Below are 144179 nucleotides of genomic sequence, written 5' to 3'. Positions count from 1 at the left end.
GTTGAATATTTGAACGTAACTATGTTTAAAGGTAAGGACAATTTTATGGTCGGGCTTTCATTTACTAAATATTGCTTTCATAAGTTACCAAGGCCATACAGTAGGCATAGACAGTGCGTTAAAAAAATCATGAGAACGATTATGATATTCTCAAGTAAATGCCTTTGATAGTTAAACTCATATTTATTACATTCGAATGATTAAAAAACATAAACACTGTACAGTTTGCGCAAGTGTTAAGCAGCGGCAATACAATTGCTATTAGAAAGGCCTGGAACCATGACGTGTACATGAACTTGTATGTGTTGATACCCGTACAGGCAAAAGTTGCAGTAGAGTTTGAAAGTATTTCGAGAAATTTATCTGCGACCTTAAACGTATAAATCACTTTTCTTTATCATTGATAAAATAGTTTAGATAAGTTTAACCCTTCACGTGTTAGTGTTATATATATATAGAATACAGTCGAACCCCGTTAGCTCGAGCTCCAAGGGACCGGCGAAATAACCTCGAGCCTCGGAAAATTCGAGCCAAGCGGCACTGTTCACCATCAATATTATGAAATCAGTCCTTTACATCTAGTTCGATCCAACGAGGAATTCGAGCCAAGCGAATTCGAGCCAACGGGGTTTGACTGTATATTATTAATGGTTGGCTGAGAAGAACACATAGTAAACAGACAATAGACGATGTCATAACAATGATAAGTAGAAAAAAAAATGCTATGTTAGCACAGAATAAAAATCGTTTGATATTTATTTCGGTGAACAGAAAAGATGAATGTTTTATGCGAGCTTAACAACAACGGTGGTTGTGAGATAAACTCAACTAATTGCAAGCAAGAGAACGGAACGACTCACTGCGAATGTAAACAAGGCTTTAACAGAATTGGAACTGAGGAAACTAAATGTTCTGGTATGTATATTCTTCTACGTATATCTGCATGTTCGTCATTTCATCATTTACTAATACATTTAATACTGTGTGCCGCATTGCTCTTCTAGCGAAACCTGTGTAATTAATAACGCGTTGTGCGCACGGAATGTGCTAATGTGTTTCGTTAAGTCAAATAATACTCAAACCTGTAGTAATCAATATATTTTCATGGTAACCACAAACATCTTGTTTTGTAACTCATTTTCCTCTCTCGACTTAATTTCGATTTACTCGAAATATCATCATAATAATAATTCAGCACATTATTTTTGCGTTTTAAGATGTTATAAAGTATCTATTTTTTAAGGGGTTGGCGAAGATATAACAAGATTGCGTTTATATCTTTGTTTTGCTAAAACCAAGTTGAAGTAGTTTATTTGACTTAAAGAAGTTAGAAACGTAAGTAGGGCATGCTTAATATCTGAGACTCATTCAATTACCACAATCAATAGAACGTTAATATTTGTAGATATAGACGAATGTGCAAAACCTAAAGCCGTGTGTGGGCATGGACATTGTACAAATGCTCCTGGAAACTACTCGTGTGATTGTTTTTCTGGGTTCGCCTTTAACACATCGAGTGAGCAATGCGAAGGTAAATTAATTGCTGGTTTTACATTTCAAGTAATGTTATGTTTACTCGCAGAATCAGACCGAGTATTCTGTGTTACTACACACATAGCAAATATATAAGGCACTCTTTAATTTTGTTTTCTATGTTTTTGTTTAAATGTCAACACATGACATGTTACATTTTGTTTCAAATGAGTTATTTTATTATTATTATTATTATTTTTATTATTATTATCATTTTTTTAATTATTATTATTATTATTAATGTAATTATAAATGTTTGTATTAATGTTATCATTGTTGTTATCATAATTATAATTTATATTATTATTATTATTATTACTAATATTATTATTATTATTATTATTATTATTAAGTATTTGAAAACGTCATATTTTTAGATATAGATGAATGCGAAAATGGTTCCCCATGTGCCGACAAAAATTGCACGAATTATGATGGCGGTTACAACTGCTCATGCTTTGATGGTTACACAATGACAGCTGATAACCTGAATTGTACAGGTACATCTCGTATACAAAATTGAGTGTTTTCTTTGTATTCATTTTAAACCGTAAGTCAGTAGAGCAGAACTTTTACCGTGCTATAAATAGCGCACTGATTAATTATAGAAACATTTCGATATACGCACACTACTTATTGTACCACAATAAGCTGGAAGATTTGGTACACAGCAGTAACTCCATCCCTTAAGGTATGTTATCCTTCAATTCCTATATCCATCTGGATATGTAGCAAAACATTAACTCCATCCTTAGAGGTATGTTATCCTTCAGTTCCTATATCCATCGGGATATGGAACAAAACAGTAACTCCATCCTTCGAGGTATGTTATCCTTCAGTTCCTATATCCATCGGGATATGTAGCAAAACAGTAACTCCATCCTTCGAGGTATGTTATCCTTCAGTTCCTATATCCATCGGGATATGTAGCAAAACAGTAACTCCATCCTTCGAGGTATGTTATCCTTCAGTTCCTATATCCATCGGGATATGTAGCAAAACAGTAACTCCATCCTTCGAGGTATGTTATCCTTCAGTTCCTATATCCATCGGGATATGGAACAAAACAGTAATTCCATATCTCGAGGTATGTTATCCTTTAGTTCCTATATCCATCGGGATATGTAACAAAACAGTAACTCCATCCTTCGAGGTATGTTATCCTTCAGTTCCTATATCCATCGGGATATGGTACACAGCAGTAACTCCATCTTACGAGATATATTATCCTTCAGTTCCTGTATCCATCGGGATATGGAACAAAACAGTAACTCCATCCCTCGAGCTATGTTATCCTTCAGTTCCTATGTCCATCGGGATATGGTACACAGCAGTAACTCCATCCCTCGAGATATGTTATCCTTCAGTTCCTATATCCATCGGGATATGGAACAAAACAGTAACTCCATCCCTCAAGGTATGGATCACATCATATATGTATCATATGTGTATATATACATTTATATCCCTTGGGATATGTTTTCCAGCAGTTTCCACTTCACTCGGGATATGGTACCTGACAGTTTCTACATTTTTCGGAATATGGCACACACTAGGAAATACATCCCTCGAGATATGGTATAGAATAGTAACTAAATCCCTCGGGGTATCGAACACAACAAAAACTACATTCCTTGGGAAATAAAATTGAATAATAAAATTACATCCCTCGAGATGTGGTACACAAACGTAACTACATCCCTCGATATGTGGTACACAACAGTAATTACATTCCTCGGTATATGGTACACAAAAGTAACTACATCCCTCGGTATATGGTACACAACAGTAACTACATCCCTCGGTATATGGTACACAACAGTAACTACATCCCTCGGTATATGGTACACAACAGTAACTACATCCCTCGATATGTGGTACACAACAGTAACTACATCCCTCGGTATATGGTACACAAAAGTAACTACATCCCTCGGTATATGGTACACAACAGTAACTACATCCCTCGGTATATGGTACACAAAAGTAACTACATCCCTCGGTATGTGGTACACAACAGTAACTACATCCCTCGGTATATGGTACACAAAAGTAACTACATCCCTCGGTATATGGTACACAAAAGTAACCACATCCCTCGGTATATGGTGCACAAAAGTAACTACATCCCTCGGTATATGGTACACAAAAGTAACTACATCCCTCGGTATATGGTACACAAAAGTAACTACATCCCTCGATATGTGGTACACAACAGTAACTACATCCCTCGATATGTGGTACACAAAAAGTAATTACATTCCTCGGTATATGGTACACAACAGTAATTACATCAATCGGTATATGGCACACAACAGTAGTTGCATCACTCGGTATATGGTACACAACAGTAATTACATTCCTCGGTATATGGTACACAACAGTAATTACATTCCTCGGTATATGGTACACAACAGTAATTACATTCCTCGGTATATGGTACACAACAGTTATTACATCACTCGGTATATGGTACACAACAGTAATTACATTCCTCGGTATATGGTACACAACAGTTATTACATCCCTCGGTATATGGTACACAACAGTAATTACATCCCTCGGTATATGGCACACAACAGTAATTACATCCCGCTGTATGTGGTACACAACAGAAATTACATTCCTCGTTATATGGTACACAAAAGTAATTACATCCCTCGGTATATGGTACTCAACAGTAATTACATCCCTCGGTATATGTTACACAACAGTAATTATATCCCTCGGTATATGGTACTCAACAGTAATAACATCCCTCGGTATATGGTACACAACAGTAATTATATCCCTCGGTATATGGTACTCAACAGTAATTACATCCCTCGGTATATGGTACACAACAGAAATTATATCCCTCGGTATATGGTACACAACAGTAATTATATCCCTCGGTATATGGTACTCAACAGTAATAACATCCCTCGGTATATGGTACACAACAGTAATTATATCCCTCGGTATATGGTACACAACAGTAATTATATCCCTCGGTATATGGTACACAACAGTAATTATATCCCTCGGTATATGGTACTCAACAGTAATTACATCCCTCGGTATATGGTACACAACAGTAATTATATCCCTCGGTATATGGTACACAACAGTAATTATATCCCTCGGTATATGGTACTCAACAGGAACTATATCCCTCGGTATATGGTACACAACAGTAATTATATCCCTCGGTATATGGTACACAACAGTAATTACATCCCTCGGTATATGGTACACAACAGTAATTACATCCCTCGGTATATGGTACACAACAGTAATTATATCCCTCGGTATATGGTACTCAACTGTAATTATATCCTTCGGTATATGGTACATAATAGTACCTGCATCTTGATATGATACACAATCGTATTTTCATCCCTCGGGATATGGAACACAATAGTAACTAAATCTCATATATATAGTACACAGCAGCCACTGACATCCCTGGTAAGTGATATGTTCCACAACAGTTACCAAACTCCTCTTGATTTGGTCCACAATAGTTAATGCATCCATCGGGCTATGATACACAATAATAAGTACATCCCTCTGGATTAACATTTTATCGCATTCATAATTAAATTATCAATTCTACTTAAATTTGATTATTGCAAGGGCTATATCGTTTGAAATGGTTACCGCTGTGAGGCATTACAAACTTGATTTACTTTAAAAATATATGTACAATATAAATTATATAGTCCTATTTGTAAAATTTCGCAACAAACGAGCGTAAGTATAATATGTTATTTGCAATTTTACTCAATCCAAATGAAGAATACTCCAATTTGAATGTTTGCAGATATAGACGAATGTGCAGAATCTATGAACGTATGTGGCAATGGAACTTGTACAAATGACCAGGGAAATTATTCTTGTGATTGCTTTTCGGGGTTTTCTTTTTACCCATCAAGCGCGAAATGCGAAGGTTAAAATGGTTTTTGATACATTTCGAGTAATATTATCCTTTCTTGTAGAATCTTAGAGAATATTTGGTTTAATGTATGCATGTCAAATATATTAAAGAATAATAAAATAATGAAACAATTAACTGATACCGCAAAAAAATTAATACGACAAGATATGTATCATGAATATATCATATGTGTAAAACCTAAACTCGAAAATGATTTATACACTTTTGTTGAATTTAATCTTTATAAAAAATCCTGAAATTGTATTTAGATATTAAGTACAATGGATAAACATGCAATATGCATTACTTTGTCTTTTCAGATATCGATGAATGTTCTAATACGAGCCACTACATCTGTGAGAATGCAGCTGATTGTACCAATAGCATTGGATCATGGGATTGCTCATGTAGTAATAACGGCACCGCTGTAAGGATCAGCAACACTCTTATAGAATGTTACGGTTAGTGATTATGTTCGATTTCCAAGCCATGGTACTTAATTCATCATATTTGCATTCATATTAAAAGCTAAATTATATCAGAAACAAAAAGCTAAATACATACACTTAAAAGGTTGATTAAAATAGTATGTCCCGATTAAAAGAAAGGGGCATGTTAGTGTGCCTTTGTCCGCCTGTCAGAAAATCTGATGTCGCACGTTTCTTCAATAATATGTACTACTAGTATATTAACACGACTGATGCAACTTTACATGAATGTTAATCAGCATGTCAAAGTGTGCATCTCGGGGTTTGTGTGAGGTTGCACCATTTAGTACAGACCTATGGTCTTTGACCTAGTTAAAAATAGGCACTATAGTATAAATTTTTGTGTCGCAGGTATATCCGAAAATATACGAGTCATAGTAATTAGTAAAATACAGGAATGTTAACCAGCATATGTTATTGTACACATTGGATTTTGTTTCTTGGTTGCACAAAAGATGCAGAGTTATGTTCCTTGATCTCGCGAAAATATGGCATGTATAGCTTTCACTTTTGTGACGTGAGATATAAAGGACAGACAAAAGGTTTACCAGCATATTCGAAATACACAGCCGGAGTATTACTTTAAAGGAAGTAGATATTAAGGTTTTGACTCACGATCTGATAATAAAGCGTTCATAAACTCGTTATATTCTGCTTAATAAAGCATGCCGTGACACAACAGTACAGCGTCGAAATAACTGAACTAATGCAAACCCATGCTCGGGCTGCAAACGAAGCAATCTATTAAATGGTTTCGACGTCTTTCTGTCAAACAAATATGACACAAAAATGCATTACAACGGGCATGAAGTAAGAAATTATTTTGGGGTTTGCGGTAATAAAACTATATGCGCATTCATAGACAAAACGGACTCTTGTAACATCTCTGTTGAAAAGTATATGAGCCAGACCCCATAAAACTTTACTTCATATTAATTTTATAATTCGAATTCAACTTTCATCGATTATGACATTAAGGTCTCCTTCGTGTCGATAATTCGGAAATACCTTTTCATCTCCCATATATTTCGTTTTTCAACGTGTATTATTGATACACTTTTTTAGAGCATCGGCGAAAACTGGTCAGCGCTTTTTTGAAGAAATACAAAAAAACGGGGGCATCTGTGTTAGTTTTCTTCCTGCCTACCTCTCATTGTTGAATCTTGTAACAACTCAAACAAACAAAACGCATAATAAATTGGTTTAAAAAATAGAATCACCGTATCGGCATAATTTTAACATATATGTCACCAGAAAGTGTAGTAAGAGTTACTGAATAATTCATATTTAACATAATTTTCTAAGCTTGAATGTATATGAATAAGTAGATAATTAATTTCCGTTTTAATGTAGCGTAATATCCGCTAGGTGGCGGATAATAGAAGGTTTCGTGCACGAGGAATTAAGTGTAACTGTCATTCAGCTTTGGGCAGTCGACGTGTTAACTTTAAATACTTTTCTTTTTTATAAAAAAATGATTTTTTTGTGTTGAAAGTTACTAATGGTTTGGTAAAAATACGTGTTTAAAATGAACATAGGTTATTTAATATATATGATGTTTATATGATTAAGAAAAGCAAAATAATCATGTTTAATTCAGTTTGAATATATCATTGTGTATTATTTTATGTGTTCATGTACAGTTGGTTGCCCAAGTGCTTAATCCAGTATTAAATCTGAAATGCTTGAAATGATATTAGCGTTTTGAGAGTTGTTTTTGAAGTTAGATATGAAGTGTGTTCATGGAATGTTTGTTTTCTTAACAGCTTCAAATTACAATGTTTGTGCCGAGGAAACAAATTTGACTTGTGCAAACGGTAACGCAACATGTAAGCAGAACCTATGGTCCTGCGATTGTGACGACGGATATCGAACGGAAGGTGTAGGATTGACTTCGAAGTGTAAAAGTATGTATTGTGTTTAGTTATACTAGCGTCAAATACTTAATTTAAACCAATATGAAGCTATCAATTAACATTTTTGTTGAACATCAGATGAGACGATGATAAATGGCGTATATATATATATGTTCGTCTTCGTTTTGGACTACGTATTTTTCATTGTATTATTAGACAGCTTGTGAAACACAACTTGTAAGTTTAGCTACAGGTAAAGGTCAATTTTACAGTTGAGAATAAAGTTCCTTTGCGAAGTCTATTTAAAAATATGTACATGTAGGCTCGCTGATATCACACAAATCGGATTATTCGCTCTAATGTACATGCCATTTTAACTTGTACAGTTCACACATACTTAGAGGTCCACGAGAACTCATACACGTATAAGTAGTGTTTCGCAAACTCTCCATTTATAAGTAATGTATACGATGTAATCGTACTTACACATGTTAAATACATCGTATAAACTGTCAACATATTCAAATGGTTAATTGTATGTTTTGATTATTGATGAACTGATACATAATACCGGTTACAGCTAAATGTAACCAGGTTTATCGCAGCGGTGTCAGTATACTGTACTTATCTATCCCAGTAGTCATCATATCCTCTTTCGTATTTTAACGGTGGAAAAGGTAAACTACAAACACTTACTGATATTATTATATCGTCAACTCTCGTTAGAAAAGCCAATGTTGGTAGATTTATTGATAATGTATATCTGTTATATAATGCAAAAGTCATGTCTTGGTTTTGATTTTTTCAAACAAAGTCTTGCATTAATATGATATCGTTCGCAGAAAAAAACATTTTTCATTCTGTAACTATTTCCCTTCTGCGAAACAATGCTACATCTATGTTACGTATAACGGAGGTTATCGGACCCCATTGGCACTAGCTTATGCATGGTATTGATAATGAGACCCGTAGAATTTGCCTAAACAGTTCAGCTGTCGCCAGGGACTGCTAATACTATAGCGTCTGTTTTGGTGACTCTTAATAAGGTATATGTGGGAGACCCTTAAATTAAGGACGACATGCTAACCATTAACCGCGTATTCCGCAACTTCGAAGGTGTGCCAAACTCAGCCAAACGCTTTCAAATTATATTTCACGTTGACATGTCAATTATTAAATGTTATGATTGTACTTGAATTGCGTGCATTCAAAAGCTAATTGAAAAATGTGCTTGTATTATAATGGTATGTTTTAAATTAAGCCGTATGAGCAGCATAGAAATTTTTGCAGACTAATAAGTGACCAGGATTAAATGGCCTGCTTCTGATACTGGTATATTGGTATCAGTCATCATTCAACTATAAAAATAATGTGTACTGCATTTCTGACTTACAAATTCAGACATAAACGAATGCCATGAAAATTCCATCATCTGTGGAAATGGAACCTGTATCGATGGCCAAGGAAACTATTCATGCAGCTGTAAATTTGGGTTTGAGATTATTTCAGACGAGCGCAATGTTTCGTGCATAGGTAGGTGTTAGTACATTGTGGAATGAAATATTGGTGTACTGTAAACGGACAAATATAAACAATCTATAATAAATGGAAATAAAGAAATGGGTTTTGGTGACTATTATTTGTTGTTATAATTGTAGTCAGACCTTGACAAAACCTTTGCTAGTAAGTTTGTACATGTAGTTGAACTGCATTTAGTGCCATTATTTTGGCGCCTTTCAATAATAAGAATGTGGTGTCCAATCCAGAGCGAACAATGGGATTATTTAAAACAATAGCCGGACAACCAGTTAATATTGTACAATGGAAAGTAAAGTTAAAGTCTACAAAATTACGTTTTCCATTATGTTCGGATTATTTGAGCTGCACTTTATGTAGACACTAATTTAAAAAAGCAATGCCACTCCAAGTATTAAATTGTACCCTTGTATTAAGTCGAAAATTTGATTAAAGTAATACGATAATGATTTTCAATTATTTCTGTTATTCACTCTAGACATAAACGAATGCGTGTCATCAAATTACCAGTGTGGCGACAACTCTTCTGGAAACTGTACAAACCTACATGGAAGTTTCAAATGTGAATGCATAGAGGGATACTATTCCGAGCAGAAAGACGATCATACTACCTTTTGCTATGGTGATTATCTTTTAATTTTAACGATATTTAAATATGTTTTAGTTCAGGTATTATCACTTGTGGCGTTTTGTAGGATGTGCAAATAATGAAAAAAAAGAAATAAAAAATACACCTTTTTGACTGGACTGATTCTTTGGTTTTAATTGCGGATGTTGACGAATGTGCTAACGAAACATATTCCTTGACCAATGCAAAATGTAAAAATAAAAACGGAAGCTTTGAAATTACATGCGTTGATGGATATGGACCAAACGCAACAAGAACCGGTGATCACTTTCAGTGTGCAGGTAATTCTCGCCTTTTTTAAATTGTATATATATATGTGTGTTGTGTTTGATATATTTTCCTGTCGATGTCATTGAAAAGTAACAAGAAGACAGGTGTTTGACATACAACTCGACATTGGTCCAGAAAATACTAAACTGCTATCGTCAGAGCAATATTTTGATATAATCCAATATATGCTAGTAGGCTTTTAAAGTGTGTCATGCTATTGCTGTTATAATTCACAAATACATAGAGAGAATAAGTTGCATTCAAACGCTTTATTTCAGACATTAATGAATGCAACAATACGGAACTTTTGTGCGGTAAAACTGAAATGGGGAACTGTACAAATACCAATGGCAGTTACAAATGTGAATGTGCACAAGGGTATCAGAACAATGTCTCGTTCAACAAAGTAACACCTTGTGAAGGTAAGGCCTTTGATATCGGTAACAATATTAACAATATTACCCCTATAGTCGACACAACAACTAATACTACGATATTATTTTATCTGTATTCACACATAACACGTTATGCCCGCCCCCCTTTTTTTTAAATGTACATGCTCTTATACACACATGTACGAAGTGGTAATTAAATCGTCACATTTTACTGGCTAACATTTCTAAAAGTGCAAAAGATATTTCCTTGTTTTTCGATAATTGATTCATTGCTGTTATCTTTCGCATGCTCGATGGTAAATTAGATGTGTTAATAAATGATTGCAATACATAACATCAGTGCAAACAAATGTCTTAATTTGGATTTAATATCTGACAACCCAATAGCAAAGACGTGGTCTGAAAATATGTATCAGGTAACAAACACCGAAGGTATACGGACCCCGCATAAAAAGTATGTTTATAAGTAGAGGTAAAAGGAAATGATTATGAGAACGAATTAAAGGGCAAATGCAACTAGTGCATGTCCAACTGCTTATTGCGTGCAGGTAACGGCCCAAAAGCCGTTACAGTTTTATTTGTATTAAATATTGTATCGAAAAGATTGATTTCACATAAGAATAATTTGGTTTAGCTACGTAAGATAAGATCTACAACTTTTACACACTTGGATTATCGAATTGACTTAAATAAATCCAATGTTATATCTAGTTGACTTTAACTTGCACATTATGAATGTTACAAAAACACAAGTGGCCAGTTTAATACACCTTTGATAAGTTCACTGATTGCATTTGGCTAGTTTGCACACTAAAATAATTTTGTTTTGTGTAAATAACAAATACTAGTTACGCCTCGACCAACTAATGAGCATTTAAGCTAGTTTTGATCAAACCGAGTTAATCAATTGTATGCAACTGATTGTAGGTTACCAGATAACATCGCAATATATATATGTGTTATTTTTGTTTACATGTTATACATTAAATTACAATAATCGTATAAATATATTTATTGTAGATATCGACGAATGTAACACAACAGGGTATGTGTGTGGAGACAAGGATTCTGCAGTTTGTCAAAATTATCCGGGGAAGTACAACTGCAGCTGCAAATCTGGATTTGATACTGATAAGCAAGGAGAAAGCATTACATTATGCCATGGTAAAATCACCTTTGTAAAGTTTACTAAACGCTTTATTTTTGTAAAAATGATTTGTTCTTAGAAATGTAGTATGAATCGAACTGACATCCTTTTTGACTCAGGCATATGTATGGAAAACTCTTATGTTATATGTATAAAATAAACATCTTGTTTCTCTCAGCGTTGGTATGACTAAAGCTAACTTAATTTAAATATTTATAAATCGTAAATTTGAAATAAAAGATATGTTACCTTTTTTATTTTTGTTTAAATTCTTGATATATTTATTCTAATTGTCTGAAAATTTCTTTACATAAGACCACATTTGTATCAGTATTGTCAACAATGGTCAGATGAAATCATTGATTAATGACCGTTTTTTATAAATCCAAAGGTAATGAGTAAACCCCTTGTCAGGAATCTTTGGAGAAGACAAATGAAGAAAAGTTTGCAATTGGTATATTTTACACCACCTGGCCCCAATATCACGAAAATACTTAAGTCAAATCTCAAACTCAATCTCAACTCTTTTTATCATATAACATCAAAATTAATTGATTTTTTTTATATTATACATATTTTTAAACCGCATTCTATCATTGAATATGTTGATTGAAACCTTTGGTCTAGATTCCAATGGTAAAAATATCTACAGCCAAAAATGTACTTGTATATACAAAGAGTATAATTCATTGCCTTTTAACAATTACTCAAGTATATTTCTTTGCTCTAGAATGAGTTTTCTTTGAAATATAGTCAAAATCCTTCAATAACAACTTCTATGAAAAAATACGTTTTCAAAAAGTATAAAAACAGTCAAGATTTTGAACAACACTATGCTTTTATGTGGTAAAATGGGTTAAGATTGAGATTGAGATTTGACTTAAGTATTTTCGTGATATTGGGGCCAGGCTGTTTAAAACAGTTGCTATGAATGCAGTTTCAATCAGCCAGGACGAAAGCTTTTGCTGCTATAAGTGAAATGAATGTGTTTAAGACTCTTATTTCATTATAGATATAGATGAATGTAAAGGTTTAAACGCCACATTCCAAGAACGATGTGTCCACGGTTTGCAGTGCATCAACACAAATGGAAACTGGAATTGCTCTTGTCCTACGAATACTATCTGGATGTCTTTTGGAAATAGCTCTTATTCAATGTATAGGTGCCAAGGTAAGGACCGTTTCCTAAAGAAGTAAAAAATGTTACTTTTGACATGATCCTTGTGCATTTGCACATATTCTGGAATTGTAGCATATAGGCTTCTCCTTGTCATGAACACTTATTTAATCTTTGAAGTATTTTAGTGATTTGTGAATCATCCTATTGCATAAGTTATGTCATTCACTTTTGTCATTTGAACATACATTTATATTTATCGTTGTTTGGAATTAATTGACAGGAAGTTATACTGAAAATGTCATTTCACAATTATGTAATTTTGGGAATTGTTGATTAATCAGTATTATTTAATTTGTGATGTCCGAAGCCCTAAGATCGCGCAATGCGTTTCGTATTGGAGTTATAGTTGTTACGTGTGTTCACTTGCACTTAAATGTTATAATTTAAAGTAAAAATTGTTAATTCACCATCAAAAAGGTACTTCGAAATATGGCTCAATTCTTTGACTACTTTCTAGAAATTTAGTATTTCTTCGAACATACACCCTCACTTAATACAATATTACGTGAAAAAACATCACCAAAAAAGTATTTAACAATATTTTCATTTAACAGTTCACTAACGAATAATAATAGCAAGATGTCATGTATAAAATTATATTGACAATTATTTGAAATATCTATTTCTTAGTGCTATATAATGCTAAAACGTTTCTTTAATTAATTGATATACGTTTTTACAGGGAACTACTCATATCTTGGCAGCATCAAGGTTCGCTTGTTTGATACGGAATATAAACACAATCAAAGTATTCCCGAGTTCCTTAAGAACGTAGTAAGTATGTCTTCACAAGCAGAAATCGGTTATATCAGTTAAAATTCCAAATGAGCAGTTTTTGGCATCTTGTGAAAGTATTATTTTAGTAACATACCACTATAACGTCATATTTGCAGCTTACGTCCTATTAACGTTTAATCTCATTTTCGTTAGTATCGTATGAATATATCCAAACGAATTATAAAAATTATTAATTGCTAATACATCTTAAATGATCAGAACAAGCAATTGCTTAATATTGAGATAATATTTCAAAAAGTGGTCATTCTTATACGAATTGCACTATATGAGTGCTATTGACGTATTGAATGGCAACGAATATTATACTATACGCAATTTATGTCATGAAGTCAAAATATGATTTTACTTTAATCACCTAACGTCAATATACAGGACGTGCATATTCAACGCTACATATTTATGACTTCACGTCAAAGTTATTACACTACTTATATATTGAAATGTATATTGACGTTATTTCATGTTTGTGACGTGTTTATGATATAAATTAACATACAATTTAGAGTTTCTATATCGCCGATTATTCAGACTTTTTGTTACAAGTTAACAATGTGATTAACGACATCGTTGTAAACAAAAGGTGAATTGTTTTAAACGATGCTTATATTTATGTATATATTTAGATTAACAAGAACCGTTGAAACAGTCTCAATACTTGTAATAAAAATGCAAGTCATAAGCGTATCTATGAAGCCTAGACAATTACTTAAACAACATTGTTCACTGCAACTAAAATCCTGAATATACGGCCCATCAGCCAATGAACAACCCGACAATGTATAATTCGCCGATTGATTACTGTATTGCATGCATATTCTATGAGTAGTGTATGGCTGTATTTGTAATGTGATTTTCTAGTTATCAGCTGCACTTGTGAACGAAACCTTTGACACAAACAAAACCGATGTTGACACCCCATTGAAGTTTCTCTTTGTTCCAAGTGGTACATTAGTGTTGAGTACTAACTTTACAAAAGGGTAGGTATAGGACAATAAATAATAATACATACTTTAATATAAAATGTATATAGTCAATACTGGTGAATTGGATGCTGTAGAATCAGGAAATGTTGGTACCTATCTTGACGTTATTTCTGATGTATTTATATTTGATACTCACATTTTTGAAATAGCCACAATTCCGTTCATAACGTATAAATTAACTGCACGTATCACTATTAACAGGCAAAGTATTTTTAAAATAAGATAATGCATTGTGATCCTTTGCAAATTAAGTTGATGAAATTGATTTCATCATTTGAAATAACGCACTCTCTGAGGGGACTTTTTACTCATTATTCGATTAACACGTCTTCTTTAGACTACTGTGCTGAGCTGCGTTGTTTCCATTGCTTTAAAATTTTAATTGGAATGCATTTACGCACAAGATCAAGGTACTACATTCGCTAATATCATTTTTGAAATTCCTTTTTGCAGGGCTCTTGATTTATATCGTGAATACACATACACGTTCAAAGTACGGCTTGGGGACCCTGTACAAACAACACGTCTGCAAACTGTGCTGGACACGTATATTGAGGAGAATAATAGTCCACGTAAAATTGAATATTTGACCGTAACTATATTTAAAGGTAAGAAAAATAATGTGGCAAAGCTTTCATTTACTAAATATTGCTTTCATAAGATACCAAGGTTATAAACATTTTTGTCAGGCACAAACAGTACCAAACATATTTCTTAGAATTTATAAAGATCATGACATTCTCGAGTTAATGCATTTGATAGTTCACTCTCATTGATTTCATTGGAACGCCTCGAACCATCCACACTTTACAATTTGCGCAAGGGTTAACCAGCGACAGTACAATTTTGCAGTACCAAAGAGAGACTAGGGAACACGATAGTTGACGTGAACTTTACTTGTAGCTACCCGTAAAGGCTAAAGTTGTAGTTGAGTTTGAAAGTCGTCAGCGAAATGTCTCTGCTTTTATCGCATGAATCATTCTATAGTATCGATGTTGTCTATATACACATATCTGGATGACGAAGTACACATACCGAAGTCAACATGTACACGTTTCCGTAAAAGATGTGTTCTATGTACACATATATGGTTGATGTAGTACACACAAAAAAGTCAACATGTACACGTTCCCGTATATGATGTGTTATATATACACATATCTGGATGACGTAGTACACACAAAGTCAACATGTATACGTTCCCGTATGAGATGTGTGTTGCAGCTTCTGTTTTATCAAACCTATAGAAAGAATGTTAAGGAAGATTAAGATAAAAAACATCAAACAAAAGCTGTCATTTTAGTATGAACTTTATAAAGTATATATTCTTCAGAGTCAGAAGAGACTATTTCAAAGTATAAAGAGAAAAAAAAGATATGTACATGCGAATGGCAAGTAGAAGAAACTTACCATGTAAGTGGAAACTTTATTTAAAATGTTTTGATATTTATTTCGGTGCACAGAAGAAGAGAACGTTCTATGCAGGCTGACAAACAACGGAGGGTGTGAGATTACATCGACAAATTGCAAACAAGCAAACGGAACGACGCACTGCGAATGTAAACATGGCTTCCACACGTATGGATCTGTGCAGGCGATCTGCTTTGGTATGTCTCTTTTCTGATTTAAACCTGCTAATTTGCATTTTTTTTTCATTTCGTTAACGTTTAAAACAAAATAATACCCATTGATCTCTTCGAGAGAAACCGTTGGCACTTTCCTTACGTTTTTGCATGTATGTTTTTTAGTAAATATTAAACTCGGACATAAACTTTAAACATCTAGTCTCGACAGCGAAAAATAACAGGTTGTGTATTATTAATAAAATACAAGCGATTTTAAGAAAAATGTTGGGTAATTTCTCGAAATACCATTACAAAAGTAAAGCGTATAATTGTCTACTTCGGTATATTTTATTTAAAAGTCACTTTAAGAAAGTTTTGAGAATAATCACCAAGCCTACGTAATTGTTGCAATTTTAAACACAGAAGTTAATTTGACCAAATATAATTCGATACGCAAAAGGATAAGAATTTTGAGTGACTGATCCATTAAGGCAATTTTCATAACAAATAAGTTCTTTAACTGTTGAGTAATGTGTTTTATATAACAAGCGTTCACCTTGTTGCACTATAACCGAGGTTATATTGGATGATGTTTGCATTTATCAAATATCAAAATGCTTGTTACTATCTTGTTGATTTAACCATCCAATAACTTAACACAAATACACTTAACAAATGGTTTAAAGAAACTGATGAATGTTCCTCAAACCCTTGTCAAAACGGAACATGTTCGAACACCGTCGGCAGTTACACGTGCAGTTGTGGAGATGGATATATCTTCACGGAGTCAAATGGCAGACCGACATGTGAAGGTCGGTATTATCCTTCCTTCCTTCCTCCCTCCCTCCCTCCCTCCCTCCCTCCCTCCCTCCCTCCCTCCCTCCCTCCCTTCCCTCCTTCCTTCCTTCCTTCCTTCCTTCCTTCCTTCCTTCCTTCCTTCCTTCCTTCCTTCCTTCCTTCCTTCCTTCCTTCCTTCCTTCCTTCCTTCCTTCCTTCCTTCCTTCCTTCCTTCCTTCCTTCCTTCCTTCCTTCCTTCCTTCCTTCCTTCCTTCCTTCCTTCCTTCCTTCCTTCCGTCCTTCCTTCCTTCCTTCCTTCCTTCTTTCCTTCCGTCCTTCCTTCCTTCCTTCCTTCCATCCGTCCTTCCGTCCTTCCGTCCTTCCGTCCGTCCTTCCGTCCTTCCGTCCGTCATTTTGTCCGTCATTCCTTCCTTCCTTCCTTCATTCCTTCATTCCTTCATTCCTATTATTATTATTATTATTATTATTATTATTTTATTATTATTATTATTATTAATATTATTGATCTGAATTCGGGATTTGCTAACTGCAGGAGTTTGTCACTGATGTTCTCGAATTGATTTCCCGCACGCAGTTTATGCGCTGCGATACAAGAGGGATACAACAAAAAGGCTTCAGCGAGGTTTACGTTAACTGAACGTCAAGCTTTGTTTATGTTTATATCTATATAAATATAAATAATAGATAAATATTAATATAATTATTATTATTATTATCATTATAATTATTATTATTATTATTATTATTATTATTATTATTATTATTATTATTTGTAGATTTCAATGAATGCGAGAGTTCCCAGCCTTGTGACCAAATGTGCACAAATTTAAATGGCTCATACAGCTGCTCATGCTTTCATGGCTATACACAGACAACTGACAACCAGGGCTGTACAGGTACGCTGTACATTTATTTGTATATTTATTATAGATGTCCTTTCATGTTTTTGTTTAAATATTCGTATAAGAGCGATATGCAATATGCATGAACCTTACCTTGCAAAATACAGCGTACAAACAGATACAAGTTACCTTTTACAACACAAGAAGCGCATGGTTTACAGCAGTCACTTCATCTCTTAAAATTTAATTCATACATAACATGTGCTTGGCACCATTCAAGTTCACTTACTCGGGTAGTAGATGCAGAAACTATGTGTCTCTACAATTTCCGCCGATGTCGCACCATGGAATGAGTGAGGAAATATCGAAATCCCCAATTTGACTAAAATTCTGTAATGCAATGAGAATTAACTGATCAACAAAAATAACTTGTACTAACCTGTTTGAATTGATAAACGCTAGAGCTTTACAATACATAGTATCAGATATAACTGACATATTTTCCTGTCTATACTGTTCTAAAACCGTGACCATTATTTTAATGAGTTACTTATGCAAATTAAAAGCATTCATACTCAAATTTATTGATATTTTATTCAGATATAGACGAATGTGCAAAACCTAATGCGGCCGTGTGTAAAAATGGAACTTGCACGAATTACCCTGGAAACTATTCCTGTGACTGTGATTCAGGATTCATTTTCAACACATCAAGCGAGCAATGCGAAGGTACATGTAATGCTTATCATATGTTTCATGTAGTGTTATCATTACTTGCAGATTGTTACCAATCAAAACATAAAAAACTTATCTGTCAAAACATGATATGTTTCAATATCAATTCATGAAATGTCATGTTAGTTATTTTTTTATATTTTCATATTGTTACCCAGTATTCTGCTTTAACAAACAAATGATACATATATTAGACGTACATTTATATTGGTGTCTGTTTTTTTCATTGCTTTAACACATGAACTGTTACATAATCTTTCAGTTTTATCAATACAATGTGTTCATTATATATTAAGTACGATGGATGTACCCACACCACGCATTGAGTTGTCTTTTCAGATATCGATGAATGTTTTAACAAGAACTACTTCTGCAAAAATGCAACTAACTGTACCAACAGCATTGGATCATGGGATTGCTTATGTAATAGCGATGCTACCGCCGTAAGGATCAACAACTCTCTTATAGAATGTCATGGTTAGTGATTCCATTTTGACTCTGAACCAAACTACTGAATTTATCAGACGGATATTTATTTCAAAGGGCAAGTATCTTGATATGAATGCCTAGAAAAGGTAATTACGTTAAATGAAGAAGCTCTACTTTGGCCTGTGTATTTCTTTCTATTTACGAAGACGAAAATAAATTGTTTGTTGCATATAAAATCGTGAACATTTTCTTAAAGCGGACGTAAAGCGACGAAACAAGTCGCCATAAGCTAGAACTTTGTACAAGAGTTTGTTAAGGTACCCTATTGAGCATAATCTAACATTTGAGTGTAACCAAATTTCGCTCTTATGATACAAGTTATTACACTTTTATTATGTTTATATTTTTATAAACAATTCTGCATTTTTGGTAGTGGCATTTTTCCCCGCCCGTAGACACAAAGGTCTCCGCTTCTTTCGCTAGTACCCCCACAACAATTTGTAAACTCTTTTTAATGAAGATGTTTTGAAAATGAGTTTCAAAATCAACAAAGTGCATTGATATGTGTTTCAAAATAGATGATATGATTATATCAACAATGTATGTAACGTGCCTTTAAAAATAGCCCAACGAGAATGTATTCTTGGGTGTCCGAAAGTCAATTAGCGAGATGGATAAGACTTGACAGGAATGTAGAGCAGCATCAAAAATTGTGCACCTGTTTTTTCTTGTGTGTGGCTAATTGCAGCGTTGAGGCCATTGACTAAGTTGAAAAGCCTTTAGTCGCAAGTATATGAAACAGAGTAATACACCTGAACGGAAATGTTAACTAGCTTATGAAGGTGTGCTCCTGGCGTTTTGTTTATTGCTTTGCCCTATAGGTGCCGTAGTATGGCCCTTGACTTTGGAATTATATGGCTTATAGTGCAAGCACTGGTATGTCGCGATGCGTGAGAACCATTGTCACGACAGGAATGTTTACAAGCATTTTGATGTTACACACCTGGGATTTGGCGTGTGTCTCCCTTATAGTGTTATATACAAGTGGAGTTATGACACTTATAATGTATATAGAGAGTTGCTTGTATCACCCTTTTTCGATATATTTGTGATCGTGATACATGGAACGTTAACCTCAAAGTTCGTATAAAACTAAATGATAAAAGATGTTATGAGGGTAATTTATCGTTAATCAAGTTAGTTATGCTTTAATGATGCAAATCATAATTTCTACCTATGTACCTTTGTATTTAAGCTTCCAGTTACAATATATGTGGGGCGGTAACAAACTTTACATGCGATCATGGAAATGCAACATGTAAGGAGAGAACGTGGTCCTGCGATTGTGACTATGGATATCTAGTGAAAGGAGTAGGCCTGGCTTCAAAATGTGAAAGTAGGTATTGTGTTTATTTACACATGTGCTTCACACTTAGTCCATCCTGTATGAAACAAAAAAATATATTTTCAATAACATAAATATAACTTCAGGTGAGACGTAATTGATAATGCATTCCGCAGGTATAGATTAACTCACAATTCTGACTCCAAAATATGTAAATGTTGGAACCTTTGTTGTTGTTATGAACGAGAGGTATTGGATCCGGAAATTTTGTCAAACTCTGCTCAATACATTATTATTTTAGCTCACCTGAGCACAATGTGCTCAATGTGAGCTATTGTGATCGCCTTGTGTCCGTCGTCGTCGTCCGTCGTCAACAATTTGACTGTTAACACTCTAGAGGTCACAATTTGGGCACTATCTTAATGAAACTTGGTGAGAATGTTACCCTCAATATAATCTTGGATGAGTCCGATATTGGGTCATCTGGGGTTAAAAACTAGGTCACCAGGTCAAATTAAAGGAAAAGCTTGTTAACACTATAGAGGTCACATGTATGACTATATCTTCAGGAATCTTAGTCAAAATGTTTATATCAATACTCTCTAGGTCAAGTTTGATTCTGGGTCATGTGTGGTCAAAAACTAGGTCACCAGGTCAAATTGAAGGAAAATCTTGTTAACACTCTAGGGTTCTCATGTATGACTGTATCTCTATAAAATATGGTCAGATTTAAATTAATAATCTTCACGTCAAATTTTAATCTGGGTTATGTGCAATTAAAAACTAGGTCACCAGGTCAAATCATAGGAAAAGCTTGTTAGCACTCTAGAGGTCACATTTATGATTGTATGTTCATGAAACTTAGTCAAAATGTTAACAATAATCATCTCTAAGCCATGTTTAAAACTTGTTCATGTGCGATCAAAAACTAGGTCATAAGGTCAAATCATAGGAAAAGCTTGTTGGCGCTCTAGAGGTCACATTTATGACTGTATCATCGGGAATCTTAATCAAAATGTTTATATTGATTACCCCTAAGCCATTAACGAATCTGGGTCATGTGCAGTCAAAAGGTAGGTCACCAGGTCAAATTTAAGAAAAGGCTTGTTAACACTCTAGAGGTCACATTTATAACTGTATCTTAATGAGAGTTGGTCAGATTGTTTATATTAGAAATCTCTAAGTTATGTTTAAATCTAGGTCAATGGTGGAAAAAAACTAGGTCATTAGGTCAAATCATATGGAAATCTTGTTAGCACTCTAGAGATCACATTTATGACTGTATGATCATGAAACTTAGTCAGAATGCTTATATTGATTAGCTCTAGTCATGATTCGAATTTGGATCAGATGCGGTCAAAAACAAGGTCACCAGGTCAAATTTAATGAAAAGCTTGTTAACACTCTAGAGGTTACTTTTATAAATGTTTCTTTATGAAAGTTGGTCAGAATATTATTAATCTCTAAGTCAAGTTTAAATCTGGTTCATGTGAGATTAAAATCTAGGTCATTAGGTCAAATCATAGGAAAAGCTTGTTAGCACTTTAGAGGTCACATTTATGACTGTATGTCCATGAAACTTAGCCAAAATGTTTATATTGATTAGCTCTAGGCCAAATTTGAAGCTGGGTTATGTGCGGTCAAAAACTAGGTCACCAGGTCAAATAATAGGAAAAGTATTTTAACACTCTTGAGGCCACATTTATGATCATATGTTCATGGAACTTGATCAAAATGTTATTGTTTATGATCTTTATTGGATCAGGTGAGAGATTCAGGACCTTCAGGGCCCTCTTGTTAATGAAAAAAATCGATATTTTTAATGGCTAGTGAATAAATTCTGAAATGTGTGCATTCGAACGGTAATTTAAAATCATGTTTCATGGCTTTATGGTGTGCCGTAAATCGAATCGTATGAGCTACATAACAAAAGTAGACCAAATAATCAATCGCCAAGTACCATCGTATCCTATCAAAACTACATCGGTTAACCAGAGCCCGGGCCCGTTGCGGAAGCATGGAGACCCACTTAGAATATTGTTATCTGCCGGTAATAAGCATATTAAGTAATTTTGAATGTGTACTGCATGTCTAACTTAAAATTTCAGACATAAATGAGTGCCATGATAACGACGACATCTGTGGAAATGGAACCTGTATCGACGGCCCGGGCAACTATTCATGCAACTGTAAATCTGGGTTTGAGATATATGCAGACGGAATGATTGTTTCTTGCAAAGGTAGGTGCTTGAACATTGAGGAATAATATAACGGTTTATTCCAAAGGATAAATAAGATTTTTTTTATCCTGGCACCCGCATACAAATCGGTCCAATAACAATGTGCCGTGTATATTTTAGTGTATTAGGACAGTAGTCCATGTGATGTTTATTTACAGTCAGTTGGTCATGTAACAGCGAAACAGACTTTTTTATTTCAAAATGTCAAAAAAAAAAAAAGAGAAAAAGCACAAATAATGTTTCAGGATCTTATCAATAGTCCGCCAACAACCGACCTAAACAATCATGTTCATTTACCCTACCCGCAAATGCTGAAAATTGTGCGTCATTCAACGATAGTTAATTCCATTCCTGTGGTGAATGAAAATTTATCACTTACTACATAAATGAATTATTTTCCGGTGCAGTTCAGAACTTCGAACACTTTCAACATGAATTAAATCCATTTAACATGTGGCGATTGTTTGTAAACACAAGTAATCTTAAAGCATTATCTATGTACTGTTATCTCCGACTTGCGGAAAAATTGTTTCATCATCAGATAATGTTTGGTGACTGATCCATGTTTATGCACTATCAAAATCTATTTTATGTTTTGAATTGTTATTAACCTACGAAAATGCATTAACTTGACTATAAGCGTATTACAAAAATGTAAACAGTTTTGAGACCTATTTTGGCTATTTAAACATGTATACCGAGTGTGCCGACGTCAACAGGGAAAAACAGTTTTTCCCCTTATTTTTAAAGAAACTAATATTAATGTTATTTTTAGTGTTTAAATAACATATGACCCTCGCATTCGACTCATCCGATAAATAGTATTCTCTATAAAGGAAAATGATTACGGAAACCATTGTTGTGTCATAATCAGATTGAAAATGTGAAAATTGTCCTGTAATGTAGCTGTACATGCATTTATGCACACATGTACAATATAGTAACACCATTGCAACATGCTATTCGTGGAAAATTCGAGAGCAAAATTTCGAAAGAAATTCTCTTGTTTTTTGTCAAATGTTGCATTGTTTTTGTTTGTAATGCTCAATGTGATAAACTGCATGTGCTAATAACTGAATGCAAAATAGGGAATAAGTGCAAATACATGCCTGAATTTGTATTTAAGATCTGACCACCCAATGTCAAGAACATACTCCTAAAATATGTATCGGCTGCAAGGGTTGATAAGTAGAATTAAAAGAAAGAATTGTAAAAATAAAACAAAAAACATATTGGATAAATATTAGCAAAAAGACAAAAAAAAAAAAAACAGCAATCTGGATTGGCTTTTTTTAAACCTAAATTTGATTGGTTGTACGTTTTGTTGCAGGTTGCCAGATAACATTATAGTAAATACGTGTTCAGCATATTTCAAAATGCAGTTGATTGAATTAAAGTAATGTTATAGTTGTATTAAACTTTTTCCTGTAGATATCAATGAATGTAAAACACCAGGGTATGTGTGTGGAGACAACACTTCTGCAGTTTGTCAAAATCTTAATGGAACCTACAACTGTAACTGCAAAAATGGGTATTATGCTACGTTTTCAGGGGAAAAAATCACACTTTGTCAAGGTACAATGATTTCTGTTTGGTAAAAGATTTGACATTAGAAATGTAATATGAAGTGAACTGTCATCAATTCTGACGTCAGCTTATCTATGTTATACTCGTATATGATTTGTTTTCATTGCAAATTATTATTCTATACATGAAATTGATAGACGGAATGATTCATTGCTCCTTCATCTTCAAAAGTTGTGGCCAATGGACGGGGTTTTGACTGCCTTATGATTATTTTTAAACATATTTACATAAGATCACATTTATACCAATAACGATTGACGAAATTCCAAATACTTTTTTTTACTAATAGTCGTTTTCTGCATTGCCTTTTGAAAGTTCAGTAGTCTTGAAACTCATAAATCGAGTAACCAAATGACTACAATGTCACTCGTAATTCCATGGTACCTGAAGGGAGTAAAAGTAGCATCAACCAACAAAAGTATTGCATAGAAACAGATCGTAATTTACAGTATTTCTTTCACAGATATAGACGAGTGTCATAATACCTCCTACAAATTCGAGAACGCAGCCTGTGTGAATCTTGTTGGTGGTTATAATGCAAGCTGTTGGAATGGCTATAAGAATTCTTCTGCTTCTAATCAGTTTAATTTCATATGTGAAGGTAAAAGGAATTAGTAGTTCATATTGTATTAACTTGTATACATATTTATTATGTTTTATACATAAATATATTCATATAATACAAGTTAAATATTTCTGTAAAAAACTACAGAAACAAGCTCAGTAGCCAAGAGTTTAAACATAAACCCCGTTTAATGGCACAGGGTAAATGCCTAAGCGTAGAACACAAAAACAAAACGTCACAAACAAGAAAAAACAGCACAAAACTCCTCAAACAGCACAGTGCACATATTCTATATAAAAACTAGGTATATTTATCAAGGTTTGTTTAGTGCCGCCTTTGAACGGTCGCTAAAATGATAATTTACTGGGGGTTTAAACCAGTTTACGTGCACAAACCTCACTCTTATCCCAACAATCCTGAATAAAGTAAAAACGTAACAGGTGAATCTTATCAAAGTATGCATTTACTTGTGCAACGAAAACGAAAAGCGCAATGCCATGTTGAACATACTTTCAGTAGCATTAACTGCAATATATACAGTCCAAAATGTCATTCATATCAATAAAAAGCCCATTCAGGCTCTTTATTAATTATATGCCGCCAAGCCCATTATTTGAACATTCAAAATTTAACATTGTTTAGAGTCACGAGGTAAGAGCCCAAATGACAGGTAACAAGGCACTTAAAGTATAAACACCACACATAAGCACATAACACATGCTTCAAATGCATTTAAATAACTTTACCGATATATATTGTTAAGTTATAGAGTAGCAATATTTTGGAGAACAAAATGTGTAGCAATAAGTATTGAGTATTTTTTTTTAGAGTTGTCAAATGTTCAGTTACTAATGCCAATGGCCTGCTATCACGTATATTCTATTGGCTTCTATACAAACTTTTCTCTCAGTTTTGTGTAATGGCATTGTTATAATAATAATAAAAAAAAGTTGAATTCATGTTTCAGACATAAATGAATGCAAAACTCAAGAACATGTGTGCGGTGGAACTGAAATGGGAAACTGTACTAATACCAATGGCGGTTACACATGTCAATGTGCACAAGGGTATCAGAATAGTAACACGTCCAACAAAGTAACGCCGTGCAAAGGTATGTCTTTCGGTATCTGCAACAAGTTTTATAATAAAAATCCTATGGTGCAAACAACTGGTAAAAGGGAGGTTGCGAAATAAAGTCAAGGCAAACAAAGTAACACGGATGGTACGTCATGTTGTTTCGGTTAAAATGTTTATAGGTATACTCATACAGTTAAATTAACCGGTAAAAACAAAGTTGTACCTTGTGAACTGTTAGTCGTAAGATATCAGCAACAGGATACACAGTAATACTCCCTTAGTCCAAACAGTTGATGTTGATAAAGATGTTGCCAAAGGCTTTTTGCACGTGAACATGTGAATTAGTTTTCTGATCTTGTTTTACCCATAATCAGATTGAAAATGTTAAAATTGTCCTGTAATGTAGCTGTACATGCATTTATGCACACATGTACAATATAGTAACATATTGCAACATGCTATTCGTTGAAAATTCGAGAGCAAAATTTCGAAAGAAATGCTCTTGTTTTTTTGTTAAATGTTGCATTGTTTTTGTTTCCAATGCTCAATGTGATAAATTGCATGTGCTAATAACTGAATGCAAAATAGGGAATAAGTACAAATACATGCCTGAATTTGTATTTAAGATCTGACCACCCAATGTCAAGAACATACTCTTAAAATATGTATTGGCTGCAAGGGTTGATAAGTAAAATTAGAAGAAAGATTAAAAAAACCATATTGGATGAATATTATCAAGAAGACAAAAAAAAAAAACCAACAGCAACCCGGATTGGCTTTTTTTCAAACCTAAAATGGATTGGTTGTACGTTTTTGTTGCAGGCTGCCAGATAACATTATAGTAAATACGTGTTCAGCATATTTCAAAATTCAGTTGATTGAATTAAAGTAATGTTATAGTTGTATTAAACTTTTTCCTGTAGATATCGATGAATGTAACACAAAAGGGTATGTGTGTGGAGACAACACTTCTGCAGTTTGTCAAAATCGTAATGGAACCTACAACTGTAACTGCAAACATGGGTATTATGCTACGTTTTCAGGGGAAAAAATCACACTTTGTCAAGGTACAATGATTTCTGTTTGGTAAAAGATTTGACATTAGAAATGTAATATGAAGTGAACTGTCATCAATTCTGACGTCAGCTTATCTATGTAATACTCGTATATGATTTGTTTTCATTACAAATTATTATTCTATACATGAAATTGATAGACGGAATGATTCATTGCTCGTTCATCTTCAAAAGTTGTGGCCAGTGGACGGGGTTTTGACTGCCTTATGATTATTTTTAAACATATTTACACACAGTTATACCAACAACGATTTTGTATTACTGTTGACGAAATTCCAAATAAAATTATTGACTAATAATCATTTTCTGCATTGCCTTTTGAAAGTTCAGTAGTCTTGAAACTCATAAATCGAGTAACCAAATGATTACAATGTCACTCGTAATTCCATGGTACTTGAAGGGAGTAAAAGTAGCATCAACCAACAAAAGTAAGGCATAGAAACAGATCGTAATTTACAGTATTTCTTTCACAGATATAGACGAGTGTCATAATACCTCCTACAACTTCGAGAACGCAGCCTGTGTGAATCTTGTTGGTGGTTATTATGCAAGCTGTTGGAATGGCTATAAGAGTTCTTCTGCTTCTAGTCAGTTTAATTTCATATGTGAAGGTAAGAGGAATTAGTAGTTCATATTGTATTAACTTGTATACATATTTATTATGTTTTGTAAACAAATATATTCATATAATACAAGTTAAATATTTCTGTGAAAAACTACAGAACCAGGCTCAGTAGCCAAAAGTTTAAACATAAACCCCGTTTAATGGCACAGGGTAAAAGCCTAAGACATAGAACACAAAAACAAAACGTCACAAACAAGAAAAAACAGCACAAATCTCCTCAAACAGCACAGTGCACATATTCTATATAAAAACTAGGTATATTTATCAAGGTTTGTTTAGTGCCGCCTTTGAACGGTCGGTAAAATGTTAATTTACTGGGGGTTTAAACCAGTTTACGTGCACAAACCTCACTCTTATCCCAACAATCTTGAATAAAGTAAAAACGTAACAGGTAAATCTTATCAAAGTATGCATTTACTTGTGCAACGAAAACCGCAATGCCATGTTGAACATGCTTTCAGTAGCATTAACTGCAATATATACGGTCCAAAATGTCATTCATATCAATAAAAAGCCCATTACGGCTCTTTATTAATTATATGCCGTCAAGCCCATTATTTGAAAATTCAAAATTGAACATTGTTTAGAGTCACGAGGTAAGAGCCCAAATGACAGGTAAAAAGACACTTAAAGTATAAACACCACACATGCTTTAAATGCATTTAAATAACTTTACCGATATATATTGTTAATTTATATAGTAGCAATATTTTGGAGAACAAAATGTGTAGCAATAAGTATTGAGTATTTAATATGTTTTTGAGTTGTCACTGTCAATAAATGATACTGAAACAAAGTCCATTTTTTTCACCCAGACATAGACGAATGTGACACTGCTAGTGATTATGAATGCGGAAACAACGGCACAGGGAGTTGCGAAAACACTAATGGTTCTTACAAATGCACCTGCAGTGATGGGTTTCACGCAAATCGAACATCGGATAAAGTTACTCTCTGTATAGGTATGGTTATTTTTTAAAATGTATATAACTTTTGAAGATTAAACCCCATTAAACAATTACAAATTCACAAATGTATGTAAATTTCTTCAGTATTTTGTTGATTAATGTGTTGATGAATATAACGAAATTAGTATTTTTGTTTGACTATATAAACTTAATGTTTTAGAAGATCTCATGTTAAATTGATCATATGTAACACATACTAATACAAAAACAATTTAACTTAATTAAAAGTACATGTTTTATGTTTTGTGTGTATACTGCAGCGAGGCCTAAACTTATATAAATACATTACAAAAAGAGCATGATGGCATATACATATGTGTGTTCATGCTATTTTATCTAACATGTGTGTAAATAAAAAACCTTGTGAACATTCTTGTGTCAGATTGTGAGTTTGAATGAATGAATACATATTGGTATAATGCTATACTTTTGAATTGTTTATGCATTCATTTCTCTCTGAAATGTTAATGGTATTAATAATAACTAGTTCATGCTTCACCTATTTATTCTAGGCCAACAAGTACATATCTGGCTAGGCATTTATTTTTCTGTGATATGTTCATTGTATTGTACTTGATAGTAATGATAATAAGTTAGTGTTTCAATTATTTCATATCAGCCAGCAAGTAAATATCTTGTTTTCTTTGCAGATAAGGATGAATGTGCAGATCCAGACTACGTGTGTGGCAATTATCAAACTGGCAATTGCAGCAATACAATTGGAAGTTTTGAATGTACATGTCTTCCGGGTTTTACACAACACCGTTTATTGGACAGAATTATAATCTGTGAAGGTACTGAAACACCATGTTTTTAATCAGATGTCGACATTAAATATAACAGCGGCAATATAATTTCATTTGTATCTGTGTTTCCGTCTTAATCAATGCATGATTTAATGATAAAATATGGAAAACTGGACAGAGTTTTCGTTTAACTGAATCCGTATCATACAATCATACAATTATCTGTTGTGTGTTTACATAAGCAATTCGACGTGGTACAACGGATCAATCGATTGGCAGTCTATTTCATAATACCAAAACTAAAATGCATACGATAACCTTCATTATAGGATCAGAAATGAAAATGCTTCAAAAGTATTCCTAAAAAAATACTGCAGATATTATAATAACGCTTTAAATTGTTTATTAAAACTGAACAAAACATGTAAATTGCAGTGTCCTGACAAAATGTAATAGACACAAAATTGTACCGGTAACTTTGTTCTTCATATGAACTTATTTTTTTACAGCGTACGCTTATCGGGTTTCCTGTCAATTTATTTACTATAAACTGTGTAAATGTATCGTCATGCAATAACATATGGTATATACGGTCCGACCTAGCTTAATAAACACACGATTGCACATTTACGACAAATACGGTCACCGACATATCCGGATTACGACCTATCCGGTTAACGACAATTCTGAATAATGACAATTCTGATTGATGTCAAGTCTACTTAATATAAATTCGTGTCAGTATTTGAAATACTGTCAACATTGGGCAACTGATATATTATTAATTAAAGCCTTTTTGAAAAGTCAATAAAATTACAAAGTAAAAATAAAATCATTTCTTTAATACACTTTCGTAACTGTCTCTAAAATAATGCATTAAAGTCTCGAAAATAATGTGTTTTCAGTTTCTTCTTAAAAGTTTCTACAATTTCAGCATACTGAATGTTCTCATACGAAAATTGTATATAAAACAAGCAAGCATATTTCGAAAAAAACGTATCTTTGGTGTGAAATAAATATGAACTTTTAAAATAAATGAAAGACTATTAAAACATAAAAAAATATTGGGTTAGTCTATTTGATAATATACCGATGTCATTTGTTTAACCATGTAAAATTAAGAAAAAAGTAAACACTGCCTTTCAATAAAAACACATTAAAAAAAGTTCAGGACTTGACCGGTTGAAAATAACTATTCGAGTAACTTTGATTTTCCTTCCAACGTCATGACAAAGGCCTTTGTTCAATATCGCAAATAAGTATAATTAACAAAAAATATGATTTTGATGGTTTATTGAATTTATCAATGAAATAAAATTGATATTTTACTGTAAACAATCATTGATGTTTTTGTTTGTAAATCTTGTTAAGCTCTCAGTTCGAAATCAAACATCAGCGTGCACATGGCTTGAACATTATTTCAAAGACGTAACTCTTGAAATATTGCTCTTAGAGCCAAGTCGGTTAAAATATTGCGATATTTCATTGAAACAAAAATAGCATTTATCTTATCCAATGTTGTTATAATTGAATTATGAAAAAAGGTAATAAACGTTTACCAATATATTTTTCAGACTTGAATGAATGCGAAAACGATACCTACACGTGTGATGGAGCATGTAAAAACTCTCCAGGAGGATGGGACTGTAATTGCAACCACGGCTATACTAGAAACACCAGCCATGATGGTCTTCATAAGTCTTGCAGTGGTAGGCAATGATTTTTATATTTGGTTTTATAAATTAACAAAGTACTAGAAACGAAACTTTTAAAAAACTTGTATTGCCATTTGAAGGATAATACTTTTTATTTTCAAGTCGAGTGGTTTTCTGTTTATCCATTTAACAGTGCAACAATGTGTTGTTAACAAACATAATCCTAGCATTTGCCAGTTTTTAATTTCATCCCCGGTTAAACATAGTCATTTCATATGGCTATCCTTAAATCGAGCATCATTATATCTTAAAATCATTTTTACACACGGTCACGTTCGTCACATTCGTGTCAGTATCGAATATGATACATTGTCAACAATGTACGACTGATTTATCATTCATTAAGGCCTATTTGAAAATTAGATGAAATTACAAAATAAAAAGAATCAGTTCTTTAATACGTTTTAAAAACAGAAAGTAGCATCGGGTTTGTCTATTCGATAACATACCGATGTCATTTGTTTACCCACGTATTATTAAGAAAAAATAACACTGCCTTTCATTAAAAAACATAATAAAAGTTCAGTGCTAGACCGGTTGAAAGAAAGTATTCGAGTTACTTTGATTTTCCTTACAATGCCATGACAAAGGCCTTTGTTCAATATCGCAAATAAATATATTTAGCATAATTATATGATTTTGATGGTTAATTGAATTTATCAATGAAATAAAATTGATATTTTACTGTAAAAAACCATTGATGTTTTTGTTTGTAAATCGTTTTTAGCCCTCAGTTCTAAATCAAACATCAGCGTGCACATGGCTTGAAAATTATTTCAAAGACGCAACTCTTAAAATATTGCTCTTAGAGCCAAGTCGGTTAAAATATTGCGATATTTCATTGAAAGAAAAATAGCATTTATCTTATCCGATGTTGTTATAATTGAATTATGAAAAAAGGTAATATACGGTTACCAATATATGCTACCAATATATTTTTCAGACTTGAATGAATGCGAAAACCATACCTACACGTGTGATGGAGCATGTAAAAACTCACAAGGAGGATGGGACTGTTATTGCAAGCACGGCTATACTAATAACACCAGCCATGATGGTCTTCATAAGTTCTGCAGTGGTAGGCAATGATTTCGATTTTTAATTTTGTGAATTAACGAAGTACTAGAAACGAAACTTTAAAAAACTTTCATTGCCATTTGAAGGAAAATACTTTTATATTATTTGAGTGGTTTTCTATTTATCCATTTAATAGTGCAATAATGTGTTGTTAACAAACATAATCCTAGCATTTACCAGTTTTTTATTCATTTCTGGTTAAACATAGTCATTTCATATGACTATCCTTAAATCGAGCATCATTATATATTAAAATGATTTTTACAGACGGTCATTTTCGTCACATTCGTGTCAGTATCGAATTTGAAACATTGATATATTGTTCATTAAGACCTATTTGATAATTCAATAAAATTACAAAATAAAAAGAATCAGTTCTTTAATACAGAAAGTAGCATCGGGTTTGACTATTCGATAACATACCGATGTCATTTGTTTAACCGCGTATTATTAAGAAAAAATAAAGACAACCTTTCAATATAAATACATAATAAAAGTTATAATTGATATATTTAATAAAAAAAATATGACTTTTGATGGATTATTGATATTTATCAATGAAATAGAATTGATATTTTTTTGTAAATCTTATTTAGTTCTCAGTTCTAAATCATACATCAGCGCGCACTGAAGCTTGATATGACTTCATAGAAAAAGTAATAACGTTAAAGTAAGGCACTACTTTGGCCTGTGTATTTCCCTCTATTTACGAAGACGTCAGTAACGAGGCTTACCCCAAAACATTAAATGCAAGAACACTTTAAATTTGAAGTGCACTGGTTACTTCACCATTTTTCGCATTTCAATCAATGCGCACTTAACATTGTAATCAACCATTGATTGAAATGCGAAAAATGTTGAAGTAACCAGTGATCTTCAAATTTAAATTATCCCGCCTTATTTCAGATATTAATGAGTGCGAGTCTGTACATTCATGGCATTGTGACGACCCACAGCAGACGTGTTTAAATACAGAGGGAAGCTATCAGTGTGTCTGTCCGTCTGGGTATACAATGTCAGCGGATGGCTCTTCGTGCGAAATAAAACGTAAGTATAATGCATATTTGGAAGTGATTACTCAGAGTTACATGCATTTCTTTTGTTTTCCTTAAATCTGCATTCTCACAGATTTACCGTTTTGACAATATTTCTTTGTCTTGAAATGAGCCAAATTTTAGGTAAATATCAGCAAACCAGTGATGCAAGACTGCTGACAAAAGATTAGATCGCAAATATTCATATTTCCGTTCGAAAATTAATGTATTGTGGCTAACGGCGTTACTAACGGTTAAAGAAAAATGCATAAAACAACATATTTTTTTACTTAAATATGAAAATCTGCTATCAACGTTTTTGTCAGCAGTCTTATATCACTGTTGTCCATGCATTTTTGCATGTTTGGCTCGCCCAAAGACAAAAAAATAAAAAAAAGTTGAAAAAAGGTTCAATCTGTGAGAGTGCAGCTTTAAGTCGATTTCTAAAAAAAACATGTTTAAATTAAAAGAGATGTATAAGTGTATTTCACAATAAAACATGTAGTGTAAACAACCTCTGTGTATTGATCTTGATCTCATTGCCTAATTGTCTTATCAAGTCTCTGATCTGAGTATCCTGCTGTGCAGTTTTATTATAGAAATGGACCCTAAATGGCCCTGAACGAATAAACAGGAAATTGCCCCCTACTGTGACATCAATCTGTGAAAGTGCAGCTTTAAAGCCACACTCTTATTCAAAATCAATACATACACATGTATAACAAACATAAATTTTAAGTGATAAACTTTAACTACTTACTAAATAATTCATTTATGGAAAATATTAATTACTGATAACAAGATTATAACAGTGTATGTAAAAGCTTAAAACCCCAAAATATTTAATGATTGGTGAATGCTGAAAGATTTACTGTGTCTCATAAGGTAGAAATTACATGTTTTCTGCACAATTCTTTCAAATTAAACTCGGAATCCTTTGTAAGAACCATTGTTTTCCACATTTAATCATCCTTTCTGGTATATTTAAACAATTGTATTAATTGTGTCAAATCTTATTTGGGAGTAATAAAAAATATATATAAATATGTATAAAAAATAACCCCCAAAATAACAATAAAAGTAGATAAAAAATATAGCGATATGTGTCACTATTTACGTCAAATGAATTTAATAGGGGCTATGCCAAAATGCGTCGGTAAAAATATAGAAAAATGAATCTTTTAAGGCTCGGTGTAAAAATTATGTCGAATGTGTATCTACCAGTTACTGTTATGTCTTTGTTTATAAATGTACGTAAAAGAACTCAATTTCAAAAGCTTTAAGAAATTCATTTGCCAAATTGCAATCTTCGAACGAGTCCCTTTTAATTTAGCTATGATGTTTTGTTATTTGATAATACAGTAAACACCCTATTTGCGACCACCCAGTTTTCACGACCAACCCGCTTATAAGATCGAACTTTTTTAGACACGATATTTTTCCTCTATGATTCAATGGTCGTAAACCCCGAAATAAAGGGCATCCCGTTATTCAGCAATACGACCACTTAATCCAGTCCCTTTTAATTAATCAAATGTTAATTTAATCCGTTAACGCGACCGCAGCCAGTTTGTTGATAGGTACTACATGTAGTTTGATTTATGTTTTGTTTAGAAAACTTGCACACCGACTGTCATGATGAGGCTTCGTTCGACTGTGCAACGGGTGACAAGTTGTTCGAGATCTGCAAAAATGTTGAAAACGCCAGAAAAGTTTGTCCGAGATATTGCGGCCTCTGCCAAGACGGTATGATTTTGTAACGCGGGAAACTTATATAATGCCATTTGTGTATGTTCCTCAGTCTCATACCACAGTTTAATATCGTTTGTAGTTAATACTTTAAAAACAAATACGAATAATTAGTTTAACAATTTTCAAAATTATTTTAAAATACATTCAATACATAAATATAGTTGTTGTTTTAGACAAATTTTGCACATTAAGAAAACAGTTTCGGATAATTTTCTGTGATAAATATAAAGTATTATTTATGTTTTTAACGGACACTGTCAACGCAACTAAGATGATGGTATTTCATATAAATCCTATTTTTAGAACGTTGTAAAAGGCATCTTTGTTAATTTTAAACGTGTTTTTTTAACATGTGATGTAATCTTTAAAAAAGAAAGCATAGCTTTAGCTGTTAACTAAATATTGCAATATTTCAAATCATCAAAGCGTCCGTTAAACTCTTAGTATCAAAAATGTGACAATTAACAACGATGCCGTTAACAACGTTGTTATAGGCCTATTTATATCCTTTTATAAGTGACCTGCTGTGCAGTTTTGGATATTTTATTATAGAAATGGACTCTTAATGGCCCTGAGAAAATAACCAAATAATCAGGCAATTGGCCCATACTGTGACATCAGTGCAATTAGCAGGAGATGCACAGCAGGGAATTATCATGTCAAACATTCCTTAAACTAGGCCTTTAACTTAAACAATGTTTTAAACAATCGACCCATTGTGTTACGTTTATATTATAATTTCTAACCAGTGAGCGATGGATGGGAACAGTGGTTACCATGGGGACCATGTTCTGTGTCATGTGACGTAGGAATGCAGACACGGACCAGGTCTTGTTCCAAAAGAGATGTCCACGGTGACCGTTGTATAGGCGATGCACATGAATATAGACTTTGCCAGGGAAACCCTTGTGTTTGTATGTAAACGTTAAACTTCCGTCAGAAGTTACTATAAACGATATCACACATGTGTTATAATACGTCGCAATAATGCACCAGTCATTTGTAACCACGCCCTCCATCTCCCCCCCCCCCCCCCCCCCCAGGTCCGTGGAATAGCGGGGACTTTGACTTTCGGTCCAGCCAAGCCAGGGCAAAATCTCCGTCCTGCCGGAACGATCTGCTGGTAAAAAAACCCGCCAAATTCCCCCGCACCAAGGGACCCTATATAAGGCCAATTTCCCTGCTATATTTGGAGTGAGAACAAAACAACCGCAGACACCCGCCACTGCGGGGCCACCAGGAAGGTAAAAACACGGCCCATTTCCCCGGCTATCCCCGGTATACCCCCGGACTTGGGGGCCGTGGTTACAATTGACTGGTGCATAACAGAAATGATTTAACATATTCAAACTACATTGTATGTTAATGTACGAACAAAGAAGTAATTAATCAGGTCCAGGTGTATCTTTTTTCAGAAGGGCCAAATTACTAACTGAAACTTGATTTTACAGATCCAAATGGGTTAATCTGCCTTACTACCTTTAAAACTTAACATCACATCAAAATAGTGTTCTTGAGCTCGGCCAAAACATTTTCGAAAAAACTATAGGGTAATAGTCTAAAGTGTCTTATTCCATTTAGCTTAATTTCAAACTTTTCTTTGATATCTTAAATCGTTGAAAATGTTTTACGACAATCACGATTAACTATTTATATTAAGTAAAACTAGTCCTAAAGCTGCACTCTCACAGATTTACCTTTTTTAAAACTTTTTTTTTATTTTTTGTCTTGGAAAGAGCATTTTTTTAGGTAAATATCTTCAAACCAATGATATAAGATTGCTGACAAAAATCAGATCGTAGATATTCATACTTCCGTTCGAAAATTAATGTTTTATGGCTTAAACCATTACTTACGGTTTAAGAAAAATGCATAAAACATTGTCGCAAAATATTGCTCGTTCAAAGACAAAAAAATAAAAAAGTGTCAAAACGTTCAATCTGTGAGAGTGCAGCTTTAAGTGAGAATTGTACAATAGAAAACATACTAAAGCTTGTTACGCTTAACTTTCTTAAAGATAAGGGACTGGTTGCTTATGTTGCTGTCACCTTGTTACTGTACGATATCCACTTTATTTTAACCACTTTAAGATATTGATTGCTCTGACCTGCTTACATCCGGGAAACAGAACACTTCCGGTGTATACATGATCACTACACGGAGAACAAGGGCCAAGATTATGGTCTACTGTGACATGGAAACGTCCGGCGGTGGATGGACGGTACGGTTATTATCGATTTTACACATAATTCATAGATTAGGAGGTTTCGTATGGGGTGATTCGAGCGGTGTTTCTTAAAAAAAAAAAAACTTAATGCCAATTGGTGACATGGAAACGTCCGGTGGTGGATGAAAGGTATGGTTATTATTGCTTTTACACATAATTCCTAGATAGATGAGGAGGTGTCGTATGGTAATATATGAGCGATGTTTCTTTAAAAAAAAGCCAATTGGTGATGGGTTTTTAAAAAAAGAAAAGAAATTAGATCATGCCATCAAAGCTTTACGCCTTGGCAAATATAATATAATATAAAATACATTATTAGTTAAATTAGAATAATAGTATAATTTACACTCTCATTTAATTTGGGAGTCTTCTTAAATCTGCACAAATTGACTTTTCATTTTATTTTGTCTCAGAATTAGCTGATTTTGACGTCAATGCCTGAAATTGAATCATATAAGATAACACACAATATAAAGTATCTCTTTTTTTGGAAAACATTTCTTAAAGCGTTACTTACGTATTAAGTCATAAGATATCACTTTTCAAAAGTCAATATGAAAAAATGGGATCTAATATACTGCGTACAGTTTTATATCACTAGTGTACATACATTTACGCAAACATACGGCTTTTTCCAACTCATAAAATAAAATAAAAATGTCAAAACGGTCAATCTGTGAGAGTGTAGCCTGAAAATTGTAAAATACGTCCAGTTCCATACCTTATATTGTGTGTTGGTCTTGCGTCGCTCCAGTGGCCATAATTACGAACACTCTTAAGGCGGTGTTAAGACTCAAGACTCAGACCTATAAATCTTCATTTCATTGAAACTTTCCTTCTAGATGAGTATTAAAGATGAAAATTCGTAAATGACATTGTATAGTTGTTATTGAATTAAAACGATTTTTTGTACTTTAAGGCCTAGTTTAAGTCTTCTATTAGTCAATCCCCCCCCCCCCAAAAAAAAAAAATGTGTACAGTACACAACCTCTATGTATTGATCTTAATCTACTAGCCTTGATCCCTTATTTCAGATCTCCGATCTGAGTATTCTGCTGTGCTGTTTTGGAGGTTTAATTGTAGAAATGGACCCTAAATTGACCTGACCCAATAAGCGAATACATAGTAAATTGGCCCCTACTATGACACCAGTGCAAAAAGCAGGAGATGCACAGCAGGGGATACTCATGCCTTACATATTTTTAACTAGGCCTTTTAATAAAATAGGTTTATTGAGTCTTAACTCGGACTAGAGACTGGTCGTAATATTTGGACCTGATGTTTGTATATCATATTCTTGTTGTAGGTTTTTCAACGGCGATTAGACGGCTCTGAGGATTTCAACAGGAATTTCGAAGAATATGAGTATGGTTTTGGACGAGCTTATGGCGAATTCTGGTTAGGTAGTGTTTCTTTCTCTTTCGAGGATAGTTTCTCGGCGCGAATATGCGAACGAAATTATAAATATATTATCGCACAAATGTTAGCTTGTGTACTCCGCTTGCTAGTCAACTTGACATTGGCGCAAGTACTATCGAGTCAAAATCTTCCAACTTTTCAATATTTCGTTGGAAGTTTAAATTCCTGACCAATTTAAATTTAAAGTTTGATTTCAAGTTGTCCTTCCCCCGGTTAGTTGACAATTTCTTGACTTAAATAAGATTCCGTATTTTTCACGAAAAAGCTCAGAATGCAGTTCCCTCATAATTTATTGACAAAGCTAATTTGATGCGCGTGTGGTCTGTCTGTTGTGTTTTATACTTTTGGCTATCTTGTTTTGATTCCTTATCATGTGCTTCTAAACAGGGTATTTAGGCTTGAGCGGGAGCTCAATACTTTTGTAATAGACCTCAAAAATTCAACGGAGTATATGTGGAGTTAAAAATCAAACTAGAATGCACCAGGTCTCAATGAAAATCAATTCGTAAAACATACCTGGAATAATGTTTTGTTTATAAACTAAGTTTAGTTAAAAGTAAGTGTGCTATAGTTTGCGTAAATTACTAGTTTACACACATATATAACACAGATATGAAAGTAAAAACACTTATAAACTGGGTTTGATTTCATTGGAACAAGATTAAACAATACTTTAGAAAATAAGGTAATACAGGGGAGGGAACTCAATATAATATATAATACACACATACGTAATAGCAATTTACTCCGTTCTGTACTGCTCTTGCAGTGAAATTAGTTTAATGTGCAATGCTTCTTCAGGTCTGCGCCTTGTTCGCGAGATGGTTGGCACGGGAATGTACGAGCTTCGCATTGACGTTGAAACCGCGAATGGGACAACCGGATATGACGTTTATGAGCAATTTAGCGTCTCTGATCGTCCTTTCTATACCCTGAGTGTTGGCAATCGAACAATGTCTCTCGGAAGTATGTAAATTACGGCGTCTTAGATACAATAGCTTATATAAAAATATATTTTTGACATGTACTATATGTATCATGATGTTATAATTGTGTATTGGTTTTTAATACAAATATTTCGCATGCTCGCATTAAATAATTGAACACTTAACAACTTTAGTACAAATGCACGACTCAAGCACTCAAACGGTACCATTTGTGAACTCAAATGTTCAACCAAGAAGTTATAAGGTGTTCCAAATACAATTTGTCAAAACGGCAAAACACATTCCGGTTATAAAATTATCAATCTGGTCACATTGAAACCAGCTCTTTATTTATTCCAGTGTCACCAGCAATATCGATGGCAGATGTAAACAAAGAAAACGGCAGTTCTTTTTCAACCAAGGACATTGACCGTGACCAAAACCAATTTAGCAGTTGTGCTAGTTCCCATCAAGGCGGCTGGTGGTATAACAACTGTTACTCGAAGAACCTCAACGGAAAATACGTCGAACCTGGCACGAAAGGAATGCACGAGGGCATAATCGATTTGAGCTTCGAGCGCGCTGATGGTGAAAGTCTGAAAAAGACGAAAATGATGATTCGTCGGTCTTTTTAACGCTATGACTCACCGTTTGTGTTTTATTCGAGATATGAGAGTCATTTGTGAATTGATCGAGTAATGGTCGGAATATGACAACCGTTGGGGTTTTTGGCAGGGATATGGTGTAGGATTGTTTATATATATCGCATAATATATCGTGCATAATAATTATTGTAACAATAATATAAAATAAGAATGATACTACTACTACTACTACTACTACTGCTGCTGCTGCTGCTGCTGCTGCTGCTGCTGCTGCTGCTGCTGCTGCTGCTGCTGCTGCTGCTGCTGCTGCTGCTACTACTACTACTACTACTACTACTACTACTACTACTACTACTACTACTGTAAATAATAATAATGATAATAATAATAATAATAATAATAATAATAATAATAATAATAATAATAATAATAATGATAATGGTAAATTTATAATAATGATAACAAAAATAAAAATATTGAAAATAAAAGTATAATAATTATTATAATAATAATAATAATAATAATAATAATAATAATAATAATAATAACAATAATAATAATAAATGTAATAATATTAATTAATTAAATTTATATTGGGTATGATTAAATCTTAAAATGCAGGTAAATTGTTTATTTTATGTTTGTACCAATCTTCTATTGTTGAAAAAAGTCGTGTGTTTATTGTAATTATTTTTTTTTTATCAAATTGAAATATATGAACATGTGTCAATTGCTGATAACAATGACTTCGATATGAATATTATTGTATATTGGAGAGAACCTAACTATGATTCATTTATTTGTAAGTCTATTTGAAGATATTGTCACTGATATATATGATGCTGTTGTCCACTATGTTATACTGAAGCAACATAATTTATTATATTTAATTTAAAGTATTGTATGATTTTAGATCAAAAGCTCTTAATAAACACAGTTTTAAATTATTCGGCTTGTATTTCTCATTTTCTGATACCCTGCCTTTCCTGACATATGTGTTGTAGCTACTTGTATTAAAAATACTTCATTTAAACGATAGATTTGGATAAACTAATGTAACTTATTTAGTCGACTTTTTAATGGTCATCACATTGTAATTACCTCCCTTGTTGAAGACTGTCGTCTGTAGCATCATGGAAATGTTGTATTGTGGCAACATTTAGAACGCTTATTAATTATTTCTCGCTTCAAATGTCACCATTAAACAGTTTTCACGCACCTTTCAAGAAATAATGCATCACTCTCCTCAGAACTATTTAAAGACCGATTTGACTATTACCATTATCTGAATCACTGCGCGCATATCCATGACTACAACGAACTATCTCTTAACCATACGCGATTATTTCCACTAAGCACAAACGAGTTCCAGCAAAAATACATTTTTACTTAAGAGAAAAAGCATCTACCATAGCCGCTCGTGTAAGATAGGTGCACTCCGACCCTCGTTTCTGCAAAACACCCTACACTCGGGTCGGAATAAGCCGGCCATGGAAGATACCTATTATCTAAGGTCGGAGAAATATATGTAACAAATATTTCTCCAGTCTTTGCTTTCTCAAAATCCACACTGTATTACCTCCATTACATTACAGAAATCACTGCCACCAAGCAAATCACGTGACCGGTATTCATAGCGGTAAAATAGTAAATTATCTTCAATTTTTAATATCTTTTTGTATGTTACTCAATGCATCTCGATAAAAGAGAACTTTCATAAAAACTTTCAACGAAAAGAAGGACAAATGATATACAGTTTATATACTTAGTAGCTGAAATCCAGCTATACTCACTCATGGTGGCAGATATTCATTCGGAACACCTCGGCCATTTTCAATCAAAAACAACTTCGGGTGTAATTGGATGGTTTTACAGTGACAGAAATTTAACATTTAACTACGCTGCAAGTAAATCGCGTAGTAATTTTAATTAGCAGTTAAAGTTAATGACTTTATTCTTGGGAATTTAAATTATTTATGCAATAATACACTTTACTGGCAATCAAATTTATACTTAGTAATACAGAATGCACGCTAATCACAATAATACTAGTATTTGTAATTTTAAGAACTACTTCTACTGATAAACCGGCATTAATCCGAGGTTGTTCGGAAAATGGCCGAAGTGTTCCGAAAGGTGGTGGTCAGGGGAGGTCACTGCGTATTAGACTGTGCATTGTCGTTGCTCTATGGGTGACAAATGAATTTAATCTTCACGTGATTTGAATGACTTGCAATATATTATTGAACAAAATTTCTATCATTCCTTATTTGATACTAATTATGTATAAATTATTAATTATATGATCTTATTTTAACAGAAATTATTAGTTTTACGGGACATATCTGTTTGCTTAAATTTTCCTATATTTGACCACCGCTGTTTCTTAGCCAGTGGACAAAAGGCCGTTATTTGAAATGAACAAACAGTTCGGGTTAAAGTATAGGTAAATTAGTCGTCAATGAAATTCTTAGGTTTGAACAAAATTCCCATTTATACATTTATATAACTCGGATCTTTTATAATGAACTTCATGTGTTGCAGTTACTTTCTAAAACATATTTCGTCCGTTATTCGAAGCTCCAAGATAAACCGTGTGAATTAGAAAAGAACAGAACAGGCTATTTATTTTTGACATTACAAGCTCATCGCTCTGTACAATAATAGACATGAGATTGCAGCTGTTGTCATTTAAATTGCACTGGTTATAACACATTTATATTACTACTGTGAACAAGAATGGCGGGGAATGTTCAAAATCCAGGGATAGCAGGCGGTATGTAAAATTTACGTTTGAGTGTTTAGGTAATACATTCGAAACTCGCTATATCGAACTCTGTTTTCTCGATGTTTTTGTTATGTCGAACTTTTTTTTGGAACGTTTTGGGTAAAGTCAAACATGTTTCTTATTCGGTTATTTCGGATTGCGTTATTTCGAAGTATTTCAGAAGTTCCTAACGACTTCGACATCGCGAGTTTTGACTGTATGACATGAATTAAAATCTTTATGATTAAGAATGGATATACTGAGCTTAGAGAACGGGCCCTTTGTAATCTTTAAGATTTTAATTCATGTCATCTTTTTTTTCTTTAGACTACAACCTCATTGGCTTACACATTGTCCACGCAAAATCTGACGCAGAGATTGTGTATCGGTTGAGTGGCAGTGGACGGATCTTTAAGCACCTGCGAAAGTTGACATTTTTAATGATTAAGTCTAGTACTTGATTGATCGACTTTCTGCATTTTATTGGCTGTCAATGTAGGTTGTATTCTAAATTTGATTACAATGCGTAAACTATTTTTACGCTTTTCGGCAGTAATTGGAAAATGACGGAGGACTATATCCGTATTATTCAACGTTTGAAACAATGGATTTGTTTATCATTTCAAAACATAATAAAACTATTATAACAATGCTTTGAAATAAGAACAAACGTAATGTTATATAAAATAGCCCATTTATATGATTACACCATTTGGATATAACAATGGTGACCTAGGGCGTTTTTGTTGATACCAAGCCAGTTTCAGTTTTGGTTTCAATGGTTTCAGCAGTTACGAAACCGGTTTTGATAGTTTTGCTTGAAGAAACAAATGCATGGTTTTGTGTACCTTTTAAACAATATGGCTGAGCTACTGTAGCTACTGAGCTACACAATTACTAATCTAACCCTTTTCATTTAGCTCATTTGACCATTGTAAGGCATTGTTATAAAAAGATTGAGTTTCAACAAACGAAGTTGACCACTATCCGCCATGTTGTTTTCGAAGTAAACTAGTTTTCGGATGGAACGAACCGATGAAACCGCCTCCGGTAGGGGTTTCGATAGTTTCAAAAACCGGTTTCGGTTTTCATTAAAAAACGGTTGAAACTGGTTTGGGTTTTATTTGAAACTGTTACAACAAATACACAGTTAGTGAAACCGATATAAAACCAAAACCAGTTTATTACCAACAAAAACGCCCTTAGTACTAGCTTGTACTTAAAGCGGATTGAAATATTTCATTTAACTATTAAAACACTTGTTTCTCGATGTGTTTATTATTAATTTCCCATTTGTCATATTAATCATTAGCTATGCATATTTGTTTTGTTTAAGATAGGCAATGAGATTATCTACTCTAAAAGTGTCAACTGTAAATTGCCCAGAGCCAATAATCAAATACACACGAAATTGGACCCCTGTTGTGAAACCAGAGCTATAAACAAGGGATGCAGAGCAGGGAATTAACATACAATGCAATATCAAATTTACAAGTGTAGTTAAGACTAGAGAAATGAAACCATATCCAATAGTCAGAGCTGTGGGGCCACTCTAGATGTCATTCATCGCAGGTTTCGCGGCACTTTGGGTACAAAATTACTCCTGGCGAATATCCCGTCAACCGATGGGAAAGAAACTCCCCCTTTGGCTTCGAAATTCTGTTTAAGTCACACTTGGGGATGTGACGGGGTCAGACCATAATGCAGCCATTATAGGGCGCGGGCAGACCTTTATAAACTCAACAACATCATCGTGAATTATCATGATAAACAATTCCTTAAACTAGGCATTTAAGTACTCTGTTTTGATGCAAATATGAAGTGGTTTTTTTTTTAGCAATGTAATTTTTTTAGGCGATTTTTTTTCAAATAACCCACATTGCATCCACGTACTCTTAATTTCATAATGGACCAATATTTTAATGAAGTTATAGTTTAAATGCGAATTAGTCAATCATCAAGTATTGAAATAAAGCTACTAAATATATTTATTTTCAATTTCCTTTTCCATATCCAACAGTGAAACCACAGCACCCTGTATTGAAAAATCCGTATCACCACTGTCGTTTTCTGATTCCGTATCATGCGAGTACAGTGTGTAATCTCGGAACTATTTTCACGTTGCTAAAAATAGCGTGACAAAAAAACTGGTAAAACCTGTCAACTTTTACATAAAATACATAATCATACAATTATCTGACTTTACTCACGCTCCAGAAGCATGTTAATATTCAGATATCAAGAGTAGTATTTTATGAAAATACAGAAATAACTATCATACGCATAATATAGTTAATAAATAAGTGTCTTCAAAATTGAATAGTTCAGCTGAGACAATCTTGGGGCCGTGATCATTACTAAAAACATACTCTATGTTGCTGTCTGCATCACACACATTGTGCCCATGTTAGTCTGTCAGATTGTACAAAAAGAAGGTGACAAGTGCACCGAAGAATGTGGTATCTTCATGCCAAAAATACACAATATACATTTATATGCCGCCATGTTGTATTTTAAAACAATGCAATTATTTAAGATTTAAATACAATTATGAAATAATACCATGACTAACTTCTTGAATGATCTTGGAAGTATTACATCATCATATAAAATATATCAGCGGTGTCTAGACTACCACCGAAGTCAGGTGAACAATGATTTCTGAAACTCCCTCCAAAACTGAACGAACAATGGCCACAAAATGTCACATAGGTCAATATACCTTCAAACATCATTTATGGTCAAAGGGAGATAATCACAATATCTTCACAATTTAGACCTGGTATACATATGTTAAACAATATATATAAGATGCAAATATTTTACAATTGTATGTTTAATAACAGTATTAGTAGTTTTAAGGTCAATATGATTTAGGTTTTTATTGGGACTATAGTAAAGGCATTCTTGGTCACCAGATGATGCTATGCGTACCTCATATAATTGACAAAATTATGCACAGCCCTTATAGAGCGCAATGATTGTGACGGGTGTCTCAATATTGACTTAGGTAGGACACTTCGAAGACTCGTAGCTTCAGAAGTGTTTTAGATACTGAACATAAATCGGCATATGCTTTACTGTGTGCAAAACAATTTTCAGAAATGAATTCGAAAACGAAAAGCGTATTGCCGCGTTCTAACTTGAGGAAGTAGCGCTTTTCCATAACGCTGTGTAGTACTCTCCGCCACGTGTATGTATATTTCAATCCTTTCGCATGGATAATATGAAAAACCTCCACAGGATGATTTAGGCGGACGATGCCGTATGATTTCATGTAAAGCAAAAGCTGCCTATTCCCGACAGTACTCCGTCCTGTGTTTAGTGAACTGTATTTCATTGTTTACATAGAAAAATGTGCCAGGGTAAATTGCCCTGTATTTATCTTTGTTCATTGTGTGTTTATAGACTTTAGAGTATTAGAGTTTTATTAATAGAATGTCCAGAAGGTCATGACCCATGCGGACAAATACATAAGTTTTTAAGTGTTTACCGATGAGATGATTCAACGCACATGCCATACTAGTTAAACAATCGATATACAATGTTGAATAAATAAATATTCTTCATAAAAATAAAATATTTAATAAGTATACACATAGATTTTGACAAAACTTATAGCTTTCATGGCAATATAGACAAACCAAGTATCATTGAAAATGATCTCATATTTACATATTTCAAAGCAGAAAAGACAATTTATTGTACAAGTATATTGTAAACAGAAATTGTCTTACTTTCACTTTAATTTCTATTTTCGTCGTTATCTTTTTTCACTTTCATTTCCATTTTCGTCCTAATCTTCTTGCACTTTAACCTTAAGTGCCATTACCGTCCTTATCTACTTTCATTTTCACTTTCATTTCCATTATCGTCCTAATCTACTTACTCTATCATCTTTATCGTCACAATCGACTTTCACTTTCACTTTAATTCAGGTTATCGCTCTAATATACTTTCACTTTCACTTTCATTTGCATTATTGTCCTGATCTACTTCATCTTTCAACTTCATTTCCATTATCGTTACACTCTACTTTCACTTTCATTTACCGTCCTAATCTACTTACTCTTTCAACTTCATTTCTATTTTCGTCCTAATTTTTGTACACTTTCACTTTAATTTTCATTATCGTCCTAATCTACGAACTCTTTCAACTTTATTCCATTATCGTCCTAATTTACTTTCACTTTCACTTTATTTTTTATAATCGTCTTAATCTACGAACTCTTTCAACTTCATATCCATTATCATCCTAATTTACTTTCACTTTCATTTTATGTCCGTTATCAATATAATCTTCTTACACATTTACCTTCATTTCCATTATCGCCTTAAACTTTGTTCACTTTCATTTCAATTATCGTCTTATTATTCACTTAAACTGTCATTTACTTCTTCATTCATTTTGATTATACTTGCCGTTCAACGCTGCAAGAGGAACACGCGCATTTATATTAAAAAGAAACACACACACACACACGCACACACACACACACACACACACACACACACGCACACGCACGCACGCACGCACGCACGCACGCACACACACACACACACACACACACACACACACATGTTTGCTTTTTTGTCTGTTACTTTCATTTTGCGTGACTATTTCACTCAAGTAAACTGCTTGTATTTCCGTCATGTGTCATTTCGTATTTCTGTAATGTATTATTTGCATTATTAAACAATTTACATTAGACTTTGAAGGAGTCAGACGGTTTTGTTTGTTTGTCTTTAACTTACATTTTGCGAGGCAATTTATCTCAAAATCAACAAGCCAGGGGTGGTATTCAATGTGCAACTGAAGTAAATCTTATGGTCATACATCAATGACTCCATTCACTCTAATGGTCAGGTATTAATAACAAGTAATCCGATTAGCTACATCTTTCTTAGATCCAATTAAAACCAACTATTGAATACCAGACCTGGCCCGGGGCCCTTATACCCAGAGCGGTCATCTTATCAATGCTTTTATCGAACGATTGCTTTTATCTTATACATCTGAGAAGTTATACTATACAGAAATAAAAGCTTTATTGCTCAGTTTAGGCTAAGTGTATACCTTTTAGCAATTTAAATTGTGACACTTAATAATTATAGGACTGGTATCTTGATCTTACGATATTGTATCGTGCAATCGCTGATGAGATAACCAGAAAGTACCGCGACATACAAAATGTGTAAGTGCCTAGTAAATCGAGGCCTTCAAAAATATCACATTTACAAAGACTACCGTCATTCCGACTCACCCCAACCCCTCCTCAACCCCCCCTCGCTGATGAGATAATCCGAGCGGACCTCGACATAAAATGGTGTAAGTGCCTATTAAATCGAGGCATTCGAACATATCACAATTACAAAAACGACCGACTTTCTAAATTACCCCTTATCCCCCCACCCCCTCCCCACGAAAAAAAGAGATGACAGAATACGTGCATTTTGTAATGAATATCATGTAAATCATCGTGATCACAGTTGAAATATAGGTAGATCAATAACTTAATCCGGGTTTAAATGTCACGGTTAACTTGTAACGAACCTGAGCTATGCAAAAATAGTATGACATCCTTCGTCATGCGGTATCGGGTTCAACAGCTGATGCGATTTAATACTTGAAAAGAAATTGTATTTGTACTTGACACGGTATATTTGAGAGTTGAATAAATGTGATCAAGTGTAGTGAAACGAATTATCAAAACAGTTTGACCTAGATATTTGTTTATTGCTATTTAGACTCAGTCTGAGTCATTATGAGATCACCAATTTGAGTAATAAATAAGTAATGATTTGATTCGTTGACATATCAAACAACGAAATCATATATATACGTAGTCTTCAATGTTGGCCAATGAAATCGCGTACAGGCATTCAATAACGTCAAAGCTTAATTTCTCGTCTGACAAAAATCGCAAATCGTCTTTACCATTAGACCACTCGTACTCTCGGAAATATCGGTCTAGCAAACCGCTATTTGCAATACAGTCACATGTTGCTGTTGTTGTTGTTTTTCAATCGACATGCGTACATGGATTTGTGCAGATAGGAAGTTACTTAAGTCGATTTATATTTATGCATCCATCCTCATTCGTAGCTTAAAAGTTCATGAGTTTTAAATAGGTAGAAATTCAAAAGCAAGTGTTTGAACCGAATGTGTCATTTAATAAATAAATGACTGATCAAAATATATAGAACGGTTACGAGGTCAAATATTTTGCAATTATACAAACAATCGTTTTGAAACTAAGTTGGGTATAAAAAGCGCCAATGCCATGATATAAAATACATGAGGAATATAAACGATTAGGACAATCTGAGTGCAAAATATATGACATCACATATTAAAATTGATTCTGGGAAAAGCGCCTTCAATTAGCGGCATAAAGCACCTAGGTCAATTTATATTAAATCTTTGCCATTACATGTGTAATTGTGTGTTTAGATTTAGCTCTTTTCATCTTGTGTTTTTATTTTTTTTATTTGTTTAGCTCGGTCGGACAATATTTACGGGTAAATATTATTTTAATTTAATCATATTTTATTGGATGGTTATGCATTTACACAATGTATGATGAAGAGAAACAGCAGAACAGAAACATCACAATGAAACATTGTTTAAGTTCATATAAAAATGACATGCAAAGAAATTGGACCAGGAGTTTTTCGAGCATCATTTACAACCCTTTCCCCAAAAGCCATTTAATTTTAAAATTAATTACGTTGATAACGGAGGCATAGAGGTGACATACGATACTAAGTCGTTAAAACGAGATATGTAAGTCGATATAACGACAAAAAATACGTTAGTCCTTTTAACGAGTTACGTAAGTCGTTTAAACCAGATACGTCAGTCGTTGAAACCAGATACGTAAGTCGTTTAAACCAGCAACTACGTCGTTTTAACGAGACATGTCGGTCGTTAAAACGAGATACTAAGTCGATTTAACGAGATACGTATGTCTTTTAAACGAGATACTGAGTCGTTTAAATGAGATACATTGTTTGTCTTTCAAACGAAATACTAAGTCGTTTTAAACGAGATTCTGAGTCGTTTTAATGAGATACGTATGTCTTTTAAACGCGATACCGAGTCGTTTTAATGAGATACGTATGTCTTTTAAACGAGATACTGAGTCGTTTTAATGAGATACGTATGTCTTCTAAACGAGATACTGAGTCGTTTTAATGAGATACGTATGTCTTTTAAACGAGATACTGGTCGTTTTAATGAGATACGTATGTCTTTTAAACGAGATACTGGTCGTTTTAATGAGATACGTATGTCTTTTAAACGAGATACTGGTCGTTTTAATGAGATACGTTGTTTGTCTTTTAAACGAGATACTAAGTCGTTCAATCGAGACATGTCAGTCGTTTTAAACGAAATACGTTTGACGTTTAAGCGAGATACGTATACCGTTTAAACGAGATAATTTAGTCGTTTAAACGAGATAGTAAGTCGTTAAAAGGAGGTATTATGTCGTTTTAGCGAGATACGTAAGTACATGTAGTTTTAACGAGATAAAAATAGAACGTATGTCACCTCTATGCAACCGTAGTTATAACAGCTTTGGAACAAAACGTTATATTTCATATGAGCACATTACATGCAGGAACGAGATTAATGTTTTCAATAACAATGAGAACCGTTTGATAGAGGTCTTTATTGAAAATAGGGAACCTAGCATAAATGTAGAGATACTGTGTGTTTCTTCATTGCGCTTTTGGTTTACCATCATGTTACTGTGAAGTAAACTGTATAATGTTTTTTTACCCTCATATGTGTCTGCTTACTCTCCCATTCCCCCCCTCCCATCACCCCCATCCCCACTCCCATCCCTTAGTAGTTTTTTTAAAGCCTTGCACTTGCTTGTCATTTAATTTTGCTAAGATCAAAGCTTTAAATGTGACTATTTTCTTTTATGCACTACCAACTGATTTTAGGAAATCTGTGACCTAATACTGCCAATGTTTATGTTTCTGGTTACCGGGTCTGACCCCGTTGAAAGCCTCTTGCAAACCGAATGATAATTCATAACCCCGCGAATTACGCGTTCCAAAGAAGGCTCAAATATAATTGGAAGGGGCCGGCCATTATCCAACCGATATGACCTCGAAAAAAAAACGGGTTTTTAAAAATTGTCCCTTATGGCGGCACCCATATTGAAAACTTGTTGCACGTGTTTTTGACCGTCGACGTATTGAACGATTGTGCCCAGCCGAAGGGGTGTGCCTAAAGTTATAATAACTGAGTTAATCACCTGGCCCCAATTTCTCGAAACTTCTTAAGCTTAACAGGCTTAAGTCGCTTATTTCAATTAGCCAAAATACATACTGAAAATGGATTTTAATAAATGAAAAATGATTTATTCTGATAATCATACAGATTATTCCTACATAATTTCTTAAAATTCTTGAAGAAGTAAATATAACACATTTTATAGAACAGCAAAAATAGCGAGATTAGCTTAATCCTGTTATAAGGGACTTAAGAAGTTTCGAAACTTTGGGGCCAGGCCCAAGTTTCTCTAAACTGCTTAAGTGCCTTACAACAAGATTCAGCTACGCTCATATTTTTAATGTCAAATTATCTCCTTACTATATACTCCTTATACCAGTTTTTAGATTTTACATAAGAAATATCTTTATGATAATCACAATAAACTATTTTCAAATTTCAAATTCAAGTTCAAATATGTATTTTGGCTAATTGGAATAAGCTACTTAAGCCTGTTAAGCTTAAGAAGTTTCGAGAAGTTGGAGCAAGATGCCTTATCACATCTTCTTGTATCATGAAACCTATTTACGAGGTTTATCCCGAAGGTTGCCGGAAACGGCCGATTTATAACGATTGCTTCATGTATTTAGTCAGGGGCGTAGCCATGTTTTACTGAATGTTACGCACGAAAGGGGGAGTGTTGGAGGCGGAATATCCCTGTAGCCGTAGGGGGGTTCGTGGGGGGGGTGCTCCCCAGGGGAAAAAATGGTAAATGGAACTAACATGTTGAGCACTGATGTGTATTTGAAGGGATTTATAGGTTCGAGGCCGCCGACTTTGTAGTTACCAAGTGATTGATTTAGGCTGAGTAAGCTATCTAGCACAGAGAAACAATGCTTACTATAGCTGATATTCCCTTTATTCCGATATCAATATTTAGCTTAGCCCTTGACTTTGATGCCATTTTTAGTGTTGTTTTTTTTCATTTTTCAAATTGATGTTACGCACATACGTAAGAGCGTTACGCTGGCTACGCCCCTGTTAGTTATTCACGTAAACATCTCATCCGGGAGCTAATTTAATCTTACATAAAGTGGGAAACACTTAACATCCCCATGGTGACGTGTTATTTTAAGACAGTAAAAATATGATCGTTAACTATGACATTTGCAAATTATCACTGAAACGAATAAGCACAAATTATTCTGAGGTTTTACATAGAAAATCCGGATGGGTAAGTGCATGCTTGGATATACATAGTTAAAATGTACATCCAATGGTTGCCTTTTTTGGAAAGAAAATATCATTTTACCCGACCGCAATTTTGTCATTTAATTATGTATGAAATTTGAAACCTATTCACTTGTTTTCGACGGATAGACAAGGACAAACCCATGCGATGGCTACATGACAATATCTTCACCCGATTTAACATAATACAAACTTTGCGGGGTTTTCTTCTATTCAAAGATATTAGTAGAGCTGTTTTTGTAAGACTGTCTTCTTACGTCAGCACATTAACGTATTTGATGAAAAAAAAACTGAAAACCTAAAATAAAATAAGATAAAAAAATCCGGAATGTAATTTGATAAATGTAATTACTTTATCCTGAATGGGCTTTTCTCACTGAATGACGGGTATCTTGGATTGAATAACTTGAGAAGTACTGAATACTTTCGAATTCAATTTCATTGTGAGAAATAATGACCACTGATTTAAAGATCATTATCATAATAACAGTGATATCCACTAAAATGACAGTGAACTATACATATATTCGCCCACTCGCCAAAATGTAATTATGTTGAATACGTTTCATTTTGTAGGTATGATTTAAGCAATGATACCATTTAAGATACAGTAAAAACTCGCTATGTCGAACTCTGTTATCTCAATGTTCTGGTTATATCGATTGTTTTTAATTGGTTGGGTTTTGTCATACACTTTTTAAATTTCGGTTATATCTATTATTCGTTAACTCGAACTATTTCCCGATGTCCGAACGACTTCGAAATAGCGAGTTTTGACTGTATAGTAAATACATACATGTATATTCGAAAGAAGCCCAAATGGATTTTTCTAGACATAGATACGAGGAGACTTCATAATTAAAAACAGTTTGTAGTATCCGATATACAAATATGTGAAATTTGATTGCGTGAGACCCCATATTATTTTTGTATCACTGGTAAAGGTTTCAGGTGTAGAAATGTAATATGGATAAATGATACCGAACAAATACAGTCAAAATACGCTATGAGGATGTCGTTGTGACCTCAGGAAATACTTCGAATTAACGAATATTCGATATAACCGAAATACATAAAGTTTATGTCTAAACCCAACAAATAAAAATAAAATACATCGATATATTAACAGAGTTTGACATAGCGACTTTTGACTGTATTACAAAGACTTTTTATTGCCGCGAAAGTTGGCAAAATTCGGTCAATTCTTGACCGATTTGTTTTGAAATAAAGAACTAAAACATAATTTGCAATCCCTCAATCAGTAACATTTGTTACGTCATTTATTTTACATTTTAGTAATCAGCAAGAAATAACCTTTCAAATCACATCAATATTACATGTGTATGGGGTCACCAGGACAGATATGTAATATTGGTATTGATTGGATCAAAAAACGATGTAGCTAATCGGATTACTTGTTATTAATAACTGACCAATAGTGTGAATGAAGTAAATGATGTATAACCATAAGATTGACTTAAGTTGAATATTGAATACCGCCCCAAGCATCTAAAGTCAACAGTAAGGCATTTTCAACGCAATAAAGATATACTTATCATGCATCGGATATCGTATTAAAACAAAGTAATAGACAAACTCGAGTTCTAAATCACCATGCCAAGTGTAATATGAAATAAAGCACTGCCTGCGACGGGCTCTCGCAGTAATGTATCCGTATGTGTACATATTAACGCTTGTTTTCACTTGTTCGTTATTCTAAATCATACTGGTCATAACTCGTTCTCACATGGGTATGGTCACTCTGGTCCCACTAGTATTCATTGATTGATTGTTATCCTTCTACCACTAAATACGATTATAGTATGATTATTTCAATACTGGGCTTGACCATGTAGTCTTAAATGTCTAAATGTCTATTGTGATCCCTCTACTTCTAAACAAGTTTATAGCCAAATTTCAGACTATTCAGCTTGTCCATGTTTGTTTCATTGTACGATTGAGATCCATCTACCACTTAAAACGATTCTACCAAAGATAACGCTACTATGTCCAGTCAATTCTAACCACGCCCCCACCCCCCAGTTCCGCATGGGTATACCGGGGATAGCCGGGGAAATGGGCCGTGTTTTAACTTCCAAGTGGCCCCGAAGTACCGGTTGAATGCGGTGGTTTTGTCTTCGCGCCAAAAATAGCGGAGAATGATCCTTACCTAGGGTCCCTGGGGTACGGGGGGCAGTTCGTCCCCACAGGCCGGGGATTTTACCCTGGGTTGGCTGGACCGAAAGTCCCCGCTATTTTCGGGACCGGGGGGGGGGGGATCCGTGGTTACAATTGACTGTTGCATAGTGTTCATTGTATTATGATTGTAGCACAAGGTTTGAACCGAGAATGCCATTGTTCTATAACCACGTTAACAAATTGTTTACATGTTAAATTGAAGAAGATGAATCAATCTGATTTAAATGTCCTGATCTTGGATTTTATCATTATCTGATCCCGCTTTATGGCTTTATTATGTGTTAAAACCGCAACATTCCTCTGTGTGAGAATCAATCCCTATGGGCGAGTGGACAAGGTATGTTTTTTTCTCTGTTTTTCTTGACTGTACCGGCGTTGGTTCGCTTCCCAATAGAACCAGGTTTTATTTGTACTCTTGAATACAGTCGAAACCCGTTGGCTCGAACTCGCTTGGCTCGAATTCCTCGTAGGCTCGAACTTGATTTAGAGGACCGATTTCTTTAAACTGAAGGTAAACAGTCTCGCTTGGCTCGAATTCCTCGTAGGCTCGAACTTGATTTAGAGGACCGATTTCTTTAAACTGAAGGTAAACAGTCTCGCTTGGCTCGAATTCCTCGTAGGCTCGAACTTGATTAAGAGGACCGATTTCTTTAAACTGAAGGTAAACAGTCTCGCTTGGCTCGAATTCCTCGTAGGCTCGAACTTGATTTAGAGGACCGATTTCTTTAAACTGAAGGTAAACAGTCTCGCTTGGCTCGAATTCCTCGTAGGCTCGAACTTGATTTAGAGGACCGATTTCTTTAAACTGAAGGTAAACAGTCTCCCTTGGCTCGAATTTTCCGACGCTCGAAGTATTTTCGCCGGTCCCTGGAAGTTCGAGGCAACGGGGTTTGACATAAGTATATTTTTTGTAATTTCGGTATCGAAGAGTAAATTAATTATAAAATATGTGTTTTCCGATACATGACCAGGAAAATTACGTTTGCTGCCAAACTATGAGCAGGTCCTTTTAACAATCTGCTAAATACAAGAACCGTAGAAACAAATTATGTCTATGAAAATACTCAAAATAGTGATATAATTAAAAAAAAATAGTGTGCCCGCATTATGAATGTAAACCACGGACTCAAATACATCTATCTTCATCGACAAATATAATTAAATATACGATATGCTAGTTTGCTATGAAAATAGTGATATAATTGAAAAAAAACACACAACTAAGTGTGCCCGCACCGCAGCATGAAGTTATCCGGGGATTACAATACAGCGAACTTCAAGGACAAATATCATTAAATAAACGCTATATAATGTCATAGTCTGCACATGGTCGATTGCAGCGAATATGATATGATATGATACAATTATAGCGGGACAACGTCTAGATAAATGCACAAAAAACGTATCGAAATTAATGCCTTAAATTTAACCTTAAAGGGACTAGACACCAGATGCAATAAAAAAAGAAAATTATCAAAAACTAATATGAAATTGGTATCGTTGTGTTCATACTGATGTATTATATCGCTTACGACGCACGTATCTTTCGCTGTTTATGTGTATTTTTCTAATTCGAAATTTACTGGGTCTGTCTACCACGTAAATCCCAGTCAAAAATAAATTATTAAATAATTATTATTTAATTATAAAAATAGCGTCGGTTTATGAATCTACATATAACACAACTTATAAACTGGGAAATCATAATGCGCTATTTTGAAACGGGTAAACTCAGCTGGGACAGCGACAGCATATTATTTTAATAAGGTGAAATGATGCAGTATCGGCCTCATACTGGCTCGAATTGACAATTCAAGGCTTGTTTAGTAGAATTTATGTTTTTGCCGAATTCGAGACCATCCGGTGTCTAGTCCCTTTAATGATCAAAACAAAGACGCAAGTGATCTGTGTACAAATAATTATAATATCAGCGATATTTTTGCGCTGTTTTTAACTTGGGAATTCGTGGCCACATAGCTATAAATTATAAGACCTATTTTGTTCCTAAAGGTAAATCTTTCAAACTTAAAATAAACTTCTAGACTTTGCATTACTAAGTATTTCCCCTCTTACGCAGCACTTCGATTTTTTGAAAAACTTAAGGCGTTTTTTGTTGATATCAAACTAGTTTCAGTTTTTCTTTTAAGGGTTTGAGTGGTTCGGAATCCTGTTTCGAAAATTTTGCTTGAAGTAGCACACGAATGGTCGTGTATACAGTTTGAACAACATGGTGGAACTTCTGCATGTAGCCAATATTTCTGTATTTCAATGAGACAATGATACCGCAGATGGTCGTTTGCCTGTTTTCACTAGAAGGTGTTTGAACATTAGTGTCACTGTCCGCCATAGTGTCGTTTTCAAACTGAACTAGTTTTCGGATGATACGAACCGACGAAACTGCCTCCGGTGGGGATTTCGATAGTTTCAAAAACCAGATTCGGTTTACGAAAAACTAACGATAAAACTAGTTTTCATTTTTATTTTAACTTTTGCAACAAATACACAGTTCGTGAAACCAACATAAAACCAAAACTGGTTTATTACCAATAAAAACGCCCAAAGATTCGCTTATGTATAGTGAAGGCAAAATCGAGTGGTCTTTGTCTTAATCTATTTAATTGATATGTGGCTATTGCGCTAGAGTTTAAGCCGCTAAAATCCCCGCCCTGATGGGGAGTATTTTATTGGCGTGTTTATCAGATAACAAGCTATCACTCATGCAGAGGGATGCCGTTGAAGCTAAAGGGAAGTACATTCGGAACTCCCCGGTTATTTTCGATCGAAAACAAGCTCGAAAGTAAGGCGGTAAATCAGTTGAAGTAGTTCGTTAAAATGTTAATAAAAGCAATGATTTAATAATAGTAGTGTTTTAACGTGTATTTTGTATTACTTACTTTAAATTGTTTGCCAGTGAAGTGTATAATTGTATAAATACTTAAGATTCCCAAGAGTAAAGTAATAAGTTTCAACTGCTAAATTGAAATCACTATGCGATCTTCTTAAAGCGTAGTTAAACTGCATAGATTTATGACATTGTAAACCTTCCATATACATCCTAGAAAGTTGTTTTCGACGGAAAATGGCCGAGGAGTTCCTTAATGCAGGAAAGTAAACACTGCCAAATGATTATGATTTTTTCTCTGCCAATTCATTTAAAATGTTGCAAAGAAGCTTCAAAATATAAAAAAAAAGTGTTTTTATCTGTACTCAAATCATATTCTTCTTTGTTTTTAGCATTAAAGTCAATGAGAAAACATTATGATACAGTCAAACCTGGTGGAACGGTCACCTGCTTTAAAGGGCCACCTGCCTTATATGGCCACTCCATCCCCCCTTAACCCTCACCTCCCGAACGTTTTTGCTACATAAAGTTCTTGCATTAAGCGGACAACTGCCTAACGCGACCGCGGCCACTCATTTTTGACCCCGTGAAGCCATATAAACATTGATTACCTGTACATTGAGATTTAAAAAAAATAAAGTTTTTGAATGTACCTAAAGAGTGACGCCTTTAATAAAATGGAGTGACAATGCTTAACCAATTATCTTGTTCATATTCTATTTCCATTGTTACGGTCGAGTACCGCGCGGCTTTTAACTATTCAGTGACGCGTAGTTGCTTTAAAACCGATTTCACATTGGCGTTAAGTTTCAATACATTAGGTATGCGTATAGAATTCAGCACAGTCATTTATTTCGAATAGTATTGCCTAAAATATATGGACTGATAGTTAAAATTTAACAAATTTAACAAGGACTTTATAAAAATGTCATGCATAATATACGAGTTGTGTAATACTTATATATAATATAATATTATATATGTATGTTTAATGTTCAGTTGGACTAAACGTCGCAGGGAACATGTAAGTTTGTTTTTGAACAATAGTTTTGTTTAATTTGTAAATTATTTAAATGATTAAAGTAAATATGTATGCATTTATTTGCAATCGGATTACTCATATTGAAGATAAGACCAAGGTTCTTTGATGTTATTAAAAAAAATATCATACTGAATAGTAAGAAAAAGTTGAAGGTTGCACACACGATTTAAATAATAACGTAAGAAATAAATGTACTTTAAGTATAACTGCTGTAATCTGATATATGTGACTTCGACCGACAACCATTTTAAATTTATGACGCCTGGTGACCCCCAAGTATTATTTGGTGTCATGGGTAAGGGTTTTATTTGCAAAAAAAAGAGAAGAAAAAAATAATTTAAAAAAATCAATAAAACATACGCAGCAAAGATGCAAAATATGCTAGTTCAAGTCCGATTTCAGTTTAAAAACAAAACAAACTATAATCACTTTTCACGTATGGTTTAGTCTTGTAATTTAATTAAAGATGCACTCTTACTCCCAAATAAGATATACCACAATCAAAACAGTTATTTTAAAATAACGAAAAGGACGAATAAATATCGACAACGATGCTTCTTATGAAGAAAGGTGCAGAAAATACGGTATTTCTACATTATAAGACAATAGTTGATCACTGTGAATCTTTTAGGACCAACAAGTCATTTAATATGTGTGCGTTTCCAGCTATTAAATACAAGGTTGCAATCTTTTTATCAGTAATTAATAGTTTCCATGAATGCATTATTTAGTAAAAAGTTAAAAGTTTATCACTCAAAATTTATGTTTGTTATACATGTGCATGTACTGATTTTAAATACACTTTAACATATAAGTACTCAGCAGGCATTATCCTTGCAAATGATATAGAACCTTCATGGAGTCACAAGTAATTAATAGGGGCAAACATTTATGTCGATCAGAACTCCCCTCCGTTCGTTATATAAAGTCTTTTGTCAAAGCGAAACGATATTTAAGTAGCTTTCCATTGAACTTGACTCTTATACAAAACCAAAATAATGATTTCTTTTCAATAACGATGCGAATTTTAACGATGCAACATGATATATGATTCGAAAATTAACTTATTTCATTTGTCAATATTGGTTAAATATATTACACAATGGGGACAGTTGTTCACTTCCAAATCATTTTTGCTCTGGAAGTTTAAAGAATACACTTGTTATCTGCTGTATTTCTTACAGGACTTAGGGCAAATGTTTCAGCTGAACTTGTTTATATCTAACTATCAGAGTACATTATCAAATACTTCACCTTTAAAAGTTAACAAAGATGTTCTTAATCGCGTTGTTAACTTTAACAACATTCTGAACAATCAACTAAATGCCTTTCGTCTCCCTGTAATTGGTGTTTACGTGTTTGTGTGGGCAAATGGCAGTGGGGTTTTCCACATGTTCATTTATTTTACGTAGATCGGTTCTGCCGAATGCACCCAAAACACCAAATAAGTCAGATTCCGGAATTTCGACGATCTACAAAAATATAGACCTTCTTGATAAGCCCGCTCTATTTGTTTTGTAGATCACCTAAATTGGTCGCTAAGGTATACTTTGAATGTGATTTCTTTATTCCACATGTCCATATACTATACTAGCGGGAAAAGAAACTGCGTGATTAACTATGGAAGCGTATAGCGTATATACTGATGATATTGTCGGTTTGTTTACATTTATTTATGGAAGCGTATATAGTATATACTGATGATAGTGTCGGTTTGTTTGCATTAATTTTATGGAAGCGTATATCGTTTATACTGATGATATAGTCAGTTTGATTTGCATTAATTTTATGGAAGCGTATATCGTTTATACTGATGATATAGTCAGTTTGATTTGCATTAATTTATGGAGGCGTATATCGTATATACTGATGATATTTTCAGTTTGTTTTACATTATTTTATGGAAGCGTATATCGTATATACTGATGATATTTTCAGTTTGTTTTACATTATTTTATGGAAGCGTATATCGTATATACTGACGATATTGTCAGTTTGTTTTACATTATTTTATGGAGGCGTATATCGTATTACCTGATGACATTTTCAGTTTGGCTAATGCCGCCGAAATCAGTTATAACAAGTCGTGCTATAAAAACTATAACGTCCAGTTGTTAATGCTGCATACTTAGTTATGGAATCGTATATCGTATACACTGACGATATTGTCGGTTTGCCGACTTGATGCGTTATAACAAGATCTTATGAATATCAAAACTATGTCGTCTAGTTGTTATTCGCTGGTAACGTTGACCTCAAGTTATGGAAGCGTATATTTTCGTTTTGTCGACTTAATGCGTAATAAGAAGTTATTCTGATTATCAGAACTATATCGACAGATTCTTATTGACTGCATACGTTGCCATCAATTTATGGAAACGTATATAGTATCATTTTTTCAGCGTGGTGATTAACTAGTTTTGTCGAATTAAACATGTCAGCATTTTCTGATAATAAGTAAAAGAAGTCGGAATTATTTTAATATGTGGTGATGATTTTATATGATTTACGACATGTACGAAACATAGATACAAAATATGGTACACTTAAATGTATGCATTTCATGAATCTGAAAATTTGCTATCATGTTTAGTTATTTAATTGCGCTTATAATTATACTTGTTCACGTATTATCAGAAAGTGTCGACACATTTAACATTTAATTCGACAAAAATAATAAGATTAGATAAGGTACATTTTATTAGCAATTCGCATTTTTAAACGAAACAAATCAGTTGTTTCGTAAAGTTTGGCAAGGCCTGGGGGACTTTAAACAGACGTGTTTATTTTGTTTCCGAAACCATTTTAATGCAATGATTTAGTTTACGATGTAGAGTCATTCATCCGGTCCATGTAATTTTGTAAACCCAATTTGAGCTGCATCAAGCGTGAAGATAAAGGATTTTACGTCAACAAATCATGTTACTTATCGAACCCATTTCTCACAATTACCACTTTTTGTTATCATGTATATCTTCATGTCAAATAGTTAAAGATGCCTTCTTACTCCCAAATAAGATTTACCACAATACATACAATTGTATAAATACCCTAAAAAGGATGGATAAATATCAAAATCATTGGCTTTCATGAAGTACTAGTAGTTTAATTTGAAGGAAGGGTGCAGAAATACAGTATTTCTACCTTATGAGACAATAGTAGATCACTAGATTTGCATTCAAATAAGAAAATGGACCGAAATATTCAACATCATCTGGGCTATAATACGCTGTAGTTTATTGGAAAAAACCGAAATATTTTGAACAAATAATGAATGAATTAATCTTCCCGGTTCATGCACGAAGTATTTGTGCATAACAAATGCCACCAAGACACAGACAAGTTTAGATATGGGGACATATATTCAATAAACATCTTAGATCGAACTTAAAGATAAAAGTGAAATCTGGCTGTTTTGATTGGTCATATGAGATTAATTGGCCAATAAAAACACTTTAATTATGCTCCTTAGATTATTTGCATATTGAATAGCGTGGAACATTTTGGCAAATAAAAATATTTAATGACGTAAAACATATATTCTTGTCGCACTTTTAAAAGCTTTCAAATAAAATACTGTACACATTCCTTTTAAAAAAAATCTTTTTAAAAACACGGGTATAATATATGGGATAATGTTGCCAAATTAAATTAAAACCTTTCTTAATCTAATGTCGCTAGGTACCTTTTTCGACATTAGTCAAACGAATGGCTGTCCTCGGACTATTTTACATTGACATGCAGGGGCGTCTCACACACACCGTAGCTTCAATGATATTCTAAATACAAACTAACAATAAAGAAATTATCACAATTTATTATTAAAATCCAGGGTCTGGTACAGGATTTTACGTTAGATAGGGCGTCACTTAGAGGCATTACTTGCGACCTTCCCTCAAAGTCGAAATGTATTTGGTTCAGAGTGTCGGCAGAGGGCGGGGGGATGTGGTTGTACTCTCCCATGAACATTTTAACAATTCTAGTTCGAAAAGGTTATCTCTTTTTTCTCCTATATTGTAAAATAAATAGTAAACTTGAACGGTTAAAGGGGGGTGCCCCTCCCCCCTCCCCCTCACTGGAGCCGCTAACTGTATGTTTTGTACCATATCAATCTTTATATCAGCTATGCATCTGTGTTATGAATAAGGTTTTTACATGTTTGGCTGCACAATTATTCTTTTGTTCGGTTGCAACCAGCTACTGCATTGTTTAATTATGCCTAAAGTTGCGGCTGACTGACTCGAGTACAAATATTCGGTAAAAGCCGCAAAATATAGGCTGATGCAAAAAAATGCATTATCGTTTTTAAATCATCTTAATGATTGCCTGTCTGCAATTCCATTGGCTTAAAATGTAGATTTTATTTTAAGTACATGTATAAAAAATATCAGTGATACTTGGCGCTTTTTTAAACTGGATAATTTATAACCACGTGGCTATTAATAGAAAATTAATATAAAAGCTTATATGTTTTCATCGATCTAGTTTTTAGTTTAATCATTAAGTCAAATGAGTTTAATATGATCATGCATTGAAATAACATTTTTTGAATCAAACTATATGTTTGGCTTAAAGGCCTAGTTTAAGCCTTTTATAAGTGACCCCCCCCCCCCCCCCCAACAAAAATGTGTATACAATACATTACCTCTATGTATTGATCTTAATCTACTTGCCTTGATCCCTCTTATCAGATCTCCGATCTGAGTATTCAGCTGTGCAGTTTTGAAATGTTTATTTTTTATTTTATCGAAATCAGGACCCTATACCCTGAGCAATAAACAAATACACAGGAAATTACTGCTACTGTAACACCAGTGCAGTTAGCAGGAGATACACAGCAGGGGATTATCATGCCAAACATTCCTTTAAACTAGGCCTCAAGATAAGAGTTGCAAAGAACAAAATTGTTGTTCTTGGTTGCATCGAACTTAATTTACCAAATTGTTATGCCGGATGATTGGAATCATTTCACAGGGCCTATGCGCAGAAAGGGAATTCCCCTTTCAAAAAATTGTACCGAAATAAAGAATTACAATCAAGTTTGTACTGCAAAAATGATTTACGGGGTAAACTACTAAACTAATGGTTTAAAATGCACTCTTACTCCCAAATAAATAGTACAATAATTAATTCAATTCTCTTAATTTTCCGGCAAGGATGAACACCTATAGAAAACGATGGTTACTTGAAGATACCGTGTTTAATTTGAAAGAAAAGTCTAGGAAACACGGTGTTTCTACCTTATGAGACGATCGTTGATCTCTGTGAATATTTTAGGACCCACCAGTCATTCAATATTAGTACGTTTTTCAGCTATAAAATACACGGTTACAATCTTGTTATCATTAATTTTCCATACAGTCGAACCCCGTTGGCTCGAACTCGTTTAGCTCGAAATTATCGTTGGATCTAACTGGATGTTAATGACCATTTTCTTATACTAAAGGTAAGAATTCCCGTTTGGCTCGATTCTTCCGAGGCTCGAGGTATTTTCGCCGGTTCCTAAGAGTTCGAGCGAACGGGGTTCGACTGAATATGCATTATTTAGTAAGCAGATATAGGTTTATCACTCAAAATGTATGTAAGTTATATTGTTTATCAATACGAGTATTACATAAAGGTAATTTTCGGAATTATACCTCACTTTCATTGACAGATCGTACATTGGAAATTGGACCATAATAATACATTTAGAACGTCCGATAATATTCGTGTATCGTACCATAAGTCTATTTTAAGAAGCCGATTGTATTGACAATAGATAATGACGCTTTTCGGCTTAATTTCACATGTGTGAACAATGTATTTGCTGCGGGGGCGTCAATGGTATACAACAGATGTATAAGCAGTCACGATCAATTTCTAGTTTGCCTAAAAGACTTGATTTAAGCACACGATTTTCCATGTACTCTCCAATTACTGATGTCGCATTGAATATTTTACGGTCTTTCTTGATATTTGTTTTCATTTTACATATTTTAGGTCCTCGAACAAGGTGAGAATTCGTAACCACTTCATGCTTAACCAATACTTTTAATTCATAAAATAAACACCTCCTTGAGGTACTGAATAACAAAACAAACAAAGATATAGGTAAAGTCTCAACGATCGACCCGGCCTTAAGACAATATTAACTGTAATTTTAACTGCAAATTAGGGAACAATGCTAAATGTAGACATCTCGACCGAAAATATGCCCATGTAAATTTGGCATAAATGATGGTAAAATCCCCGCCAACTGCCTCTGCACCCCAGGGACATTAGGTAAGGCCCATTACCCGCTATATTTCGCGCGAAGACAAAACCACCGCATTCACCCGGCACTGCGGGGCCACCTGAAAGGTAAAAACACGGCCCATTTCCCCGGCTATCCCCGGTATACCCCCGGACCTGGGGGGTGGGGGGCGTGGTTACAATTGGCTGGTGCATAATGTATTGTTTGATTTTTTCTCGTGGAATTATGCTTGAATGAAATTAACCATCCACATATTTTGGAATGAACTAATTTGGAATTTAAAGTACTTTACAGTCAAACCCCGTTTGCTCGAACTGTCAAGGACCAGCGAAAAAACCTCGAGCCTTAGGAAATTCGAGCCAAGCGGAAATGCTAACAGTTAATAGGATACAACCCTTTGTATCCAGTTCGAGCCAACATGGAAATCGAGCCAAGCGAGTTCAAACCAACAATTTGTCTTGGCATGTACATCTTTCAATTCAGTTTGTGACACTTGTCATTGTATTTACCACCACCACCAACAACAACAACAACAATTACCTTTATATGCCAACATTTGTTACAGCAGACTATAAAGTTCAATAAAGCATCGGTAAACAAGGTGATATCGAAGGGAAATTTTTGCGCAATAATGATAAATGTACAACTAAAATAAAGCTTCATTAACGTACTTGCGGGTTCAGTGACATGGGTTAAATTAGTTAAACAATTTATTTTACCATTTTGAAGTAAAATACTTTGGAGAGGAAATGTAATAAATTTGTGGTTTAAGTATTTTCTGCAAGTAGATAGTTGTCTAAAAAACAACAACAGATAATTATACCTACATCGTTCATTTTATTTGAAAGTATAAATACTGCTATGAAAACATGACGTTTTAAAGTCATCTGGCACAAATCGATATGAAGTGCTGGTCATTTACGAAAAATTATTTCTAAAGTAATCAGTACACCATGTAAATCCACTTGCAAAATGCAATTGTGAATGAATGTGTTTATTTAAACTTTAAAGTGAATGTCATTCCAGCGTGGATATAGCAGCAGGTAGGTTTGAGTTTTATTTTATTGTTGGTTAAGCAGTTACATTTTTAATAAGAAAAAATGCAAATTGCCTAAATCATGTTATTTTTGTTATTAAGAAGCTCTGCGAATTTAATTATATTTGGATTTTGTCTAGAATATCTCGGGATCAGGGCTTCCCTTTTGGTGCGAAATTCGGAACATTCTAGTATATAGTGAAAACTGTCAAACAAGACACAAACGGCAATGTATTTTGGTGTAGGGAATACCTCGCCATACATGTGTTTTAAAAGTTATTTAAAGTTACAACTCCAACCTATAGATTCCCAAAGCTTTATTTCGTTTAAATATTCAGGAAATAACTCTTAAGCTTATTTTTTTCTTTAAAATTACTGTGAGGAAGAAATTAAGCTTGAGAATTATTCACATATTAAGCTGTACTCTCACAGATTGGCGGTTTTTATATCTTGAAATTCAAACATGTCTAAGAATCAGCTGATTTAGGCATAAATGCCTTCAATTTAGTCATAAAAGATAATTCACAATATAACAAATCTCCCTTGTTTGAAAACTGCCGAAAATTCATTTTTTTAGACCGTTAGTTACGCTTTTAGCCATAAACATCAAGTTTCGAACATAAATATGAAAAACTGCGATTTGATCGTTTGTCAGCAGTCTCATATGACTGGTTTCCAAACATGTATAAAAAACTATGGCTCATTCGTAGACAAGAACATAAAAAGGCTGTCATAATGGTCAATATGTGAGAATGCAATATGTGAAATTCTTGTACTAATGATCATTCAATGACAAGTTGGCCTTATTATAATCTCAGCCGCCTAAAGAACTTAGCATAAGCAAGCATTATAAAGCTTTTACGCATGAATAATGTGATGTCGACCTAATAATGTCACTTAGATGGCCTTGTGCAATAAACAATAAGCCTTACATAACGTAATATAATATCTGACTATGCTTAACAATGCGAATGGTGTCCAATTACGTTCTAAACTGCTGGGTAGCAGTGTGAAAAGGTTTTTAAGAACCCCAACTTAAACAGGCACATAAACAGTTTTGTTACGAAAGAAAGATATATTATTATCATTATAGAAACTAGTCAACGGTTTCGTTGGTCTAAAAGGCCTTCTATAAGTGCCCCCCCCCCCCACCCCCAACTGTTTCCAGTACACAATCTCTGTTAATTGATCTTAATCTTATTGTCTAATTGGCTTATCAGATCTCCAATCTGAGTATCCTGTTTTGCAGTTTTGGATGTTTGATTATATAAATGGACCCTAAATAGCCCTGAGCCAATAAACGAATACACAGGAAAATGGCCCCTACTGTGACACCAGTGCAATTAGCAGGAGATGCACAGCAGGGGATTATCATGCTAAACATTCCTTAAACTAGGCCTTTAAAATTGAATTATTCATATAAAAAAAAAGTATAAATAGAACAAGCACACCATTTTAATCATGAAATCATTTTACAAAAAAGTATTAATAGAACAAGAACTCTATTTTAATCATGAAATATATCACCATTGCCAAATGTTCTAATATTTAGGTCACAATAATCGCATTTAAAACATCCGATAGTTTTCGTGACGTTTCAGGAGTATATTGAAATAAGTGAAGGACATCGTGACGTATTCCTAATTGCAAATAATTGTTCATTGCGCGTATGTCATTTATAAAAGCCGATAAGTAAACAGCATTGAATACAGAACTATTTAGGCAGTCACGAACAATGTTATTTCTGGCTTAAAGACTTAACAACGACAATGATAAGTTTATTGCATAAAACATTATACCCTGTTATTAGCATAATATAACATTCAATGTACAATGTATGAAGAAAATACATAAACTCAGTTTTCTGTAGCAATTAAACATATCTGATATAACAAAGTGTGATAATATGTAATATGAAATTGTAAGAAAGTTTTTGGTAGAAAAGCAAAATTGAATCATAAATGCAAAAAAAAAAGATTAACATTATAGCAATGGGAAGAACTCGGCAATTATCCAACTGACATCGATGAATAATACGGCATTGAGAGCTCCTCGGCCATTGTTATCATAAACAAAACATCCGAGGTTGTTTGCGATAAAAAATGGCCGAGTTGTTCCGAATGGAAGCATAATTTAGGGGGTCTATCCCGAAGCTTTCCGAAGAGGGCCGAGTTGGTACATTTTCATATATCTTGAAGCCTAACATTCGGAACTCCTCGGCCATTTTCTATTGCAAACAACCTAGGATGTATATGGACGGTTTACAATGTAAGAAATCTGAACACTTTAACTACGCTGCAAGTTGATTGCGCAGTAATTTCAATTTAGCAGTTAAACTTAATGACTTAACTCTTGGAAATCTTAATTTTGTTTGAAATGATATACTTCACTGGCAATCAATTTAAACTTAAATATACAAATACAAGCAAAAATGCTACATTTAAATAAAAATATGATTTTAAGAAAAAAAAATTAAGAACTACTTCTACTGATGCACCGGCATACATCCGAGGTTGTTTGCCATACAAAATTGCCGAGGAGTTCCGAATGGAAGCATAATTTACTGGCTCTATCCCGAAGTTTTCCGGAGATGGCCGATTTGGTACGATTGACTTTGGAGGTCCAATTATTGTATCAGATGTCCAATTACCGTTGTCGTATTGAGTAATGTTAATAATCTGTTGAGAGAAGTAACGTCATATTGAATTTTAAATTATCATACAAGGTGTCAATTAAGTTCACTTAGTGCGGTTAAAGCACTACAATTTGTTTATAAAGTAAACATTGCCGTAAGGTGGACGATTACAAAACAAATATTTTTGTAAAAATTACAACTTTTGGTTCGGCCTTAAAGGCCTAGTCTAAGGAATGTTTTGCATGATAACCCCCTGCTGTGCATCTCCTGCTAATTGCACTGGTGTCACAGTAAGGGCCAATTTCCTGTGTTTTCGTTTATTGGCTCAGGGCCATTTAGGGTCCTTTTCTATAATAAAACCTTCAAAATTGCACAGCAGGACACTCAGATCGGAGATCGGATAAGAGGGATCAAGGCAAGAAGATTAAGATCAATACACAGAGGTTGTGTATTGTACACATATTTGAAGGGGTGGATGGGGGGAGGAGGGGTCACTCATAGAAGGCTAAAACTAAGCCTTTAAGTTGATATTTAAGTATGATTGTAATTGCAGTTTTGGTAAAAGTGTAAATTAAAGTTACTTTCACAGAAAAATAGTCTTCGAAAATGGCAAAAATGTTAAATATCATGTTTGAGGGATTCTGTCCATATGCGGAACAAATGTTGGTGAGGGTAGTGTTCTTGGTGGAGACGAAATTGTGGGGGGGGGGGGATCTGTCTCTCTCATCCCAGATTTGGTTTAGAATATTCGTAACCGAAATCCCAATGACTTTTAACGCTCAAAATATAGCAAGGCATTTCTAAAGCTAGTAAATTAACGCAAAACGTTTATTATAATTCAAAAACATGTTAAGATTAAGTGCTTTATGCATCCGTTATCTAATTGCTTCCTATTCAACTTCAAGTGCCGGATAGTTTCCTTGCGCATGCGATATACCTTAAAGAGACTATGAAAATGATAGTATGATTTTATTCTCTACCTTTTTGGGGGGTGTCTTTTTCCATCCGTGTCGTAATTTTGGAATCTGAAACCTGGCGCTCTGCAAAACAACGATTTGGGGCGCAGGCTTACGTATAAGATTCAGGGCTTTGAAAAAAGAACAACATGTTTTTTATGCCGGAGTGCATGCATGCAAACATACATGTGCATATCATCGCTCCATATAATATGGGATATGAAAGATATACAGTCAATCCCCGTTAGCTCGAAATCCCAGGGACGGGCGAAAATAACTCGAGCCTCGGAAAATTCGAACCAAGCGGGATTGTTATTCTTCAGATTAAATAAATCGGTCCTTTACACCCACTTCGAGCCAACGTGTTCGGCTGTATGTGGGTGTTACCTCCTCAAATTGCACACCGGATAAATTATAATTTTCTGTCCAGATCCTGTATGACAAATATTTGTGATGAATTTACGAGTGTTCATATCTTTAACAGCTATTTTTGTATGCGTGCTGTAGACTGCATAATTGCGTACACAATACCCCTTTAAAATAACATTCAATTTGAATATCACGTACACAAATTGCGACTAGTTACAGCAAATGGAATTTTCGTACGTGTCTATGGTGGCACATAGGCGCAGCTTTATTTATATTGTGGCCACAACTTAGTTAAGTGTGGCCACAACGTGGTATGCAAGCTAAATTAATCGTTGCTGATGTCACCTCTGTTTCACCGTACGTTCGAGTCCCTGTATTTACGTTCGAGTCCCTTTATTTGCAACCACTTCAAAAACGCAATTTTTGAGTTGAAAGGAATGGCCTGTTATGACAGTGAGATATCAACTGTAGCATTAATATGACACTTGTAGAAGTCAATTTTGTGAGTAAAACAAATGTGTTAAAATTATAGAAGTTATGAGTCAAGTTATTTATTTTCAACGATTAATAAAACAAATATTAATAGGAAATTTCGATTAACGTTTACTGTGAAATCATTTCTATTCTTTGGCATGAAGATGCGTGGTTTTCCGAAAATTTTCATTTTCGTGGGTACTTTATTTCGTTGTTTGATTGTTGTTGTTTTTTCGAAAAAAAAATAATAAAAAGCGTTCGTCCTAAATCGTCTGCATAATCTCCACGCGCTGGGCACTTGATTTCCGTCTTCTACCTCACACGGTTTATGACACTCGCTATAGTGGTACCACATGTATTTTAGTAGGTATGGCCTTGAAGGCATTGTTAAAGGAATGTTTGGCATGACAATCCCCTGCTGTGTACCTCCTGCTCATTGCACTGATGTCACAGTAGGGGCCAATTTCCTCTTTTATCCTGTTTAGGGCCATTTATGGTCCATTTCTATAATAAAATCTCCGATACTACACAACAGGATATTTAGATCAGAGATTTGATAAAACAATTAGGCATTTAGATTAAGATCAATGCACAGACTTTGTGTACAATATACGGTTGGGGGTTGGGGGGATGGGGGCACTTGTAGAAGGATTAAACTAGGCCTTTAAGTTTAAAGGTATTGATGGATGAAATGGCGACAAGGAATTCAATCTGATTAATCTTTGATGAACGCTGATAACATGATATAGCCAGGTGCAGGAGTGAAATGGCCATGTTGGCGTTAATGATCCAGTGAAATAACCATTTGAACGTATACAGTTCAGTGAAGTGACCATCTCGGGGTGTTGGGATTATGTAAGCTTATTTCTATATATGCACTCGAGCCTTGCTGATTCACTATGCTCCAAAAACCTAAAATCACTAAGCTGTGTGAAGTTAGCTAAACATACGACATTGGACATTGGACATTCAAAATCGACTGTTGTGCTGGCACGACATTGGACATTCAAAATCGAATGTTGTGCTGGCACGACATTGGACATTCATTTTTGAATGTCCAATGTCGTGCCAGCACAACAGTCGATTTTGAATGTCCAATGTACAATGTCATATGTTTAGCTAACTTTACACAGCTAAATGAGCAACAATCTTAATGGAGCTCTCGCCGAATTGGCAAGGCCTGAGTGCGAGTATAAATAAGCTTACACACCACCACATTGTCAATTCGGCAAGTGATCCGAAAAGATTGTCAGTGGTTTTAAGTTTAGGAGCAGAATGCACAGATAGAATGTAATCCTGGTTAGAGCTACCCAGGTTATTTACACGTGCACCAGTGTATAGCACTGTCACACGGGGACCCCATTTAACGTCCCTCCCAGAAGACGATTAATATATTTTAGTGGTGCGGCGGAGAATCGAACCTGCGACCCCTGGATTGACAGTCAAGTGTGTAACCACCAGACCACGGATGCGCCACAACACAATATTTGTCTAAAGGTCATTTTTTGCGTTTACCTGACAACATCTCTTTTAACTTTTAACAAATCAGAAAGAACACAACCACGGATTGATGCTTAAATGGGATACCTTAGTTTTAAAATAAATTGTGTGGCGGATCCGTCGTCTAGTGGTAACACACTTGACTATCAGTCCAGGGATTATAGGTTCCACTTAAATACTAATCGTCTTCCGGGAGGGACGTTAGATGGGGGTCCCGTGTAAGAGTGCTTTTCACTGGTGCACATTAAAGAACCAGCGTAGCTCTAACCAGGGTTACATTATGTCATTGCTCTAAGCTCCAAAAACCTAAAATGACTAACAAGCTTTACGGATCACTCGCCGAAAGGGCAAGGCCCGAGTGCGAGTATATATAAGCTTACACACCCGCAATAAAACAAATTGTATTTCTTAGGACCAAAATTTGGTATTAATAGTATGCTGTTGATGATAAATGGCGACACTATCTCCTCCGTGTGTCCGTAAGATGATGTCGATAACATTTTAAATTATCATTTATTTAACATAAGTGTAATACGATTTTACCATTCACAGAATGACGACAATGGTCGTTGACAAACATACTCTGGTCATTTCATACATGACAAAATCTCACTTTTGTAGACTGTGCAATTTGATTTTAAAATGTAGGCGGAGATAGATCGATCATATTTCAAATTTGACGTATAAATTCCCGCTTTGATATCGTACCTTAAATTTTGTATCTTGGATATACCATGATTTTGCGTTTATTTAAACCGCCCATATTTCGTATTAATTAGATCAGCTGTATATCAAACGGTTTGTTTAAATATATTTGAATTCGGATCTGGGTAAATACAGGATGTATACATAAATGGCACGAGATATTGATTTCATGAGGAGTTTACAATTGCATTGCGCTTCTTTTAACAAGGTGTTTACTTTCGCTCAAATATCTACAAAGAGACAAAAAGTGAATCTACATTGTATATGTTTCAATACAGTAGGAATATTAGGATTTACAGTCGAACCATCGTTGGCTCGAACTCCAAGAGACCGGCAAAAATACCTCGAGCATCGGAAAAATCGAGCCAAGCGGGAATGCTTACCTTCAATATATAGAAACGGTATTTTACATCCATTTTGAGCTAACGAGGATTTCAAGCAAAACGAGTTCGAGCAAACGGGGTTCGACTGCATCTCAGAAGACATATATAATATGGAACATTTTATAAATCCGTGTATCGTACGATCGCTTTTTCGAATAAATATATATCTGAGTAATTATACTCTCTTTTTCGAAAATTTGTGTTCAACATTTTCTTTTGTCCACTGAGAAGGCAGTATATCTCAAGTTGTCCAATACAGTTCAACCCCGTTGGCTCGAAGGTCCTAGGGACCGGCGAAAATACCTCGGGCCTCGGAAAATTTGAACCAAGCGGGAATTCTTACCCTTCATTTAAAGAAATGTGTTCTTAACATCTAGTTCGAGCCAACGAGGAATTCGAGCCAAACGAGATCGAGCCAACGGGCTTCGACTGTATATTTATTTCAGTAAATCAACATTCAGCCGTTATTGATTTAAATCAGGTGAAACGATAGATATTAACATTGGCTAACAGTAGACCTCTAAAAGGTTAAAGATTGTTCTTGTTCTTAAGAAAATAAATGGTAATACGACTGTTGTCCGTTGAGGAAAATTGTTTATGTGTTTTTGCAAATAAATATTTCATTTAAATTGTGGCAATCCGTATGTATCAAACTGAAATTCTTCATCAAACGATATTGGTGGTGTTAGTACTTTATACTCCGGGTCCCGGCGTGAGCACATTGAAGGGTCCCAGAGTGACAGTTCATCCATCGCACACCTATCCTGGGCAGACCATCTGGCGGTTAACCCGTACTAGGTGCCTTCACCTCTGCAAGGAACTGATAACTTCTGTACATGCCAGATGCAGTGGTACAGTGCGAATGGTCGTAGAAAGGATTTCATAACCAATCACAACAGAAGTGACCTTGTCCGCCCGGGAATCGAACCCGGGTTGTCCGATTTATTGTCCAACGCTCTACCGATTGAGCTAACCGGGCGGACTCGGGCGGTTATTTGCTCGTACGATTGTTTATAAGATGACCTAACGCCTCCAACATGAATAATGCAACGCCATTGGTCCAGGCCCCAATATCACACAAATGCTTAAAGGCCTAGTTTAAGCCCTCTATAAGTGAAACCCCACCCACCCAAACCGTGTATTTGTACACAACCTCTGTTTATTGATCTTAATCTTATTGCCTTATTGTCTTATCAGATCTCCTATCTGAGTATCCTGCTGTGCAGTTTGGGATGTTTTATTATAGAAATGGACCCTTAATGGCCCTGAGCCAATAAACGAATACACAGGAAACTGGCTATTACTGTGACACCAGTGCAATTAGCAGTAGATGCACAGCAGGGGATTATCATGCCAAACATTCCTTAATCTAGGCCTTTAAAATGACACTCTTATTCAAAATCAATACATACACATAAATTTTGAGTGATACACCCACAACTACTTACTAAATAATGCATTTATGGAAAATATTAATAATTTTTTAAAAGCTGAAAACGCAAAAATATTAAATGATTGGTGAATGCTAAAAGATTTACTGCGATTTACTATGGTCCCATAAGGTAGCAATACCTTGTTTTCTGCACATTTCTTTAAAAAATAAACTCAGTTTCCTTCGTAATCGACATTTGTTCAACCTTTTTGTATTATTAAAACAGTTGTTTTAAATGTGTTAAATCTTAATTTGGAGTAAATGTGCATCTTAAAGTAAAAATTCAGTCGCAATCTCATCTAATTTTACTATTAAAAGCTGCACTCTCACAGATTGAACGTTTTGACTACTTTTTTATGTTTTGTCTTGGAACGAGCCATTGTATACGAAAATGCACGGACACCAGTGATTTAAGACTGCTGACAAAAAATCAGATCGCAGATTCTCATATTTAGTTAAAAAAATGTTTTATGCATTTTTCTTAAACTGTCAGTAACGCTTTTAGACGAATATACGAAATCGTTTGTCAGCATTTTTATATTACTGGTTTGCAGATTTTTACGCAAAAATTTGCTCATTCCAAGACAAAAAATATATAAAAAGTTGTCAAAACGGCAAATCTGTGAGAGTGCAGCTTTAACCTAAAATGTTATGGAAAAACGCATATGTTTTTACTCTTTTTTAATGCGTATGTTCTTTGTTTGACTGGCGGTTAGGTCGACTTTTACTGTCAACGATAACTTGGTACATGTGCAATGAGTTTGTTGTCACGTGACTCTGTGTGGCCGCCCAGCCTTGAACAATATACTTTTAAACAGGATGTTGTTTTAAACATGCCCTCTTTATCCCACCAAAGATTTACCACAATTAATATTATTGTTTTATCATTCCAAAAAGGATGAATAAATGTCGAAAACAATGTTCCTATTGAAGGATACCTATTTTAATTTGAAAGAAATGTGCATAAAACACAGTATTTCGACCATTTGAGACTATAGAAGATCACAGTACATCTTTTAGCATTCACCAATCATTTAATATTTTTGTTTTTTCATCTATTAAATACACGGTTACAATATTATTATCAGTAATTAATATTTTCCAGAAATGCATTATTAAGTAAGTAGTTAAAGGTTCATCAATCAAAATTTATGTTTGTTATATATGTGAATGCATTGATATTGAATAAGAGTGCCACTTTAAATCTGAGGATTCTGGGGTTTTCCCTGTGGTTTCGAATGTTTCATTTTACAGGTTTAATTTTTGCCTAATTTTGAAAATACGAATGGCTTGACAGCACATGATACGACAAAAAACGCAATAATATCTTTGCAGTGCAAATCTCTGTGTCATATTAACCATCAATGCCTGTAGTTGCCGTATTTAAGGTTTATAAGGAGAAAAAACAAACAAATACAAATGTTTGACTTGCATTATTGCATTTCCTTTCAAAGATTCAAGTTTTATTTGCATAGAATGTAGCAGATGAAAAGCAGTAAAAATCTACATCCGGAAGTATGAAAGAAAATACAAATATATCGAATGGCATCATCTTTTTTGTAAATTTAACAAAAGAGAATTTGAGTGCAGTTTCATTTTATGCATTTATTTCTTTCCCTGCGTAAGCAATGAAAAAAGTAATTAAATGGAGAAAAAATGCTTGTTTACGAGACGAAATGTAATGCGATCGTTCACTGAAGCACTGAACAATCTTTCTTTTTATTTTTGAGTAAAAGGATACAATAGGCTTTCATACGTGCGTTTTGATCCGGGAGGTTGAATTCGACTCGAGTGGATTTTTTTTTCATATTCTGATATTCAGAGGCGTTAGTCGAGTGAAATCAAATCTGCAAAAATCCACCAGAGTCGAAAACGACATTCCGGATCAAAACACCCAATACTAATAACCCATTTATTATATTAATTACTGGTTTAATTCACTTTGAATACACACGATTTCATAATGACACTATAATGTCATTTTTATGATTTTTTGTCTATTTTGTCTTATGAAGTCATGTTAACATTGCACAATGATTATTGTTATGCCGTGACGTCAGCAGAGTGAAATACGGTCTTATTGTTCTGCAGTAGAAGTCGGTCTTCCGTCTTTTGCGATATGTATTGCGTGTTGATTTGTAAATGGGTATAATTAAAATAACATTTTATTATAGTTCTTCAGAAAAGCGCGCCAAATTGTATGCCACGTTACGTCACTTTGAAAATGACGGCGTTGAAATAGTGTCTTAGCCATGAGCGCGCTAATTTTTAAACTGAACGTGAGGACGGGTAAATATTTAAAAACAGTGACAAATATCAAACATATGCAAGTATTTTGTTCACTTTTCTCATGACCCAAAACAAAGCGAACGAGTCCCTTTAAAGTGATATGAAAGAACCTATAGATGTCTTGCAGAGATATTTGTAGAAGTATTTGTCAGTCTCATTTTCAAAGCAGTTAAGAGTGTTCAACTAGATTGAACCATATCATTATGTTGTTATATACATGTATCTACAAAGATGGTGACGTGATTGCTCTAAGCCAAAATGTTTGTAGACTCGCAACAGATACACCAGAAATGGTTTCTACCCGAGTTGAGCGAACTGGATTACGATTCTTATAGCATATTCCATCATATAGGCTTACCAGAGGAAAGTACTTCATTCACTCTATTTTATCTATTGGTGAACATGACTGAATCGAATAAAATATTGCCCCGTGACGTCACACTTAATGATCAAGTCTTCTTGCGTTTCAGCGATAAAATCGATAAAAGTCGGTTACTGTTCATGTTTAAAATACGCTCATTGCATGTAAATGATTCAATCGATAAAAGTCGGTAATTGTTCATGTATGAAATAGTCCTACGAGCTTGAAATAAACAAAACTATGCCAGAATCGGTTGGCTCTGATTGGCTTTCTGTTAATGTATGAATTTATCAGCTGTGTGAAGTTAGCTAAACATACGACATTGGACATTGGACATTCAAAATCGAATGTTGTGCTGGCACGACATTGGACATTGGACATTCAAAATCGAATGTTGTGCTGGCACGACATTGGACATTGGACATTCAAAATCGAATGTTGTGCTGGCACGACATTGGACATTGGACATTCAAAATCGAATGTTGTGCTGGCACGACATTGGACATTGGACATTCAAAATCGAATGTTGTGCTGGCACGACATTGGACATTGGACATTCAAAAGTGAAAGTCGTGCTAGCACGACATTGGACATTGGACATTCAAAATCGAATGTTGTGCTGGCACGACATTGGACATTGGACATTCAAAATCGAATGTTGTGCTGGCACGACATTGGACATTGGACATTCAAAAGTTAAAGTCGTGCTAGCACGACATTGGACATTCAAAATCGAATGTTGTGCTGGCACGACATTGGACATTGGACATTCAAAAGTGAAAGTCGTGCTAGCACGACATTGGACATTGGACATTCAAAATCGAATGTTGTGCTGGCACGACATTGGACATTGGACATTCAAAAACGATTGTCGTGCCGGCACGACATTGGACATTGGACATTCATAACAGAATGTTGTGCTGGCACGACATTGGACATTGGACATTCAAAAGTGAAAGTCGTGCTAGCACGACATTGGACATTCAAAATCGAATGTTGTGCTGGCACGACATTGGACATTGGACATTCAAAATCGAATGTCGTGCTGGCACTACATTGGACATTGGACATTCAAAATCGAATGTTGTGCTGGCACGACATTGGACATTGGACATTCAAAATCGAATGTTGTGCTGGCACGACATTGGACATTGGACATTCAAAAGTGAAAGTCGTGCTAGCACGACATTGGACATTGGACATTCAAAATCGAATGTTGTGCTGGCACGACATTGGACATTGGACATTCAAAAGTGAAAGTCGTGCTAGCACGACATTGGACATTGGACATTCAAAATCGAATGTTGTGCTGGCACGACATTGGGCATTGGACATTCAAAAGTGAAAGTCGTGCTAGCACGACATTGGACATTGGACATTCAAAATCGAATGTTGTGCTGGCACGACATTGGGCATTGGACATTCAGAAGTGAAAGTCGTGCTAGCACGACATTGGACATTCAAAATCGAATGTTGTGCTGGCACGACATTGGACATTGGACATTCAAAATCGAATGTCGTGCTGGCACGACATTGGACATTGGACATTCAAAATCGAATGTTGTGCTGGCACGACATTGGACATTGGACATTCAAAATCGAATGTTGTGCTGGCACGACATTGGACATTGGACATTCAAAAGTGAAAGTCGTGCTAGCACGACATTGGACATTGGACATTCAAAATCGAATGTTGTGCTGGCACGACATTGGACATTGGACATTCAAAAGTGAAAGTCGTGCTAGCACGACATTGGACATTGGACATTCAAAATCGAATGTTGTGCTGGCACGACATTGGGCATTGGACATTCAAAAGTGAAAGTCGTGCTAGCACGACATTGGACATTGGACATTCAAAATCGAATGTTGTGCTGGCACGACATTGGACATTGGACATTCAAAAGTGAAAGTCGTGCTAGCACGACATTGAACATTGGACATTCAAAATCGAATGTTGTGCTGGCACGACATTGGACATTGGACATTCAAAAACGATTGTCGTGCCGGCACGACATTGGACATTGGACATTCATAACCGAATGTTGTGCTGGCACGACATTGAACATTGGACATTCAAAAGTGAAAGTCGTGCTAGCACGACATTGGACATAGGACATTCAAAATCGAATGTTGTGCTGGCACGACATTGGACATTGGACATTCAAAATCGAATGTTGTGCTGGCACGACATTGGACATTGGACATTCAAAAGTGAAAGTCGTGCTATCACGACATTGGACATTGGACATTCAAAATCGAATGTTGTGCTGGCACGACATTGGACATTGGACATTCAAAAGTTCCTGGTTGTCATAGATATTCGCGCAGTGATTCAGATTATGTTAATAGTCAAATCGTTCTTTAAATAGTTCTGGATGCAGCAAAGTGAAGGCAATAAAAAAGAGTTCCATACGGGTACTTGTTTATCTTTGCCCGTTGGGAAGATAAGAATTTCACGCATGGACAAATGTTTGAATCTACTTTTCTGAGGTGGCAGAAATATATATATCCGAAATCTTGGACTGGTGATAAGGCTGCAATTCTAATTTGTCCATTCAAATTATTGTGTTAAATAACGACATTCAACTTGGCTTTTATTTTTTTAAATATGGTTTATAATAACGTATATCTGTCTATTCATAGTGACCAAATATTATTTAGACATCCAATGGAAGTGGTAAATATTAAGAGAAAAAATATAATGAAACGACAACCAGTATACAAATAATAATTGTTGGACAAAGGTCATTTTTACTCATTAATTATCTGTCAGGAGTACCCTTTAAAATAATACCAAAATTATATGGGATCCCCATGCATCAAAATATAGCATTATCGCCAATGGTTTATGCATTGACAAGTTTAGCTGTGTGTGTATGTTGCCTTAAGTCACATCCATGTCCGACAATATTATACATTTGAGGTACCTAACACATATTTAACAAAGAAACTTGTATTTGAAAGTCCGCAACATTGTTATTGAGAGTTGTATTAAAACAATCCTTTCGATTGATATACATACATATTTCCATGTAAATGCAGACACATTCATTAATGTAATATAATTATTCTAAAGCTCTGTAGATAAACACATACTGAAGTGCACATTTGTTGGGTTTATATAATTATTTGCGCTTTGTTTCCTTTCAACCCTTTCAACCATTGTCAGTTCTGCCCAAGATGCCATTTCCAATGGCGCTGGTGTCACATTTTACATATATAAATTGTATATTCTGTAAAACCTATAAGAACTTATGTCGTATGTGATGAAGACGTCATTTTGAATTCTTTAATGTCGATGCGATTGATTATAAAACGCTTTGTGTAATTCTGTCGACTTATCAAAAAGGTTTATCGAACACAATTATTTCATATAAACTTTACCAAATGAAGACGACGTAGCATGTTCGACTAACTGAGTCGATAAAAAAACAAGTCGACAGGCAGGAATAGGTTACTTTATCGACTCATTGACAATATTTTTTTGTGTTTACGTAAAACCAGATAAAAAAGATGTACGGACGATTACATTTATACTTGTAGGAATCATCAATGCATGTCTATATTTTCCATATGTCATTATATACTGTGGATATAATTATCTTCACTTCCTTTATAAATGGTACTAGATGTGTAGCAGTGATGTGTAAACAATTAGGCTTATTAAAAATATGCCATTTTGAAAGCATTATCACTGTTTGTCTACATATAATCCACGACTATTCATAAGTATATTCATTTGAATCTTTCTCTGCATATGTGACATCATATATATCTGAATCATGCTTAAGTTTCAAATATTGCGATGGAATCGTCATGACAATGCTCTCTTGGTGTTAATAAATTGTATAATGGTTCATTGCTTTGTGATCTCTGACCCTTTTCAAATAATTTCAAGACAATATCTCAAATAAACAAAAAATCCGAATAATGCATGCAATCAAAATTAATTTAAAGTCGGTAAAAAAAAACATTAATTCATAAAACATGTCATACATTGATTTAAATGTGCTAACTGCTAGCACGACTTTCACTTTTGAATGTCCAATGTCCAATGTCGTGCCAGCACAACATTCGATTTTGAATGTCCAATGTCGTGCCAGCACGACATTCGATTTTGAATGTCCAATGTCCAATGTCTTGCCAGCACGACATTCGATTTTGAATGTCCAATGTCCAATGTCGTGCCAGCACAACATTCGATTTTGAATGTCCAATGTCCAATGTCGTGCTAGCACAACATTCGATTTTGAATGTCCAATGTCCAATGTCGTGCCAGCACAACATTCGATTTTGAATGTCCAATGTCCAATGTCATGCTAGCACGACATTCGATTTTGAATGTCCAATGTCCAATGTCGTGCTAGCACAACATTCGGTTTTGAATGTCCAATGTCCAATGTCGTGCCAGCACAACATTCGGTTATGAATGTCCAATGTCCAATGTCGTGCCAGCACAACATTCGATTTTGAATGTCCAATGTCCAATGTCGTGCTAGCACGACTTTCACTTTTGAATGTCCAATGTCCAATGTCGTATGTTTAGCTAACTTCACACAGCTGAATTTATCTAAACATAACAACTTAAGCTGTCTTCACATTTAAGAAAAAAATATAAGGCGACTATAAATTAATTGCTAATTTCTTCCCTACCTGCTCCCCCTTTTTACATTGCCCCTAAAATTGTATTGACTCAAATAAAAATGCTAAACTTAAGTCTGTATTTGTGTATCGGTCCCCTACATTCCGAGAACGGCCTTTATTTATACTTATGGTGTCAATGTGTAGTATTCCCAGGTAAAGAAGGATACTTGTTACGATCGTGTTCGTGGTTCGTCTAGAAACACATGTATATGGTCTCTGGAGCAATAAGAAAGAGCATGAACACATATTCAACGGTGAAACAGACATCTAAGCAAAATTTCACCCGCCCCATTTAAAAAATGGAGAAAATCTAGTAATTAACTTATATTGGCCTAAGCATACTTATTTTGCTTAACATATTTTGCTCTTTTTTAGACCACAGTAAGCCAGAAAGCGAAACGGAATCGGGCCGATATGCTGTGACTATACACGTGAAGAGTGACGCAGTTTCCATATCCGGATCTGTTGATGACGTCATCACATGTCGAAACGCACCAACCGGAAGTCAACCCGTTCTTAACAGATCAACATCACTTAATCGAACATGGTTAAGTGATATTTCACAGCGAAGTAAAGCAGACTATAATGTGAACAGCTCAAAAGCCACAACATCGGAAAGGAAAATACACCCTAGACATCAGTGTTGTACACAGTTGTGCGATTCAAATTTGTGTTACTATAAATATCACAGTGACGTATTTGGATTCCAGCACGTGACACCACGTGTCAACGGTTTCCAGGTCAAACGCTGTCTTCCTAGATCAAGTCTGCCTGATCTTCTGGACGCTTATTACCTTGAAGAGAAACTTATTCACTCAAAGTCTGTAGACGACTTCTTACACCAGATTGAAGAACTCGAAAGGTACTTTTAAACTCCTCTTATTCGGAACCTTTTCCGATCGAAAACAACCTCGGATGTATGCCGGTATATCAATACAAGTAGTTCGTAAAATGTAAGATAATAGTAATAGCTAATTGAAGAGTTTTAACGTGTATTTTGTATTACTTAGTTAGAATTGATTTTCAGTGAAGTGTATTATTGCATAGATACTTAAGATTCCCAAGATAAAAGCCATAAAATTTAACTGCTAAATAAAAATGACTACGCAAACTACTTGCAGCAATGTGAAATGTAAAGATTTCTGCCTTTGAAAACCGCCCATATACATCCGAGGTTGTTTTCGATAGAATATGGCCGAGGAGCTCCGAATGAGTTGCCCCTTTTCTGTTCTATGGAAATCGTTTGAATACAAAGTCTAGGTCTTGAAGTAACAGTATAGACGCAGTGACTCACAGAGACTTATTTATGGTGCAGATCCCAACAGCTGCCACTGGCTTACTTTTAATAGTTGCCTGTGGCCTCAGCTGGATAAAATAAGTCTTGATCCTGAAAATGAAAAAAAATTACAACATTTGTTTGCTGCTTATCACGTCATGGGACACATTACAACTGTTTATCATGATTTGTTGACGATATTTTAACATATTTCTATAAAATCTAAAAATCCACTAGGGTTATATAATTGCTGTTGGGATCTGCATCATACATTCCAGTCTCTGTACTGTGACTCAATACCAAGGGCTTAGTGCAAAATAAATTAATAACTACGTTTAAGCGAGAAGAGATTCTAATTCTTTATCGATTAAAATAAATGTATAACATTTTGAAACACATGAAATCCAAATAATCTTACATCAAACTAGCATCGTCGGCGACTTGTTACACTTAACAAAACGAAGCAAAGCGTAGAAGTGTATCGGGTGTATCCGACCATGATCAAATAAGGTGACACCAGTTTATGTGTTAACATTTCGTAAAAGTACCTGTTATCATACATCAGTACATATACTTTGTCCCACATCGTTACAGCATCTACTTTATTGATTCTGAAATGTATTTTGATGTGGGGTCTGTCTGCAAAGTCTGATTGTTATGGATCTGTTAGTCGTAAGGCGTAAAAGTAATAGTTGTTTTACCCACTAGCCCGCCCGAACCTACTTTAACCTCCCGACCCTGCACTCTCTTTTTGTTGTGTGGATGTCTTTGTAATTTCCTAAAATATGACTATTTAAAATATTTAACAATAGTGATATATCCTGGTAGAGGTCAGTTTGTTACAAAAATGAAAGAAAATAAGAGTCTAGCGCTAGCGCGCTTCATGGAATTTGCTCGTCTGCCCTACTGCGTTCATATAGGTTATGCACCAGTCAATTGTAACCACGCCCCCAGGTCCTGGGGTATACCGGGAATAGGGGATAGCGGGCGAAATGGGCCGTGTTCTTACCTTCAGGTTGCCCCGCAGTGTCTTGTGAATGCGGTGGTTTTGTTTTCGCGCCGAAAATATCGGGGAATTGGCCTAACCAAAGATGTCCCCGGGTACGGGGGCATTTGGTGGGGATTTTATCAGCAGTGTGTCCTAGCAGGGCGGGGATTTTACTCATAATTGGCTGGACCGAAGGTGAAAGTCCCCGCTAATCCATGGACCTGGAGAGGGGATAGGTTACAGTTGACTGGTGCATCAAATGAAAGAAAACATGCCATCAATTATTAATATGAACAAAGGAGCCTCACCGATTTTCGGGCCTGTTTGAAGTACTCGCGTTAATCTTCGCTGTTGTTATTTGGTTTTACACATTTCAGCATATCCATACATCTAGTCTAACATATTTGTTTTTGTTTTCTTTATAAGGACAAGCTCTTCATCAGCACGAAAATGTAACGTGGAACCATTCCGGCAGTTTTCTCCAATAAAACCAATCACTGACAAAACTACCAGAAACAATAAAACCGGAACCGGAAGTATGTCGGAAGACCACGTGACAGGTTCCTTAAACCCGGCTTACGTTCCGGATACAGACGAGGAAACAGTGCGCCAAGATGGTGATAACAAAAGACATACCTATGTTGTTCCTGACAGCGGCAACAAGGATGAAACTGTTGTTGATATACCAAAAGAAGGAAATGGTGAGATTTTGTTTTAAATTTATTTTTCAACGGATCCGGAGGGTACACACCCGTCGCCCCCCCCCCCCCCAAAAAAAAAAAAATCGGCCAAGTTTACAATTCATTTCGATAAAGGAGAACAATAATAATTAAATACGCCCAAAATGCACCATTTCTGATTAGAAATGTGTAAACCGCCCCCCCCCCCCCCCCTCTTCACCCTCGCCGACAAACATTTTAAACCAAATCAATTTCGATTCCGATAAAGGGGCGCAGGTCAAAATATTACGCCCCTACATCACTCTAACGTCAAGTCATGTGAAACCGGAATAGTAGAAGTTAACCCAATTTGGCTCACTCTAGTTATCGAGCATGGGACGTTTTGGTAAAGAGCATGTCGGCTTTCCGAAATCGTAAGACCTCGGCCATCATTCAACAGATATGACCTCGGAAATTATACGGTTTTTTAACATTTGTCCGTCATGGCGGCGCCCATCTTGAAAACGTGTTGTATGTGTTTTCAACCGTCCGTCTCTCTTGTAAAATGAACACATGGCATCAAGCTGTTTTTCTTTAAATTAAGACACAAATCAAAATGATTCTATTTAGTAAATTGTTGACGTCATCGAATTGGTCTATTTAGCGTAATCGCCGGCATATTTACGAGGTATATTCCGAAGATTGCCGGAGATTGCCGAGTTGATGCGGTCGGGCTTTTCAGCATGCCTACCTGACAGCAAGATTTTTTTTTTCAAATTTCTGCATCAACGTCCATTTGTCATACCTTTTTTAATATGGTATCAGCTATAATCTTCTTGGGGTATACTTACGAGTATATCCCGAAGTTTGCCGGAAATTGCCGAGTTGTTACGATTGTGCTTTTCAGTTCGGTTACAAGAGAGGCGGATTCTAGTTTTATTTTTCTACATCATCGTCCCTATTATTTAATTTCATACTTCATTTTAAATATAGTATCGGCTAAGACCCCGGTGTACAGTGATCGCTCGAGTTGACAAGAAACACCCAAGGAATACAATATTCATTTAATATTACATTATTTAAGATGCACTCTTACTCCCAAATAAGAACAGAACAGAACAGAACAGGACAGACAGTTTATTTGACTTATACATAATAAGCAGTAAACAGAATCACGATTAATACAATTGTTTTAATTTACCAAAAAATGATAAATAAATACCGAAAACATTGGTTCTTATGAAGGATACCGTGTTTGATATGAAAGAAAGGTTCATAAAAACGGTAATTTTTCCTTATGAGACGACAGTAAATCATTTAGCGCCCACCATTCATTTAATATTTGTGTGTTTTCAACTATTAAATTCACGGTTAAAATATTTTTATCAGTAATTGATATTTCCCATAAATGCATTATTTTATAATTTGTTAAAGGTATATCAATCAAATTTTATGTTTGTATACATGTATATGCATTGTTTTTTTTAAATACGAGTATCACTTTAAATGTAAGCAGGCCAGACAGGGACGGTTGGTGATATTCTCCGGAAGAGCCCCGCACAGGCCAGAGACATTGCAATATCCATCACAGACCACAGTACAGAACAACACAAGGTTGGTTATTTGAAGAAGAAATTGAAGACTAATTGACATTAAAACTTGTTCACCTGGGATAACGCTTATTTTGTATCAATTGACGTTTTCTTTGCTGCATAAGTATTTTTCGATAATGAAATATGACGTTTAGCAATGAACCAATTTCATATGACCAAGTCGTAAACACTGTTTAGTCGAACCCAGTTGGCTCGAACTCGCTTGGCTCGATTTCCCTGTTGGTTCGAATATGATGCCATGGACCGATTCCTATATACTGAAGGCAGTCATACCCGCTTGGCTCGAATTTCCCGCAGCTCGAAGTTATTTTGCCGGTCCCTAGGATATCGAGCCAATGGGGCTCAACTGTACATTGTCTACATCTAGGTCACTCTTATTTTGTAATACGTTTGAATTTCTGCATGGTATATATGTTTTGATATTGGAATCTAAGAACCAATTTGGTATGACCTCGACTTAAACACTGTACAGTTGAACCTCTTTTGCTCGAACTCCCAGATACCGACAGAAATACCTCGAGCGTCGGGGAATTCGAGTCAAGCGGGAATGATTACCTTTCTGTTAAAAGAAATCGTTTCTTTACATCCAGTACGAGCCAACGATGTAATTGAGCCAAGCAAGTTCGAGCAAACGGAGTTCAACTGAATAAGCGGTTCTGTTTTATGCTATTTTTGGTAGTTTTTGATAAATAAAAATACTGACTAAAATTATTTATATCGGGCGCAAAAAATGTCCATGTATCATGACGTGAAGGTTTTCTCCGTGATAAGACACTCTCGTGCTTATGTGTGATGAAATGATTAACTATTCATACAATAGAATTAAAATATGGCGTAATCGGAAAATATGACGGAATCGGGTTATATCACGTCACAAGATTATATGACGTAATTTGAAATTGTTCTTGTAGTTTCTTGTTACTGAAAATAAAATGGTGGCGTATATAAAGCTGAGAACGAATTTAAATGGGTTTTTCATTCACGTAACAACATAAACGTCATTTATACTTTGATTTTTTTATGATAAATAAGGCCGTTAATATGTTCAAACATGAATTCATCGTTTTGTTGTTTAGGTTAAAATAGTGTCTTACCTTTTATGTACTTTTATCTAGATGGACCCAAATAACAAGGAAAATGACAATACTACGTCGTCCAATGACAATAAACAGTCATCCAATGGCGACGCGCAAAAGAAGCCACTTCAACTGAGGCAGTCTGTAGCAGCAAGTCTACGGAAACGTGAACAGGCGCCAGACCTTGACGAAAAGTAAGGCGAATCTTCCTCTACTAAAACGAGAAACCAATAATATAAACATAATAACCCGTCAAGAAACCACAATCAAGTCATGTACTGTGCCAATAAGTCACGTCGCCGTCAGGTCCTCTATCGTGAAAAGTCAACTCAGATATCGTGCAAATAAATCAATCAAGGCCTGTATCGTGCCAATAAGTCATTTCACAGACAGGTCTTGTACGGTATCAATAGGTCCTGTCAGACTCAAGTTCTGTACCGTGTCATGTCCCAGTCCGTTACACCCCTGCTTCATGTACATAAGTATTGTCATGTCAATTTTCGTATTGTGTATTAATGACATGCCACGTCAAGTCCAGTTACGTGCATTTATGACATGTCACGTCAAGTCCAGTTACGTGCATTTATGACATGTCACGTCAAGTCCTGTTCCGTGCATTTATGACATGTCACGTCAAGTCCTGTTCCGTGCATTTATGACATGTCACGTCAAGTCCTGTTCCGTGCATTTATGACATGTCACGTCAAGTCCAGTTACGTGCATTTATGACATGTCACGTCAAGACCTGTTCCGGCATTTATGACATGGCACGTCAAGTCCAGTTCCGTGCATTTATGAGATGTCACGTTAAGTCCTGTTCCGTGCATTTATGAGATGTCACGTCAAGTCCTGTTCCGTGCATTTATGACACGTCACGTCAAGTCCTGTTCCTTGCATTCATGACATGTCACGTCAAGTCCTGTTACGTGCATTTATGACATGTCACGTCAAGTCCAGTTACGTGCATTAATGACACGTCACGTCAAGTCCAGTTACGTGCATTTATGACATGTCACGTCAAGTCCAGTTACGTGCATTTATGACATGTCACGTCAAGTCCTGTAACGTGCATTTATGACATGTCACGTCAAGTCCTGTTCCGTGCATTTATGACATGTCACGTCAAGTCCAGTTACGTGCATTTATGACATGTCACGTCAAGTCCAGTTACGTGCATTTATGACACGTCACGTCAAGTCCTGTTTCGTGTATTTATGTTACATCACGTCCAGTCCTGCTTTGTGTACATACGTCTTGTCATGTCAAGTCCTGTAGTATACAAACAAGTCATGCTACAGTCAAGTTTTGTATTTGCAAATAATTTTACAGGCAGTAAAGTTCATCAGCCAAGGCATTTACCTCGTAAAAAGTAATATCAAGTCATATCACAGTCAAGTCATATATCCTATAAAAGTGTCATGTCCAGTTTAATGTACATATGTCATCCCAAATTCAAGTCATGTTTGTTTAAAAAAGTAAAGTCACAAACAAGTCTTGTATCGAATAGATAAGTCATTACACAGTCAAGGCATGTTTCTGATAAATAAGTCATAGCACAGTCAAGTCATGTTTCCTGTAAAAAAAATCACAGTCGCCAAGTCCTGTATCGTATAAAAGATGTTGATATAGTCAAGTTCTATACAGTTTAAATAAGTCATGTCTCAGTCAAGTCTTGTAACAGATAAATAAGGCATGTCTCAGTCAAGTCTTATATCAAATAAATAAGGCATGTCTCAGTCAAGTCTTATATCAAATAAATAAGGCATGTCCCAGTCAAGTCTTATATCAAATAAATAAGGCATGTCTCAGTCAAGTCTTATATCAAATAAATAAGGCATGTCTCAGTCAAGTATTGTAACAAATAAATAAGTCATGTCTCAGTCAAGTCTTGTAACAGATAAATAAGTCATGTCTCAGTCAAGTCTTATATCAAATAAATAAGGCATGTCTCAGTCAGGTCTTATATCAAATAAATAAGGCATGTCTCAGTCAGGTCTTAGATCAAATAAATAAGGCATGTCTCAGTCAAGTCTTAGATCAAATAAATAAGGCATGTCTCAGTCAAGTCTTAGATCAAATAAATAAGGCATGTCTCAGTCAAGTCTTAGATCAAATAAATAAGGCATGTCTCAGTCAAGTCTTAGATCAAATAAATAAGGCATGTCTCAGTCAAGTCTTAGATCAAATAAATAAGGCATGTCTCAGTCAAGTCTTAGATCAAATAAATAAGGCATGTCTCAGTCAAGTCTTATATCAAATAAATAAGGCATGTCTCAGTCAAGTCTTATATCAAATAAATAAGGCATGTCTCAGTCAAGTCTTATATCAAATAAATAAGCCATGTCTCAGTCAGGTCTTATATCAAATAAATAAGCCATGTCGCAGTCAAGTCTTATATCAAATAAATAAGCCATGTCGCAGTCAGGTCTTATATCAAATAAATAAGCCATGTCGCAGTCAAGTCTTATATCAAATAAATAAGCCATGTCGCAGTCTATCCATTTACCAAATTAAAGTCTCTTGCCTCAGTCATGAGAAGTTCTTTTTTTAACAAGAGATATCCATACTACCACCATATGCTAGTGTTTACAAGGCAAACAACCTTTACTTTAAAGCTAGTTCCATATCATGTCGAAATTATCCTGAATAGTATGTTTTAACCTACACGTTTTTAGACGTTTATGATCTTTTAACAGCTATTTACGTAATACGTTACGTTATTCTGAGCAACAAATCAAAGGTCGGAATCTCCTTTATATGAAGATGGGACCACCGTCGTACGTATATATGTATATGGGTACATTTGTATAGATATACAGTCGAACTCCGTTGGCTCGACACCGTTTGGCTCGAATTCCTCGCTGACTCGAGCTGGATGTAAAGGACCGATTTATTTATACTGGAGGTATGCATTCCCGCTTGGCTCGATATTTCCCGAGGCTCGAGATATTTTTGCCTGTCCCTGGGAGTTCGAGCCAACGAGGTTTGACTGTACAGTCGAACGCCGTTGGCTCGAACTCCAAGGGACCGGCGGAAATACTTCGAGCGTCAGAAAAATCAAGCAAAGCGGGATTGTAAGCCTTCAGTATAAAGAAATAAGTAATCAAGTTCGAGCAAACGAGGCATTCGAGCCAAGCCAATTCGAGCCAAAGGGATTCGACTGTATAAACATATTTACAGGTGCACTTTGGTATTTGTTCACGACCTTTAGACTAAATGACCACTGATAACAAAATGTATGCACAACTAACAACCTGGAGATGGATTTGGTAAGAGAATTGGGGGATTGGTGGGTGAAAGGCGTTGGGGGTTATGGCGGGCAGAACGGGGGATGGGTCGGGTTTGGTGTTCGGAAGGGGAGATTTCAAAAATGGGTAAACTATAAAACAGTACATAACAGTGTATAACAAAAGAAAATGTTCACTTAAATTTTATTTCAGATTTGTATTTACGATAATTACAAACTTAAATAGTTTTTGAATGCAAATGTACATTCGGTGTTTTTTTCGGCCCTTTTTGGAGCGAAATTCAGCTCAATTCCGCTCCTGAAAAAGAATGTATTTTACCCCTACACATGTAAAAAAATCCCCTTTAAAAAAGAAGGAACATCGGCCCTACTTTGCAAATGTATTGATTCAGTTCCATTCATAAAAATGTCGATAGAGTTGTGGAATAAAAGGTTTGAAAACAAGATGAACAGTATTTCCCCCTTTTTACCAAAACGACGCTAATTTTCCCCTATTAAAGCTGCACTCTCACAGATTTACCATTTTTACAACTTTTTTTATTTTTTGTCTTGGAAAGTGCAAATTTTTGCGTAAATATCTGCAAACCAATGATAAAAGACTGCTGACAAAAAAATCAGATCGTAGATTTTCATATTTCAGTTCGAAAATTAATGTTTTATGGCTTAAACCGTTACGAACGGTTTAAGAAAAATGCATAAAACATTAATGTCTTATATCACTGGTTTTTAAGGGTTTTCGCAAAAATTGGCTCGTTCCAAGACAAAAAATAAAAAAACCATGTCAAAACTTTCAATCTGTGAGAGTGCAGCTTTAAAGGACTCCGCCACTATTCTCTTAAAAATGGAAACAAACAACAATGACATTACAGTTTGTTCATGTAATAACTTTACATGTCAATAATTCGAAGAGGAAAACGTTAATGTATTAGATATACAATTCCTGGAATTTTTTATTACAGTTTATAACATAACTTAGGAAGCAGGAGTGATATAATCCTATGCAATAATTTTCATACATAACTAGTGTAATAACTATGCAAATTAGGTATCCGCATCACTGAAAAATATGTATTCATACGCGCTGTAAAATGGTAAACAAACACCACAAACGATGTTTCGTGTCAACAAACTCAACCTCACGATGAAACGAACGGTAGAGGTGGCTTTCCTAATCCAAACAAACGACTCCCTGCATGATCACAGCGCCAGAAAAGTCCTCGTTCCAGAAATTGAATGAATGACACCGATTTTTTCTGCAAACATCGCGAGACTAGAACATTCCATATATAAACAACCATAGCCACATAAATACAAATCAACACAAGGAAATATCCAAAGTTTTTTGCATTATCTGGTTCGCAGAAACAATAGTGTCATCCATTCAATTAACGTTGTGTGCTAAAGGCATTTACCAAAATATTCGTCAAAAATTGCTTGGCGGACAAACTATATAAAATGACGTCATACAGGAAATTACGTCATATCATAAAAGTACTTTCCACAGATACGAACAGTATCGTAATGTATGGTAATTTTTTGTTTAAATGATTGCTATTTAAAGAGGTACAGACACACTGAAAGTTGAACTATCAGATTCCGATCTGGTACCCCAGCGGACTTCGAGTATACCACGTGGGTATTTCGACACCAAGAAACCAATAACGTAAGCTTTGGGCTTTGTTATTCGTCTATCATCTTTCTGCGTATTGTTTTTTGATATCCAAAAGATAATTTTGTAATTGGCCAGTTTCCTTGTTCCAAAAAAATATTAAGATGTATATGCAGGAAATCGTCTCTAAAGTAATAACAGAATTGGCACGCAGACTCTTATTTAAACGAAATTGTTTCGTCGTATTTGCCGTAATTTTTCCTATTTATTGCTTCTTCGAACATTGTCTAGTGTTGGTCGAAAGTGAAACTGGCCAATGATAAGTTGAGGTTGAACTGCTTTTTACTGCTTATTAAGCTTTTTCGGTTTTTGAATTTTAAATTACAAAACATAAGCCATGATTTTGAAGGAGTGAAAGTATAATTCTATAACCTAAAAAGATATCATGTGTGCGTTTTTTTCTGTAAAAATGACAATTTTTGACCAAGTTTAGTCTGAATCGTTATGTTATTACAATGTTGCTATAGAAACGTTTCATTAACTACAGTCGAACCCCGATGGCTCGAACTCGCTTGGCTCGAATTCATCGTTGGCTCGAACTGGATGTAAAGGACCGATTTCTTTATACTGTGGGTCAGCATTTCCGCTTGGCTCGAATATTTCGAGGCTCGAAGTATTTTCACCGGTCCCAGAAAGTTCGAGCCAACGGGGTTCGACTGTTTATAGTTTTTACACCGTTCGTGGCTTATGGCTTATGGTTTTATTGAGCAAAAGAAGAATATACGTTTGCTTTGAACTTTCCTTTAATTTAACTCGAGCATATTTTAATTGTCTTGCTTGTTTCTCTTGACGTAAGATCTCGGCTTACATTCTTAGATACAATCTCTAGGTATTTTAACTATTTTTGGAGTTCAACGGAACATAATTTACTTGAATGATGAACTCATGATCAATCTTAATTTTCTTTTCTAGCTTATAAGGACAAAGAGCTTGGTGCCAGTTTATCTGTAGTTTGAAATGATGTTTTTTGAAGTTTGTTTGCCTTTTACTGTTAGGTAAAAGAATTGGTTTGGTTAGGGTTACATCCTTTTCAAAAACAGGTAGGGTAGGTAGGCTTTATTTATTTTTTTATTATAAGGCTTTTTGTAACGTTATTCTACGATTAAGCTAAAGTAATGCTATGTTAAAATCTTGAAAGGTTTTTATCGAAATATTTAAACATTAAAACACACACTTATTTTTTTTATTTATCTATTTGGTGTTTTTTTGTTACCAAATTACTATAAAAACGGAAAGGCCGGCGCTATTTCGTAGGTAGGGTCGGGTTATCCGAGCCAAATGCATTTTTTGGTCTTATGATTGTGATGTTGCTGTTTTTCCTGTTTTATCACGTTTGAGGGTCTATCTGTTGCGAAATATGGGGTATCGTAAACACTATAGAAACATGAAAATGAATTTATTAAAGCGCTTTTTTGTTAAACGAGTGGGAAGGTTTGAAGTGAAAAACGCTTAAGAAGCGTACAAAAAAGATGTTGTTTAAAAACGTAAAATGTTTACTAATGGAAACTTGGGAAAATTGTCAGCTCCGCTCCAAGAAAACCGCGTGTTTTTTACAGTTGATTGACGATGCAAATAATCTATGAAACGACCTGAAACGAAATTGCAAATTCTAGTCAGGGCAGAGTTTGAATGTCACTCTGGTAACGTACTGTTGCAAGGTGTGTGCGCTTTGATTGAGAGCTAACAACATAAGCAACTTGCCCCGCCCCTTATCCGTACTAACAATGGTATTTTAGTCGCATAACAATTTCTTTTGTGTAAGAATATATATACTAACCAACTTCAACTTTTAAGTTGTCTTCATAATACTATTTCTTCATAATACTATGTCTTCATGATACTATGTTAACTACCCATTTACACGTTTAACATATGCAGCTTCACCTCATTAAAGTCAATAACACCTGATTGCTGATTATCTGAAATAAATGTATTGGCACATTTCAAGTATTCTGCCTTTTCATTAGACAAAATATTATGTTGACCACGATTACTAGTTGCATGCATGTTCCATGCATCATGTTGGATTCGTCGGAATGCCAACAAACCAATGTGAACTATTTGCACTCTTGTATCCCCTCATGTACTCGCCTAATGTATGTGCACTCCTTAAATGGACTCGCTCACAGATTTTATGTTGACAAAAAGTTTTTCAAATTTTGCTTAAATTTAATCATTTTACAACACCAAACAGTAAATGGCTGATACTCGTCTAATGTTTTATGGCTAAAAGCGTTACTAAAGATTAAAGAAAAATGCCTAAAACATCATTTTTTGAACATAAATATGAAAATCTGTCATCCGATTTTTTGTCAGCAATCTTATATCACTGGTTCATGCATTTTTGCATAAATTGGCTCGTTTCAAGACAAAAAATAAAAAAAAGTTTTCCAAACGTTCAATCTGTGAGGGTGCAGCTGTAATACATGATTACAGCTTCACAGTTTTTTTTTTAAATACACATTTCACAAGAAAAATTGTTTTTGATGTCTGACCATAGAAAATGTAAAAGAGTCCCATTAATCATTACCCTGGGCTGGTATTCAATAATAGTCTTATTTGGATCTAATAACGATGTAGCTAATCGGATTAATTGCTATTAATAACTAACCAATAGAGTGAACGAAGGTGATAATGTATGACCCTTAGTTTAACTAAAGTTGCTTATTGAATACCACCCCAGAAGGCATTTTATAAATGCGGCCATTTACTGTGATGATTAACATTATAACACGGACATAAATTGGTACGTAACTATATAGTAAGAATTTCTTTTCAAACTACTACTTCTTGTAAACAGCATAATAAGCGTCTGAGCATTCTTGTGTAGAACTATGTATCTACTACTTGCATATTTAAAATAGTGACCTCATGATTGTTTGTTTGTTTTGAAGATGAATAACATTTCGTCATATATGTCCGTTTTTAAATCTTCCGTTCTAAAGAAATAGACACTTTTTTGTAATAGTACACTAAAGTCACACTTAAAATTTATGTAAAAACAATATAGCTGTGTGAAGTTAGCTAAACATACGACATTGGACATTGGACATTCAAAATCGAATGTTGTGCTGGCACGACATTGGACATTGGACATTCAAAATCGAATGTTGTGCTGGCACGACATTGGACATTGGACATTCAAAATCGAATGTTGTGCTGGCACGACATTGGACATTGGATATTCAAAATCGAATGTTGTGCTGGCACGACATTGGACATTGGACATTGGACATTCAAAAGTGAAAGTCGTGCTAGCACGACATTGGACATTGGACATTCAAAATCGAATGTTGTGCTGGCACGACATTGGACATTGGACATTCAAAAGTGAAAGTCGTGCTAGCACGACATTGGACATTGGACATTCAAAATCGAATGTTGTGCTGGCACGACATTGGACATTGGACATTCAAAAGTGAAAGTCGTGCTAGCACGACATTGGACATTGGACATTCAAAATCGAATGTTGTGCTGGCACGACATTGGACATTGGACATTCAAAAACGATTGTCGTGCTGGCACGACATTGGACATTGGACATTCATAACCGAATGTTGTGCTGGCACGACATTGGACATTGGACATTCAAAAGTGAAAGTCGTGCTAGCACGACATTGGACATTGGACATTCAAAATCGAATGTTGTGCTGGCACGACATTGGACATTGGACATTCAAAAACGATTGTTGTTCTAGCACGACATTGGACATTGGACATTCAAATTCGAATGTTGTGCTGGCACGATATTGGACATTGGACATTCAAAAGTGAAAGTCGTGCTAGCACGACATTGGACATTGGACATTAAAAATCGAATGTTGTGCTGGCACGACATTGGACATTGGACATTCAAAAGTGAAAGTCGTGCTAGCACGACATTGGACATTGGACATTCAAAATTGAATGTTGTGCTGGCTCGACATTGGACATTGGACATTCAAAATCGAAATAGCACGACATTGGGCATTCAAAATAATATGTCGTGCTTGCTCGTTGTCTTGGTAATAAATATAAATTTTGGACCCATGATAGACAGAGACTTCGAATGGTCCTTTAAGATAGATTTGAGCAGTTCACGCGTCCATTAGCTGAATAATATGTGGCCAGTATTGTAGTCGAATTGAACTGCTTGTTTTATATTTGAACATTTATTGAGTGCGACATTTATAAAATGTTGCAGATGTTAGCCCCAATAAATTGAAATCCAAATTGTACATATAGTCATTGTATACATAAAGGCAGTAGATATATCACTAAATAATGATCCTTTACAATTGTAATTGTATAACCTCAATATGAATTATTGTTTGGTGGGACGCAATTTTGCAATCGATTGTGTTTTCTTTTACTCATAAATTGTGTTTATTGCTTAAATTGTTGATATACAACATACGCCTTATTTCAATTTGGATATTTTTAATCCATCAAAGGTGGACACCCTGCTGAGAGCCGGAATATGTTCAGTAAAGGTGTTATATTTTTATTGCTCAATATAATCCGCAGAAACAATAGCGCTTTAACTAGCTCTTTCATTTCACATGTTATTACATTTATAATCATCAAAGACTTTTGTTTAAAAAAATAACTTATACAAGGTATGCATACTTTTGGTGACCAATCAAAAAACCTGATATTATTAAGGAATCGGCCATTTTGTGAACAGATCTAAGTAAACCTCAGAGAATGAATGAGTGTCCAGCGGATGATTTCAAACCGTTATTAAGGTCCAATGCCCATGTCGTGCTAGCACGACTTTCACTTTTGAATGTCCAATGTCCAATGTCGTGCCAGCACAACATTCGATTTTGAATGTCCAATGTCCAATGTCGTGCTAGCACGACTTTCACTTTTGAATGTCCAATGTCCAATGTCGTGCCAGCACAACATTCGATTTTGAATGTCCAATGTCCAATGTCGTGCTAGCACGACATTCGATTTTGAATGTCCAATGTCCAATGTCGTGCCAGCACAACATTCGATTTTGAATGTCCAATGTCCAATGTCGTGCTAGCACGACTTTCACTTTTGAATGTCCAATGTCCAATGTCGTGCCAGCACAACATTCGGTTATGAATGTCCAATGTCCAATGTCGTGCTGGCACGACAATCGTTTTTGAATGTCCAATGTCCAATGTCGTGCCAGCACAACATTCGATTTTGAATGTCCAATGTCCAATGTCGTGCTAGCACGACTTTCACTTTTGAATGTCCAATGTCCAATGTCGTGCCAGCACAACATTCGATTTTGAATGTCCAATGTCCAATGTCGTGCTAGCACGACATTCGATTTTGAATGTCCAATGTCCAATGTCGTGCCAGCACAACATTCGATTTTGAATGTCCAATGTCCAATGTCGTGCTAGCACGACTTTCGATTTTGAATGTCCAATGTCCAATGTCGTGCCAGCACAACATTCGATTTTGAATGTCCAATGTCCAATGTCGTGCTAGCACGACTTTCACTTTTGAATGTCCAATGTCCAATGTCGTGCCAGCACGACATTCGATTTTGAATGTCCAATGTCCAATGTCGTGCTAGCACGACTTTCACTTTTGAATGTCCAATGTCGTGCCAGCACAACATTCGATTTAGAATGTCCAATGTCCAATGTCGTGCTAGCACGACTTTCACTTTTGAATGTCCAATGTCCAATGTCGTGCCAGCACAACATTCGATTTTGAAAGTCCAATGTCCAATGTCGTGCCAGCACAACATTCGATTTTGAATGTCCAATGTCCAATGTCGTGCCAGCACAACATTCGATTTTGAATGTCCAATGTCCAATGTCGTGCTAGCACGACTTTCACTTTTGAATGTCCAATGTCCAATGTCGTGCCCGCACAACATTCGATTTTGAATGTCCAATGTCGTGCTAGCACGACTTTCACTTTTGAATGTCCAATGTCCAATGTCGTGCCAGCACAACATTCGATTTTGAATGTCCAATGTCGTGCCAGCACAACATTCGATTTTGAATGTCCAATGTCCAATGTCGTATGTTTAGCTAACTTCACACAGCTAAACAATATATGTATTTAGTTTGTTTATAAAACAATTGACCGAATTGTTCTTTCCGATAACTCATTCATCTGCCCCTGAATACTCTTTAACCGGGAGATTTCGCCCCAGAAGTAGAAAAAATATATATCAAATGCCATGCTTCAATTTTGGTTTGTTTGGGTGAAGCCAATGTTTCTTGTATATTTATATTATTATTATTTGTATTTAAACAAATACGTATGCAGGAACATTGGCTACAACAAACAACCCAACAAGGACAAAATTAAAGCATGGCATTTGAAATATTACTTTTCTGCATCCGGGGACTAGATCTCCCGGTGAAGTGTATTTCAGGGGCATATGAATGAGTTATCGGACAGGACATATAATGTTCTTAAACTTTCAAATCGTTAAGTCTTTAAAACCCTTTTCTGCATGTGTTATGTGTTTTACTCAGGGATGAAGATTCAAAATGGCTTCACTGGATTGAAGTGAAGTTCATGGAGATTGCGGGTGACGATGGTGAAATAGACAGGGACGAGTTTAAGAAGGCCCTCGGAGTTAAAAAGGTTGGTAATATGGTTGCGCAATATGGGACATTGAATGCGATATAGAAACATGTAAGTAAATTCACATAACTAATATTGGTTAGAAATGTTGGTAGTATTAACATGCACGATGAGTTAACGTAAACAATATAGAAACAAGTAAGAACAGTCGAACCCCGTTCGCTCGAACTCGCTTGGCTCAATTTCCCCGTTGGCTCGAACTCCTTGTTCGATTTCATCGTTGGCTCGAACTGGATGTAAAGGACCGATTTTCCCAAACTGAAGGTAAGCATTTCCGCTTGGCTCGAATTCCCCGGGGCTGGAGGTATTTTCGCCGGTCCCTGGGAGTTCGAGCCAACGGGGTTCAACTGTATATTCAAGTGGGCATTCGGGGCAACAACCCCGTTGAAATGGAAAACTATCAGTGTAAAACATATACTTTCGAACCCCATTGGCTCGAACTCGCTTGTCTCGAAATACTCTTTGGCTCGAACTGAATGTACAGGACCGAATTCCTTATACTGAATATAAGCATTCCCGCATGGCTCGAATATTTCGAGGCTCGAGGTATTTTCGCCGATCCCTGTGAGTTCGAGCCAACGGGGTTCGACTGCTGTATGTAAGGATGCATTATACGGGAACACGTAAAGTGGTCAACGATGTAGAGATATGAAACGGCACATGGGATGAAAAGGAAGGTAAATTGGTTGTGCACTATGGGGTCACGTATGCGATGTGGAAGTGTTTGGATCGGCATGGGTACGTTCAAGAAGGCTTTTGAACAAGAATGTAGCTAGTATCGACGCGAAGTAGTATTATCAACCTAGAAGGACATGGAGTTGAGCTGAAATGCAGTCGAAGCCAAGGGTTTACCATTGAGATGATTTTAGCTCCTTAGTCTTTTTGATTCCTTAATGTTTGTTATAATAGTATAGTGTTATTAATTAGGTAATTTCATATAGGCTCAGCTAATTGTCAAAGGTCAGCTGTATTGGCTTGTTTCAAACAAGGCACACACTTTTCAAAACGGAAAACAAAATGACTGCTTTTTAAAATAGTTTACAGCATTCTTGCCATTCATATTTGGGCGAGTTTCGACAGCCAATGAAAATGGTCCGTTCCTCTAATCCCGTATTTTGCGAGTTTTGTAGCCAATAAAAACCGCAGAAACCTGTATTAGCCGACTTTGGTCGATATTGGCCGATTTTTTTGTATATATTGTCGTCGATTGTCAATTATAAGTACTAAGAGTGTTCTAAATACGTAATAGTTGATTATTAAAAAAAAATGTTGTACAATGTATTTACATGCAATACAAGTTGGCGTAAAAGTAACCGGTTGGCGAGGGACGCTGTACGACTAATCATTAGAGCATAAAGTCAACAATATGGAAACATATAAATATGATACGATTGATGAAAAGAAGGCGCTCCATGTTAAAAGGAACTATGGTGTACGATGATGATTTATGCGCATTCAAGAGCGATGTACACGATTAAGAAACAAGTATGGTTGCAGAGTATTGGGTAACGTATGTGATCTGGATGTGTTGGAATTGGCATAAACATAGGGAGTTAAAGAAAGCGCTGAATGTTTAAAAGTATAATGTGGTTTGAAATGCTATTAGAGACATGAGATAGAAGTTACTGAAGTTCGCAGTCTAATTCAGACGTTGGAAGACTTGAAGACTTGAAGATACAGTTAAATACAGATCCGGGTGAGACACCCTAGCTCTTTGCGAAGATACCTCTTGGTTCTTTATCGTGTTCAGTGTAAAGCACCAATACAAGGGATACAACTTTCCAGGGTTGAACCAGAAATTAGTAGTTAGTACACCATTTTCCAATTACTACCATTTAAAGATGCACTCTTACTCCCTAAATCAGATTTACCACAATTAATAATACTGTTTTAATATTTCAAAAGCGGATGAATACATGTCAAAAACGATGGTTATTATGAAGGATTCCGAGTTTAATTTGAAAGAAATGAGAATAAAACATGGTATTTCTACCTCATGAGACTATAGTAGACCACAGTAAATAGTTTAGCATTCACCAATCATTTAATATTTTTGCGATGTCTGCCATTCAATACACGGTTACAATTTTGTCATCAGTAATTAATATTTTCCATAAATGCATTATTTAGTAAGTAGTTAAAGGTTTATCAGTCAAAATTTATGTTTGTTATACATGTGTATGTATTGATTTTGAATAAGAGTGTCACTATAAATGCCGAGCGCTAGGCAATGAAGCTACTGGTTCCATCTTTTAACGTATTTCGGTTTGACACGACCGGGGTTTGAAGCCCCAACCTTTTGCAGTCGCCGCGAACGCTCTACCACTGAGCTATCAGGTTTGTCACCATGTGGCCTTTTCAAGTATAACACTTTTATCTTTCAGTCGTTCTTCGCCGAGCGGTTCTTCGAGCTTTTCGACCAGGACGCTAGCGGGACGATTGAGATGAATGAACTCATGGACGGACTGCGCATGCTCACTAAGGGAACACCAGCACAGAAACTTCAGTTCCTGTTTGACGTTTATGACGCTGACGGTTCGTGTTTTATTGTACAAAGTATACTACAGTCGAAACTCTCTATGTCGAACTCTGTAATCTCGACGTTTCGGTTATGTCGAACTTTTGACGAATATTTTTGAGCTAATTAGGCATGTTTTGTATTTCGGTTATAGCGAATGTTAGTTATTTTGACGTTTTTTCAGAGGTCCCATCGACTTCGACATAGCGAGTTTGATTGTTTGAACTTGGCTTGTATTGATAATGTATTTTAGCGTTGTGTTTCTTGTTTACTGTTTCTGTGGTCTTGATTTAAAGCTGCACTCTCACAGATTGAACGTTTTGACAACTTTTTTATGTTTTGTCTTGGAACGAGCCAACTTTTGCGAAAATCCATGAAAACCAGTTATATAAGACTGCTGACAAAAAATTAGATTGCAGATTTTTATATTTAAGTTCAAAAACTGATATATTATGCATTTGTCTTAAACCGTTAATAACCATAAAACAGTAATTTTCGAACAGAAATATAAAAATCTGCGATCTGATCTTTTGTCAGGAGTCTTATATCACTGTTTTGCTGATATTTATGCAAAATTGGTTCATTACAAGACAAATAAATAAAGAAGTTGTCAAATCGGTAAATCTGTGAGAGTGCAGCTTTAAGGCTTGGTTTAGTGGGCAACATTATTTGCTGTCTTGTGAAAAGTCAAGTTTTCCAATACATTGGATTTTTTGTAAATCAGCTGTTAGCCGTTTTTAATTTAAATCAGGTAAAGCGATAGATATCAACAGTGGCTGGCCCAGTTAGTATCAAGTTTAGAAATATAATGGACACCATTTAAACACTTATTCAATATAAGGCTACTGCGGTTGTCCCTGGTTTTTTTTTATACATGACTCGTTTAATATCATGTTATTAGACAGCGTATGTAATGGTTGGGTAAACAATAATACAAAAACCTATAGGATCCTACAAATGAGGTTAGAACAACGTACAAACGTTTTCTTTTTTTATTAATCTCTGTTCAAATTATATGAAGTGTTTAATGCATACAATAAAGTTATAATTGCCATCTTATTAAAAATATAAGTGCAACAAATAAAGCGTAGGCCCCGGTCGGGAAAAGCGAGCCTTAATAAAGAATTGTATTAAATGGCAACGAGATTTTTTTTATAATACAATCAAACTCCGTTGGCTCAAACTCCTAGGGACAAGCCAAAATACTTCGAGCCTTGGAAAATCGAGCCAAGCGGGATTGCTAACATTCAGTATAAGGAAATCGGTCTTTTACATTCAATTAAAGCCAAAGAGGAGCTCGATCCAAGCGAGCTCGAGCCATCGGGATTCGGCTGTATGACACATATTTCTTTTGTAAAAATGTTCGTAATGGTTGCTTTACTTTCGACAGAGGCAAGGTCATGTGATCAATATTTATTCCAGGTAGTGGAAGTATAGATCGTGATGAGTTAATGGAGGTGTTAAAAGCCTGCATGGAGGAGAGCTCACTATCGCTCACAGAAGACAATCTTGAGGACCTGACGGACGCTCTCTTCGACGCTGCGGATGAAGATGAGTCAGGGACGATAACTTTTGAAGAAATGAGAGACGAGTTGGAGAAACATCCGGGTGTTATTGAAAATCTGACAATAAGGTACATTAAAGCTGCACTCTCACAGATTGACCCTTTTGACAATGTTTTCGTGTTGTTGTTTTTTGTCTTGGAATGAGTCATCGTTTGAGTAAATGCCTGGAAACCATCGAAATACGACTGCTTATAAAACTATTAGAATAATAGTTTGTATTTATGCTCGAAAATTGATGTTTTATGGCAAAATGAGTTACTAACGCTTCAAGAAAAATGAAATATACGGCTGCGTTTCTGACAATTGAGATCTGTTTTTGTGTGAGTTATCTCACTATATGGAATACTTTGATGCCAAAAATAACTGATTCTGTGCCAAAAAAATGTCAAAACTATCTATCTGTGCGAATGCAGCTTTAAATGACTCATCTGCTTTTGTTATGTGTATTCATGCTGCATGGACGTGAAAAAAAATCCATGAAGCTCGCTAGTGAGTTCATACATTATGCGCACGAAAACATGTAAACTAGAAATGTATTTTGTGATAACTTTTCACTTTGTGGTGAGAATCATTAGTAGGATAGCAAAGATTTTAAAAAAAATCGGTAAAAGGTGTTTAGACAGATTTGCTTTTTGTTCACACGGTATCCATGCAAACCATAGAAAATAACTTTTGCGAGACAACATCTACGTCCAACAAATGTTGACGCGAACTAGAGACATCGCTTTAAAAGGATGGATGTTTGACAAAAAATGAATACAGTCGAACCTCGTTGGCTCGAACTCGTTTGGCTCGAACTCCTTGTTGGCTCGAACTGGATGTTAAGGACCCATTTCGTTATACTGATGGTAATAATTACCGCTTGGCTCGAATTTTCCGACGCTCGAAGTTTTTTGGCCGGTCCTTGGGAGTTCCAGCCAACGGGGTTCGACTCTATGTGTAAAACAAGGGTTCTATTCTAACACTTCTTAAATACGTTTTTATTTAAGTGCTGCCCAGTGGCTGAAACCACCCAGTAAACAGAGTTCAGATAAAACATGGCGGCGTTACTTTACGGCAGATTACCTGAAGAACAACTTACGTAAAGTGGTATTCTTTCTCGTGTACTGGATAGTGAATGTCGTGCTGTACATCTTGGGAGCGTACAACCATCGTGATCATAACTGGGCCTACATGGTAAGACTAGAAGCATATTCCATAACTGAAAATGTAAGATTATAAGTCTATTCCATGGTCGAGAGTGTAAGATAGGTTCATCCCGACCCGAGCGTAGGTTTTTGTTTCGGAAAGTAAGTTTACCGAAGTACCGCAGAACACCCGTAAGATGAACCTACCGTACGCAAGCGGCCAGGTTTCTCTCGCTCCTCAGTAAAACCAAATGTAGCAAAAATGTATATTTTCGCGTTAATGTAAATTGCGGTACATTTAAGTGCAAATCTCATGATTTTCAGTTTGCACGTGGTGCTGGCCTTTGCCTGAACTTCAACTGCATGTGGATCCTTGTGCTCATGCTCCGGAAGTGCATTACGTTCGCGCGGATGACGCAACTGTGTCACGTGCTGCCGTTCGATCAGCACATACTGTTTCACAAGATGACGGGGATCGCCATCGTGATCTTTACAGCTATGCACACTTGCTCACATATTGGAAATGCCTGTAAGTGATAGAGGTCATTTTTTGTATAACTGCGTCACCATAATGACGTCACAGGCCATTGCAAAATTTAAAAAAGGAGAGCGGTAAACAACCGTGTAGGATGGTATTTTTTGGTGGCGGATTTCCAGTTTGAAATACTGTTAAAGAAAAGATTAAGTACTATCTGAATTAATTTCTAGAATAGTGTATAGAGCTGGTCACATGGACAAGATATAACCAATCAAACGAAGAACTGACCTGGTTAAGCAAAATGTATACGGTGCGCTGTTATCAGGTCTATTTGTTTGCAAGTGACAGGAACATATAAGAATTATAAGTAGCGTATGTAATACAGTCGAACCCCGTTGGCTCGAACTCGCTTGGCTCGAGGTCCCCATTGGCTCTTTGAACTGGGTGTTTAGGACCGATTTCTTTACTCCGAAGGTAAACTTTCCCGCTTGGCTCGAATTTTCCGAGGCTCGAGGTATTTTCACCGGTCCCTTGAAGTTCGAGCCAACGGGGTTCGACTGTATGCTATAGTCTTGAACTAACATAGCTTTATCGCTTAGACAAGTTACACGCATATCTAACATTCATCAAAATTTTACACGCATATTTTCGTTTAGAAGCATTACATGTATGCATGATAAAACACATAACATATTGATCTTAACTTGTTGTACTATTTTATAACCGATTTTATTTAATGCACGTTTTCAGTAGTAACGGTAGAGCTGAACTTCATACCTGTTGTGTTTCAGTGATAGTCGAAAATGAGACCAACATCACTTCTTGGGAGATACTGTTTACGCCGGAACTCGAATTAGGATTGGCCAAGGGGGCGGCATTTATAACCGGCTGGATACTAATTGCGGTGTTGACAGTCATGGTTGTGTGTTCATTGCCTTTTGTGAGGGCAAGTGGCCATTTCCAGGTACGAAGGTTCATCAAAAGTATCATTATTATAGGCTGGTGTACGATGGTTAATCAAAATATCTTAATTATTGGCTAACACAAATTTAGCTGATCTATGAAAGTCATAGTGACCAAAAAACATATTTAAAATTTAAAAAAAGATGAAATTAATTTTGCTGGTGTTCCACCATATTCTCCACATATAAAGAGCGAATAGTTTGTCTGTGCCGAAACTTTCCCGTCTTAAAATCCTTTAATGAAATAAAGGTGAACTTATTCAAGATAACCCGCATTCGACAAACCCCATACTTCTGTACCGTTGCAGATCTTCTACTGGACTCATACGTTGTACGTGCCATTCTGGATCCTGCTCATCCTTCACTGTGAAAACTTCTGGAAGTGGTTTATTGCACCGGGCGTTCTCTTCATCCTCGAGAAAATATCAAGGTCCAAACTCATCAAATTTGCGAGATATGGGGATATATTCATAGAGGAAGTTAACCTCCTACCATCAGGGGTAAGTGTTGAAATCCCCGGGTCATTATACCCATGAACATAGTATGTTTATCTGAATGGTTTAGATAATGGACGCCGGTCAGGATCAATGGTTTGTTGCACCCTGCAAAGTCTGTTCATTTAGCAGTTTGGTGCAATATGCTTACCAAATCATCATTATCAATGACATTGAGTGCCTATCCGCTCTGACTTTGTTACATTCATATTTTTTTCTTATTCTGATCACTGAAACAATCATTGTCTTGCTGATAACACAATTTATTCAGTTTTGGTAATTAATTTAATGTCGTTCATTTAATAACAACAATAAGTCATTCATTAAAGCACATTTCAAGCCAGGTACATCATAATCGCGTAAGGTTACATTATACTCTTACAAGACAAACAGATGACACACCTTGTAATCTCACGGTCCATTAATGTCCGTCGTAATGATATTATGGAAATATACCGGGTCAACCCCAGTAGCCATACATTTAACGAACCCCCTGTGTGCCAGGGTTAAAGCCTCACTCTCACAGATGGACGGTTTTGACATTTCTTTTCATTTTCGTCTCAGATTAGCTAGTATCATTGCCTTTAATTCATTCATCTTAGATAATTTACAAAATATTGTATATCTCAATTGTTTGAAAATTTGTTTATATTTTTTAAAGCGTTAGAAACGCTTTTTGCCATATAACATCAATTTTCGCAAATATCGAAAAATGCGATTCGTTTTTTGGCAGCAGGCTAGGCATTCGGAGCTCCTCGGCCATTTTTTTTAAAATAACCTCGGATGTATATGGACGGTTTACATACTTAAAAAGTGGTACGTTTAAGTCTGCTGCAAATTGATCGCGTAGTAATCTTATTTAGTAGTTAAAATTTATGACTTAACTCTTGGGAATCGTAATTATGTTTGCAATAATACACTTCACTGGCAATCAATTTAAACTGAGAGCAATGAATACAACTCTTAAACACTACATTTGATTAATGCTTCTATTAAAAAAATACGGACTACTTCAACAGATGTACCGGCATACATCCGAGGTTGTTTTTGAAAAAATGGCCGAGGAGTTCCGAATGCAGGCTAGGATCACTGGTGTCCAGAAAATCGTCCGATTCAAAGACAAAAAAGTTTAAACGCTCAATCTGTGGGAGTACAGCTTTAAGGCCTATACCGTCATACAAAGCCTCTTTTTCACAGGTGACCCACTTGGTTATATCACGGCCGAGCAACTTCAGATACAAGCCAGGAGACTACATCTTCATACAGATACCTTGTATCGCTAAGTACGAGTGGCATCCCTTTACTATCAGCTCAGCACCGGAAATGGAAGGTACGGGTTACACTCTACTAAATTGATGTTTATTAAGGGTTTGCTAGTTCGTGTTCCTTTAATCTTTGGTCCAACGTCATACTTTTAACCATCGCCATGCCCTAGTTGTAAAGGCGTCTGCATTTGAAGCGTGGGGCGAAGGTTTGCATACCACATTGGGCTTGTTATTGACATTTTATTCGATTTGCTATGTTTGTGCAATCAAACCCCGTTGGCTCGAATTCGCTTGGCTCGAACTCCCTTTTGGCTTGAAATAGATGTAAAGGACCGCTTTCTTTATACTGCATTCCCGCTTGGCTCGAAAGGCTCGATGTATTTTCGCTGGTCCCTTGGAGTTCGAGCCAACGGGGTTCGACTGTTTGTCATTTCCAAACGAAACGGTTTGACGCCGCGATGTCTTTTATCCATTTATCACCCAAGCGATATCACCAACGAGTCAATTAGCCTTACTGCCACTTCCCGAGAATCAATACGTTACCCCAGACCATGTGACCACGTTCAAACCAATGGAAAAAATGATATGATGTGTTCTTCCAGGTAGCATCTGGTTACACGTCCGGTCGGCGGGACACTGGACTAACAAGCTTTACAAATACTTTGAGGACTATGAAGAAAAAGAGGCTATAGATGTAGAGTCCAGGACACGCTCTCGCCGTAAGATATTGGCGTTTTCTTTTGCTTTATTCTTGCAAAGATTTCTTGATTTACAATTACTTCCAAAACACGCTCTAGAGGTATAATAACACTATTCCGCCTTCGTCATTTGTATGATACCTATAAATAGAGTGTTATGAAAATTACCAAATAGGTGCCCTGTTCTTTTTTTTTCTTCTGTTTTTATTTAATATTGACAAATATTATACAACACAGCACATTGCAAACATATATACACATCTTGAGACATTTATATAGCGTATTTGTTATTTGTATTACATAATATTTGTTTTTTTAAGTATTGGTGTATGAGTTATATCACATGCAAAAACATATTGCACAAAAAGGTCTATATAGGTGCCAATGCAGGAAGCAGTTTTTTAATCTTTCAATATTTCAGTGTTTAAATAAAAAAAGAGTAAGAAGAGAACAGGTGCCCTGTTCTTGAAACGATATAAAGATACGATACTGATTTTTTTTATTTATGTGATATCTGCAAATATTGTGTGGATTATCATGAACATACCCCCAATATATTCTGGAAACGGTCTCAGTATAAGATACTGCCTTGGTCATTAATATGTTATCAGAAAGTTTTTTTGGAGTATTCACAGCGCTGAAATTACAAAATTTTGCTCATTATATCGGACTGGTAAAAGTGTGGTTTCTGGTAACCTGGTCGGCCCCTTTTAATTTGCCTACGGTACGATTTAAAAAAGATATTGCAATAAAGAGAGCACCGCCTTTGATTGAGAGTCTTGTTTTTTAAGACACTTCGAAAAACCTTTTCACAAAACCGCCGGCTCATGGCGCACTGTCAAAACATTATTTTGGAAACAGGTTTGTCGAAGTGTTTGGTGAAACTTATAACCTATTTCTCCTCTGGTAATAAAACGAAGTCGGGGTATAGACTACCCTTTGCTTCATTTAATATTGTGAAGAAAAAAAGTTATCTTTGTTTATAGTCTTCATTCGAAGCAAAATGTTACCTTTCAACGTAGCATATATGACGTAATTTATCACGTGCAATTCACACACTGATTATTGTTATATCGTAGTGTTGTTTGGAGATTGTGTGACCAGTTAATCCTTTTGCCTGGAAATTGGGCACACTTTAGGCAACTGGCCCCAATTTCTCGAAACTTCTTAAGCTTAACAAGCTTAAGTTGCTTATTTCAATTAGTCAAAATACATACTTAAATTAAACTTTGATAAATGAAAAATGGTTTATTGTGATAATCGTAACTAAAATTCCTATCTTAACTATTAAAACATTTAAAAGAGTATTTAAACCACAAAATACTGAAATACAAAAATTGTGGGTTTAGCTTAATCCTGTTTTAAGAGACTTAAGAAGTTTCGAGAAATTGGGGCCTGGGGTTTTTCTGGTAGTTAACACTGTTGTATTATATTAAGTCGGCCGTATATTATAATTTCAGGCACAACCATGAAGAAGTTTGAAAATATAGAAAGGGTTAGTTAATTTGATATAAATTCTTGTTTTGTTTAATCTTATTTTATTGTATATTATATACGCACGTCATATGAATGATTTCGGTTATCAATATAATTGTATCATTGGGTTGGGCCACAAGCTATTACATCTTAAGAAAATGGCCCTCCTTCTCTTTTTGTAATTTGAAGACGCCTTATATCAGTGCTATACACACTATCTATTAATGTGTATACCTTTGTTGGATTTAAAAATCATGATGTATAAATATATTCAATATATAAGTACATCTACGCGTTCACGGGGTTTTCAGATCACAGTGTATTAAAACTGCACGCTCACAGATTAACTTTTGCAACTTTTTTGCCTTGGATTTTTTCTTGAATGTCTGACAACCAGTGCTATAAGACTGTTGACAAACGATTAAATCGCAGATTTTTATACTTCCGTTCGAAGATTAATGTTTTATGGCTAACGATTTAAGGAAAATGCATAACCCATCAATTTTTTAACATGACTATGAAAACCTGTGATTTGATTTTTCGTCAGCAGTCTTATATTACTGGTTGCCATGCATTCTAACAAAAATTGGCTCCTTCCAAGACATTTTTCCAAAACAGTTGTCAAAACGTTCAATCTGTGAGATTGCAGCGTTAACTTTTTTCAATAACTATAAGTTACTAATAACTTCTAATAACTTACATGCTCATACTTTGTGGGTTTTAAAGATTAAATTGTAAATTAAAATGTTAAAAAATGTGACTGTTTATTCTTAATGGGATTAAAAGATCATACAATTAACTGTACAATATCAATAACTTTTTGAACTTTTAATGAATTCAAATATCGTATTGTCAGCTGCCTAATACCTATACCTGTTTATATTTTAAATGGGGTTAAACATCAATTTAATGATCATATAGTTAGCTGTTCAATACCTTTGACTATGTATACTGTAATCGGGTTTAAAGATCATATAGTTAGCTGTTCAATACCTTTGATTATGTATACTGTAATCGGGTTTAAAGATCATATAGTTAGTTGTTCAATACCTTTGACTATGTATACTGTAATCGGGTTTAAAGATCATATAGATAGCTGTTCAATACCTTTGATTATGTATACTGTAATCGGGTTTAAAGATCATATAGTTAGTTGTTCAATACCTTTGACTATGTATACTGTAATCGGGTTTAAAGATCATATAGTTAGTTGATCAATATCTTTGACTATTTATACTGTAATCGGGTTTAAAGGTCATATAGTTAGTTCTTCATTACCTTTGACTATTTATACTGTAATCGGATTTAAAGATCATATAGTTAGCTGTTCAATACCTTTGACTATGTATACTGTAATCGGGTTTAAAGATCATATAGTTAGGTGTTCAATACCTTTGATTATGTATGCTGTAATCGGGTTTAAAGATCATATAGTTAGTTGATCAATATCTTTGACTATGTATACTGTAATTGGATTTAAAGATCATATATGTAGCAAGGTGCATATTTCAGTATTTTATTAGTTTGTGTGTTTGGTATGGTTCTATATCGTATATCGTTTTGTATTGTTTGTGTATCGTCGTGTTTAGTGTTGTGCTACGTAGTTATTGTCCTCTGTGCGTTACTGTCCGTCTATGTCCGTCAATGTCCGTCTATGTCCGAGTGCGTCAGAGCGTGAATACTGGTTATGCGAGTTTGTCTAAATTTATAGAGTGATTGATTGGTTCATAATGCCTTTTCCCCTTTTTCCCGCTTCATTGCACACGCCCTTATTTATATATACACATATATCATTCCGTTCTGAATCATCATCGACGCAAGTCAAGATTTCAATTGTAACAGTTGTTACTATTTATTTAATATTCGCTCTTATCATTGAGCTGAAATATTCTTACTTATTTGATCAACTAACTATATGATCTTTAAACCCGATTACAGTATACATAGTCAAAGATATTGATCAACTAACTATATGATCTTTGTAATGGGGTTTTAAAATCTTACTGTTAGCCGTACAAGATATTTTACTAGTAATGGGGTTTTAAAATCTTGCTGTTAGCCGTACAAGATATTTTACTAGTAAAGAGGTTTAATGATCATTTTGTTAGTCGTGCAAGATATTGTACTAGTAAAGGGGTTAAATGATCATATCGTTAGCCGTGCAAGATATTTTACTAGTAATGGGGTTTTAATGATCATCTTGTTATCCGTGCAAGATTGTTTACTAGTAATGGGGTTTAATGATCATTTTGTTAGCCGTGCAAGATATTTTACTAGTAATGGGGTTTAATGATCATTTTGTTAGTCGTACAAGATATTTTACTAGTAATGGGGTTTAATGATCATTTTGTTAGTCGTACAAGATATTTTACTAGTAATGGGGTTTTAAAATCTTACTGTTAGCCGTACAAGATATTTTACTTGTAATGGGGTTTAATGATCATATGATATGCTGTACAATACATATGACTGTATATAGTCTAATGTATAAAATAGTGAAATATATTAATATCCACACTATAAGCTGTACATTTCATATGATTGTTTTTAGTATAATGGGGTTTAAAGATCGTATCGTTAACTGCAGAATAATTATGATTGTTTATGCTTTCAAGGAACAGGAGGAAATTAGTGATAAAGAGGTGATGAAAGTTAAACAATAGTGAAATGTTTTTTGTTGTTGTTTTTATACTGGCTTTCCTTAGTTTTTTTTCGCTTTCAATGTGTTTTTATGTCAACCATAAATTTAGTTAATTTCAATGACTGGATGTTTTAGTAAATTACGGTTCGTAAGTGTACTAAAACATGCACGGTGAGTGAAGTCCGAAAGATCACAATTACCCATGCAGTGACCAAATGTTTTTTTTATACATAGCAGACAATTGTTTAAAAGAGGTCAATTTCTTTGGTTTGGTTAAATTTAGGCGAAAAGATTATTGATTGGTCAATATTTATTTAAAAATGCGTATGAACCAATGAAATAATTTGAATGTGCCAACTTATCAAAAGATAAGCTGCGGACAACTTAACCAATCTTTATACAATTCGCTGCTGATGACTTCTATTTTCTTTTAAAACAATGTTAATATTAACACTCATTATTCGCAAAGTCTCTCTGGGATATTTCAACTTTAACACTGAACATAACTCTTCCAAGACAAGTGAAGGTTGTATTTATTAATACCGCTTTTTGAACAGTGACATCCCACCAATGACGTCATTTGTTTCATCGGCGTCATAAACATTTCACTACAATATAACATCATTTGACCAATCACAAGTGTCTTTTTTTGGTATTATCAGAGGTATTCCGAGGATATTGAGTTTATCATGAGTTTAAATGTACATGCATTGGTTGGCTGATTGTTCAGAACAATGTTAAAGTTAATGATATTGTTAACGTCATCGTTGTTAACTTTCAAATCTTAACTGCTCTGAAAGTTTAATGGACATACTTTTGATATGTAGGAATATTAACATGATTTTAAACAGCTGTTCCAGTTGTTTTTCTTCTATTTTTAAATGTATGAGCACGGTATACAGTTTTTCAAAGTTAACAACGGTGCGTTAATCCCGTTGTTAACTTTACCATCATTCTGAGCAATCCACCCAAAAATGTAAATTCAAGTTGGATAACAAAACTTATTTTAGTTTTTCCTTTCCGTTATGTTTTTATTAAAAAAACGGGGTAAAATTGTTAAATCATATTATGAGAAATTGTGTGTGTTTTTCTTTCTTGTTTTGTTAAAATATTACTTTCTTTTATTTTCTAGATGTTCAAACCTAACGTTGGGTAGTTCCTTTAAATTTTAGAAGTTTCATTAAGGCCGTGAATTAAGCACATAGCTTTCTTATGTGAAATCAAATCAAGTTTCTTGATTTGAACAGCTGTACTTAGTTAAAGTAGAAATAGCTTTAATATGAATTTGTTTCAAGTTTTATTTATAATAAACCCGATTAAGGTCTTAGACCCACGAGGCATAAAGTACACAATGGTGACAAATACAAATAATAATTATGTACTTGTGCGGTAACAGTAAATATTAATTATTAACTAATAAATTTTATGAAAATGCATATAACACTAAACTGTTTCAAATTGTCTATTTGACATATGTACTGAAACACGAAAGTCAATATAAGTATTTCTAATAAATGCAGCTAAAAAAACTTAAACAAGGTTCAGCATTCTTCTTGTCTTACTTAGCAGTTGTATCAAAACTACTACGATCAGAAACACGTCTTATAGAAATTATGGCGTAAAGATGAAATATGACGTCATTATTGCCTTGAACTAAAAATAAGATGGCGGCACCAACGTATTTCTGCATTCGGAACTCCTCGGCCATTTTTTCAAAAACAACCTCGGATGTATGCCGGTACATCTGTTGAAGTAGTCCGTATTTTTTGAATAAAAGCATTAATTAAATGTAGTGTTTAAGAGTTGTATTCATTGCTCTGAGTTTAAATTGATTGCCAGTGAAGTGTATTATTGCAAACATAATTACGATTCCCAAGAGTTAAGTCATAAAATTTAACTACTAAATAAGATTACTACGCGATCTATTTGCAGCGGACTTAAACGTACCACTTTTTAAGTATGTAAACCGTCCATATACATCCGAGGTTGTTTTTGAAAATAATAGCCGAGGAGCTCCGAATGCGTATTTCTGATATTTTAAGATTGGTCATGGCTTTTTATCGATCTTTGATGTGATAATGAATCTAATCATTGAAAATTTTTCAATATAAATACAACTTCCAACTGTTGCGTCACTGTAAATGCTATACATTAATTTACTTCATATTTTATAACTGTATTTTTCGTTTTGATAGGGTTATTCCCGTAGAAACACAAAAGCAAAGCTGACTATGAAAAAGAGCAAACCGCGCGAGAAGAATAAAGTTGTGAAGGTCAAGGTAAGCTTGTAACATTCTGATTCCTGTTTTTATTACAGATCGAATAAGGTTAATAAGACAAGAAACAAGCCGGAAACGAAATAAACTCATAAATATTAATGAGGTTCCATATTCAGATCATGTTTTTGAGCAGGAAAACCCACAGACCAATGATATACAGTATGTGTATACCACGTGATAAATTGCGTCATAAATGCTTTGTCGGAAGGCAACATTTTGCTTCGAATTAAGACTTTAAACAAAAATAACTCCACTATTTCTTTACCATTTTAAATGAAACATAGCGCCGTCTACGCCGCATACGGAGCCCTGCCCTGTGTTTTTTTTTACTAAAAAATGATTGAGAGTTTAGTTTCTTTAAAGCACTTCGACAAACATTTTCACAATACGGCCGTCTGACGGAGCACTGTCTTTTTTTTGGAAACAGGTTTGTCGAAGTGTTTGATGAAACTAATCACCTTATCCAACTCAAGTAACAAAACGAAGGCGGTGCACTTTTAGAGGCATAGACTACCCTTTGTTTCATTTCAAATGGTGTAATTAAACAAAAGTTATCATTGTTTTAAGTCTTCCATTTATTATATAAAGCAAAATGTTGCCTTCCAACTCATATGACATAATTTATCACATGGTAAACACAAACTGATACATGATTCTCGCTAAGTAAAGCAACAGGCGGTTCTGTGACCTAGTGGTAATATACTTGACTGCCAACCTAGGGGTCGCAGGTTCCATATTACCGTTTTCCAGGAGGCCCTTGTTAAAGAACAAGGGTGGCTCATTCCAGAATTTTGTTATTTCTGTGTACTTTGTCCGACAACCTATCCATACTTAAGATCTTACTCCGGCCGACTGACATTGATAGACCAGTGGAGTAGTTTGAAATGAAAATACATAAAAAAACATTTTGTAAAGTCGACTCATACGTTTACATACAATTTATCTATCAAATAACTGATTACACAACAAAATTAAGGCCACCTCCAATTTCTAAACTTGCTTGATTTCATACATACATATAATACGTTAAAAAATGAACAAAGCTTGTAGTACATTCATATGAACATTCTCATTACATTGAACAGCAGTTGAACGCGGAGTCCCCACTATTTTATCAAGAGTCCGGACACCTATGTGCTTGTTGTATTTATATGTTTAAGCCTTATCAACCATTATATTACCATGGTAACAATTAACATTTTCTTATGATGCTGCTCATTTTGTCCTACATCAAATTCCTATTCCTGTGGTTCTGTTTTCCAGTGTTACATAGACGGACCTTACGGCACGGGAACAAGGGAGGTGTTCGATACCGATCATGCTGTCCTCATAGGTGACTTTATTTAAAGAATGAATTGCGGGGTTGAAATCATTATGGGGATATGAACGCAATTGGGCTGGTCAACGTGTGTGGAGTCCGAATGACTCTACGCGTACTTTGACCAGCCCAATTGCGTTCATATCCCCGATAATTGCATAAAACCCGCAAAATTAAAACACGTATGGCAACAATACATTTAACATATCATAAATTAACTCTTTCTAAAATGTAGAATTATACTTTACGGGACTGAGACAATACAAACAATAACAAGATGAACAATTTTCATGTATATTGTTATGCGGTGAATTGCGATCCGAACAAATCCAAAGGATGATAACGGCAATTGCCGAAAGGCAGTTCATTTAAGGAATCGAAGTTCAGGTCTAAATATAACATGACTATCTATTCAAATCACTGGTCAACATTTAGTTTAAACATAATATATTTTTCAACGATTGTGAAGAAAGCTATGATTACTTAAACTAAGTCACTCTCGTTGGCACGATGTTGCGCGAGAGTGTGGTCTTGTGTTGTGGGGGTAGTCGGAGTACCCGGAGAACCGTCCATAGAATGTAATTTGGCCACCAGTTCATTATCATGAAAACAAAAATCAATCTCGTTCAAATGATACCTTAACCATGCATCACCCTTTATTATATGGTAAATAGGGTTTTCACAGCGTATTACTTATAGCCGAATGATTGATGAAATACCTTATTTTTCGTAATTACAGGTGCAGGAATCGGGGTCACCCCAATGGCTTCCATCCTACAAAGCGTGTGGTATAGATTCAGTGCCACTAAACAGCAGTGCCCGAGTTGTGAACACACCTGGTATCCGGAGGACGAATCAATGGATATGAATCTTAAAAAGGTAATTTACCTTAATCGTTACACGGCGGTTAACGCAACATAAATCTATGGATGTTAGTCTCTAAACGGTTAATTACCTAAAACCCTCTGTGTCGTTCAATGGTTGAAATTAAAGAAGTCCATGAGCTAACTTGTTCGCTATTCAATATCAATTAACTCATTCCAGGTTGACATTATCTGGATCAATCGTGACCAGCGCAGTTTTGAATGGTTCCTGACCGTCTTAAATGGAATTAAATAAGGGCAAGAGCTAACGTGTTCGAAATTAAATATAAATTAACGCATTTCAGGTTAACTTCACTTGGGTCAACCGCGAACAGCGCAGTTTTGAATGGTTCCTCACCGTTTTAAATGAAATTAAACAAGTCCATGAGCCAACTTGTTCGCAATTAAATATCTATAATCTTATTTCAGGTTGACTTTATCTGGATCAACCGTGACCAGCGCAGTTTTGAATGGTTCCTCACTCTCCTGAACCAGATAGAAATGCAACAAAGCGAACACCATGGCCGCCTTGAGAACTGTATCCAGATGCACATGTATATGACAGCCGCGCAGAAGAAAACTGACATGAAGGGTATTGGATTACAGGTAATAATAGCCGCAAAAACGGAAAGAGAAAATATGAGATATCATTATCCTAATTTAAGATAGGATTCGTGGTATAAATGCTAACAATTGTGAATTTATGAATATTTAAAGCTGCACTCTCGCAAAATTGACAGTTTTGACTTTTAAGAAAAACATGTCTCAGAATCAGCTCATTTTGGCATCAGTGCCTTCAATTAGTCATATAAGAAGACTCACAAAAGAAAAGATCTCAATTATTTGGCAAACTGCCGAAGATTTCATTTTTCTAAAAGCGTTTGTATCGCTTTTAGCCATAAAACATCAATTTTTAAGCGTAAATATGAAAACTGCGATCTGCTCTTTTGTCACAATATGTGTTTTGTCCAACGGACTCAGTGATCTAAGGGGGGGGGGGGATATAACAAGATACAAGATTACTCAGTTTCTCACATATTTATGACCAACATGCGACCTTATCAGAGGCCTCTGTTCAAACCAACCTTCAAATCAGACACATCCATTTATTTTAAGAAAGATGCTTTACAAGGATATAGTTTAATCCCGTTGGCTCGAACTCCCAAGGACCGGCGAAAACACCTCGAGTCAGTAAAATGAATTCGGGCCTTTACATTAAGTTCGAGCCAACGAGAAAATCGAGCCAAGCGAGTTTGAGCCAACGGGATTCGACTGTATCTTACATACTAAATTTAGTCTCAAGTATTTATTACGAGAAAATTACCGTTAAATCTATTGCTATTTTATTGAGTATTATCATTCCAAGGTTGCGCTGGACCTCATGTACGAGAAGAGTCAACGTGACCTGATAACGGGTCTCCGGACGAAGACAGAACCTGGCCGGCCGGATTGGACAAAGGTAATAAGCAAGGCTAAAACCCTAGATTTGAGTCTGATCTTGCAATTGTAATAGCTTACTAGACATAACAACGGTAACTGTAATTTAGTATGTATACATTCGTCCAAGCTCAACTACAAGAACGCCGATTAATAAAATTGTAAAACTGTTCACACTATGACGGTCTTGGAATACTATTGTAATATCTTGGTACCAAAGATAATCAACAAACCACAGAGTTTTACTATACATTTAATATAGGACTTAATACATTGCATCGCAAACATAAACTGCTATCATAGAGGCTTCTCTGGCTGGGAAACACCAGGTAGTATCATATTACCACAGCGAATATACTACACTATCTCTCTTTTTTTAGAAAAATTATGAAGTAATTTTGCAACAGTTAATATAGTATGTAAATCTCATCAGCTTAATCATTCTTCATAAATTATATCCAATGTTTATTTTTTAACTGAAACAGTATTACAGACTTTAGGATATCATTAACTAATGCCAAACACCATTCCATTCATACATCTGTTAACATTTAATCTCCATCCTAAAGTGTCTAATCAGCTAAAATAACATTTCACAGAACATTATAATGTCAACCTGTCGGGTGGTTTTCTCTCCCGTGTCGGATAACGCCTAGCACTTAATTGTTTATCTTCCAGTATGCCCGTTGAGTTATTGTTTTCACTGCACGGTGTAATTACCGACTTCTCACCATCCGATTGTTTCAATTCAGGTGGTTTGTCCTGGGTTGACTCTGTCTCATTATAATCGCTCGGAATTGATCTTGCAAACATGTTAGGCCAAGCAAATGGTAATTCTTTGTTTGACTGTTGATAATTCTCCGGAAAGTTGGCATCATTTTTACGTAAATGATCAGCATGACAGAAACGGATCTTTTTGTCAACTTTTACTAAGTACATTACTGGTCCTTTTATTTTATGAACTATTCCTGGAAGCCATTTCCATTTTCTCCCACCGATTAATGTTGTTTTTACCAGCACGCTCTCTCCTTCAGAAAACATGCGATACGTTTTATGACCCCTGTCATGATTGTCCTTCATTCGTTCCTGCTTTTTCTCAATGTCTTGCTCCTTATTTGGTCTAAGCAAGGTCAACCGGCTTCGTAATTGTCGTTTTAGAAACAAAACTGCTGGCGATTATTTGGTAATTGAATGGGGTGTATTACGATAATTCAGTAGAAATTTTGCCAATCTGTAATTCAGTGAATCATTTTTCCCCTTGTAGTCCTTGTCAAAAAGTTGTTTCTTGAGAGCCTTCTTGAGAACTTGTACCGCCCGTTCGGCTGCCCCGTTCGAACTCGGATGGTAGGCAGGAGACCTAGTATGTTTAATACCATTGTTTACCATGAAGTCTTTGAAATCCACAGATGTAAACCTTGGATCATTATCACTAACTAGTTCTTCTGGTAAGCCCTATGTACTGAATAGTCCACGCAACTTCTCAATGGTTTTTGCACTCGTGGTTAATTTCATCGGCATGACATCGATCCATTTGGAATATTAATCTATAACCACCAAGAAATTTTGTTGCCTGAATTCAGCAAAGTCGATGTTTACTCTCTGCCATGGTCTTGTAGCCCACTTCCAGGGATGTAGCGGTGCTTTGTGTGGCAAATTTTGAACTGACATACATGTATCACATGCCCGTACCATATATTCAATGTCCCTATCTATGTTTTCCCACCAAACATAGCTTCGAGCCACCGCCTTCATTCGGCACATACCCAGATGTTGATCATGCAACTCTTCTAATATTCTTTGCCTGAAAGTATCCGGTATAACAACGCGTAATCCCCATAATATAACTCCATTGTCCGTTGACAATTCGTTTCTCCGGTTGAAATACAATTTTAATTCCGTTTCAGTAACATGGTTTGGCCAACCATTCATTGTATACTCGTACACTTTGCTCAACACCGGGTGGTTTCTAGTTATTTCTGCAATATCATTGGCAGAAATGGGAATTTCTTCGACATAGGACACATTTCCCTCATCTTCGATGTAACACGCGTCCGTACCGGCTACTGGTAAACGTGACAGAAAGTCGCAATTTCCATGATCTGCAGATTTCCTGTACACAATGTCATACTCATACGCGGATAGCGTAACTGCCCAACGCTGCAAACGCGCTGCTGCCATAGTTGGAATACCTTTCTTCGGACCCAAAATAGTTGTCAAACTTTTGTGATCGGTTATCAAGGTAAACTTGCGTCCGTACAAGTACTTGTGAAACTTTTTCACACCATACACTAGAGATAGTGATTCTCTGTGAATCTGACAATAGTTTTCTCACTGTCCGTCAGTGTCCTAGAAGCAAAAGCAATAGGCCGCTCTTGCCCATCTTCCATAATATGCGATAACACTGCACCAATGCCGTAAGATGACGAATCACAAGCTAACGTCACCGGCAATTTCATGTCATAGTGAACCAATAAGTCACTGTTCACTACCAGGTCCTTGCTTTCATTGAACGCCTTGTCGCAAACTGCCGACCACGCCCATTTTTCTCCCTTTTTTAAGAGACCATGAAGTGGATGCAAGAGTGATGCAAGAATTTGCAAAAATGACCGGTAGTATCCAATTAAGCCCAAATAAGATTTCAGCTGACTCACATTTTCAGGTTTCGGGCAGTTTCTGATGGCATCGATTTTGTCTTTCGTGGCCTGAACGCCGTGTTTGTTCACCAAATTTCCCATGTACACCACCTCGTCCTGCATAAAAGAACACTTCTTTTCGTTCAGCTTTATGTTGTGTTTACTCAATCTTTTTAGAACTTCTCTCAAACTAGTCAAATGCGATTGATCATTCGGCCCCGTAATCAATATGTCATCAATTCTACACACCACATTTGGAATTTCAGCCAATATTTTGTCCATTACTGACTGAAAAATCGACGGACTGCTACTTATTCCGTAAACCAATCTGCAGTAGCGATAAAGTCCCTTTGATGTGTTCACAGTTAACAATTGCTCTGAATCTTTGTCCACCTCAAGCTCTGAATATGCCTGAGACAGATCCAATTTAGTGAACTTTTGCCCTCCTGCTAATGTCGCAAATAAATCCTCTGTATTAGGTATTGGATACTGTTCCTCACTTATTTCGCGATTTACTGTAACTGTGTAGTCTCCACAAATTCGCACGCCTTTATCTGGCTTTGGAACCACCACCAGTGGCGTAGCCCATTCGCTGTGTTTCACCTTGTAAACAATCCCTTCTTTTTCCATGCGCTCAAATTCTCGTTCTACCGTTTCCTTAATTGCATAAGGCACTGGTCTAGCCTTACAGAAGATAGGTTTTGCTCCGTCTTTCATTCTGATATGCGCCTTGAAACCTTTAATTGGTAGATTCCGTGAACTTTCATTATTCCAGAGGTGTTCAAACTCCTTTTTCACAAACTCCAATGAAATTTCTTTTGTGCTCTCCTGAACACGGAAAATGTCTCTCCAATTGAGTGGTATTTTCTCCAGCCAATTTCTACCGAAAAGTGCTGGTCGCTTTCCTTTGGCCACTAACAGCGAAAGCTTATATTTCTGGCTTTCATACTCCACAGGAACTTCGCATTTCCCAAGCAACTCGATCCTATTTCCAGAATATGACTTCAATTTTACATTTGTATTCCTCAATGGATACTTGCGAAGAACTTGTTCGTATATATCCTCAGGAACTATTGACACAGAACTTCCTGTATCGAGCTCCATATCGACTTTGGTACCGCCTAGAATCAGTGTCACTATGATTTTCCTTGCAGATGGACCCGAAGACGACGACTGATATATACTATTTAAGTCGCTCTCATCTGATGAAGTTTCCTCCCCGAGGTAACGTGTTTGCCGTTCTTTGATCGAAGGACACCTTTTTGCTATATGTCCCTTGCGTTTACACTTATAGCACTTCGATCCCTTGAATCGGCATTTTTCAGGATCATGTTCATCTCCACAACGGAAGCAACGCTTCGATGAACCCCTTTTCCACTGTTGAGCCTGTTTGCTGCCTTTCTGTTGTTTTGCCGATTTCCCTCTGTGCAAAATGTTCACTTCAGATGCAACGACACCCGACGCTCCTTGTGGCTGGAAGTAAGCCGTGTCCCTCTCAGCCATCTCCATTGCAGTTGCAATTTGGCAAGCCTTGTCAAATGTCAAATTGTCCTCTGACAACAGTTTTCTTTGAATCAGCTCTGAATGTAATCCACAGACAAGCCGATCACGCAATGCATCATTTAAGAAGTCCTTGAACTCACAATGGGTTGCCAGTTTCTTTAGCGCCACTACATAGTCCAAAACTTTTTCCCCGTCCCTTTGATTACGTTTATTGAACTTAAAACGTTCCGAAATAACCAACGGCTTGGGCATGTAGTGATCCATGAGCGTCTTTACTAACTGTTCAAACGTCTTGTCTTTTGGTAACGCCGGTTGAACCAAGTTCCGTAAGACACCATATGGTTCCGCACCAATAACTGATAGTAACATTGACACCTTCTTGTCATTATGTGTCCCATTCGCACAGAAAAATTGTTCCAATCGTTCAACATAATTTGTAACACTTTCTTTGTCTGGCCTATATTCTCCCAATTTTCCAAAACTACCCATGATAGTAATTTAAAGGTTATTCATCTCAAAATTAAAATCCAGTTTATTAATTTTGAAAGTTTTATCCTCGTCGCCAGATGTAATATCTTGGTACCAAAGAGAATCAACAAACCACAGAGTTTTACTATACATTTAATATAGGTCTTAATACATTGCATCGCAAACATAAACTGCTATCATAGAGGCTTCTCTGGCTGGGAAACACCAGGTAGTATCATATTACCACAGCGAATATACTACAACTATACTACACTCAAGCATTAACAATATATACATCCTACTTCTTATGCTCGTTAAATCGTGGCGGATCTGTGGTCTAGTGGTTACACACTTGACTATCAATCCAGGGGTTCGATTCCCCGCCGCACCACTAAAGAAATACTAATCGTTTTCCGGGGGGAATGATTGTCCGCGTGACAATGCTTTACACTGGTGCACGTTAAAGAACCAGGGTAGCTCTAGCCAGGATTACATTCTGTCTGTGCACTGTGCTCCAAAAAACTAAAACGACTAACAATCTTATCGGAGCACTCGCCGAATGGACAAGGTCCGAGTGTGAGTTTAAATAAGCTTTCATATATGTATAGCTAAGTTAAGCCTGTTCCGCTACTCGACTTAAAATGACTCTATTCTGGAGTAAATCGCTTAAAGATGCTATTGATGAAAATGATGTACATGTATCGTTATAAATTCGACATCATCACAGTAAAACAGTGCAATCGCTTCTGAGTAGTTTATTTAAAAAGAAATAATAATCACTTATATGTCCAATAATATACTGTATTCCTCCCTATATAAACCCGACCCTACCTTAAGTTAAGGTACATAACATTTACCACAAGGTTTGTTTAGCAATTCATTAAGTGTTTTGTCCCTGAAAATTATTACTTTTTTGTTCGAAGATTTAGACTTTGTCCGAAATTATGAACTTTGCTGTTTCAGATCTTCAAAGGGATAAAAGCGGAAAAACATGGCAAAGTAAAGGTGTTTTTCTGCGGAGCACCAGCATTGGGAAAAACTGTGAAAGAAAAATGTGCCCAGTTCAGCTTTGCTTTTTCAAAGGAAAACTTCTAATCCGATGAAAACTGCTCAATATAATTTCGCTTTTTTTAAATGAAATTAGCTGAATTCTTCAACGTCGCATTTTGCAAGAAAGAAAAACTGCCAATTGAAAAGTTATAGTGAATTCGACGAAGAAACTTCTTATTAAGGAGAACATGTGCTCAGTTCAACTTCTTTCCCAGAAGTATTTTACTTCTAAGTGAAGGATACTTGTTTATGTTGCATTAATAATTAATAATCCCGGTTCAAACCAAGGAATGTGATCAACTTTACGTCATCTGGGAGTATTGAATGTGTAAATAGTTGGACATAGTACAATTAAATGCCCCAATTTCTCGAACCATCTCAAGGCCCTTATAGGAATGACGTCACCATTACGTCATATGTACTTCCGTTGTGTGGAAAATTTTCAATAATAAAAAAATGTTCTTATGATTGATAGACATGTTTTCACATGCTCAATACACTGTAAATCAAAACTATCATTATTCCTGAAACTTTTTTACCTTAAGTATCTATTCTTGCTTGATTTATCATTTAGAGTAGAGATTAAAGCATAAACCGCTGCCCTATAGTTGAAAGGTCATTTTGGAAGATCTGTCATGGCGGACGGTGCAATTTTTAGAGTTGTTTTTCAAGTGGAGTGATTTTTCTTAGGAATAACTTGACACCCCTTTTTTATTGGCTTAAAAGGTAATTTAAAGCATGTACTTTAAAAATATATGTGGTTATCATAGCCTGCGTTCTCTCAAAATGCCTTTAAATGTTGTCTAAAAATTATAATTTTACATTGAATTATATAGGGAATAACAATGGTGGTGTGTAACCTAAAACATTATCAAGTTATTCTCACTATTTTCGTTTTTTTGTATTATTTATGTAATATTTACAGTAAAACTGCGAACTCTCGAACAGGCGGTCGTTCAAGAGTTGGCGATCGGTCGAGGTACAGGCTTAGTTACGACTATTTTCCTTCTTTGTTCACATAAAATATGCTGACGATGGATCGAAACATATATTTAGGTCGAGGACTCGCGCTCGAGCTCCATTGCCGGTCCCAAATGCATAAATAATGCGTAAAAAATTATGAATACATCGAGGTCATAATTTCACACACTTACGTTTTTGTATAATGTGGGTAGTACATGTATTTACATTCTTAAGTGTTTTTGGTCTTTAAAATGAAAATTATTTTTATGGTAATTTTGATACACTAAATGTTCTTTCGTAAAATCAAGATTAAGTATGGAATTTGGCTTGATGGAATCAGCTGTTTAAGCTTCTTACACTTAAGCGCTTACGAGAAATTTGCGCTATGTTATAATATGTGTGTATTGTTTGAATTTCGGTACTTATTCAAGAACGATTTGAAATGCATTTGCATCTGTATGTTTAAAATAATATTGAATCTCATTGAACATTTTACGTTCTGTAAATGACCTTTTTTTTCTCGGAAAAACTACAATCATATTTATTAAAATATCATACAAAATACTATTTGTAATACCCATTACCATTTGTAATATCCATTACCATTTGTAATAACCATTACCATTTGTAATGCACATTACCATTTATAATACACATTACCATTTGTAATACCCATTACCATTTGTAATACCCTACGCTTCTGAGTGATCGTTTATATTTTGATATTCAATTCATTCGCTGTTTGATATCATCACTTTTAAGTTGTAGTTTTCATTGTTATCTGAAATCCATTTTAATATAGTACCTTCACTATTAAGTGATGACTCATAATATTTTACCTTAAATCCATTTTTGATATGATATCTACGTTCGCTTTTAAGTGATCGTTTACATTTTGACCTGAAATTCATTTATAATATGATATGTACGCTTAAAAGCTGCACTCTCACAGATTGAACGGTTTGACAACTTTTTAATTTTTTGACTTGAAACGAGCCAATTTTTGCGAAAATCCATAGAAACCAGTTATATAAGACTGCTGACAAAAATTAGATCGCAGATTTTTATATTTAAGTTCAAAAACTGATGTTTTATGCATTTTTCTTAAACCGTTAGTAACGGTTTAAACCATAAAACATTAATTTTCGAATGGACATATGAAAAATTGCGATCAGATCTTTTGTCAGCAATCTTATATCACTGGTTTGCAGATATTTAGGGAAAAATTTGCTCTTTCCTAGACAAAAAATAAAAAGTTGTAAAATTATAAATCTGTGAGAGTGCAGCTTCAAATTTGTTGTTTTGCATTTTTATCTGAAATCTTTTTTGATACGATATCTACGAATTTAAGTCATCGGTAACATTATAATCTACAATTCATTTTTAATCTGATATTTTCACTTTTAAGTGATCGCTTGGACTAATATCTGAAATCAATTTTTGAAATAATATCTAAGATTTAAAGTGGTCGTTTGCATTGTCTGGAATGCTTTTTTAATGTGATGTCTACGCTTTTAAGTGGTCGTTTGCATTGTCTGGAATGCTTTTTTAATGTGATGTCTACGCTTTTAAGTGGTCGTTTGCATTGTCTGGAATGCTTTTTTAATGTGATGTCTACGCTTTTAAGTGGTCGTTTGCATTGTCTGGAATGCTTTTTTAATGTGATGTCTACGCTTTCAATATGATGTTTTTTTATTTTGATTTTACATGCGTTTTTAACCGTACTATGTTTGCCTCTAAGAGGTATTTTGCATTTTATTTGAAATACATTTTTGATATAATATCTTTGCTTTTATCGTTTGCAATCTAATGTCTGAAATCCTTTTTATATGAGATATTCAGTTTTAAGTGGACCTTTGCATGGTTTTCTGGACATTTATGCGAAAAACTACAGAAACAAGCTCAGAAGCAAAAAGTTTAAACATTAACACTCCGGTTTAATGATACCTTTACCTTTAATTGATCGTTTGCATTGATTTCTAAAATTTATTTCTAATATGACATCTTTAAGTGATGATTTTAATTGATAATTAAAAAAATTAATATGATACCTACGGTTTTAACTGGTCGTTTACATTGTTATTTGAAATGTTTAATATGATATCTTTAATTTTAAGTGATCGTGTACATTGTTATCTGAAATCCATATTATAATATGATATCTTCAATTTTAAGTGACCGTGAACATTGTTATCTGAAATCCATTTTTAATATGATATCTTCAATTTTAAGTGACCGTGAACATTGTTATCTGAAATCCATTTTTAATATGATATCTTCAATTTTAAGTGACCGTGTACATTGTTATCTGAAATCCATTTTTAATATGATACATGTATCTTCAATTTTAAGTGACCGTGTACATTGATATCTGAAATCCATTTTTAATATGATATCTTAACTTTTAAGTTTTCGTTTAACATTGATTTCTGAAATTCATTTTTAAAAGAGATATTTATTTTTATGTTGGCCTTTGCATTTGAAATCACGTTTTAATATGATATTTTCACTTTTAAGTGGGCCTTTACGTTGTTTTCTGGAATCCATTTTTAATATGATATCTCCACTTTTTAGTGATCGTTTGTTTTGATATCTGTAATCCATTTTTATATGATTTCTACGGTTTTATGTGTTCGTTCACATTATAATCTGAAATGCATTTTTAAGTGGTCGTTTGCATTGTTATCTGAACTATTTTTTTATATGATATTTTCCCTTTTTTGATTGTTTGCATCTCATCTAAAATCCATTTTTAATGTGATATCTTCACTCTTAAGTGATCGTTTGCATTGATATCTGAAATCCATTTTAATATAATATCTTTGCTTTTAATTTGTTACTTTGCATTTTGACCGTACATGTATTTTTAATATACTTTTGTGTTATGTTTTTTTTATATCTAAATTTTATTCAATGACCTAAACTCTCTTTGTACTTTTAATGTTCTTGTTTGTAAGATGCAGTTTTATATGTTTTGATGATAGTGTTTTTGTTTGTTAATTTATGTGCAATTTTCTATCAAACTTGTAAGACTTGAACAATGACATTCTTTACCATTATGTTTTCAGATTGTCTTGTATTGTTTAACACTTTTCTGAAATGTGTAGTTGACTAATATATGTTTGTTTTATATTAAAATACAGATTACAAATACTTATTTTAGTTAAGGAAATTTGTTGTGTTATTTGTTTATCCCTGCTTAATGGAGGGGAAAGGAAAATGTCGAAATAGAATTATCTATCTTTGCATTATGACTTTAGGAACAGAAAACATAGTCGTATAATTGTCAACGCGATCAAAATTGTCACTACCTATACACATACGGTACGAAATTTATTAAGTAATGTTATAATTATATTTTACGACTTTAATCACATTATGTAACAAAATAATTACTAAACAGTGGCTGTTCAGTGACTTCTGTCGTCATGTCTACAGAACTGAACAGCATTCGGGACTCCTCAACCATTTTCAATCGAAACAATCTTGGATGAATATGGACGGTTCAGAGTGTCAGAAATCTTTATACATGTAGTTAACTACAAGTTTATCGCGTAGTAATTTCGATTCAACAATTACAGTTGAACTTAATGACTTTACTCTTGGGAATCTGAATTACAACACTGTTGATCGAGGCCTTTTACTGGTTTTATTATACCGAGCAAATTTAACTTTGGACACATTCAAAACAAACCTCGCCACTTTCCTCTGTTACATAACTATAAAAAAAGCACACGAAACGGTTTAAGGTAAACCCCGTATCGCACCGTACTATGACGTCAGCGGGTAACAGTGAGTGCGCTTGCGGGTAACAGTGTGGGATATTCATGAAAATTGTTGCCCGCTGAAGTTTGATTAATATTGTATCGGCGATAAAAGGAGTGAAGTAATATACAAGTTCTATTTATATATATATATATATATATATGATGATGGTTAAAATTACGCCATTTCTCATTCATAATTTATTCATACTTATAATAGTTATACAGTCGAAACACGCTATGTCGAAGTCTGTTATCTCGATGTTATCGTCATGTCGATTTTCTTTTGCCGTTTACTCTTTCGGTTTAGATATACACCTTTTATATTCCGGTTATATCGAATATTAATTTTCTCGAAATACTTCCCAATGCTCCAAAGATTTCGACATAGCGAGTTTTGACTGTATATGTACAAGGTGAGTTACAGAGTATACAGGGCGTGAATGCGTACTAAAATATTGTACTGTTATAGTGGAGTAGGTTGTGAAGTTGTGCCTCTTGGGTTGTGTGTGGTTGGATCCAGTAAGTGCGGAGATATGGCCTTTGACTTAGTCAAATATAGCATTTTAAAGGAACTAAACACCAGATGGCCTGAAAATCGGCAAAATACAGTTTTCCTAAAAACAATCCTAGATATGTCAATGCGGGCTAGTACGAGGCCGATAATAAATAAAAATTGATGATTAAAAGAATAAACGCCATGTACAATCTGTATCATCTGAGTTCCCTCGTTTAAAAATATAGCTGAATGGTTTCCTAGTTTAAATCATATCTGTTTATGACTACAGATATTTATTCCGACGCTATTTTTAAACTAACTTGGAGTTACGTGCTGGACAACCCCAGTAAATTGGAAAATTGTGCAAAAACTACGATACATGTGTCGTAAGCGATGTTATATACAGTGAATTGTATAAAACTGGTTAAGTCTTTGGTTAGGTTAAAGTTGGCCAAACTATTTGTTAATTGGTCAATATTTATCCACAAATCAATATTAACCAACGAAATTATTTTAATTTGCATACTATCCAATTTTTCTAAAATTGGCTGATGTAAGTAACATCAAATGCGTTGTGCACAACTCGTCGCTTTTCTTTGGTTTCTTGCAGTTGTTTCATACGGTGTTCAGTCCCTTTAAGTGCAGGCAATATTGCGTCTTATGCAACATGTGAATTAAGTGATAGAAGGTGAAGGTCAGAGTGTAAAGTGTAGTAAACATATAGCGAAGAAGCTTGTGCATCTTGAGTTGTGTAACTCTATCCAGTAAGGTAAGAGTTATTGCCCTTGAAGAAGTTAAAAATAGCACATTAAGAGCAGGCAATCTGGCGTTGCACGTATCTCCAAAAGTATGAAAGCCAGAGTCATGAAACTTGCACCATGTACAGTTGTGCACCTGCGGTCATGCTTAGTGTTGTTCTCGGTAGATACAGTGTGTGTATACCACGAGATAAATTGCGTCATAAATGCAACGACTGAAGGCAACATCTTTGTTTTAAGTCTTCATTTTAAGCAAAATGTTGCCTTCCGACGTAGCATATATGACGTAATTCATCACGTGGTATACACACACTATACAGAGCTATGGTCATTGTTTAAGTTAAAAATATACGTCAAAACCAGCTCAACTTATTAACTTATAAAGTTCATTCTGCTTCATTATTTATCAAATATCAGATCGCAGTTTTAAAGATATGCGCTAATTGAGGCGGTGTGGCTAAAAAGATTCTTCGTAAAATATCACTTTACGAACGTTGATATGGAAAACTGCGATCATGCAGATCCATTGTCAGCAGTCTTATATCACTGGTTCTCAGACATTTACGAAAAAATTGACTCATTCTAAGACTTACAAAATCATATTAGTTGTCAAACGGTCCATCTGTGAGAGTGCAGCTTTAATTAGAACAAATATACTGCTTAAGACTTTGCATAATTTGTCAATTGGCAAATAACTACTCTATCTCAACATTAGATAACGTTATCGCACACAGACGTGATTAGAATGTTATTGTATCGTAAGTTGTTATACACACCAAGTTGCACGGATTAATTACAAGAGATTAAAGCTGGCTTTATTTACGAGTAATTTTATTGTTTCTTAAAATGATACTCGTATTTATAATCAATATAAACATAAACTTTGAGTGAAAACCTTTAACTACTAATGTATTTAGGGAAAATATCATTAACTGATATCAAGATTGTAACCGTGTATTTGATAGCTGCAAACGTACTTATATTATATGACTGGTGAGTCCTAAAAGATTTACAGAGATCAACAATCAGGTAGAAAAACCGTATTTCTGCACATTTCTTTCTAATTTCATGGTGTCCTTCATAAGAACCATTTTTACCGATATTTATTCGCCCCTTACAGAATACCAAAACAATTTAATTAATCGTGGTACTGCTTATTTTGGAGTAAGAGTGCATCTTTAATCTGAATTTTATTCATAACCGTCCATTATGCCAAGGAAACCCATCATGCCATTCGAAAACATTTACTAGTATTTCGATATAGTGCCAAACACAATATATGTTTACGTTTACAAGAGTTGGACACACTGGTTTAAAGGCTGTGCGCATTAAAGGTTCTACGCATCACGTGAGCGTAGCATTCATACCCAGCATTCATATCAGCGCAACCTGATAGAGAACTCAGGTTAGTTAACAGTGACACTGGAATAGTTGAGAGTCTATTGTGTGGCTATTATATTAACACAGGGATAACTGAAATCAATGTGGGTATCATTTTATTTAATATTTGATACATAATTGTAAACGACTAGTAAACTCACAACAGACATTTTTAGCATTGCTGGTTTTAGAATTAAACATATTTTGTTTAAAGATGCACTCTTACTCCCAAATAAGTTGTACCATAATTAATACAAATGTTTGATTTTACCGAAAAGGATGAATGAATATCGAAAGCAATGGTTCTTATGAAGGATAGCGTGTTTAATTAGAAGGAAATGCGCATAAAACACGGTATTTCTACCATATGAGACGATAGTTGATCATTGTAAATCTTTTAGGACCCACCAGTCATTTGATATTTGTGCGTTGTCAGTTATTAAATATACGGTTACAGTCTTGTTATCAGTAATAAACATTTTCCATAAATTCCTTATTCAGTAAGTAGTTAAAGGTTTATCACTCAAATTTATGTTTGTTATACATGTGCATGTATTGGTTTTGAATAAGAATGTCACTTTTATGTTCGTTTATTGGTTGATAAACTGGCAAAATCCGTCTGAAACCCGTGATCTTTAACATTTTGGGTAAGAAAATCCGCTTCTTTCAAAATGCATACCACTGTTCGTTGCATTGTAATGCCGCATAACAGCATCGCCCAATAAACGTGTTTTTTTCGTTTATGCGGTGGTTTTCAACGCATAAACGTTTATGCGGCGACGCTCAACGCATAAAGCAGAAATTGCTTATATGGGGTGCAACTGTGCCTTTTTGCCACAAAATGAGGATTGACTTAACCATTTATTATAAAGCTAAAAAATATTTCAACAAAAACGATGGTAATGACGTTGATGATGATGATGATGATGATGATGATGATGATGATGATGGTTGTGGGGATGATGATGGTGGTAGTGGTTGTGATTATGGTGATGATGATGGTGGTTGTGATGATGTTGTTGATTATGGTGATGATTAAGATTAAGGCGTTGCATATTACTGTCATTTTAAAGAAAATATGGGAAAAGTTGGTAGGCAAGTTGAGCCAAAATGGAAGTTGAAAATAAACTCTTGGAGTGTTCAAATGACTAGTGCATCAAAACACAATCAATAAAAGAAAGAAGTCCATGATGACCCTATTTTCAGTTTGAAATGACGTTGAAAGTATGTACGTGAAATTAGCGGCCTAGCGGCCCAGCGGCGTGAAGTTAGCAGCCTAGCGGCCCAGCGGCGTGAAGTTAGCGGCCTAGCGACCCAGGGGCCCAGCGGCGTGAAGTTAGCGGCCTAGCGTCCTAGCGGCCTAGGGGCGTGAAGTAAGCGGCCTAGCGGCCCAAAATGCTATCCTATTTCAAAGCATGTTTACATGCATTTTCTTATAAAACAAAGAAATATTAACTGATTTTTAAGCACACACTATCACTCTAAGGCGATTATCAACATTTTTTTCAAAACGTCGAACAAGCAGTCAGCTTTTCAAAGCATGTGAACATGCCTCTCCTTCTAATTTATTTTTATATATTTTCTGTTTTTATGCCCAAATTGTCACTCTTAAGCAATTATAAACATTTTTTTTTTCAAAAAAGTCGATCGAGCACCTCAGCGGCCTAGCGGCGTGAAGTTAGCGGTCTGGCGGCCTAGCGGCCTAAAATGGTTTCCTATTTCAAAGTATGTATACATGCGTTTTCTTCCAAATCAATGATTAATCTATGGTTTAACAATTTTGCTAAATACAAAAAATGCAAATGCTGATATTCGCTATAATGGATTTTTTAGGCAGCTTGGTCGAGTTTTGGGCGAAATGCAGACATTCGCTAAAGGATGATGATTTGTGAATAGAAAGCATAAATTTGTCATTTTTTAAGAAGAAAAGGCATGTATAAATGGTTTATAATAGAAACCAATTTTAGGCCGCTAGGCCGCCAGGCCGCTAACTTCACGCCGCTGGGCCGCTAGGCCGCTGAACTGATCGACTATTTTGTAAAAAAAGAAGAGCGATAATTTGTGCATAAAAACAGTAAATATATCGTTGTTTTAGAAGAACAGGTATGTTTAATGCTTTGAAATAGCTGATTGCTTTATCGACGTTTTTGAGAAAAAAAATGTTGATAATAGCTTCAATGTGTTAATTTGTGCATAAAAACAGTTAATGTGTCATTGTTTTAGGTGAAAATGCATGTTTACATGCTTTGAAATAGGATTTAATTTTAGGCCGCTAGGCCGCCAACTTCACGCCGCTAGGCCGCCAGGCCGCTAGACCGCTAACTTCAAGCCGCTAGGCCGCTAACAACACGCCGCTAGGCCGCTAACTTTACGTACATGTTGAAAGTGCGCATTGTCAAGGGTACATGCCCGTCAGTCTGACAATAAGGCGAGAATATGTTACGTCATACGACGATTCAGTTTTCTGATTGTCCCAAATGACGGTGTTGTGCTTTGTCGTAACATTTATTCCAGCCTTTAGTCGGGTTAAAGTCATTTCAAACGTTTTCGCAGAAAGATCAATTGGTTTGGTTCACATTTAAACCGATCTTATTAAATCTTTGTCAGAATTTACGTATCTAAAAGTCTAGTTTAAAGCTTGTTTAAGTGGACATAAAAAACTAAGACCGATCTTGATGAAACTTTATCAACCACTATTGTACTAGTATGTGTTTTAATTGCTTTTCATGCGGCGAAAGTGTGCCTTTTTGCTACATAAAAAAATCCTTTTTATGCGTTGAAAATCACCGCATAAACAAAAAAAACACGTTTATGCGGCGATGCTGTTATGCGGCGTTCCATAGCATAATCAACAATGGATAATTTACATAAAATATGCCAAACTGTCAGGATGTAAACAATAGTGAAAGGCACGCGTTTCATGAACTCATATTTTACTGAGCGAAAAGGGATCGAAGTTATCGAACAAAAGTTGTCTACTAATAAATCCGTGGTAAACTTTTGATTAATTGTACATGCTTTCGAGATTGTTTTAGGTTTTAATTGCAAGTTTTGTACATTATTACTTATTTCGTTTTCCTGTTAGATTTTATTACAGACTTCAATTCAAATTCAAGTATAAAAGGATACTAAATTTAAACACTATTTTTTTATTAAAGGGACCACCGTATGATACATTTGACTGAGTCAGCCTCCGCTGATTATATTTTAAAATTATTTGAGTAAGTTACCGGAGGCAATGAGAACATTATCAACTAAACTTATAAAAAAATATACTTTTTAACTTGAACTGTGTTGAATAATTTCCAAGTCCAGTACAATAACCAGAACAGACCTCTTTACATTTCTAAAATTGCTGTTCTCATAAACTAGTACGATAGGCATACTGATATGGTGAAGCTTCGCTTTTACAATATTTTAACTGTTAACTTGATACTTAAAGATGCACTATTACTCCCAAATAAGATTTACCACATTTTATACATTTTTTTTAATTTACGAAAAAAGATTAATAATTGTCTAAAACAATGGTTCTTATGAAGGATACTGCGTTTAATTTGAAAGAAAGATGCAGAAAACACGGTATTTCTACCTTATGAGAAGAGAGTAGATCACAGTAAATCTTTTAGCATTCACCAATCATTTAATATTTTTGCGTGTTCAGCTATTACATACACGGTTAAAAAAATGTTATCTGTAATAAATATTTTCCATAAATGCATTATTTAGTAAGTAGTTGAAGATTTATCACTCAAAATTTATGTTTGTTATACATGTGTATGTATTGACTTTGAATAAGAGTGTCCCTTTAAGAAACAACCTTTTACGACTATATACCAGTAATAAGAATAAACATTATATTAACATTTGACTGTAAGCATGGTAAAACACTTAACTCACTAGATGATTTTGTGCACAATATCGCCTTCTAATGGTCTCAATTTCAATGATGAGGGTTTGGGTATTTCTCTGACCAGGACCAAATATCACAATACTACTAATGTCAAACTTTAATCTCAGACTCCACTTATTTTACCACAGAACATTAAAATTACTAAAAGTCGTATATGTTTTTAAACGTTTTAAAGGCCTAGTTTAAGGAATGTGTGACATGATAATCCCCTGTTGTGTATCTTCTGCTTATTGCACTGGTGTCGTGCAGTAAGGGCCACTTGCCTGTGTATTTGTTTATAGGCTCAGGGCCATTTAGGGTCCATTTCTATAATAACAATTCCAAAACTGCACAGCAGGATACTCAGATCGGAGATCTGATAAGAGGGCACAAGGCAATTAGATTAAGATCAATACACAGAGGTTGTGTACTGTACATATATATATATATATTTTCTTCTTATTTTTTTTATTTTTTTTATTTATGTATTATTTTATTTTATTTATTTATTTTTTATTTTTTTTTTTGGGGGGGGGGTCACTTATAGAAGGCTAAAACTAGGCTTTTAAGAGCGCATTCTCTCATAGAATAAGTTGGTTTTAAATTTTGATCAAGATTCCAAAAATTAAATATTCTACACAAATTAAAATTGCTATTTGAGTACAAACTAAGGGTCAAGGAGGAGGGGCAGGTGTGGCACGTTACTCAAATTACTATTCATAGAATCGAGATGCCCCTATGGTTCCATATCTTTCACATTCTGAGAATCTAGAGAATACAAGAACATGTAAATTGATTGAATATTTATATATAAACAACAGAAACAAGCCCAGTAGCGAAAATTTTAAACATAAACCCGGTTTAATGGCACATGGTAACTGCCAAAGACATTGAACACAATAACAAAACAATCACAAACAAGAAACATGGAGCAACAACACAAAACTCCACAAATAACACAGTGCATATATACTATATAAAGAAACTAGATTTGTGTATCAACGATTGTTAGGTACCGCCTTGGGACAGTCAGTAAAATGAAAATTTACTGGGGATTTATCCCAGTTTGCGTGCACAACCTCACTCTTATCCCAACAATCCCGAATAATGTAATGCATCCACATGAGGAATAATAAAACAAATACTAATAAACTAATAGGTAATCCCCAAGTAATTCAATGAATAGTGATCCCAACTCTATCTGCAGACGAAGGAATTCAATTACTAGGGATCCCAACTCTATCTGCAGACGAATGAATTCAATTACTAGGGATCCAAACTCTATCTGCAGACGAAGTAATTCAATTACTAGGGATCCAAACTCTATCTGCAGACGAAGGAATTCAATTACTAGGGATCCAAACTCTATCTGCAGACGAAGGAATTCAATTACTAAGGATCCAAACTCTATCTGCAGACAAAGGAATTCAATTCAGAGTTCAGCAAAAACTTTTCAAAGATACGATGCAGTTATTGATTGAAACTATGAAGCGAAACAAATTTTCTACTTTCAAGTTATTTACATGCTCTGTACCATTGACAATTTGTACATTAGGATGATCATAATCTATGAAAGACACACCATTCTTTTAATTTTTGTAGCATTGGAAATCAGTTGCATTATAAATTATTTGATATCTGACCTGAGTATGTGTTATGAGGGTCCTTCCTCTGTTTTGTTGCAAAAAAGATATATTGATTTTCAAAAGGTATATTGTTTCTTGGAAATAACAAGCAAAACAATTGGTTACTTCAAAAACACATTCTATGATCATGAAATAATGATGAGATATCTGATCAATTGTGCTATGTTTGCGACATATTGATAACCACAACCCAGTTGCATTCATTGTGAAGGCATTTTAAACATAACACCGTAACATGCTGACAATTATGCTGACAACGTAGTTGATATAGCGGATAATGGGAATTTATATTTTTGGAGAGTTGAACTAGCGATTGCAAATCAAGCCATCGCAATGGCATCCAGTCCTGAAACTTTGCATTAGCCTACCTTTGGATGCATTACTAGCCATACTATTAACATAATCTGAATCACTGCGCGCATATACATGACAACCACGAATTATCACATATCCAAACGCATTTATTTCACAACGCACAAAAGAGTTCGAGCAAAACATTATTTTGTTTGACTGAGGTAGGAGAAAAAGCATATACCATAGCTGCTCGTGTAAAATAGGTTCATCCCAACCCTTGCGCAGGGTGTTTTGCGGAAACGAGGTTTACAGAGTTTCCGCAAAACGATCTTCGCTCGGGTCGGCCATGGAAGATACTTATAATATCATACAAACCTGCATAATCAATGGTTCTCCTGAGTCTGATAGTAGTTTATATATATCTATATTAAGAATATTTTGCAAGACTATATGGCAGGAATATATTAGTAAGATATACGATGTGGAGTTATTTACTCCGTGTTGCTGGCGAAAAAAACATATTGATTCAGTAATATTTTTGAAATAAAATGCATTCTATTTCAACCCACATGCGTTCGTTTTCTCTTTGTAATGTATTGCTAAAATAACTTGCGCCTTTGGCTACTGCGTGGTACGGAACCAGATCGGTCGTGGATGGGGGAAACATTTAATTTTTAATTTAATACATTTTTTGCCATTGTATTCACATCCTTCATTATTAAAGTGTCACTCTTATTGAACATCAATAAATACACATGCATAAAAAATATAACTTTTGACTGATAGACCTTAAAATACGTACTAAATAATGTATTTATGGAAAATATTTATTACTAATAACAAGATTGTTACCGTGTATTTAATAGCTGAAAACGCAAAAATATTAAATGATTGGTGAATGCTAAAAGATTTACTGTGGTATACTATAGTCTCTCATAAGGTAGACATACCGTGTTTTATGCACATTTCTTTCAAATTAAACTCGGCATCCTTCATAAGATCTATTGGTTTCGGCATTTATTTATCCTTTTTGGAATATTAAAACAATGTAATTAATTGTGGTTAATCTTATGTGGCAATAAGAGTGCATAAAGTTATTTAGGCGAAAGCTGGGGATAGTCTCAACGGCTTCACTAATTCACTTAATTATTTTAGTTTCAGGCGGATCAGCTGGCAAATATGCAGATGGAAAACCCATACGCGTGGTGGTTGCCGGCTATATATATCCCTGCCATCACAGTGTTTGGGCTGATCGGGAACATACTCACGTTCATTGTGCTAAGCCAAAAGCCTCCGAGCTCCAAATGGATACCTACAGCCTCACTTATGCTTTCCAGGACAGGGAAACCGAAAAGTCCAACTTCTATTAATCTGTCCTCACCGAGGGATAATTCCTCTTCTGCACCGAACGATCCGTCTAAACCGAGAGATAATTCCTCTTCTGCACAGAACGATCCGTCTAAACCGAGGGATACTTCCTCTTCTGCACCGAATGAACCATCTTCTCTACGAGATGATTCCTCTCTATCAACAGACAATTCCTTTTCAACATCGGATAATTTTTCGGTTGCACCGAATAATTCCTCACCACCAAAGGATAAAACCTGCTGTCCCTCGGAAAATAACTATCCTCCATGTGATCATATATCATCTCCTGTGGATAAGCGACAGGTACCAGACAAGTTCTCAGCTTCAAGGGATAATTCCTTATCTCCACCTGACGATACCCCTTTTCCAATGGATAATTCCTCCTCAGCACCGGATAATTCCTTATCTCCACCGGATAACATCTCTTCTCCAATGGATAATTCCTCCTCAGCACCGGATAATTCCTTATCTCCACCGGATAATACCTCTTCTCCAATGGATAATTCCTCCTCAGCACCGGATAATTCCTTATCTCCACCGGATAATACCTCTTCTCCAATGGATAATTACTCCTCAGCACCGCATAAATCCTTATCTCCACCGGATAATATCTCTTCTCCAATGGATAATTACTCCACAGCACCGCATAAATCCTTATCTCCACCGGATAATATCTCTTCTCCAATGAAGAATTCCTCCTCAGCACCGCATAAATCCTTATCTCCACCGGATAATATCTCTTCTCCAATGGATAATTACTCCACAGCACCGCATAAATCCTTATCTCCACCGGATAATATCTCTTCTCCAATGGATAATTACTCCACAGCACCGCATAAATCCTTATCTCCACCGGATAATATCTCTTCTCCAATGAAGAATTCCTCCTCAGCACCGCATAAATCCTTATCTCCACCGGATAATATCTCTTCTCCAATGGATAATTACTCCACAGCACCGCATAAATCCTTATCTCCACCGGATAATATCTCTTCTCCAATGGATAATTACTCCACAGCACCGCATAAATCCTTATCTCCACCGGATAATATCTCTTCTCCAATGGATAATTACTCCACAGCACCGCATAAATCCTTATCTCCACCGGATAATACCTCTTCTCCAATGGATAATTACTCCTCAGCACCGCATAAATCCTTATCTCCACCGGATAATATCTCTTCTCCAATGGATAATTACTCCACAGCACCGCATAAATCCTTATCTCCACCGGATAATACCTCTTCTCCAATGGATAATTACTCCTCAGCATCGGATAATTCCTTATCTCCACCGGATAATACCTCTTCCCCAATGGATAATTCCTCCTCAGCATCGGATAATTCCTTATCTCCACCGGATAATATCTCTTCTCCAATGGATAATTCCTCCTCAGCATCGGATAATTCCTCATCACCACTTAACAATCAGTCGTCCTTACCGGAAAATTCCTCTCCAACAGCGGATAATTCGTCTGCAACACCACGGAATGCTTTTCCAAAGCATTCCACAACTACATATGGGGACAAACATCTGTCGCCCATCTCCAAGCAGTTGTTCTCCACTCCAAAAGACTCTACATATCTACCACCATTGACGACTCGTTTTCTTCTTAAGGCCCTCGCCATAGTTGACTCTTTGATTCTTCTTTGGCCCTGCTTAATCCAGTGGATTGTTTACATCAGCGCTGATGTAAGTGTTTTCACTTTATCGGACACTGCATGCAAGATCGGAACGTTCTTCAATTATTTTGTCTTGCAACTGTCTCCGTGGTTGCTAGTTCTTGTGACAATGGACCGTGCGTATAACATAGCGTTACCAACATATAGTCGGGTAAACCATTTGACACGAAAACATGTTATAATCTCATTGATAGTGACGATGGTGATCTTGGCCCTGATTAATCTGTACATACTGTTTGGTCTCGATCTGCATTCAGACAACACCCTGAGCAATACGAGATATGAAAATATAACGAACACATCCAATTCATATTTAAACTTCAGTTGTTCTCCAAAGGAAAGTTTTAAAATTTTCATGATGGAAGCTTGGAGTTGGATAGATTTTATTGTCGCATTCGGATTACCGTTCGCCTTTTTAGTATTCGGAAACATACTTGTTCTCAGAAAAATGAGGTCAGGCGATAATTTCAGGGCTAGAAATGCTCTTAGCGAGAGGATGGCTCATCAGAAAACGGCTGAAGATTGGGCTAAAGTCAGTGCGATACTCGGGTTAACGTTCGTTCTGCTTGTAATGCCCCTCGTCGTATTTCAAATCGGTGGTCCGTACTGGTTTCCAAATAGACCAGATCCAGAAATAATACCAACGCTTGAAACTTTAAGGGTGGTGTTTAATATGTTACTCTACACAAATAGTGCAGTAAATTTTGTTCTGTATATGCTCTTGGGTTCGGCAAAACTTCGACAGAAATTCGTCAAACCGTTTCATGATTGTGCAAATGTATTTCAAAGATGAAACTAAACAAGAACACAGAATAGGCCCAACGCTTAGCATATGCTACAAAAGTCGTTCACTATCTATCTATCTATATATAATAAGTTACGGAATATTAAAACTATTTTATTTTGAATATATCTAATATAAACAGAATTCTTATGCATATCTGCGAATCCTTGAGAATGAATTGAAGTACTCGATGAAAGGAAAATTACACACTAAAAATAGATAATGAAAACTGAATAAAGTAACAGACTACCGTCAAATAAGGAGTATGATTTAACAGACAATAAGCACAACGAATAACTATTATTTTGAATGAAAGACATAAACCTGTTACACAAACAAACCTCTGAAACGATAAATTTTACAGAATTTTGGAAACACAAAATGATCCTAACGAAGGAATGAGCTGTACGGAGGAAGATTATAAGCAGTACGTACGAACGAGCAGTACGGAGGAGTGAGCAGTATGGAGGAGTGAGCAGTATGTAGGAGTGAGCAGTATGTAGGAGTGAGCAGTATGTAGGAGTGAGCAGTATGTAGGAGTGAGCAGTACGGAGGAGTGAGCAGTACGGAGGAGTGAGCAGTATGGAGGAGTGAGCAGTATGGAGGAGTGAGCAGTATGTAGGAGTGAGCAGTATGTAGGAGTGAGCAGTATGTAGGAGTGAGCAGTATGTAGGAGTGAGCAGTACGGAGGAGTGAGCAGTATGGAGGAGTGAGCAGTATGGAGGAGTGAGCAGTACGGAGGAGTGAGCAGTATGGAGGAGTGAGCAGTATGGAGGAGTGAGCAGTATGTAGGAGTGAGCAGTATGGAGGAGTGAGCAGTACGGAGGATTGAGCAGTATGGAGGAGTGAGCAGTATGTAGGAGTGAGCAGTATGGAGGAGTGAGCAGTATGTAGGAGTGAGCAGTACGGAGGAGTGAGCAGTACGGAGGAGTGAGCAGTACGGAGGATTGAGCAGTACGGAGGAACGAGCCGTATGGAGGAGTGAGCAGTACGGAGGAGTGAGCAGTACGGAGGAGTGAGCAGTACGGAGGAGTGAGCCGTCTGGTTTAGAAATTTTATATCGAGGAAAGCCTCCCTGTTACAATATTGCAACGAGATATAAGATAGGCAGTTCTGTGGATAAATGGAAAAGGCAATGAAAATGTATTCAAAAGATGCCTTTGTCGCGGATATTTGGTTTAAACATATTTATTTCATGAACATAAACAAATGACAATATATACGAGTATTTCATTCTAAATATTCAAGAATTCGATCAAGGCCTAACAACTCATAAAGATCATCTTCTTCTGAAGAAAGCAGTTGAATATACTAATGTGGTTGTCTTTTTAAGGATAAGTGCATTTATAAATAATTCAGAATACGTTCTACTTTTTAATGTCGCAATGGAGCTTTACAAATGTATTAATATTTTAATGGAAAACATATATGAAGATCCATGCAATTTATAATATGTATTAAAAAATCATTGAGTGAAAAAAAATCTCTGTGTTTTACAGTTAACAGATGAATTTTGAGTCACATGTAAATCAGCAAATAAAATTAAACATTGCGAAACCTTCGAATCACTTTCGGAGTATACGGATTAATGTCGCGTACATTTAATGTCAGACACTTAGAATATTTTCCATCATGATTGTGTCTGTTTTTATGTGAGAGACAGTTTCCGGACAGGATTATGATGGGTGTATAATAAACAATGTAATTTCATATTTTTAAAACAGCAAATGTATGTGTATTATACCTAAATGCTTAATTTATATGAACCAATGGGAGGATCGTATTTAATAAGCATTCCAGTTGGTATTGTCACTACAGTGTAAACGAGTACAAAAACACTATGAAATATTTCGTTACGAAGTAGTACTTATGCACCAGTCAATTGTTACCACGGCCCCCAGGTCCGGGGGTATACCGGGGATAGCGGGGGAAATTGGCCGTCTTTTTACATTCCAGGTGGCCCTATAGTGCCGAGTGAATGCGTTGTTTTTTCGCGCCAAAAACAGCGGGGAATGAGCCTAACCTAGGATGCCCCTGTTGTGCGGGGGCTTTTTGCAGGGATACTATCAGCAGTTTGTCCACTCAGGGCGGGAATCTTTTTACCGGGTGTTGGCTGGAACGAAAGTCATCGCTATAATCGGGACCTGGGGAGGGGGGGGGGGCGTTGTTATAATTGACTGGTGCATTATGCCTTAGTCTCCTGGGACGGAATGATTCCGATGGCGACGATGAATAATGGCTTTAATGGAACGAAAGTAAACTTTCAGTAGGAGTATAAAATATATATGTTTTTAAACGCATACTTAAATTTCGCGTTTCTAATGTCCATTAAAATATCAACTCCATTCGTTGATACCAACTTTGCACATAAAATACTCACCTTCACATCCCTCAAGATAAATATATATAAATATCTCGAAACATTTCTAACCATTCCCTAATGCATCAACATTGATTTGTTTTTAAATCCATAAAAAGGGTATAGACTTTCAAACTTTGATATTCAGTTCGTACATTTGATACGATACGCATGTTAAATATGAATAGGATCAAATTGCATACGTCATTTCAAAACAACATTATAAATTATGTCAGTACCATTTAGCACATAACATGTCTAACGGCCGAATGGAGTTTTATTGTCTCTGATCAGATTTACCAATATTTTCAATCAACATTAATGATTGCATGTGTTCTTCATTTGTAACTTTAAAGCTGCACTCTCACAGAACTTTTATTTTTATTTTTGTTGTCATAGAACGAGCCAATTTATGCGAACCAGTCATTTAAGAATGCTGACAAAACATTAGATTGCAGATTTTTTATATTTAAGTTCAAAAATTGATGTTTTATGCATTTTTTTAAATCGTTAGTAACGGTTTTAGCCATAAAATCTTAAATTTGGAACGGAAATATGAAAATCTGCGATCTGATATTTTGTCAGCAGTCCTTTATTACTGGTTTGCAAACTTAATTTAGGAAATGTCCTCAGACGCTTTAGGAAAACGGCCTCTGTATTGTTAATTACTATAAATTCCACTTCGTAGTAACATTATTACAGTTGAACACCGCTATTCCGAACACCGTTTATCCGAAATTATCGCTATTTCGAAATTATTTTTTGGTCCCGATTTTACTCCTTCTTTGTTTAACTAAATTTTTAATCCGAAATCGCTAGTCCGAAATAACCGCTGTTCTGAAATATTATATTTATTATTTTTATTGTATTTTAATTCCTACGTCGTCATTTTGATACACATGTATATTGAAATATTATATTATTTTTGTTTATTTTAATTCTCCCATTGTTTTGTTATTTTTGTACATGTTTACATCTTTTTTCTTGTCTTTACGATGTAATCTAATGCACTTTTATTACCCATTATACGCAGTCATATGTGGTTATATACATAACCAATACATGATTACTGTTTGATCAATCTTAAATAACGTCCGATTGTATTTAATATTCAATAATAAAAATAATATGATATAATATAAATTCATACTCACCATTTAATTCCCAGAAACAATAAGATAAATTTATCGTATAATAAGCTTTGTGTTAAAATTGTTACATGTCATATATATGTTTGTGTATGTATATATGTGTTATTTTGATGATAAGCTTGTTATGCTTAAGTCTAATAAATAGTATGTTCTTTTCTGTCTGTTCTGTTGATATATTTTACATATGCCGGTGATATATTTCATTCTATGTGTGAAATACAATGATATGTCAATTATAGGTTGTTTTTTCTCATATTGTTATTGCCAGATGTAATTAGTACAAGGTTGTTATAATAAATTATTGGCTGACATTTGGCTAATTGT

At 35.3% G+C, this 144179-nt stretch overlaps 4 protein-coding genes and 1 long non-coding RNA gene across 9 annotated transcripts in view; all 5 read left to right on the top strand.

Moving 5' to 3' along the window:
• LOC128221684 (fibrillin-1-like) overlaps nt 1-24037 on the top strand; it is a 48012-nt gene extending 23975 nt beyond the window's left edge. Inside the window, exons 15-33 of the mRNA XM_052930285.1 lie at nt 1-31; nt 772-915; nt 1406-1531; nt 1911-2033; nt 9811-9954; nt 10095-10241; nt 10509-10652; nt 11646-11789; nt 12785-12943; nt 13635-13726; nt 14609-14727; nt 15187-15341; nt 16197-16340; nt 16985-17110; nt 17873-17992; nt 18539-18667; nt 19013-19150; nt 22556-22687; nt 24018-24037. The exon at nt 1-31 is cut by the window's left edge and continues 124 nt beyond it. Coding sequence (XP_052786245.1) covers nt 1-31; nt 772-915; nt 1406-1531; nt 1911-2033; nt 9811-9954; nt 10095-10241; nt 10509-10652; nt 11646-11789; nt 12785-12943; nt 13635-13726; nt 14609-14727; nt 15187-15341; nt 16197-16340; nt 16985-17110; nt 17873-17992; nt 18539-18667; nt 19013-19150; nt 22556-22687; nt 24018-24037 — 2337 coding nt within the window. The remainder of the gene's footprint in view (nt 32-771; nt 916-1405; nt 1532-1910; nt 2034-9810; nt 9955-10094; nt 10242-10508; nt 10653-11645; nt 11790-12784; nt 12944-13634; nt 13727-14608; nt 14728-15186; nt 15342-16196; nt 16341-16984; nt 17111-17872; nt 17993-18538; nt 18668-19012; nt 19151-22555; nt 22688-24017) is intronic.
• On the top strand, nt 5368-9302 carry LOC128222480 (uncharacterized). The gene is made up of 4 exons (XR_008259152.1): nt 5368-5464; nt 5773-5913; nt 7707-7847; nt 9198-9302. It is a non-coding gene; the product is annotated as an uncharacterized LOC128222480 (long non-coding RNA).
• Nucleotides 24038-24122: 85 nt separating the features above from the next.
• On the top strand, nt 24123-40142 carry LOC128222478 (fibrinogen C domain-containing protein 1-B-like). Of its 3 annotated transcripts, XM_052931495.1 has the most exons (14): nt 25814-25950; nt 26840-26983; nt 27466-27603; nt 28433-28579; nt 29236-29379; nt 30906-31040; nt 31990-32124; nt 33030-33170; nt 34772-34903; nt 35659-35823; nt 37000-37130; nt 38443-38539; nt 39357-39521; nt 39842-40142. In XM_052931495.1, exons 1-14 carry the CDS (start codon nt 25854-25856, stop codon nt 40114-40116), a joined length of 2046 nt encoding a protein of 681 aa, XP_052787455.1. In that variant the 5' UTR covers nt 25814-25853; the 3' UTR covers nt 40117-40142. The 3 variants fall into 3 exon arrangements, with proteins under 3 accessions (XP_052787457.1, XP_052787455.1, XP_052787456.1); XM_052931497.1 differs by lacking the exons at nt 25814-25950; nt 26840-26983; nt 27466-27603 and adding exons at nt 24123-24262; nt 24738-24875; XM_052931496.1 differs by lacking the exon at nt 31990-32124.
• An 18041-nt stretch (nt 40143-58183) lies between these two features.
• Nucleotides 58184-127450, top strand: LOC128221316 (NADPH oxidase 5-like). Of its 3 annotated transcripts, XM_052929856.1 has the most exons (23): nt 58184-58399; nt 81815-82301; nt 84130-84404; nt 85879-85976; nt 87091-87245; nt 89748-89828; nt 91860-91961; nt 98429-98540; nt 100925-101075; nt 102481-102691; nt 103613-103799; nt 104075-104279; nt 105020-105192; nt 105499-105690; nt 106882-107014; nt 107552-107668; nt 109108-109142; nt 113960-114043; nt 115307-115376; nt 116101-116240; nt 116654-116830; nt 117591-117683; nt 123229-127450. In XM_052929856.1, the coding sequence occupies exons 3-23, from the start codon at nt 84242-84244 to the stop codon at nt 123358-123360; spliced, it is 2811 nt and encodes a 936-aa protein (XP_052785816.1). In that variant the 5' UTR covers nt 58184-58399; nt 81815-82301; nt 84130-84241; the 3' UTR covers nt 123361-127450. The 3 variants fall into 3 exon arrangements, with proteins under 3 accessions (XP_052785816.1, XP_052785817.1, XP_052785818.1); XM_052929857.1 differs by lacking the exon at nt 89748-89828; XM_052929858.1 differs by lacking the exon at nt 91860-91961.
• Nucleotides 127451-137690: 10240 nt separating this feature from the next.
• LOC128221683 (mucin-1-like) lies at nt 137691-139830 on the top strand. The gene is made up of 2 exons (XM_052930283.1): nt 137691-139571; nt 139819-139830. Exons 1-2 carry the CDS (start codon nt 137691-137693, stop codon nt 139828-139830), a joined length of 1893 nt encoding a protein of 630 aa, XP_052786243.1.
• The last annotated feature ends 4349 nt before the right edge of the window (nt 139831-144179 follow it).

The sequence above is a fragment of the Mya arenaria genome, chromosome 16 (genome assembly GCF_026914265.1).
Source record: "Mya arenaria isolate MELC-2E11 chromosome 16, ASM2691426v1".
NCBI classification, from domain to species: Eukaryota; Metazoa; Mollusca; class Bivalvia; order Myida; family Myidae; genus Mya; species Mya arenaria.
The sequence above is the reverse complement of the archived record's forward strand: the minus strand, read 5'-3'. Positions and strand labels throughout refer to the sequence as shown.

Excerpts from the sequence above, each read along its gene's own strand:
- LOC128222478 (XM_052931495.1), top strand. The coding sequence starts at position 25,854 with ATGGGAAACTGTACTAATACCAATGGCGGTTACACATGTCAATGTGCA. Across the intron at positions 28,580-29,235 it reads TAAAGTTACTCTCTGTATAG|ATAAGGATGAATGTGCAGAT; the intron begins GTATGGTTATTT and ends TTTTCTTTGCAG. Across the intron at positions 34,904-35,658 it reads TTGCGGCCTCTGCCAAGACG|TGAGCGATGGATGGGAACAG; the intron begins GTATGATTTTGT and ends ATTTCTAACCAG.
- LOC128221683 (XM_052930283.1), top strand. The coding sequence starts at position 137,691 with ATGCAGATGGAAAACCCATACGCGTGGTGGTTGCCGGCTATATATATC.
- LOC128221316 (XM_052929856.1), top strand. The coding sequence starts at position 84,242 with ATGTCGGAAGACCACGTGACAGGTTCCTTAAACCCGGCTTACGTTCCG. Across the intron at positions 101,076-102,480 it reads TGACGTTTATGACGCTGACG|GTAGTGGAAGTATAGATCGT; the intron begins GTTCGTGTTTTA and ends TATTTATTCCAG. Across the intron at positions 107,015-107,551 it reads CTCAGCACCGGAAATGGAAG|GTAGCATCTGGTTACACGTC; the intron begins GTACGGGTTACA and ends GTGTTCTTCCAG.